At 38.6% G+C, this 144,179-nt stretch overlaps 9 protein-coding genes across 15 annotated transcripts in view; 7 read left to right on the top strand and 2 right to left on the bottom strand.

The window, feature by feature from the left end:
• Positions 1–1,675, top strand: part of LOC116198217 (sirohydrochlorin ferrochelatase, chloroplastic-like) — a 2,597-nt gene extending 922 nt beyond the window's left edge. For 6 of the 7 annotated variants that reach the window (XM_031528583.1, XM_031528584.1, XM_031528582.1 and 3 more), the window contains exons 3-7: positions 1–191; positions 270–331; positions 605–715; positions 803–895; positions 1,287–1,675. The exon at positions 1–191 is cut by the window's left edge and continues 27 nt beyond it. In XM_031528583.1, the coding sequence (XP_031384443.1) occupies positions 1–191; positions 270–331; positions 605–715; positions 803–895; positions 1,287–1,388 (559 nt within the window). In that variant the 3' untranslated portion in view covers positions 1,389–1,675. The remainder of the gene's footprint in view (positions 192–269; positions 332–604; positions 716–802; positions 896–1,286) is intronic. The other variant, XM_031528585.1, reaches the window with a different exon arrangement.
• A 3,446-nt stretch (positions 1,676–5,121) lies between these two features.
• Positions 5,122–8,155, top strand: LOC116197253 (GDSL esterase/lipase At5g45910-like). The gene is made up of 5 exons (XM_031527335.1): positions 5,122–5,489; positions 6,405–6,626; positions 6,725–6,876; positions 6,973–7,249; positions 7,693–8,155. The coding sequence occupies exons 1-5, from the start codon at positions 5,174–5,176 to the stop codon at positions 7,899–7,901; spliced, it is 1,176 nt and encodes a 391-aa protein (XP_031383195.1). The 5' UTR covers positions 5,122–5,173; the 3' UTR covers positions 7,902–8,155.
• Positions 8,156–21,159: 13,004 nt separating this feature from the next.
• Positions 21,160–22,306, top strand: LOC116193697. Its single transcript, XM_031522440.1, has 2 exons — positions 21,160–21,462; positions 21,800–22,306. Exons 1-2 carry the CDS (start codon positions 21,160–21,162, stop codon positions 22,304–22,306), a joined length of 810 nt encoding a protein of 269 aa, XP_031378300.1.
• Positions 22,307–54,844: 32,538 nt separating this feature from the next.
• On the top strand, positions 54,845–55,606 carry LOC116193696. Its single transcript, XM_031522439.1, has one exon. It carries the CDS (start codon positions 54,845–54,847, stop codon positions 55,604–55,606), a length of 762 nt encoding a protein of 253 aa, XP_031378299.1.
• Positions 55,607–64,455: 8,849 nt separating this feature from the next.
• LOC116193694 (GDSL esterase/lipase At5g45910-like) lies at positions 64,456–67,247 on the top strand. The gene is made up of 5 exons (XM_031522437.1): positions 64,456–64,750; positions 65,385–65,442; positions 65,544–65,697; positions 65,800–66,076; positions 67,039–67,247. The coding sequence occupies exons 1-5, from the start codon at positions 64,456–64,458 to the stop codon at positions 67,245–67,247; spliced, it is 993 nt and encodes a 330-aa protein (XP_031378297.1).
• Positions 67,248–92,912: 25,665 nt separating this feature from the next.
• On the bottom strand, positions 92,913–95,085 carry LOC116197057 (glycylpeptide N-tetradecanoyltransferase 1-like). The gene is made up of 2 exons (XM_031527061.1): positions 94,870–95,085; positions 92,913–94,384 (listed from the first exon to the last, which is right to left on the bottom strand). Exon 2 carries the CDS (start codon positions 94,372–94,374, stop codon positions 93,070–93,072), a length of 1,305 nt encoding a protein of 434 aa, XP_031382921.1. The 5' UTR covers positions 94,375–94,384; positions 94,870–95,085; the 3' UTR covers positions 92,913–93,069.
• Positions 95,086–104,026: 8,941 nt separating this feature from the next.
• LOC116196889 (diacylglycerol O-acyltransferase 1A) lies at positions 104,027–110,042 on the top strand. The gene is made up of 16 exons (XM_031526818.1): positions 104,027–104,651; positions 104,891–104,971; positions 105,129–105,202; positions 105,288–105,363; positions 106,006–106,073; positions 106,172–106,295; positions 106,454–106,552; positions 107,236–107,337; positions 107,422–107,558; positions 107,745–107,826; positions 107,937–107,957; positions 108,360–108,422; positions 108,719–108,766; positions 109,073–109,135; positions 109,299–109,352; positions 109,466–110,042. Exons 1-16 carry the CDS (start codon positions 104,226–104,228, stop codon positions 109,571–109,573), a joined length of 1,626 nt encoding a protein of 541 aa, XP_031382678.1. The 5' UTR covers positions 104,027–104,225; the 3' UTR covers positions 109,574–110,042.
• A 7,503-nt stretch (positions 110,043–117,545) lies between these two features.
• Positions 117,546–122,180, top strand: LOC116196932 (casein kinase 1-like protein 1). Its single transcript, XM_031526891.1, has 14 exons — positions 117,546–117,886; positions 118,029–118,069; positions 118,638–118,707; positions 118,790–118,938; positions 119,020–119,115; positions 119,194–119,264; positions 119,576–119,637; positions 119,770–119,833; positions 119,923–120,007; positions 120,124–120,250; positions 120,358–120,440; positions 120,550–120,613; positions 120,789–120,928; positions 121,389–122,180. The coding sequence occupies exons 1-14, from the start codon at positions 117,811–117,813 to the stop codon at positions 121,656–121,658; spliced, it is 1,398 nt and encodes a 465-aa protein (XP_031382751.1). The 5' UTR covers positions 117,546–117,810; the 3' UTR covers positions 121,659–122,180.
• A 10,279-nt stretch (positions 122,181–132,459) lies between these two features.
• On the bottom strand, positions 132,460–136,419 carry LOC116197857 (IQ domain-containing protein IQM1-like). The gene is made up of 9 exons (XM_031528111.1): positions 136,171–136,419; positions 135,105–135,608; positions 134,864–134,990; positions 134,707–134,772; positions 134,530–134,618; positions 134,321–134,408; positions 133,710–133,940; positions 133,518–133,619; positions 132,460–133,282 (listed from the first exon to the last, which is right to left on the bottom strand). Exons 2-9 carry the CDS (start codon positions 135,467–135,469, stop codon positions 132,836–132,838), a joined length of 1,515 nt encoding a protein of 504 aa, XP_031383971.1. The 5' UTR covers positions 135,470–135,608; positions 136,171–136,419; the 3' UTR covers positions 132,460–132,835.
• Positions 136,420–144,179: the final 7,760 nt, after the last annotated feature.

Below are 144,179 nucleotides of genomic sequence, written 5' to 3'. Positions count from 1 at the left end.
GAAACAACAAGGTCGCAGCTTGTTGAATTTCCTGAGAAGGCCTGCAAGGACCGGACATATATCGGTGGCTTCATGCTCAATGTCGGAAAATGGAGGACATGGACGGAATTCCCCTGTAATGATCGGTGAAAAGGATGGCCTTATCATTGTTGACCACGGGTCGCGCCGCCAAGAATCCAATCTCATGCTCAGTGAGTGAGAAGAAAAATTCTTTCGTGGATGTGAGGAGATTCTGAACGGCATCTGACTGTAAATATATGCGTTGTCAGATGATTTTGTGGCGATGTTCAAGGATAAAACAGGGTACCCGATCGTGGAGCCTGCCCATATGGTAATAATGCTTTGATTTGCCTGTGCATGTCAAGTGTTCGTTGTTTTGCTTCAGAGACCCACAAGTGAGCAATAGGCTCTTGGATAGGGCTTGAATCTATCTGCCACACTTTCAGTGAAGAGTTACTGGTGGTTGCAAAGCAGAAACCATATAGGTTTTGAGGAACATGTAATGTAATACAATTATCTATCTTGTCGCCTTTTGAGTTACTTCCATAGTGAATGAGACACTTGGTCATTACCCGGTTTGGCCTAAATCTTGTGTTTGACTCAGGAGTTGGCAGAGCCCTCTATACAAGATGCATTCTGTTCGTGTGTTCAGAAAGGCGCCCTCCGTGTGATTGTAAGCCCTTTTTTTCTTTTCCCAGGAAGACACTGGCACAAGGTAGTTTGGACGATTCCCCATGTCAACTTCGGCATTCATCTTTTGGTATGGCATCTAATAGCTTGACTTTGACACTTCTTGTTGTAGGATATTCCTGCTCTGACAGCTGAAGCAGCAAAGGAGCACCCGGGTGTCTTGTATATGGTAACTGCACCTCTTGGCCTGCACGAGCTACTCGTGGTACTGAACTCTTGTCGCTATCTCGTGATTTGCCATGTTATAAATTCTAATAGCATTCTACCTTGGGATTTTGTCAGTTGTGATTTTCTATCTCTAGATTGTGAAACACGGACAACCATTTTATTTGGCGATGGAAAGATTTTGGTTTTCTTTCATTTGCGAGTCTCTTTACAGTCCTAGAAAAATTGTCGTCTGTGTAGGAGAATGAATATGTGCAAGCCTTAGAATGCACATAGAAGATCGCTAGTGAAACATTCTTTTCCGGGTTTGGGAGGGAAATAAGGGATAATAAATGCATCCAGAAAAGGAGTTGAAGGAAGGAATTCGTTGCATAAATATTGCTCTGCTGATGATGTTGGATGGTGATAGCATAGTTTTGTCTTGGTTGCAGGACGTCGTCAATGACAGGATCAAGCACTGTCTAAGGCATGCTGCCGGTGATGCAGATGAATGTGCTGCTTGTGCAGGAACAGGCAAATGCAGGCTCTACTGATTCATCTAACAAGCTAAACGCAGACAACAATATGCAGAAATATTCCCCGAGCTTCCACATAGAATATATGCCTGGCAGCATCATCATCGAGCTTCAGACCGTTGATTGATCCCATCTTCCTCATCCGGTAATACTAAGATTTGTGATCATGTTGATCCCTGCGATTGCTTTATTAACAAACAGTTCTAGATGTTCCAATTCAGCTAGCATTAACAGTATTCTGCGTGTATATTATACCTTGTCATTGATTTATGAACATTCGTTTTACTTTACTATTTCTTCCTCAATTGTTCATGAACTCTACTTGTTTCTTGGTCTTAGCTTTGGGGTCGGTTACAATTTGACCAGGTAGAAGTTCCAATCAATTCTGTCATTCTGGAGAAATGAATGAAGTCGTGTTCAATGTAATGTTACTGTCTATGATATGCACAGCGGATTCTTCTAAATCAGCACAACACTGTCCTGGATTGAAGTACAAGGAACACATAGGAAATGAAAAAGATAACATCGCAAGTCGTCGGTTGTCGGTTGTCGGTTGTGTATTCAATCAAAGGTGGTAAAAACGATAGCTACTTACATCTGCTCGGATTTCTATCAGCTAATTCTGTTTGAATCATCACAGGGTCGACAGGTTGATATAATTAAACATTCCAATTTCGTTGGAATATTCCAACTTGATATCGACTTTTGAAATTAGTAATGCATATATATATATATATATGGAAATTTAAATAGAAAATTTTGCCATGACCCAAAGTTCAATTCGATAGAATAATGCAAAACGAATTGATCATTTTAAAAGTCATTTTAGAAGATAATCAGAAAACTATCATAGAATCATATCTATTCTGCAATGGCCTTATTAAATCTAAAATTTAGAATGATGTGAAGTATAATAAAACAAATTAAATTAAATATTCTTAGATAAAATTTTATCATGAGACATAATATATAGATTTATTGAGTACTCATTAGAATAAAAGAATAAGTTAAATTTTTGTAGTATTATTGATATATAAAAAAGACAAGAAATAGATGAAAAAGGATAAAGAACACTGAGATAATACAATTTATGTTAAATTTTTGAAAACAGAAAGTTTGTTATTATCAATATGATAAAGTAAAAGACATGTGCTATCCCTTTAAGTAATTGATATTTTAATTAAGCCATAATCAATTTAATACAATTATCATTTGAGATAATGAAATAACTAATTAAAAAATTGCACCAGTAATCCCAAGGATTAGCACAAGTGGTTAGGATGCGTGTACGCATTAAGAGTGGCTCAAAATGTCATAGGTTCGAATCTTCCCTTGCGCGCATAGCCCTTGGTGAGGCCACTCATATATGTGCTTGCATATAGATTTAACTGGATTCATAAGCTTGTGGGGGTGTTCATGGGTCCGAAGAGAATAAACTCCTCGTTATATATATATATAAAAGCACCTACAAAGATTATATGATGTTAATAAAAAAGTTAGTTTTAAACGCTTAGGTTGTATTTGTTTGGACTTAATTTTAAGTATTGAGAATTAAATGCTTAATTTTTAAGTACTTAATGAATTAAGTGCTTAATGGAATAAGTCAATTTTGTTTGATTGTAAATTGATGAATTATTTTTAGCTCATTTTAATATTATCTGTCATTAATGCCTCAATAATTTTGGTTATCTGTACTTTGAGAGATTAATCTACTTACTACGAAGTCCCAAAAAAATATTAACATCTGAGAATTCCTGATTTTTACGGAAGCTATCTTTGTCAAAAAAATCGGAATTAACACCATGAAAAGTTTCGTATAAATTAATTTGTATAGAATAAAAGAGATGAACGAGGAGAATAATAAAACATAAGATAACGAAAGTGCAATGAACGAGGAGAATAACTAAATATAAGATAACGAAAGTGCAGCGAAAATATATATGTTTATAAGATAAACTGATCCAAGTCCAACTGCCAAATATTCCGATTCCCATACTACCCCAATCCCCATTCCCGATCACAATAATAAATAAGTTTTCTTTTTTTTTTCCTACATAAATAAGTTATTATCTTTATTTTCAGGACAACATCAAATAACCCAAAGAGTTTTTTTTAATCAAAAAATTATGAATCCACTTTTAGGAATCATAAAATCCTCCCAATGATTGTCCTATTATATCATGGAAATTCATTAAAATGTAACAATCAAATAACTCTAGATGGTGTTACAAAATATATATTTCGGAGTTTGGTATCGCATGTGGACATGTGTCCAGCTACACAATTTGAATTAACTACATCATAGCTAGATGGAAAGAAAATTTCCCTTTCTTTTATCTATGTGTATTTTTCTATTTGAAAATTCAATGAAGCCCGACAATCAGTTCGAGAAAATTTTCCTGTTTTAGTCATAATATAATAACAGCCTCTGCAATAATATTGGCAGCGGAGAGGAAGACAAACTGATCAATTAAGTATTCTTTTTTTTTAACATAAATTAATAAGTTATTTTATTTCTTTCTATTACAAAAGAGATACACAATTCTAGTAAAAGGGTAGAGAAGAAAAATGAAAGAGACGGAAAATGAAAATGGTAAAAATCGAATTGATACTCTCTTGATAGAGATTTCGAATGAAAACATGGATGAATCCCTATATTATGCTACTTTTTATAGAAGTATTTCTTTGGGAGTGCACTTCAACCAAAACTGTTGGCCTTGCTAAGATAATGCAACGCAAGACGGTATGATTTATGGTGATGAAGTCAAGTGCCGATACTAAACTACTTAGCTGGATATTTCCTGGAATAAGTTCTTCGTTTTAAACATGCCACTACTAAACTACGTATCGGTAAATGAATTGTAGACATATTAATTAGAAAGAGAATGTGTTTTGTTTCATTTTACGTAAGCTAAAGAGAAAAAAATTATGATCAAATATGTTTCTCAAACATCTGATCGATGACTGCAGGAACCTTAAGCTGGAGGTTCGAGGGCATCATTCCAAAGCACGTCCATAGAGAAGCCAACTGTTTTGTGGACAATCTTGCTCATCTTAGAGGGGAGCAACAGGATAACCTGTCTACTTTTTTTTTTTTTTTGGCCTGATCCGGAGTGTTTGAGTTTCGTCCGACTAATTCCCAGGACGTATGAATCCCTAGCTATGTGTGGATCGGTTAATCACGGCCAAAATCACTCTGGTGACTCTAAGGAATTTCGAACTTGAGATTGAGTGAATACATAAGATTCTCTTTAACTACTAGGTCAAATCACTTGAAATTAACATTATAACTTTGCTATTTTATCCTTGATTCCTTCTAGTATTAGAGACCTTTTCTTTCTGAGGATGTAGTGGGGATATCTTTTCCCAAACTTGTTAATGATACTGATTAATTTATATTATGCACCATTTTCGACCCAAGAAAATAAAAAATAACAAGCTTATAGACCTGGCGACTAGATAAATAACCTTTTATTTTTTTTTTTTTTAATTACAATTATAAGAATGTTTATGGATTTAATACAATAAAATAAAAATTTGAAAAACTCATAAAGGATACAAATAATATCACCTCAAAAAACAAAGTTGAAATCTCTTTATTATCAAAAGAGAGTGTGAGTCATTGTCCTATGCCTTTTTCTTATTATTGTTTGATTTTCTTTTCCTATCCTTTTCGCATTTTACAATTTTTTTTATCATCACATGCCAGGAAGACCCTTCGAATAAATTAATGATGCACAAGGGCACACTTTACACTTTTTAATTCGAGGGTCAACTAACGAACCGAGGAATGCTCCCCATAAATGATATATATACTAGTTCGATGTTTAGCTCTAACTCACCATTCTCGAACAATAAACATGAAGATGAAATTTCAAGTGTTTGTGTTCCTTCTGTTTCCTTTCGTCACTGCATCCGATGTGTCGGTCTCATCAAGAAGGCCCTATGCGAAATATGAGTCGATCTTCAACTTTGGCGACTCACTGAGTGATACTGGGAACTACCTTGCAGTCGGTGCACCAGGATTTCCCCAGATTGCGCACCTCCCTTATGGAGAGACCTTCTTCGGAAATGCGACTGGCCGCGCTTCAGACGGACATCTCATTGTTGATTTTATCGGTAAATTTTCTCTTCCTTCTTATATACCTATGTATATCCTTGCCAAGATTAGGGACAGCATGCAAAGGTGTCCTTGATCAACTGGCAATATAGGATGAGTTTGCAAGTGCCAGTGTCCTCTTTCGATAATCTTATCTTCAAGCTCGAAACCTGAAGAATGTGAGAATGTCGAGAGTTGTTCTGATCATACAGAAAAAATCTGAAAATATAAGATGATTGTCATAGTTCAATTAGTTCAAGATTTTGAATTGGATATAGTCTCAATCATTTATAGGACTAGTGAACTATTCCATGGAAGAAGCTATCCACTTATCGCAAGGTTCCTAATCTAAAATTAACTGATCAAATATAATTATATATGTAAGGAAATGCAAACTGAAAGTACTGTTCAGTTCGATTTGGAGTTATTTTTCGAACCGAACTGGATCACATCCACCCTTAGCCCAAATGAACCTAATATGTGGGAACAAGCCCTTAAGAAATTTCTATAGATGGGGACATTCCCAAGGATGAATTTCGATTTTTTCCATCGCCAGCACAGAGGCTTCGATCTCTTGCATCCATAAGCAGGTTTCTTGACAGAAAGATGAATTCCTGATGTCTTTTCTTCTGAACATTTTTTTAACTAATAATTTACACCTTAACAAATTTGAACGGATTTTGTATCAAAATCTCAAATTCATCCCAGATCCCATGGCATTTTAACCCTCAACATCGTAGCCTATCCCGGACCCAAATGGCAAACGCGTTAATTATTTATTAGCGTGTGGGTCGGGAAAAAGACCTTCACACCAAATTCTTTTGGTACTTTTATAGCTTACACGTTTATTTGCAAAATTATTTTCGATTTGATGAGATGATTTCTATTATGGTTAAGAATATTTATTTATTTATTTATCATGAGAACACATACAGCGGAGGCATTCGGATTACCTTCTCTTCCACCTTATCTAAAGCAAACCGGAGGGCCATACAAGAAAACGGGAATGAATTTTGCCGTTTTTGGGGCCACTGCACTTGATGCAGAATTCTATTATGCAAAGAATCAAGGCCCTTTCTTGTTTACAAATGATTCATTGAGCGTTCAAGTCGGCTGGTTCAAGAAGTGGAAGTCCTCGATCTGTACTTCTAAGCAAGGTGTGTGTGGCTTCTCTGGACCCTTCTCCCATAACAAATATAAGAACTACATCTTTATGGATTGTTTCGCCGAATTTATTGTTTGCTTGTTGACACAGAGCGTCACAAGTACTTTAAGAAGTCTCTGTTCCTCGTGGGGGAGATTGGTGGAAACGATTACCACATACCCCTCTTATATATCGGTGCTCCCATTGAACAAGTTCGACCCCTTGTGCCACTGATCATCGAAGCTATTATCAACGCCACCACAGTATGTTACTGACTCAACTCAAAGCTCCACTTGAACAAAGATATACTGTTGAAATGAATTGATTTCGTTTCATCTTACTTTTCCCTGAAATGGAAGGCCATAATCGAAGAAGGAGCAGCAAACGTGGTGGTTCCGGGGAATTTGCCAATAGGTTGTCTACCAGCTTACTTGACCAGATTTCAGAGTTCTAATCGATCGGACTATAACCCAATAACCGGGTGTCTGGATGCATTCAACGAGTTTTCTAAGTATCACAACAGACTGCTCATTCAAGCACTGAAGACGTTGAGAAAGAAATATCCGCGGGCAAGGATCATGTACGCAGACTACTACGGTGCCTCAATTGGGTTCTACTATAGCCCAAAACTCTATGGTAAAGTTTTTCCTCTTGATAATAGTTTAGATCTTTGATAATTAAAAGCGCAGTAGATTAATTTTGGGTACAGCAGCTCTAAATTGGTACCAGAAGCAGAAATAATTGATAGAATTACACATTAAAAACAAATAATTGATGGAATTACCATAAAGACTAAATTATCTAATAAATATTTAAAGAAAAATACGCAATGCGGATAGGACAATATTGAAGTTATATCAACCATCTTCCAGGAAGAGATATAGCTATGTTAAAAGGACAATTATTGCAGTTGCAAATATTATCTGGCTTGGCCGATGTCATAAACATCGCTAGAAATACGACAGCTCTACAAGAATGTATCACTATGGTACTTCAACAAAATATGGACATGAATATATATATATATATATATATATATATGTACGGCACTCTCGAAGTAACTTCATCATGTATTGTAGGATTCTCCGGGGGCAGCATTACAGCGTGTTGCGGAGGTGGTGGACCGTACAATTTCAATATCTCTAGCTTATGCGGTCAGCCTGGCTCGACTGTGTGCGACGATCCATCGACCTTTGTGAATTGGGATGGTAATCATTGGACGGAGGCTGCGTACCGACATATGGCTAAGGGATTGATTTATGGTCCCTTCACTTCTCCACCTCTCTAGAGTTGTACTTCTGTTTTTGTGCATCACCAATTAAATTATTGCCCTTTTTTTTGTAATAACTGTAAGCGAGGCACGTAAACCTAGCACAAAGAAAAAAAATTATTAAGAATATTTTCGATATTATAACTGTAATATACATTAATTACTCGATCTATTAGGAAGTCGTAGATTTAGCCTTAGAATATTATCGAATTTCCTTTTTGCATCACATTGTACAACCTATTTACTTGGCTCACTACCGTAATACAATTTGAGTTGAGTTTGTCTACTCCAAATCTTTCATGGTATCAGATCGATATCACTCCTCAACCGATCACGATATTCCACTTTCAATATGTCGGATGTTAGTGACGATGAGAAGGGTCTGAGAATGGATTCGAGCCCATCCAAAGGCAAAGGGGTAGGGGACAGCACCTCGAGGAGTGTGGATGTCCCGCCGGTATACCGCCTTACGTCATCGGACAGTATGGGAGCCCAAGTAATCGAGTGCATCCTCAATGGTGACAACTATTTGACGTGGTCACGGGCCATGGTGATCGTACTTCGGGCAAGGAACAAATTGCCCTTCATCGACGGGTCTCTCGAGAAACCGGGAGAGGACAGCCCCCTCAGAGAAAGATGGGAACGGTGTAACTCCACGATTTTAGCGTGGATATTCAACACCATGGAAGGCAATCTTCAAGCTACAGTTACGTATGCCGAAGACGCCAAGAACTTGTGGGACGATCTCAAGGAGAGATACTCCGAGGGAAATCAATCTAGGGCTTTTCAGATAAAAACCAAAATTTGCCTCCTCAAACAAGACGGATTGAGTGTCCGAGATTATTATGGAAAGCTGAAACTACTCTGGGATGAGCTAGAATTCTATCTAGAACACCCGAGTTGCGTCTGTGGGGCAGGGACCGCGATTGCAACACAACGGGAAATAGAGGAGTGTTTTCAATTTCTCATGGCGAGAACCAGGAGGTAGTGACATGTAAACTTCCTCATCCAAGTCGCCATGAAGAAAAGCATTGTTAACATCAAGCTGATGTATCTCCCACTGTTTAGCAATAGCAATAGTCAATAGGCAACGTACGGTTACCAGTTTTGCCACTGGAGCGAAGGTCTCGTGGAAATCGACGCCCTTGATTTGCGTGAAACCCTTGTCCACGAGTCGAGCTTTGTAACGTTCGATAGTACCATCTGCCCGTCGTTTAATTTTGAAAACCCATTTGCAGCCAATGGGTTTCTTTCCCGGAGGAAGTGTCTGGAGAACCCAAGTACCGTTATTCTCAAGAGCACGAATTTCATCAGCCATAGCGAGACACCATCGTGGATCCTTGGCTGCTTGTGAGTAAGTTCTGGGCTCCGTGTCAGAATCAATAGCAGCAATAAAGGATAATTGTGCGACATCGATGTCAGAATATGTAAGAAAATGCTCTAGAGGGTGAGACGTACCTGGAGAGTACGATGGAGTGGGTGATTTGATTGGAGGGGGGGAAGTATAATCAAGACATCGAGCAGTGTGAGAAACAAAATCTTTGAGCCAACTTGGCTGACGGATATTCCGGGAGGCCTTATTACGGGCAATACTGTCTTCGGTCGGGTCGGTAGAAGAAGGAGCCGAGGCCGGAGCAATTAAAAGTCCAGCAGAAACAGGTGGGTTCGGTGCAACAGTGACGGGCGGAGAAGCAGGAGAAATGGGCTGAGCGGAAGGAGATGGGCGACTAGGCTCAGCTGAAGAGATTTGGGCCGAACAAGGCTGAGCGGAAGGAGAAATGGGCTGAGCGAAAGGAGATGGGCGACTGGGCTCAGCTGAGGAGATTTGGACCGAGCGAGGCCCAGTGTCACGCAGTCCACCATCCAGACTGGGCTCACCGTGTGGGATTTCATCCGGATTGGGCTCAATGGGCCTGATTGATGCACCTTGGACCGGATTTGGGATAGTCGGGCCAAAATTCTCCCCCTGAAACGCTGGGCCGGCTGTATCAAGGAAACGAATGCTAGTAGTAATTGATTCAGTAGGTTGCTCTCTGCTGAATGGAAAATCGGCCTCATTGAAACGCACATCCCGAGAAATGAAAGTCTCGTGACTTTCCAAGTCATAAAAACGCCAACCTTTCTTTCCAAAACGGTATCCAATGAAGATGCACTTTCTCGATCTTGGCCCAAATTTATCCTTGACACGAGAATTATGATGTGCATAGCATAGACACCCAAAAACACGAATATGTTGATAATCCGGTTTTTTACGAAAAAGAAGCTCAAATGGTGTCTTGCCTGATAGGACACCTGAAGGTGTAAGGTTGATGAGATGAGCCGCCGCTGAAATACATTCTCCCCAAAAGGCAATGGGAAGTGAAGCTTGGAACATTAAGGCCCGAGCAACGTTCAGAATATGACGATGCTTACGTTCGACTCGCCCATTTTGTTGAGGCGTGTCCGTACATGAAGTGTGATGGATGATCCCATTGTCGGAAAAATAGTCTTGAATAACTCGACTCATAAATTCCGATCCATTGTCACTGAGCATTGTTTTCACCGTCCGATCAAATTGGTTTCTAATCATCTTACAAAAATTAATCAGGAAGCCTTGTGCCTCTGACTTTTCCCGCAAAAGGTAAATCCACACACCGCGGCTATAATCATCCACAATTGACAGGAAGTATCGTGCACCAGAAATAGATGAGACCTTATAAGGTCCTCATATGTCACAATGAACCAACTGGAACGGAAAAGATGCTTTATTTGTACTATTTGGAAAATTTGAACGTGTCTGTTTTGCCCGGCAACAAATGTCACATAATGCATTATTATCTGATGAATGCATAAAAACTGAATTATTCTTGACTGAATGCGAGGAGAAGGATGACCCAACCGCTTGTGCCAAATGTCTTCACCATCTGCTTTCATTGCCCGTAATTTCTGAATAGATGACGACACTTGCCGCAGAAGCCAGACCCTCCCGTGAAGTTCACCCACTCCAATCATACTCCCCGAGGTGCGGTCTTGGATCAAGCAAAAATCAGTGGTGTAGTGTACACTACAAGTAAGTTCCCGAACTAATTGGGCCACGGACAATAAATTGCAATTAAAATCCGGCACATAAAGGACATTATGAAGCACTAAAGTATCTCCAAAAGACACCTTGCCCATAAAAGTAGCTTGAGTCGTTCCATTCGGAACATGAATAATCGGACCATCAATAGGAGTGACATCAAACAGATTATCCAAACTACCAGTCATGTGTTGTGAAGCTCCTGAATCAATGATCCAATCAATTTTTGAAGTAATGGGCACATAATTCTCACCACTTAATCGATTAATCTCACCGTCATCACGTGAGACCATTGAGACCAGTTGTTGCAACTGAGCCTCGGACAAATGGGCCAATTTGCTGAGGTCCGCGGGCTGCTCGGCATGGGCCTGGGCCGCTGTGTAATTGCTGGGGCTTGAATTAAAGGACTGGTTGAGCCTCCACTGGCCATGATTGTATTGGGCCGATCGTGATTGTGATGGGCCTGACTGATATGGGCCTCCAGAATGAAATTGCCCGAAAACTCCTCCCCGTTGCTGCGGATGAACCGAGGATGAGGATGACGGTACCCTGCTTCCTCCCGGCCGAGACTGCATCGAGAAATTTCCTCTCGAGTTTCCTTGATTCGCCTGCTCGGAGCTCGGGTGACCATGAAGTCGATAGCAGGTGGCCCGATGATGCCCGTTTCGTCCGCAGTAGTCGCAAAAAGGACGACCACGCGGCTTGGAATCGCCCCTGTTCTTCAAGCCGAAATTAGGGTAAGAAACTCCCCCTGCATCATTAGCAATTTTAGCTGCGAAACCGATTACTTCTGCATTTGATTCCCTGCCCTGAGCGATTTGTCTCTGCGTTTCATCATGAGCCGCCATGGAGTGCGCCCGATTCGCGTTTGGCAGAGGGTCCATGCTCAGAATTTGGGACCAGATGGTTGAGAATTCGGGATTGAGCCCGATAAGAAATTGATGCACTTTCTCTTTCTCTTTATGAGCTGCAAGTTGGACTCCATAATTGCAAGTGCAGGGCGGTAGATCTAGATATAAATCCAATTCATCCCATAGACTTTTCAATTTTGAATAGTATTCAGAAACCGATCTTTTCTCCTGTTTGAGAAGACAGATATCAGTTTTAAGTTGATGAATTCTTGACTCGTTACCTTGAGAAAAGCGTTCCCTGAGATCGTCCCAGAGTATTTTCGCATTCTTTGCTCCTGCTACTGAATTCTGCAATTCTTCGTCCAGATGGTTGAAAATCCATGAGACAAGCATTGAGTTGCAGGTCACCCACTGATCACGGTAAATCTCTCCCTCTGCTGGTTGTATGATTTTACCTTCGATAAATCCCAGTTTGTTTTTGGCTTGAAGTGCTGTTTGCATAGCTTGGGACCATGTATTGTAATTCCTGCCATTCAATTTACAGGAAATTAGTTGTGTTCCTGGGCCATCTGAAGGAGCAAGAACATAGGTCGGTGGCAAGCTTCCAAAGGAATTATTGATGTCAATGTTCTTAGACATCTCAGCAGCTTAGGAGATTGAGCAGTCGGGAGAGGACGCCCGGCACAGAGTTGCTGGCAAGATGAAGCTCGACAAACAAGTCGGCAGATGAGATTAATCGTCCTCAAGACCGATGCTCTGATACCATGTCAAGAGACGGAATTGAAAGGGAAGATAATATTGACCAAGAGAAGGTTTGGCCAGAAAAGCTTACTTTGTTATTCAAAAGATACGGTATGTATATACTCAAGGTTGATGAAATAAAGGAAAGAGTAATCTACGGCTAAATCTAAGACAATCCTAGTAAAGTATGTAAAGATATATATACATATTTATAATAGGAATAAAATCTTCCCATAATAGGGACTCACCTCGGACTTTAACACGATCCGATCGACCATCTTGAGTATTGAGCCGATGCCCAACTTGAACAAAGTGTATAAGATGGTGGCGAATGAAGAAAGGCAGAGAATCGTGACTCGAAATTGAGAAGGAACCTCTGAAGTGGCGTTCATGGCGAAAGGGGAAACAAGGTATGCAGGGTATGGAGGAGGAAGACAAAGTCTCGGGGAATTTCAGGACTTCCAGCAGAACGTGATAGGCAGGCCGGTCTGTGCCCATTATGGCAAATTGGGCCACTCAAAAAATACATGTTGGGCCTTAATTGGATACCCATCTTGGCATTCAAAGGCCAAGATTAATGTTGCAAAGGGGCCTGGACAGGGGCCCAAACAGAGACGGCTCGGACAAGGGCAGACTAAGCCCAGCAGCGGGCTGTGGACGAAGCCCCATTTTCAGCGAGGCCCAGACCGTGCTAATGCGGCCCAAATCGTGCAGGGAAGGGCCTCACGGGCTGAGCGGCTGGTAGCCCTACCCGACGAACAATTTCAGAAATTGTTTGATATGCTCACCCAGGACAACATGGATTCTAATCGACTTATTAGTAATGAATCTGATTTTATAAATTTGCAGAGCAAGTGGATTTTGGATACAAGAGCTTCACGACATATGACCGGATGTCTTGAGAATTTCTCAACGTCTCGTCCAATTGAAGGGAGGGCACCAGTTTATATTCCTAATAGGGGCATAATACAGGCCACCCAAATAGGATCCGTGAAGATTGTTAATTCGGTCGAATTAAGTACCGTGCTTTATGTGCCCACTTTTAATTGCAATTTAATCTCCATTGCTCAATTATCAAGGGAGATGAATTGCTTTGTGAATTTTTGCTCCGATTTGTGTGTGATTCAGGACCGCACCTCGCGGAGGACGCTTGGAGTGGGTGAACTTTGAGGGGGGGTCTATTATCTGAGGTGAGTAAGGATCGCACCGCAGACATGTCAAGCCGTCATAGAGGAATCTGCTGACATCTGGCATCGAAGAGTTGGTCATCCATCTCGCACAATAAAATTGAATGGTATCAATTTGAATTCTACGGATAGAAGTAATAAGGAATGTGACGTATGTCTTAGATCAAAATAGACACGCTCACAATTTGATTTGAGTATGAATAAAGCTTAGTATCAATTTCAATTGATACATTGTGACTTGTGGGGTCTGTATAAAGTGAAGGCTAGTTGTGGGGCCAATTATTTCTTAACTATCGTGGACGATTACAGTCGAGGTGTGTGGTTATATTTGTTGCGAGAAAAATCTGAAGCCCGACGATTCATCATTGATTTTTATAATTTAATCAAGAATCAATTTGATTGCACGATTAAAACCCTGAGAAGTGATAATGGGATGGAGTTTTTGTCAAGGGAGCTACATGATTTCTTCTTTACACACGGTATTATACATCAGACATCGTGTACGGATACACCACAGCAAAATGGCAGGGTCGAGATGAAACATCGACATATCCTAAATGTGGCACGAGCGCTCATGTTCCAGGCTTCATTACCAACACGTTTTTGGGGTTAATGCGTCTCGACAACTGTGCATCTAATAAATGTCACGCCAATGCCTTGGAAACAAGAGTCCACATGAGGTACTTTTCGGCAAACCACCTAATTACTCGAATTTGCGAGTTTTTGGGTCGTTATGCTATGCACACATACGAACCAAGGATAAATTTGCACCAAGATCTCGCAAATGTGTTTTTATCAGTTATCCCCAAGGGAAAAAAGGTTGGCGACTCTATGATCTAAAGGATCAGCACATATTCGTGTCGAGGGACGTTCGATTTTGCGAGACGATATTTCCTTTTGTCACAGGAAATGAAGAATTCAAACAAGAACGAAGAGGGAGCCCATTGTTTTGGAAGGGCATAAGTCAATTTCTTCATTGGATGAGTATGAAGAGACAGAGCCCAAGATATGTGAGTCAGTCCAATCAAAAGGACCGAAAGAAATAAAAGTGGGTCGGCAGCAACAAGGAACTGGGATAAGGCCCACGAATGTAAAGGGGGGTGGAATAAATTCGGCAGCACAAGAAAATCTGGACCGAAATTCAGAAGGGGAGAGCCTGGGTCGAGATCAAAATTCCGAAGTCAGTGGGAGCCCAAAGCACTCAGCAAATCAAGGGGATGTTTCTGGGCTGAGTGACAGCTTGCCTCAATTAAGTGGGGGGAGTTCTGGGCAGAATGAGCAACCATCGACACTACGCAGGTCTAGTCGAGTTTCTAAAATTCTCGATCGCTTCAAGGATTTTATCATTCACATTGCTCGTTATGAGACCCCCCTCCTGCTTTACCCACCTCCTTGAACTCCTCAGGTATGTCCTATCCTATAGAGAAATTTGTTGATTATTCAAATATTTCAAATCACCACAAAGCATTCCTAGCAGCAATTGATTCCGACAAGGAGCCCACGTCCTATCAAGAAGCCATTCGGGATCGGAGATGGCGAATTGCGATGGAAGAAGAAATTCATGCTCTCGAGTTAAATAAGACATGGACAGTTGAACAACTCCCTCCCGGCAAGCGACCTATCAGCTGCAAATGGATATATAAGGTCAAACGTTGATTTGACGGGAGCATAGAACATCATAAAGCTCAACTAGTTGCAAAGGGATTCACCCAGGTGGAGGGCATCGACTACCATGAGACTTTTGCGCCAGTGGCCAAGTTGGTGACTGTGTGGTGTCTGTTGACGATAGCAGTAGCCAAGGAGTGGCAAATACACTAGATGGACGTGAATAATGTCTTTTTGCATGGAGATCTAGACGAAGAGGTTTACATGGAATTACCTCCGGGTTTCTCTACTTCCAAGAACAGCAATGTTTGCCGATTACGTAAGTCCTTGTATGGACTTCGCCAATTGTCGAGAAACTGGTTTTCTAAGTTCGCTGATGCATTGCGACAATATGGATTCGTTCAATCAGGTGCGGACCATTCCCTTTTTACTTTTCATCGGGGGAAAATATTTCTTGGCGTATTGGTTTATGTGGATGATCTAATCGTCGTTGGAAACAACCCTGACTACTGTGACACCTTTTAAGGCTTATATGGATAAGTGCTTTCGTATAAAGGACTCGGGACCACTGAAGTATTTTCTTGGTATTGAAGTCACTAAAATGAGCTCTGGACTGTTTCTCTGTCAACGAAAGTATGCCATGGACATCCTAAATGAGTGTGGCATGTTGGCATCGCGATCGTCGCCTTTTCCCATGGAACAACATCATCGATTGTCCATGAGTTCCAGTGACTTATTATCGGATCCGCCCAAGTACAGGCGCCTCATTGGGAGACTCATTTATTTGACTATCACTAGGCTAGAAATTAGCTACTCTCTTCATGTTTTGGCCCAATTTATGCAAGAACCACGTCAAGACCATTGGGAGGCTACCATGCGAGTGTTATGTTACTTGAAACAATCTCCCGGACAAGGGATTTTTCTGCTGCCTACTTCTCTCGAGCTTGAAGCATTTTGTGATTCGAACTGGGCAAGCTGTCCATTGACTCGATGCTCCATTACGGGTTATTTTATCACGCTTGGCGGATGTCCAGTTTCGTGGAAGACGAAGAAGCAGACCATAGTATCTCGCTCATCTGCTGAAGCATAATATCGAGCAATGGCGGCAGCTGTTAGTGAAATCATTTGGTTACGTAGTCTTCTTTCCTCCCTTGGAGTACATATGGCTACACCCACTTGCCTATTTTGCGATAATCAAGCAGCATTACTTATTGCGGCCAATCCTGTCTTTCATGAACGAACAAAGCAAATTGAGATAGATTGCCATTTCGTTCGTGACTACCTTAAATTGGGTATCGTGACTACCAAGCATTTACCTACAAGGCTCCAATTAGCAGACATCTTCACGAAAGCACTCGGTAGAGATCGCTTCCACTTCATTCTCTCCAAGTTGGGCATTCGTGATCTTCGTGCTCCAACTTGAGGGGGAGTATTAAGAATATTCCTAATATTATAACTGTAATATACATTAATTACTCGATATATTAGGAAGTCATAGATTTAGCCTTAGAATATTATCGAATTTCCTTTTTGCATCACATTGTACAGCCTATTTACTTGGCTCACTACTGTAATACAATTTGAGTTGAATTTGTCTACTCCAAATCTTTCAGAAATAAAGTTAAATAAAATGGCACATAAATTTTATTGGTGAAGATCGAACTCAGAACCTCTTGATTTAAGGCAGCGTCTTGTGCTACTAAACTAAATGCTTTCCTCGAAATTATCGCCTTTTCATCTACTATTTTCCATGGTTATTTTTACTTGTTATGGAAATACACAGTCTTCTATGTGTCACGATGAGATAAATAATACATATGTTTGTCCTTCCACGTGGGAGGTTAACAAACCGACGCTGATGATCGTAGATTATTGATTATATATTTTCCTGTTGGTCTTAAATAACTTGTATAATTAAGATTTATTTTCTAATAGTTGTGGCCCAAATAATAATCTTGATCGTGGGCCTCATTTATAAACCACAATAAACTCAAATGACAAATAGCAAAACAAGAACATAGAGATTTGGAACATATAAGAGAAGTAAATATAGTAGCACCATGACTTTTGAGATTACGAGATTAGTTGCGGCATTACAGTTATTCTTCGACTTGACGAATATAATAAATACTTTTGAAATGTGTATATATGTTGGCACGTGGCGCCAACTTAGACAAGGGATGTCTGAAGTTCGAGGATATGGGGATTAAACAGAGTCGCCACTAGTTAATTTCAGCTAACTAGAAACCTAAATAACCTAAGTATAACATGATACTAATTAATCACCTAGGTTTTTATTGATCTATGGTCCAAAGAAACTTGGTTCGGCATTTCTATTACGGGTTAGAAACTCGCAAATCAATAACCCTAATAGGTTCTCTAATTGTCTAAGATGTCCATTTTATTATTTTTCCAAGTTGATTAACTTAGGATCGTGGTCTTCCTCAGATTTCGCTCGATTTTCGTGTCACGAACATACCCTTAGCCCCGGAAAATATAATTGATCAAATCGGACCCTTCAAACCCTCAACCAAAGCATCAGGGACGACTTAGAGTGCGCAGGGATGGGTTTGAACGCTCAGTAAATGTGCAGGGGCTGATATGCAGATTCTGGAATTTCACGGACTAATCTGTAAAATCTGGAAAAGTGATTGAAAGCATCTTCAAAATGCTCTAGAATCACCCAAAAGGTCGCAAACTTCATGCTTACAGCCCAGGGATTGCTCTGGAAATGTCCAAGAGTTCTAGGGCTGATTTACAGCTCCGAAAAGTTTTAGGACCAAACAGCAAAAATGGGGAAAAGTTCATTAAACACTTGCAAAACCCCCAAATATTACCCCCAAAGGTCCCAAACACGATGCCTACAGCACAGGGATCGTTATGGAAATGTCCCAAAGATTATGGGGCTGATTTACAGCTCAACAAAGTTTCAAGACAAAACTGTAAAATTGGGAAAAAGCTATTAAAACACTTGTAAAATGCCCAAAAATTATTTGAAAGGTCCCAAACTCAATGTCTACAGCCCAGTCGTACAAGATTATGGGGTCGATTTACGACTTGAAGAAGTCTAGGGTTCAATCTGTAAAAACTGGAAAAGTTTTTAAAAGCATCTGTAGAGTACTGAAACTTGTCGAAAAGGTCCCAAACTTGCAGATGAGGACCCATGGACCATTCTGAGTATGTTCCAAATGTTATGGTGTCATTCTGTAGTTCTGGAAAATTTGGGGCCTAAAAGTCGGGAAAAGTTACGGGCTGAGTTGAAAACGGGTCGAAATAGGGTTTTCTGAATGGAAAAACACATTTTAAACCTGTAAAAGCCTCTGGCCAATTCGGAAAGTTCAGAAAGTTCAAAACGGTCCCTGTACTGATCTGTAACAGAACAAAAAGTTTGAATTTGAAAAGGAGGCTAGGACTGATTTGCAACGCCCAGAAAAAGTTCATGGCTGGTTTGGATGAAAACTCATGGGAAACCTCATTAGAGGCCCGGGCTGATTTGAGAATCGGATGGAAAGTCGAAAACCAACTTGGATGAAACCGAAAATGCATGAAAGTTTTGAAAATCTAGTTCCTAGGAGTTTATATTGGTCCTAGGATTTGGTTCTAACGTTTATGCATGATGATCCTATTCTTTTCTTTCATCACTCGGCTTTTCTAAGCAAGAAACCAACCAAACAATGCATTCATCAAACACAAACAACTCCTTGAGGCCTAACTACCGATTATCTAGCAACCTAAAACCTTTTATTTGTCCCATATTTTATTCCAAGTGTTCAACAAGAAATCTGGTAAGGCCATTTTGCTTACATTTTGACATGGTATTAGAAATCATACCTAAGTCGTGAATCGGGGAGGCAAAAAAGCTCCGAGAAATCCTCCAAGGGGCACGACTATGTAGAGTGGTTGGATTGAAGAGGCTCTCCCCAAGGAATGGCAAGAGATGTATGTTGCGTTTGGTTTTAAAGTAGGATTTCAAAATCAACTTTTGATTTTGAAAAAGAGTGGTATAAATGGAGCTCACCCTTTGACTTTGTATAAGTTATTTTGTTTTGTTGTTGGTAGAATTAAGTTAAAATAAGATTTTAAAATTATACTTTGAAACCAAACAAGCCAGTAACACATTCTCATATTTAGAACCTCTTCCCAACCGAGATCCTACCAGACAAATTGTTAAGAAAATAAGTGTGTGGTGTTTGTGGGATGGATGTGGATGATTTTCAGTTATTTCTCAACTCATGAGGAGAGCCAAAAGTCCTTGACGCTGCAGAATCATCATCTATTTATAGGAGAAGAGAGATTTGGGTTATTTTGTAATTTTTTGAAACTGTTGGGGCAAAATAAAATTTTTTGGTACTAACAAAGTGTGTGGGGACAATTAGTTGGCCATCCTGACAAGGACGACCAGCTGGGTTTGCTCTTGTGGTTACTAACCACGTGAACAACCCGCTCACGTGGTTAATTTTCCCGCAAGGTTTTCCTTAATTTTTCAGAAGTTGGAAGTCTAATTTGTACAACTCAATCTAAGCCAGATGTGGGAGCTGAAATGACGCTTTTACCCTTGAAATTGCTGGGAACCTCATTTTCGACACTTTTCTATGTATTTCCCGATATAAATTGATTTAAAAGCGTTTCAAGCATTGTCATCAGAACTAGACTGGATCGGCCGGTTTGTTCGGTCAGACCGGAAACCAAACCTATGACCGGTCTGGCTCGCTTAAAAATCGAAAATGCATAAAAAAATCGGTGAACCCAAAAAACCGATTGGTTTTTAGATAAACCCATCGAACCCATTCGAACCGACCGATTCATGGGTTCAGAAATCTTAAACGAAATCCGACTTGAAATCCTCCCCTCCTGACCCGAGCAGAAATTGCAGAATGCAGAGTTGAATTGAATTTGGAAAAAAATCGGAAATCCTACCCTAGTCGTCTTCTTCATGAGTTCCTCTTTAGCTCTTCCTTCTATTGTTCTTCTTCATTAGTTCGTTCTTCTTCCTTCTGCTCTAATTCTTCTATTTTTGTGAATCCGTCATCGCTCTTCGCTCCTCTGATTCTTCTTCTCCTTCGAAACCCCCTCGACCCGAGCGAAAATTACAGAGTTGAATTGCGAAAACCCTAGTCATCTTCTTCCTTCTGTTCTTCATCAGTTCATCTTCGTTCTGTTCTTCATCAGTTCTTCGCTCCTCTGATTCTTCTTTTGGTTCGAGCAACAGAGTCGACCCTTACTGGAGAGTCAAGCGGCAGAGTCGACCCATTTTGGTTCAAGCTTCCTCTCCTTCTTCTCCTTTGCTTGTGGTTGCGGTGACAAATTGAGGCATTGGTTGGTTTATTTTGCTGATAATATGCAGTCTCGCATAGCTGATTTTGCTGATAATATGGTGTGGAACGTTAGTCACGGTTGGCATATAAACGAAATTGTTGGCATATAGAGTGTTTTATCGACTTTCGATTATGATTCACTGAACTGAAGTTAACTTGATTATATATGTTTGACTTTGATGCTTCTAGCTAGGTGAATTCCGCATGTTATCTTGTTAGCTAGTTTTGGAGACTAGAAGCCACTAATTACGAGATAACATGCGGAATTCACCAATTTGTTTCTGAATTCGACAAGGTGACTTGTTGTTGCTGAATGCTGAGGAATTGGTGGTTGGTTTTTGCATGGTGACTTGCTGTTGCTGAGGTATTGGCGGTTGGTTTTGCTTATATTGCCCTTTATTGGTTTTTACTCTTTCGAGCTATCACTTAGTCGCCCTTTATTAGTCTTTATTGCCTTGTTTTTCTTAATGTGGAGCTTGAAATATATTGTTTTCATCATTATAGGCTGCTAGTTAGACAATGAATTCTGCTGGTGCTAGTAACAGCAACACACCCAATCCTATGCCACCTACTAGAGAATCCACCCCAAGTTCTTCTACTCCAAAAGCCATAAATATAGGAAAATTTGATCCGGCATGGGCACATTGCAAGGAAGTATCGTCAGCAAATGGAAGGAAGGGGCTGCTATGCTTGTACTGCTCAAAAGTTCTCTCCGGTAACGGTATAAATCGATTTAAACAACATTTGGTGGGATTAAAAGGGAATGCAGGGGCATGTCGGAAGGTACCGGATGCTGTTCGATTTAGAATGCAGGAACATCTGGTTGGGCACATGATGGAAAAGAAAAGGAAGCGTGATATGTTAGATGAGCAAAATTCATGTGCTCCACCCCAAGCATGATGAGGAGATAGTAGAAATGACACCCCTTCATTTAAAAGTAAAAGGGAAGGCAACTTAAGATACTCAATCAAAGACGGCGATGCCAAACAAGATGAAAATTAATTCGTATTTCGAACCGAGAACAACACCGGGAGCTCGAAGGACACTCAAGAGTGTTTTGCCAAGCGAAGAAGTCACCGAGAAATGTGATCTTGCCATTTTTAAGTGAATGCTGGCTACAAGTATACCGTTTAATACGGTTAATTCTCCTTATTACCAGAAAGCAATCGATGTCATTGCTAGCATGGGGGCAGGTTATAAAGGTCTGGGCTTTCATGATCTTTGGGGATACTTATTGACAAAAAATGTTGAGGAGGTGAGAAAGTATGTCGATAGCTACCGACCTATTTGGAAAGAGATGGACTGCACGATAATGGCCGATGGATGGACAGACCAATGTAGGAGAACTTTGATTAACTTTTTAGTTTATTGTCCTAAAGGAATTGTTTTCTTGAAGTCTGTCGATGCTTCAGATGCTTCGAAGACTGGGGAGATGCTTTACAAATTATTCAGAGAGGTGGTCTTATTTGTTGGTCAAGAGAATGTTGTTCACTTTGTGACTGACAATGCTGCTAACTACGTGGCTGTTGGTCACTTGTTGGAGCAGGAGTTCAGGACAATATTTTGGTCTCCTTGTGCGGCTCATTGCATTAATTTAATTCTCGGTGATATTGGTAAGTTGGACAAAGTGAATGATATTGTGACTCATGCTGCGAAGATTACTTAGTATATCTATAATCATTGTTTTGCATTGAATATGATGAGAAAATTCACTAGTGGACGAGAAATTCTACGCCTTGCTCCAACTTGTTTTGCCACTAATTTCATTGCATTGCAGAGTATTTTTGCACAACAGAATGCTTTGAGGGCTATGGTAACATCTAGTGAATGGACTAGTTCAAGCAATGCAAAGGAAAGTAAAACAAAAGAATTTGTGAAACTGTTATTTGTGGATTCTTTCTGGTTTGAATGTGTAGCCATAGTGTAGATTAGTGAACCTCTTGTTCGTGTGTTACGTATTGTTGATAGTGATGAAAGGCCTGTTATGGAATTTTTGCTTAAAGCAATGTACAGAGCTAGGGAAGAGATGTTGAAAAGATTCAATAGGAGAAAGAAGAAGATTGAGCCGTATATCGACATTCTTGATACTCGATGGGATATGCAACTGCACAAGAACTTGCATGCTGCTGGATATTGGTTGAATCCCAAATATCAATATGACTTGACCGAGATTGAGAAGAATAGAGGAACGGTTTCCAGTTTGTTGGATGTCATAGAGAGATATTCCTATAGGAAGCCCTCATTGCAGACAAAATTAAAAAGTGAAATGAAGATTTTTAAAAATACTGAAGGTGATTTTGGACGAGTATCCGCAGTATCCGATCGCATCGTGATGGCTTCAGGTATGTTCTAAACACTAGTATTTTCAGTCATTATTTCATACTTTATTTGAGTTTGTTCATTTTCTTATTCTTATTTTCTTTATATATGTCTAGATGAGTGGTGGATGTGGTATGGCTCGAGTGCACCAAATTTACAAAAGATGGCTATTCGTGTTTTAAGCCAAACTTGTAGTGCCTCGGGTTGTCAGCGGAATTGGAGTTTGTTCGATCATGTTCATTCTAAGAAAAGGAACCGACTTGAGCATCAATGGTTGAATGACCTTGTTTATGTCCATTATAATTTGAAGTTGCAATAAAGGTACATACATTTGCTTCTCTCCATTTTTTCTTTCTTACTTTACTAGATTTTTTTTCTCATATTTAGATATTTACTTTGCTTTGATGATCTGTTGCAACTTGCAACATGTAAGTATACAAGAGATGCTTGTTTTGCAGGAACTACTTTAAGGGTAGAAATTATGATCCAATTGACTTCGAGAAGTTTGCTTCTTATTCTACTTGGGTACTAGAGGATGAGCCACGGGCCCTATCAAATGAAGAATTGCGAACATTTAGATGGGATTTGCAAATGTGCATTCAAGAAAATGGAAATGATGGTACTAAATATTCTTATTTCATTCCGACTATTTTCATGATAGGTTGTATATTTTCATTTCATTTTTAGTAGTTATATTCGTTGTACAGATTCGTTGAATTTGAATTTGGAAGATCTTGATATGGATGAAGGGGCTGAAGATAATATTGATGGAGGGAATGTCAGTGACCGAGTCCAAGAGAATCCATTGTTTGAAGCTCCTGAAGCACCACATGATGCTGTAGCTAAAAACAATATTTGTGAAAATTATGGTAGGGATTGGAGTGCATGGAATTGCTGATGATATTGACTGATTAGTTAGTCCTTGTTGGATTTGATTTATTAACTTGTGATGGTAAACTGTGGCTTACCTTTAAATTTTTTTCGTTGTTAATTTACGTGTGAGTTGGGTGAAGGTTGGACAGACACTTGTGTGTTGAGGTTTATGTGGTCTTATGAGTTATAACTCATGTGTTGTATGCTGTTTCTAATCCATTTTATCTCTTCAGGCGATTTCTTTTGACATTGCAAAGGCTTCTTCAACTCTTGACCAATTGAGCACTGTCAAATGACTATTAGTTCTTTTTTATGAGTCATTTACAATCAGATGCAAATAATTTTTTTCATGTGTTTTTTTGGACACATATTAATTATTATCTAATATATATTACTATTTTTTTGTATTTTATATTATTTTTTAAAAATAATATTTATTTATTTATTTTATAATTAAACATGCGGTTCGACCCATCAAACCCCTGATTGAACCCATGTACCCATGAACCCATGCCTCGACTAGTTCGATGTCTGGTCCGGTTGTGATAACACTAGTTTCAAGCCCATGAAATATTTTCTTCTTGGAAATTTGTCTGAAAATACTTTTTTAAAACATGAGAATTTAATTTTCTCATATCTCCTCTTTCCTAGAAGTGGAATAAAATTTATTTTCTTCAAAAGATTTTGAAATGTGACCCTTTGTTCGGGTTCTCGAGTAAGTTCTTTGACCAAGCCGGACCAAAAAAATGTGCTGACAGTATAGATTGCAATTTTTGGGCCCAGTGAGGTAACAGGTTTCAACTTAGAATTTTTTTTTTGCTGGAAATGGCTTTCAAGAAAAGAAAAGAGAGAGGCATATTCTAAGTGGAAACCAGTTCTCTCTCTAAAATTGTTTATTAAAACATTATTATATCTAATTGACATAAAAATAACAGGATAATGACGTCAAAGTTGATCAAATTTACGTGGTCTCATTTTAGCTTTAAATCTATCCCGTTATAAGTCTATTTGTGTTAATAGGATTATCAATCAAGTAATAAATAATAAATCAAGTAATATTAAGTAATAAAATATGCTCACAGTAATTCTAATTTGTATACTCCTGTGGGTGCTCTTTACTCAATTTTCCGCCACTTCGAAATGATTTTTGCCTTGTGTTAACTACTTAAGGAAATTGACCAATTTGGTATGAATGAGCCAATTAGAAAAAATCATATCAAAGGGATCGTAGCCTAGTATCGCGCGTCTTTACTTGTTAATTAAAATATTTTAAATTTGATACTTGTTGTGAAATTATTCATGCTCTTTTATTAGTCATTAGAATTTATATTTCATTATCTTTGACTCGTGGACCTCCTTTTTAACGAAAAAATTATCCCAAGAGAGAGAGATCAACACAAATAGAATTGTAAGGGGAATTCGGAAAAACTTCCTTTCTTCTAACACTATGTTTGGGAAATATTATGGGAGGGGAGGGGAGGGGAGGGGAGGGGAGGGGAGGAAAAAGAAATGGAGGGAAATAATTTCCATTATTTGAATAGATATAATAATAAAGAGAAAAGCAATGAAAGAAAAATATTATATTAGTTGACTAAGGGCAAATTATTGTTTAATATCATAGTAGTTAAAGGGTAAATTTTTTTTTTTTTTTTTTTATATTTTTGATAGTTGAATTGGGCATTTTCCCTCCAAATCTTCCATTTTGGGGAGTGAAAATCTTAAGATGGCAAGGGAAAATTAAAGCAACCAAACTCACTGTGAAGGATCGCATTTCAGGAAATAGAAAGTTAAGAGTGAACTCTTCCCTTTTGTAGACTCTTCCCACCCATTTCTCTCTCCCTCAGGATCGACTGAACACTCACTGGCAGCAGCAATGGCGTCTAAATTTTCAAAAAGTTTCAGCCTTTACGGCAATTCCTGCATTCCGGACCTCTTCCCCATTGGAGCTTTACATTCCATGAGCATAAGTTTGCATTCGCTTATGATATGTTCGACGACTTGTTTCGGATAGGTCATGACCTGCTTCCGGGGTCGATTGCTTGCCGCCTTTTACGTGTTCATGGCACCTTACGCTAAGGACGTGGAGAGCTTCAACGTTCAGGTACTTCTTTTCTGCTCTAACCCAGTGCTCCGTTACTGGGTTGATGTGAAGTGCCTATCCTGTTGCCTTAATTTTGAATGATTAGCTTCCAGTGGGATGATTAACCGGTTCGAGCTTTTTTACGAATTGTATCTTTTGAATGCGATTTGGCGGATCCTTGTTGCTTTTGTGGTCCTTTTCATTGTGCAGATGAAAGTCTGCTTTGTTTTAGTTTATTTGACCTGATTCGGGAGATCAATTCTGTTGTTAACATAGTAAAATAGTGTTAGATCTTCTTGCAGTTTAGCTCATTGAGTATTCTTGGTTTCTATGTTTTGCTAGGCGATGCATGACATTCTTTACCTCGGCGTCACTCAGATAAGGTAGATTTGATGGTGGTTACTCCCCCTGCTTTCATAGTTTTCCCTTTTGCGATGGCTTTTAGAAGCACTGCAGTGATGTTCTGCTTTCGATTTGTATGATTACCTGGAATTCCCTGGCATTGTTCCTCACACTGTTATTGGTAAGGTACAGATTGAATTTGAGATTGCCGATGACATGTGAATTCTATTAGACAACTCATATTGCACCGTATAAGAAAGGATGAACTCAAAGTCGGAATAAAGATATAACAAGTAAATTCCAAGTCGCGAAATGTGGAAGGTTTGTTTGATAACACCTGGTTAAAAGAATTATCTCAAATTATGATTTATCTCTATTTTAATTTATATTTTGACACTAATAATCTTGGAAATTACAAATAACTTTTCAAAGATATACCTTATATATATTCAAATACTTAACTGTATATGGTTTGTAAGTAGAAGTGAAGACTCATATCTTTAACAAGTTGAAAAAAATGCAAAGTTGTGTCTATCCAATATATGTGCCAAATTTAAAGCATCAAGGATTTAATTTACTACGAATTTCTTATCTGAGGGTATTCAAATACATGCTTATGTAGTGAACTATATATAATAATAGAATGCAGCAGTGCGTGCAAAAGACAGGCAACCGTGTTGAATTATAAATGTCACTGTCAAATTTCTTTTCCATGCCCTTTTATTCCTTTGTCCAGAACATCATATTTGTTTCTTCTTCATGGTTTTATGTCTTAGCACAACTGACTTCTCTTTCCATGGAAAGGAGAAGAACTGCAGAAAAAAGTATGAGAACAAAAAAATATACTATTTCAATACATATGTAGCATTTGCATCTGTTTGATGCTTGTGTAGTTCTGTATTATATATATGCGTGTGCGCGTGCATGGATATATCTACCTTTCGAAAAAAAATGAAAATTATTGGTCAGTTATGATGTTCTGTGGATCTGAATTGTTGTTGGTTTTATTTTACCTCCAATTAGACCTGTAACTAAGTTAATGGATCACCATATCAAACGCAGGTGCAATATATTCTGATTTGAATGCTGGAAATGAGTGAATACTCCATTCTTGTAAGACAATAATGAAATCCCTTTGTTGTTTTTAATTCCCCGCAGGTGCTTGCCTGGTGTCGATTTTAGCATCACCATTTGTATTTGTCATGGGCTTGCTGCAGTTTTCTAAGATTTATAGTCTCATAGCAGGTGAGTTATTTGCTGTAGTTGGATATTTGTACTGGTTATGTTTTATATCTTGCGACAAAGTTTCTTGCATTAAGATTTCTCCTTCATTTTGGATGGCATGGAAATAGAGGTGCAGACAGGCATTCAATGAAGTAAACTCTCCTGATGTTAAATTTCATTGAGAGGCGGATTAGGGATGTAGATAAGAAAGATTTCTCCTGCGTTGTAGCTGATGGAAAGCCCACTCAGAACCTTATTTGGATGTTTGTTCACAACATTCCTACTCATTGAAATTCTTCTGTTTCTTCTCCACAAATAAACAAGTAATTGGTATTTGTAGATTCTGTCAACTGTTTCAATCCATTTCATTTGGTTGCAGTTCACTTGTAAATCACATCTACATTTAGAAAGTCTTTCCCATTCTCTATTTGCTTCCTTAATATGTTAGCAGATTATCACTATCTGCTCTGTTGACTTGCCTTTTTTTTTGTTGTTCATACTTAAAGTACCCTTACCTATAAATGTATTTAAATTCTTATCACTATTAATGAAGATGAAAGTAAGTTTGATGTCTGATCTGATATTCTTGACTTTTAACTTGCATTTGATGTTAGGAATGTTGGATTTTTGATAATGCAACCTGATGTCACAAGAGCCGCACCACGCCATTTTGGGGAGAAGGAAAGTTACACCAGCTACTTATTTTCTCCCTTTATAATATTATAGATATTATGCTCTAGCATGATGGGTACTGTTATTCTGATTAGATCATTCTCTTTTAGGACTGAAATGCTATATGTATTTCTCTGATCTTCTTCATCCTTTTTCTTCTGGATGGTGTTAAGGACAAGTATGATAGATGACTATGCCAATGCTTCTTGTTGTCTGTTCAGGTTAGAAGCAAGTTCGGACGTCCAATAGAATGGCTTCTTGTTGTCTGTTCAGGTTAGGAGCAAGTTCGGACGTCCAATAGAAGCTTTCTTTGTGATATTAAGTGCACTGCAGTTTCACTTGCTTGTTTACTGTAGCCGTCCATTTCCTAATACATTAGCACTTGGTTTGGATAAATTGCTTGATATAAATACTCATATTACAACCCTGACTTGGAATTCACTTATGGGTGCTTATGATAGATAGTCTCTTTGTAATATATATTACTTAGATTAGAGAGCAAGCAAGCGGTCTAAAGACAACTCTTTCACGAGTCTATTGGCTGTCTTTACACTCTCTCATCTCTCTCACAATCCGTATTTTCTCACATTCTGTTTTTCTCTTTTCAAAAATCTATTTTGCAGTTAACATTGGATATGGGTTTTGGATGAAAGGGAAATTTTATCTAGCATTGAATTCGCTGGTATATACTTTGGTTGAAATTGTATGATGTTCTGTTCAATAAATCTATGCTCGTTTGCCATATGGCGGTCATCGAAAGAGGATTTATTCCAATTTTGGCATTTTGCATTGTAAATTTGAATTTGATAAGCGAGTTCTCAGGAAGGAATATACTGAAGCTTGGAATAACTGTTTGTGACCAGCAGTATATGGCTTGTCATCGTGATTCTAATTTGGCAAAGCTATGGAGGTGTTTATGGCTTCTCAGTTCTAGACTCTTCACCTGTTCTACGGCAAATCTTGTCATTCTCATTCATTTTTTTACCATTTTGGTGATTTAGGTTTTTTTTAATGTCTTTGCATTCATTCACATGATCCACCAGCACCAACTCGGGTTTTGCGTGGTTGTTATATGCATTTAGATTATGGCTCAATAGATAATATCCATGCATCTCAAGCTTGTGGAATTCTTGAAAATAATATTTTGTATTTTCCTTAATTAACATGTCTTTTCAGACAGACACATTTCACTGGTATTTTACTTCAGCCCCACGTTGCTCATAGCTTTCCAGGGTGGGTTATGGAGCTGACTTCTTTCTTGAGAATCTCATTCTCAAATCTCAACTCTTTCTGGTGGTTTAACTTTGCTGCAGCTTGGTGTGTTGCTTGATAGGAGACTATTGTTTTATGTGATTCCCGTATACTCTTTTGTCCTGCTTTACTCTAAGCTTCCACACAAGGTAATAACATGCAGATGTACACGGAAGCAATTTATTTGATTTCCAATTAGAGATTTGAGCTGCAACGAAGTTAGTATCATGTTTTTTTGCACAGGAGCTGTGGTTCATCATTGGTTTGGTTCCAATGTTCGACTTTCCGGTGGCAGTTACAGCTAGCAGAACGCATGTGGCTGGTCCGCTTCGTAATATTTCTTTATGTTCTAAGAGTTGATCTGCTTGGACATTATTTGGTGGGTCCTTTAAGCTTTGTTTGGGTGGCCGGATTAGAGAGGAGATGATTGAGAAGGAGAGTGTCCCCTAGTTGACTGTAAGGATTTGGAGGATATTCGGTCCCTCCAGATTTTCTGCCTTCAAATCCCTCCATCTAAACAAAGGTTAGTTCCAGTGAAGATATGCCCTGGCTGGATTTAAAATAGGCTAAGATTCAAATTACGTACTTTGGGATAACTTGTTTATTTATCCTTCAAATGATTTTGCAGCTACAATAGATAACCGAAAAAAGAGTTTCTGGACGCTGCACTTTCTTGCGATGGTAGGATAATTTTTGGTCAGGTTAGATCCCTTGGCTTTACATTTGGAGAAGTTATTCAATTGGTCAGTTTGCTCGTTTTCTTATTTAGTGTGGCCAAAAAATTAAAATTTAGTATGTACTAATTTTAGTTTAGATGTATTTCAGGTAGTCTAAGGAAGAATGGATTCTCCTAGAAGATTTCTGTCGGAGAAATTTCACCTGTCTCATAAGGTCACTTTGATGGTGGGGAATCACTACTCATGTTCTTCTAAAATTTTCTGTAGGCCAGCATGCAATTCCTTCATCGACCCAAACTCTTGCTGACCTCCATAGAGGCTACTCTCACCGAACTGAATGTGGAGCCTGGCTCCGTGCATGAGATAGCTTGGGTCGTCCTGTCGTATTGGATGTCTACTATGTGGTTGGAGGGTACATGAAGAAGTTTTACATGCGAGAGAAGCTGGAGATAACCAAAGTTCAGGTGGTTCGACAACAAGTAGGGCCCATCTGCGGGTGGCGGCTACTTGAGGAACCTGGTGGTGGGGCGTCAATAGAAGGAAACAATGCAGAAGTTCAATGCCACGAGCTTTAGTGCTCCGAATGATAATGCAAAGCTCGGGTCGTGTGTTAATGTCTGGAAGATTTATCATCGCGGGATGACAATGAGAAGAAACCGATAATTAAGACGCCATGCAATAACGTGTTCCACGACAAGTGTGCATTGTTAGTTGGCTGGAAAGGAGTAGTAGGTGCCCGTTATGTCATCAAGAATTATCATACTGACGATCAAGAGAGTGGGATTCATGTAGGTGCTGGTGGAATGCGAGTTTAGGAGATGCAGAGGAATGTGATTTAGATATGGATTGAATATTCGATGACTATTACTCATCCACTGTTGATGGGTAAGAGCCGATAAAAATGCTTGTAAGTGGGAATCCGTGGGTCTGTTGTGAGGTCAATTCTTCACTTTCAGGTATTTTGATTGAATGATATATAATCAAGTGGCTTAGTAATACTCACTGAATATTTGCTTTTTAAATATGGGATTCCTTTCGGGATGTGTTAGGATCATTATAACCGAATTATTTGAATTTTTTATAGGAATTATGTGAATTAATTACCTTAGGGTAATGGAATATCGAATGGGACTGGAAGATTTTACTGTCTCCCAGCTTGATTGCTTGACTATTTGTTAGCTGTTCTTTGTGCAAGGAAGACTATGGAAATATCATTATCCATTAATGCTATTAACTATTAGAATGGATAAAAGATTTGAGAGAAATACAGGCGAAAGAATAAATCCTAAAAGATGCATAAAAATTTGAAATTGAAAATTTATGGCCGTTGTAATGAAATAAAGGGGATAATATTAGGAAATTTGCTTACCGTTAATTTTGAAAATTTGAAGTTACTTACAGTTAATTTGCTTTCTTAATTTCCTATTTAAGAAATCAAAATTCGGAAATTTTTTTAAGAAATTCCCAAATTAAGCTTTCGTATTACCCACAAACACGATATATATATATATATATATATATTATTATCTCTGATTACAACGACTCTCTCTCCCCCCCTCTCTCTTTCTCCCTCTCTCTCTCTCCCTATCCATCAATTTACTCTTAGTCACCTCTGCCTTTGTCTTTGTCTCGCGCTCTGTTTCTTGCGGGGTCGCTCCGTCAATGGCGGCTCTGTGGGAATTGCTGGCGATCCACTGCAGCACCGACTGCAAGCTCTTAGACCACCAAGTCACCACCACCAATCCCTCCGAGGACACCACCATGACACCCTCTTCGTCCGAGTCGGAGCTGATAGGAAGTTTCGAATCTCATCTCACCAAAAAGAATTTATAATAATAAATTTATCATCTAATTTCACGTCTATATATACATACATATATATATTATCACAAATTAATATATTTGTCAACATTTACAATTATTGCACAAATTTATAATAATAAATTTTATTGTATCTTTTCAATTTTTTATTAATTTTCTAAAAATTTTATTTTTTAAGAGTACGTGGTTTTTTAAAATTTTATAGAAAAATTTAATTTTAGTATTTTTAAATAATTTTTTTATTTTACTGAAATTTTACGATATTTTTCCAAATTTTTTTATTTTAAAAAATGTTGTATTTTATGGATATAGTGGTGATTTTAAATTTTCTTTAAAAAAATATTTTCATCTAATCTTTTTTGGATTATTGAATTTTTTAGCTTTTCTGGAAAAATTAATCTTAATATTTTTTGAAAAAAAATTGTTATTTTTATGAGATTTTATTGTATGTATAAAATTTTTTATCATTTTTTGGAAATTTTATTGTATTTTCCCCTTTTTTGTTTTATTGTTATATTAATGATGTGGGACGCCAAGTTAGCATTGTAGGACACATCAACGGCCACGATAGAGCCACGTTAACAAAAATTGAGGGATTGTTCAACTTTGAAATATAATATAAACGTTTTGTATAAAATCGTTACAGGTTTTACTTTTTGTATGAAAGTTGTTACATTTCAAAAAAGATTTTGTACCAATTGTGAAATTTTCCCCTATTTAATCATAAGATTCATCAAATTGCTTACATATATTGGAAGGCTTGTAATGAGCATCACACAAGATACTAAACTTGAAGGAGTAGATGTACATCATCTATCGGTTATGACTCGTGCGGACATTGCCTTACTATTTGATCTATCGGTTTGCTACTTGAGCGTTATGCCATCGTGAATTATCGTGCCGATGATCAAGAGAGTGATATTATTTACCTTAGACTAAAGGAATATTGAATGGACTAAAAGATTTGAGTGTCTCCTAACTTGATTGCTCAACTATTTGTTGGTTGTTCTTTCGTACAACCGTGATTATGAAATTATTATCATTCATTATAATGCTATTAACTATTAGAATCAACAAAGATTCGAGAGGGATAGGGGAGAAAGAATAAACCTTAAAAGATGCATAAAAATTTGAAAATGAAAATTTGTATTCATTGTAATGAGAAAAGCTTGATTGCTCGACTATTTGTTGGTTGTTCTTTGTACAACCATGATTATGAAATTACCATTATTCATTAATGCCATAAACTAATAGAATCTTAATACCATCATTGACTAATGCTATATTAACTAACAGAATCTAAAAAGATTCGAGAGAGATATAGGAGAAAGAAGAAACCTTGAAAGATACGGAAAAAAAAATGTAAACACCAAAAAAAAAACGTAAAAATTTTAAATTCAAAATTTGTGTCACTTGCAAAGAAATCAGGGGTATAATATTAGGAAACTTCCGTTTTAACTTACTGACCGTTAAAACTAAGCTTTCTTATTACGCACAATTCAGACAATATATATATTTATCATTCATTATATCTGATAATTACAACGGCTCTCTCTCTCTCTCTTCTCTCTCTCATCAATTAACTCCGTCTGTCTCCGTCTCTGTCTCGCGCCTGTTTCTTGCTGGGACGCTCCGTCAATTTGCAGCGGCGGCGATGGCGGCTCTGTGGGAATTGCCGGTGATCCGCTCCAGCACCGACTGCAAGCTCTTGGACCACTGCGTCACCACCACCAACCCCTCCGACGACACCACGTCGACATCCTCTTCCTCGGAGTGGGAGCTGTTCGGAAGTTTCGACTTTTATGTCACGAGAAAGCGCCGGTTTGTTGTTCAAGACCACTGCGGTGACGAGATCGATGTTCAAGAGTTCTACGACGGCCAGCCGCGCTTCCACCAGCTTCCCGGTCTCCCTGTCTCACTCATCCGCATCCCCCACGTCCTGGAGTCATTCCTATGCTGTCATCTCGCTGACCCGGCGTCGACCCAGTGTCCAGGCAACGTATCGCTGGGGCCATCCTCTCCGATGTTAACGACGCAGTCGTCCAGGGGCACATGAGGAAGTTCCTCGCCTCTTGAATGCGGCGAGCTTTGTTTATGGGGAGAAAGCTGGTGATACGATTACGGGGACGACGTGTGTAGTTTGCCTCGAAGAACTTTCGGGCGGTGGCCCCGAATGTAATAGGAGGAGGCTGACGGAGATGCCCTGCCGGCACGTCTTCCACAACTCATGCATAGTCCGCTGGCTGGAGACCAACCGTGCCTGCCCTTTGTGTCGTCAAGAATTGGACGATTGATGTTTGATGATTACACTGTTAGGAGGAGAGAAGGAATACTACTTAGTGCAGCAGAAACTAGAAATTCATTCTTTTGTTTGTCTTTTTTTTTTTTGGGGCAAAAATTAAATTTTTTGGGGGCCTATTATTGCAATTGTAATTCTGCCATGGTCGTCTCGTCTGGTTCCCTTCGATTAATAATACTACAGTATTCGTTTTGTACATATTGCTATGTGGTTTTACTTTTGAAATGTTGGAAGATGGATGAATGCTTAAGACAGAACTTACCTGCAGATATATATGTATTGGGCAATAATTATATATACTGGGCAATAAACTGCTTCTCCTTTATTCAATTCAACCATTATCAAATGTTACCCTGTCTGTTACAAAGAAATTATCAGGAGTTGGTAATTTCGACAAATAAGACTGAATTGGACATCTTGCAACCTGCTTTTAATTGCCCTGGTTCCTTTCACTAAGTTTCCGATCTTCCAATGAACATCTGGGTCCTCCTTTGTGAGGTTTCCAAACAGGATCTTCCAGTCGGTTTTTCCAAGATGACTGAGTTCCAATCTTTTGCAGCAGCATGTCATATTCCTTCCTTCATGGCTACTGCATCTGCAACAAGAACAGAATCAGCCCAGAGGTGTTGTCCAGCTCCAGTTACCATAATACCAGCATTATCTCGAGCCATCGACCCTGCATACTTTGAATCTCAATCCCACGCTGCATTCCGGTTTATTTTGATTTGACTTCTTCCTGGTCTTTTCCATTTCTTATTAGAATCTTGCTTCTGATCCACTGCTTTTCTCTGCCCTTCCACTTCGGTATTCATCCTTTTAGCTCTTTCATATTCTCCAATTGCACACCTGAGCCTATATATGGATTATATTAATAGGCTGAGGCCTTCTCTTTTCATACACAGCTTCACATCTTCCTTTCCAATTTCCAAATATACCAAATAATTAAATCTATAGCCCTCCTAAACTCCTTCAACTCATCTCTCGTTTCATCCCACCCATTTCAAACACCCCAAGTAGTATCTATCAACAGCGGAAGCTTTCTCCATTACCTTTTAGAATAGCCTTCCTCTCTTCCTGTGAAAACTGCAGCCACAGCAGATCCCAGCGTCATTGTTCTCTGTTAATCAAATCCTCCACTCTGAGTTCTATGATTATTAACGTCTTCACTCCTCTTCTTCAATCTATGTTCTGGAAAACCTGGGATCAAAGCATCTTCTCACACCCTAACATCCTCTCCACTCCCTATAGACCACGAAGCCCCTTCCTTCCATCATTCCTCTTCTGAATTCCAACACACTGCTCCACAGCCATAAAGCCGTCGCTCTATTCATTGCCTGCAAGAAATTTTCATCAGGAAAGTATAAGCCCTTAAGAACCCTCACCCACAAAGCTTCCCGGGTTTTGGTGAACCCTCCAAGCCATTTTAGCTAGCAAAGCATCATTAAACAATAATCATATCTTCGAATCCTAATCCCCCTTGGCTTTTAGGAGCAGTTAAATCTTTCCATCTGTTTTCTGGTAAATCATTCTCTCTGATTCTCTTTTGACCCCACCAAGATCTCGCTATTATAGCATTGACCTTCTCGCTCCGCGTCTCGGGGAATTTGAAGATACTTATTGTGTAGGTAGGGATAGCAAACGCTACAGCTTCCAAAAGAACCTCTTTCCCTGCTTTAGACAACAAATTCTGCTTCCAACCTTGCAATTTCCTATAAATTTTGTCCTTTAAGAACCCCAAAGCTTCCACCTTTGACTTTCCCCAATCAGTTGGAATTCCCAAGTATTTACGTGGTTTGGCTTCAAATTTCATTCCCAAGAGGTCACACAGATCATTCCTGGTTTGTCCTGATGCCAGCTTGCAATAGGCTTCCAGGATTTCTTTCAAAACAACACCATTGCTAGCGGAAGCCTCCATAAAGAGCAGTGAGTCATCAGCAAACAACAAGTGGGATAGTTTTGGACATGCGTTCTATTTCACAGCTTTAGATACCAGTAGATTGTAAGTTCATCAGCAATTAATATGAATAAGTGAGGATTCAGCAGGTTTCCTTGTCGTATAACCCTCACTGATCTAAAGCTCTTCTTTTACAATCTACAACCACTCAGTATGAAACAGACTTCGCACGGTGCATTATTCTTTTAACCCACATCTCACAAAAGCCTAACTTGCCCAATACTTTCTCTAAATACAACCACTCAACTCTGTCATAGGTCTTAGCCCCGTCAACTTTCAATGCACAACTCCCACCTTTCCCTCTCTTTTTTCTTTTTTCTTGGATTAATCTCCGAGAGATGAAAGCACTTTGCTGATGGGAAACAAGAGAAGGAAGGAAAGATTTCATCCAATTGACCATGACCTTTGACATAGTTTCATGCACAAAGTTGCAAAGACTTATAGGCCTGAATTCTCAGCTGGTGACATCCATCCTTTTCTTAAAGATATCCTGAATAGCCATCAGGTCCAGGGACTTTGGTAGCCCCTAATTGGAATACAGCCCTTGTAATTTCATCCCCACTAAGCACATTAACTAAGGCATCATTCGTTTCCTCAGTTACTACCCTATCAACACATTCTAAAGTCTCATCTATCCCCTCACAACCCCTAGTAGAGAACAGATTTCGATAACATTTGCTGTCCAGCTCGGTCAGAGGTGGGGTCCCCGGCGGGGACGCTCCCACACCCTACACAATCCAAGTTTTTTTTAAAAAAATGAAGATAAATTGACATCAGTTCTAAACTCAATTGACTCCGAAACTTGGTTGACAGCAGTTCCAAATGTCGAAGCTCGTTTGTCATTCATTGTAAAAATTGATTTAATTTCATAAGAGGTTTCAGAAGTACATAGAATCAAATAAAGATGAGGATGATGAACGAGTAAATAGAGAGTGATGGGAGAGAGAGGAGAGATTTTTAATTTTAATTTTAATTTTCTTTAATTAAAATTTATAAAAGAATTCTTTATTATATCATTAGTTTTGCCACACCGAAAATGCTGACAGCGTAATTGAGTAGTTGACGAAATACACTTAATTGCAACAATTTAAAATTTATTATACCAAATTGTCACAAAATAAACTTCGTACCCAGCGCGAAATTTGATGTAACTTTTTGTACTGCTTGTGCTTTTTACCTTTTGTTTGATGGAGCAAATTGATAGGGCAAGAAAGGAAGCTTGCTTCAGAAGAGAACAGAATTACTAATACTAGCTTATCTACAGAGATGAGATGCATATCTGCCATCATATGCCTCTTATCAATGGTATTACGCCAGCTAGCATTCGCACGTATACTAGCAAATATACCCAAATTCATGCTTTTGAACTTGTCCTTCGCAGTCTTAGGAAGAAATGCTGACAGTTTTGATGGCCATTATTTTTATCAAATACAACATTATAAAATATTTTTGTTAATAGATTGCCCAACAAAGTCAAGATTAATTGTTCAGTGCACTTAGACCACATACCACACTCATGCAATTACCATTCATCACTATGAATGAAAAGAGCCACTTCGTAATCAAATTTATCGGGTAGAATTCACGCTAGAAGACACAAATTTGATCTATTTACGGTAATACGTACCGAGACGGAAGAATTTGTAGTAAACCTGAATCTTGAACCTGAAAGAACCTATGGCTGAAACTTTGCCTCGCTGGCCAAATGAAAATCAGTTCATGAGACAACAGCTAATATCTAAACCAATCATGAGTATTTGCGATGTCCTGCTTTGAGAATCTGTATGTAAATCAGTGGTAGGACTAAGCAGAAATATAAAGATCTATAAACATGCACTTGAGTTTATAATTTAGAGAAGGACACCTCATGTATGAATGTAAAAAGGCCAAAATGTTATTAATGCAGAAGAATGATTGACATGATTCAAAAGCCGATAGTACAATTCTAAGAGCATGTATAATTGGCTGCCATAGCAAACAACTGAACAGCAAAGGATAGCATACTTGTTCTAATAGAGCTCCAATAGATCTGAACAAAGCAGACAACCCTCTCAGCTACTATGGAAGTCAGCGATGCCTTTAACAACTGAGATCCAGTTGACTTCGGAGAATAAACAGAACAACTTCCTTGGTTACTGCCATTGTTAATGAATGTTCACTGCAAGTCCCTTATGTACATAAATTTTTAGCTGCTACTGATGCTTTCAAATTTGGGAGAGCGGCTTTTTGATTACTCGGGAGCTGACAACTGAGTCTTGAGTTTCAGAACAAGCACCTGTAACAAGTGAGGAGAAGGGCAAAGCAGATTATCTGGCTTTCGGGACAGACTGCCGTCATTTGATAATGTCTCTCATGTTGGAGGAATTCAAATATTCCCTTAGCTCGATTGTCTTTACTCTTTAGGTCAGGGCCTTGATTTTTGGGAGCCATTAGTCTTGTGTGCAAGCGGGTGTGACTTGCTTTTCATTTGTGGATTACTCAAACAACAACTATAGCTTACCGAAGGAAAGGAACACACCATGACCTCGAGGGCGTTAAAGTATTCTATGACTTATCGGAAAGTGATGTTTTGAATAACATCACTTCCTACATCGAGGAAAGGTTCTATATTGGAGGTTTTTTTTTTGTCATAATTTGTCTCGAAATAGAATTCATGTATCGGAACAAACTGATATGAATGATAGTAGCCATCACCATGCATAAGCATAAGATTAGGTTTTACAGAAACATAATATGATCCAAAAGTGGCAGAGTATAAGTTGTTTTCTAGGCATTTGATTTTGAATCACTAGTAATAATCATAGAAATGTATCTAACCCCAATAGCAAGACGAAATTACGAATCACAAACATAAAATATACAATCTAGAAAGCCATAACTGTGAAACATACCTGAACTGAAAATACAACTCGTCAAGGGCACATAAATGCATTTTTTGCATCGCCAATTCCAAAATTATCAGTGTTAGGTCAATATCAATGTGGCTAAAATCATATATCAAAAGCATTTATTTGTCTTTCCCACAACTCTCTCTCTCTCTCTCTCTCAAAACCTCTGCCTTTGAAACCCTAACCTGGACACCGTTGTCGGCACGTCCGGCTCCAGCCAGGCTCGTCGGGCACCACCGCCCCCGTGATCGGAAAGGCGGGACCCCCCTCTATTTCCCGGTTGCCTTCGTTTCCCCGTTGTCCCTTCTCTTTTTTCCTCCTCTCCCCCTTTTTTTCCTTCTTTCGGACAGTCGGAAGCTATGGGAAGCTGTTGACACCGCTCCTACGGGTCATGGCGGTGGATCCTTTGCATTGAGTTAGCTAGTGGGGTCACGATGCTCCAATCAAGCTGTACCTTGTCACGCAGAGATCAGCGGGACACAGAGCTTCACCGTGCTGCTTCATCATCGACCGGCCGTTAGGTCAACTGTGGCTCTTCATCACCCGTTGGCGGCTACGATCTGTGATGTTGCTCATCCACGGCCCGGGTCACGGAGCTTCACTGGCTTAGCTCGTCGCAGGCCATGGTGCTTTAAATCCCGGTCCAAGCGGTGGCTCAATCTCCCCAGCCTCTTACTGCCAATTATCCTCGGAGCTAGTGGCTATCTCCGTAGTCTCCACACTCAGATATGAGGCGGAGAATGTGCTCAAAGGAATCCCAGAGGTTGCAGCGGCACTCCTCCTTCTCCTTTTCGTTTCTGGCGGTGCGAAGAGGTGTTTCGCCTATGGAGCAATCTCCAGTTCCCCGCTGGGTCTCGCCTTCTCCTTCTCCAAGCAGATTTGAACCGGAGAAAGAGTCAGCCGTCGATTTCGAGTTGTCGGCAACTATGGCGAAGGACTCACCCACCTTGCTAGGCCGGCTATACCAACCCAATTTACCAGGACCCGACAGTTGTAGAACCCACTTGGATGACCCAACCTGAGTTACCATGACCGGATAACCGATCCGACTGACATCAACTTCAGCGACCCTACAGACCCGACTCAACTTTCCACTGTCCGCCCCTCAACAGGCAGTCTGCTCCCGACTAGTAGCACAATGACGGAGTCCTTACTACCTATCAGACTGTCCGACTCTTTTTCCACCCCCAGACGGCAGCTTCTATTTTGCAGACTCCCGTCGTTGCCCAAGTGATAGAATCCCCACCCTCCACAACAAATGATCGCAGTCTTGGCTGATCAATCATACCAACCGCTCATAACTCTGACCTTTTATGTTGATTTATTGCAGGTTTCAGCTCCTTGACGACATTCACTAGTCTGAACTGAACAAAGAAGCTAGGTTCTCTGATTTGATGGTCTAGCTGATTTTTTATTAGTTAGGCTGCTACTAGTTTGAACCGATCAAAGGAACCTAGCTGATTTGATTTGAATGTCTAGGGATTGGGCTATTTAAGAATCGTTTGATTCAATTAGCTAAAGGTGAGATTTGCGAAGGGTTCCTGCGTTGTGTACCGGTTCAAGACTCCTCTTGACTTTGCTTCTCTGTGTAACAATTTCTATATGGATTGTAATATGCTCTGCTTCATAGTTTTCACTGGGGTCCGTATAAAATTTAGTTGAGGTTGAGAATGTTTACAGCATCTGAAAGGATTTTTGCAATTGCACCTTGATATATATGATGTGCTTTAGTCGCATGTTATCTTCTTTTGTAGCAATCTAGGTGGACCTTCTGTATTTCAGTCTCTGTAATGTACCCTTTTGAACATTTTCCCTTGTATTCGTTTTTGTGATCAATAGACATTCATTGATTTTCAAGGAAAAAAAATATCAAAGGGTTATTATTAAGCTCTTGGGACCCAACATGAGCATTCGACTCTTTGCATATGGCTCACGAAGTATGATAACACCCTACTGACCTTATTAATTACCACAGTTAATCGAGTAAAATGAATAGCTAGCGAAGTAAAACATATACAATGCCCTTTTAATCTAACTCGACCAGTCGATGGCCTTTTTCTTTTCTTTAGCAATCAAAGATCGACGAGGATTTCAAAAGTTGATCAGCCTTTTCGCGACCCATTCTTGCTGCCTACTCATTCAGTATGGGTCGCTGGGTCTAGAGCGATCCAAAAAAAAAAAAAAAAAAGGGTCGGCACTGGCCGTGTTTTGGCCGACCTTCCAAGGAATGTCGGCCAAAAAGGTTGCCGAAGGCCAACCTATCCCGAACCCCTGAAAAAAGGGTCGCCATAGGTCTGCTTTTGTTGTCTCGCCACATAAGGTCGGCAGAAATAGGTCTGTTTTCTCTAGTTTCTATTTTACTTTTAAAATTAATATTTTCTCTATCCTTTTTATCACAAAATTCGGAAAACTATATCACTAGATAGGGAAAAAAAATACAAAATTTACATTGGAAGAATTCTATTATAATAAACTTACAAAATGCTATAGAAAAGGAAAACAAATTATGCAATATTCATTAGTAGCACTTTCTGTAAGTAAAAGACAAGTCGAACTAAGATATGTTGTTCCAGTGGGGCTAGATTTGAAATAGAACTGGTTCACTTCAATGCCCGGCCGAAATCAACAGCTATTCCATTTCTAATAAGGATATTGTAATTCAAGCTCTAAATGGGTTGCCTTGATCGAAAATTAAAATATTTTATCTTATGAAATAGATACCTCGAAATAATATCGTATTATCATATTAATTACATTAGTTATTATCTTTCGGATTTTCCAAAATTTAATTGATATCATGAAATTATGTATTTTCTATTTTAATTGTGTTACCGATCGAGCCTACAAAAAGGCAGATCATTCTAGATACTCTCTCCTCTCTTCTCTTATATTTTAATTGTTTACAGTTTTACTGCCTTCATAAGTAGTGGAGAATTAAGAGTTTTCTTGTGGTGGCTATCTTTGCAGGGGTTGACCTTTGACCTTGGATTATAATAACCGTGCACTCTTAAAGGAATTCTTACGTACAAGGTATCGCCATCGCACTTGGCGCAAGGGAGACCGATTACAGTGAGCTTATATTTTGTGGCTTTAATGGTAATAATAATATTGCAAGTGGGCACATGCCCCTATATAAATAGTTATATATGTAAGTAGGATTATAATCATCACATCATATTCTTCTAATAAGTTCTTTTTTATTGGCAAATTAACGTGTATGGTATGCATCCACCCGATATGTATATGTAGTTCCTTTTCTTTCTCCGCCGAAGGAGATCTATATTTTCTCTTGCGAACAAAAATATACACTAGTCGGTTTGACAAAATTATGATTGCAAGTGAGCATACGATGTTATCCACTCATGTGGATAGAAATAACTATAATAGCAAACTTTTCCTTTATTTTTATTTTTCCTTGTAAAGGTAATGTAAAATTCCACTAGGCTTATAGAAATTGGACCAATTTCCAATCCAAAAACTCGAGCTAGTAGATTTCCGTCAACTACCTCTCATGTGCTTGGGGGAGTGGGGACAGATCAAACTAACGATGAGCTCCACACTCTGGTCTAACTTAAACATGGGATGCACTTTTGGTTAACTCGGAACTAAACTTGTTAGGCCACATCAGGCCGGACTATGATGAGAGGCATTCCTGGTTGCCTCGAAACTGGACCTGAACATTGGAGTGGTGTGCGCCCACATGTGCGCGCGCAAGCATAACCCACACTTATTTCATATAAATTTCAACTAGCCTTATAAGCCATTAAGTCAATCTCCAATCCAGAAGTTCGAACTAATAGCTCGTGGTTTCTTGAATGAAAAGCGAAATTAATGGACATGGCATGAGAAGTACCAATAACAAGATTCGAACCCAAAAGTGCGTCTCAACAATCTCTCATGTGCTTGGGGAGTGGGGACAGATCAAACTAACGATGAGCTCCACACTCTGGTCTGACTTAAACATGCGGTACACTTTTGGCTACCTCGAAACTAAACTTGCTAGGCCACATCAGGCCTGACTATGATGAGACGCACTTCTGGTTGCCTCGAAATTGGACCTGAACATTGGCATGGTGTGCGCCCACATGCGCGCGCACAAGCATAACCCACTTTTATTTCATATAAAATTCAACTGGCCTTATAAGCCTTTAAGTTAATTTCCAACCCAAAAGTTCGAACTGATAGCTCTTGGTTTCTTGAATGAAAAGCGAATTAACGGACATGGCATGAGAAGTACCAATAACAAGATTCGAACCCAAAAGGGCAAAACTTCTTCACTCCAAGTGTTGCTTGCCACTGCACCCTACTTTTCCAAACTCGTTTACTCTAGAGACAATCTTAAATGGTCATACTTTACAATAACATAGTGAGGAGACCCTATAAAATTGTGACAGTTGAAAATAATTAACACCATTATCCTATTTGTTACATTTTAATTGATACTTCCTCTCATCGGTTGGCAAGGTAACATCACTGAAAAATTTCTCCAACTATAATCATATGCTCTCCGATCTTCGCTTATAAACGTGCACGCAAAGGACGACGTTGTTCACACATAAATTATAGATTTCTTCTCACAGCCAATTAATTCCAGTTGGCTCCTTGCTTTTTTAGCAGGATGGAACATAATAATCAATCTACCTGGTCCGTAACACATTAAGTATATATACGAAACATGCTACTATATACTGTTAAAAAACCGAGCACGTGCGCAGCGGAAAGTTTAATTACGGTAAAAATCAAAATTTTATCGCGTGCTCGTTTAATCAAAAACTTCAAGATCACATCTTGACATAAGAATCGCCTTCTAAACGAATAGATAACATCACATAATGAATCCATAAGAAAAGTTACGAACTTTTCACTAACCTTATTGATTCGAGTCGATCAAATTAGCCGTCCAAGTGTCCGGCCTCTAGCTCGTCCACACGAGCACGTCTCCACTGAGATTAGACTCCTCTCGACCCGTACACTCCGATCTAGGTCACCAATCTCAAACGGAATCGTCACGGAATGAAAGGATCTCTTCAAGGACGTCAAGGACAACACCGAAACGCCGAATCGGATCCGAGAAGAACTCTGATCAGCCTTGAGAGTTCACGGCAATAACTGTTCAGCCGTTTCTCCTCTTCCTCTCTTTCTAATATTAGGGTTTTCGATTAATTAACCTCTCTTGTTAACCGTAAGAACATATCTATATATATTCTTACCCTAGGGACTAAAATGCAATTATTAATTAATCCGAATTAATTAATAAATCACAAATGAGTCCTCACAATTTAAGTCATCCAATGACTTGCCCTTATAGTTAGAAAGAAAGATCAAATAAGTCCTTGACACGAGTTTCCATCAATAGACGATCTATTTACAGAAACTCTCCAAATAAATAAACTATAATATTTCCTTAATTAGATTTATCCCTGATATTGAACTCGGCTTCAGGATGTGCTAGCACCCTTGCAACCACATTGCAAGTCTCGTTCGATAATTAATTCCTAATTAACTTCTTTAATTAGAATTAATTCTTTTATCGGTTTAGACACGCTCAATGTGTGTGACTAACTAGGTTCATCATCAAATGGCAATGAGATTATAGTATCAACTCATTTGATACTACCAGAAACTCTTTCTGTAACCAAAAGCATAATTCCCAAAATGCCATTGGTTCCCAAAGTTCACGAGTGACACCTAGCAGCATATCGTGATAATCCAAATGATGACGAATGTATAATTGAAACATTCTGATGAACCTCTGATCGTATATGCTATGCAGTGAATCCCTTCACTACAAGATCCCGATCTAGCCAGAGTTACGGTAAATGTCAAACTCTATAGCCGATCATATGGACTTTCTGATTTTATTCTTAGATCTGTAGCACTTGAACAACAACTCCTTTCTATTCAAGTCTATCTACCCCGGCCGAGGATTTCTCGATCCAGAATAAAACTCATATCCATAGGACATTTTCCCTGTTTACTCAGGTTATTGAATCTCGTCTTGATCAGACACCTAGCTTCAAGTATAACTAACTAGGACCATTAACTGCCGAATACTCATGCTAAGCACAAATACATTAGTAGTAGCAAATCCTAATTACCTATACTTGAGATAGCGTTTCATCTCAGGTCTAAGGACTATATGCACTAATACGATCCAAATAACATTCATTGACATTAGTAAATTACCGTATGAATATTATCTGCACGTCACGTTCGACTACTTATCATATAAGTATCCACAAATCTGTCCTGATAACAGTTATCAGATATCATGAGACTCACTACTCCATCTTCATTAGTATATGTATACCAATCATGGAAACAGACAGAAGTGACGATCTATCTGGAGAAATAATGTCCAGTTAAGTCTCCTACGATCATGAACAGTTTAAAGATATTCTTACCGAATTACTTCGTCACTCATATTCTTAACTCTTAAGAATGAAGCATTCAAAATATTTTAAGGACTTTATTCTAATAAACATAGACAATATACGAATAATAGAATAAATTTTATTGCCATAAAAGGAATTATCCAAATACATAAATAAGGCTCTAGGGCATATCACTAACAATCTCCCACTTGCACTAGAGCCACTCAGTATAGTATCTAAGACCCATCTTCTCAAGATATTTCTCTAGCTGATGCTGCATCATGGCCTTTTTGAGTGGATCAGCGACATTGTCCGCTGAAGCTACTTTCTGCACGGCTAGATCGCCTCTCCTGATAATCTCCCTGATAATATGATATCTCCTCTCAATGCGTTTGGACTTCTGATGTGACCTCGGTTCCTTTGCCTGAACAATCGCTCCAGTATTATCACAGTACAACTCTACTTGTGAAGATATGGAGGGAACAACACTGAGTTCAGTCACAAACTTCCGAATCCAAATTGCCTCCTTTGCTGCATCAAATGCAGCAATATACTCAGCCTTTGTAGTGGAATCTGCAGTTGTCTCTTGCTTAGAACTCTTCCAGCTAACTGCACCTCCATTACAGGTGAATATGTAACCTGAGATAGACTTTCTATCATCCACATCTGACTGAAAATCAGAATTTGTAAACCCGTCTAGTCTCAACTCACCTTCTCCATATACCAGAACCATATCCTTAGTTCTTCTCAAGTACTTAAGGATATTATTGACAGCAGTCCAATGATCAGGTCCTGGGTTGGATTGATACATGCTAGTCACACTAACAGCATAAGCGATATTCGGCCTTGTACACAGCATAGCGTACATCAGGCTACCTATAGCCGAAGCATAAGGCACATGTGCCATCTTTTCTCTCTCCTCAGGAATCTTGGGAGACATCGCTTTAGAGAGATGGATACCGTGTCTCACAGGGAGCAATCATCTTCTAGAATCTTGCATATTGAACCTCTTCAACACCTTATCTAGATACAAGGCTTGGGATAGACCTATTAATCTTTTCGGTCTATCTCTATAGATCCGAATACCCAGAATATAGGTCGCTTCTCCCAAATCCTTTATGGAGAAAGTATTAGACAACCAGACCTTTACAGAAGAGAGCATACCAACATCATTACCCATCAGCAGAATATCATCCACGTATAATACAAGAAAAGCGATCATGCTCCCACTAGCCTTCTTATACACACATGGTTCATCTTCGTTCTTGATGAAACCAAAAGACTTTACGGCCTCATTACAATGTCGATTCCAACTCCTCGAATCATGCTTAAGACCATAAATGGATCTCATAAGCTTGCACACCTTGGACTTATCCTTGGATTCAAAACCCTTGGATTGGTCCATGAATATGTCTTCCTCAATGTATCCGTTGAGGAAGGCGGTCTTGACATCCATCTGTCAAACCTAGTAATCATGGTGCGCAGCAACAGCTAGCATTATTCTGATGGACTTTAGCATGGCTACAAGCGAGAAAGTCTCCTCATAGTCGACTCCCTACTTCTGGCGATAACCCTTCGCTACTAGCTTAGATTTATAGGTCTCTACCTTTCCATCAGCACCAATCTTCCTCTTGAAAATCCATTTGTTCCTTATAGGTACTATACCTTTAGGAGGGTCAACAAGATCCCAGACTTGGTTCTTGCTCATGGAGTCCATGTCGGACTTCATGGCCTCTAGCCATTTAGAAAATCTATATTTGATATAGCTTCTTCATAAGTGGTAGGATCATCCCTATGATCATTATCTCTATGAACGAACAACTCTTGTACGTTCTCATGGAGATTAAGGTATTTTGCGGGAGTACGAGTTACCCTACCAAACCTTCGAGGTTCTGTGACATTCTCAATCTGAATAGGTGTCTCAACTGGTTTATCAGTGTTTATCGAAATAGGCGCCTAATCAGTCTGTGGCACTGATGACTCCTCATCAAGTACTATTTGTCTTCCCATGCCACATTCCTGGATAAACTGTTTCTCCAGAAAGATCGCATCTATACTGATAACAACCCTTTGCTTAGTAGGGAAATAAAAATAGTATCCAAGGCTGTCACTTGGATAACCAACAAACCTGCCTTTCTCGGACCGGGTTTCCAACTTATCGGTCTTCTGCTTCTTAATGAATGCAGAACAACCCCAAATCTTAACGTTCTTAAGACTAGGTGTCCTACCATTTCATATCTCATATGGAGTGGTAGAGACCGACTTGCTTGGAATCCTATTAAGCAAGTAACACGCGGTTTGCAGCGCATATCCCCACATCGAAATGGAGAGATCTGTATAGCTCGTCATCGACCGAACCATGTCCAACAGGGTACGGTTCCTCCTTTCAGAAACTCCATTCAACTGTGATGTTCCTAGTGGAGTGAATTGAGAAACAATACCGTGTTCCTTCAGGAAGTCACCAAACTCAGTACTCATGTACTCTCCTCCTCGATCAGATCGAAGAGTCTTGATGCTCTTTCCTTTCTGCTTCTCTACTTCAGCTTTGAATTCCTTGAACTTTTCAAAGGATTCATGTTTGTACTTCATAAGATAAACATACCCAAAACGAGAATAATCATCGGTAAAGGTAAGAAGTAGAAATAACCACCCCGAGCCATTTCACTAAATGGACCACACACATCGCTATGTATGAGTTCTAAAACTTCCTTAGCCCTCTCCATTTGTCCCACAAATGGAGTCCTAGTCATCTTGCCTTGAAGACAAGACTCGCAAGTTGGATTGGATTCAGAGCCCGATGGAACTATAAGTCCCATCTTTTCCAACTTACTTATCCTATCATCTGCAACATGCCCTAGTCTAAGGTGCCAAAGTTGCTTTAGACTTGAAGTAGATTCGGATACGGTGTTAATCTCAATCATGTTTAGAATTGTTTCATTTCTAGCTCTAAGATAATAAAGGCCATCGTGTAAATAACCAACGCCAATAACTTTATTACCATAATAAATGTTGCAAACATCATGTTTGAAATCAAACAAGTATCCACTCCTAGTCAAACTAGAAACAGAAATAATGTTCCGATAGGCATTTGGTAAAACTAAAATACGATCTAGAAATAAAACATGTCCATCCAGATGTAATGAAGTCGATCCCACAGCTTTGGCTGCAACACTTGCTCCATTGCCGATCTTTAAGCAGACCTCATTCATTCCAAGGACCCTACTGCTTGTTAGCCCCTATATAGAGGTACAAACGTGTGAGCTTGCACCAATATTAAGAACCCAAGCTGTAGATGAGCTATATGAACCATTGGAACTAACATAACAAGAGATAGACATACCTTCTAAAGGTTTCTTTCCCTCATTTGCCTTCAACGAGGCGAGGTACTGCTGACAGTTCCTCTTCCAATGTCCATCCTTGCCGCAGTGGAAACAAGTTCCCTTATCCGCAACAACCTTTGCTTTGCCCTTATTCTTGGACACCCCTGCTGACTGTTGAAGAACAGAGCCTTTCTTGGACTTCCTATTCTTCTTCCTAATCTTACTGGAAGAATTACCAACCACAAGAACGACTTCCTTATCCTTCCTTTTGTTGTTCATAGCATTCTGTGCAGTGACCAACATGTTCAACAGCTTAGACAATGAACATGATAACTTGTTCATGTGAAAGTTCGCAATGAACTCTGAGAAAGAATCTGGGAGAGACTAAAGAACTAAATCCACATGGAGTTCTTTGTCCATTTGGAACTCAAGCTTCTCAAGCTGTTGAATCAACCTGATCATCTTTTGCACACGAGCTGCGACTTCAGTTCCCTCCTGCATTCTCGCACGGAACAATTCTTTCGATATCTCATACCGTGCGGTCCTGCTATTCTCCCCATATAGCTCCTTGAGATTTTTCAAGATCTCACGAGAACTCTTCATGTTCTCATGCTGCTTCTGCAACTCATTGCTCATGGAAGCAAGCATATAGCAGCGGACCTTCGTGTTATCAACAGACCACTGATCATACGCATCCTGCGGATCACTCGTAGCATCCCTGCCAGGGAGTTCAATCTCTTGAGTCCCCAGGATGTATCCCAGAGCCTCCATGTTCAGGACAATGTTCAGGTTACACTCAGTTTTTTCTCGCATTCTGTTTTTTTTTTTTAAAAATCTATTTTGCAGTTAATATGGATATGGGTTTTGGATGAAAGGGAAATTTTATCTAGCATTGAATTCGCTGGTATGTACTTTGGTAAAATTGTATGATGTTCTGTTCAATCTATGCTCGTTCACCATATTGCGGTCATCGAAAGAGGTTTTATTCCAATTTTGGCATTTTACATTGTAAATTTGAATTTGATAAATGGGTTCTGAAGAAGGAATATACTGAAGCTTGGAATAACTGTTTGTGACCAGCACTTGGTATATGGCTTGTCATGGTCATTCTAATTTGGCAAAGGTTATGGAGGTGTTTATGGCTTGTCAGTTCTAGACTCTTCACTTTTTCTACGTCAAATCTTGTCATTCTCATTCATTTTTTTTTTACCATTTTGGTGATTTAGGTTTTTTTAATGTCTTTGCATTCATTCTCATGATCCACCAGCACCAACTCGGGTTTTGCGTGGTTGTTATATGCATTTAGATTATGGGTTTTTACTTAAAATGGCCCATGGTTTGTCTGTTTTGTCAAATCTATCATATGCTTTTTTTTTGTCAAATCTATCCCATGGCTTACTTTTTGCATCAAATCTATCCCGGCGTTATCTTTTCCGTCGACATCTAACGGTCGTGCTAACGTGACAGGTGGAGAGATAGTGGGCCACACTTGCCACGTAGGCGCCACGTCAGCATGGCCGTTAGATGTCGACGGAAAAGATAACGTCGGGATAAATTTGAGGCAAAAAGTAAACCATGGGATAGATTTGACAAAAAAAAAGCATATGATAGATTTGACAAAACGAACAAATCATGGGCCATTTTAGGTAAATACCCCTTTAGATTATGGCTCAATAGATAATATCCATGCATCTCAAGTACCGATTAATGAATTGAGTATGATCTTTGCTTGGTCTCCTGTTCCATTAAGCTTGTGGAATTCTTGAAGATAATATTTAGTATTTTCCTTAATTAACATATCTTTTCTGACAGACACATTTCACTGGTATTTTACTTCAACCCCAGCGTTGCTCATAGCTTATCCTCTTTCCATGGTGGGTTATGGAGCTGACTTCTTTCTTGAGAATCTCATTCTCCAATCTCAATTCTTGACATTTTCCTCTTTCTGGTGGTTTAACTTTGCTGCAGCTTGGTGTGTTGCTTGATAGGAGACTATTGTTTTATGTGATTCCGTATCCTCTTTTGTCCTGCTTTACTCTAAGCTTCCACACAAGGTAATAACATGCAGATGTACACGGAAGCAATTTATTTGATTTCCAATTAGAGATTTGAGCTGCAACGGAGTTAGTATCATGTTTTTTTGCACAGGAGCTGTGGTTCATCATTGGTTTGGTTCCAATGTTCGACTTAGCGGCGGCAGTTACAGCAAGCAGAACGCATGTGGCTGGTCCGCTTCGTAATATTTCTTTATGTTCTAAGAGTTGATCTGCTTGGACATTATTTGGTGGGTCCTTTAAGCTTTGTTTGGGTGGCCGGATTAGAGAGGAGATGATTGAGAAGGAGAGTGTCCCCTAGTTGACTGTAAGGATTTGGAGGATATTCGGTCCCTCCAGATTTTCTGCCTTGAAATCCCTCCATCCAAACGAAGGTTAGTTCCAGTGAAGATATGCCCTTGCTGGATTTAAAATAGGCTAAGATTCAAATTACGTACTTTGGGATAACTTGTTTATTTATCCTTCAAATGATTTTGCAGCTACAATATATAACCGAAAAAAGAGTTCAGGACGCTGCACTTTCTTGCGATGGTAGGATAATTTTTGGTCAGGTTAGATCTCTTGGCTTTACATTTGGAGAAGTTATTCAATTGGTCAGTTTGCTCGTTTTCTTATTTAGTGTGGCCAAAAAATTAAAATTTAGTATGTACTAATTTTAGTTTAGATGTATTTCAGGTAGTCTAAGGAAGAATGGATTCTCCTAGAAGATTTCGTGAGACCTCGACCCCACCCTTGAGGTTTTCGGCGCTCTCTGTGGGTATCGGCAACCTTGGTGGTTGGGTTAGGGTCACCGACCGGTGGTTCAAGCCTCTTCCCCCCTTTTCTTCGAAACTTTAAAACCAAATTGAAAAAAAAGTTGAAAGTTTGAATGTAATAATGACAAAAAGAAAAGTTTGAGGATCAAAAGTGACGAAAAAATTAATGGTGATGTCCATTATGTTTCACATAGTGAACCATAGGATATTATATGTTCATAGAAAAACCACAATAGTTCAATTTGTTTCAAACTTAAACCACAAGGGGGATTTTTATACTTTTTCCTTTTATTTTTTGTAGGAATTATGTGAATTAATTACATTAGAGTAATGGAATATCGAATGGGATCGAAAGATTTTACCGTCTCCCAGCTTGATTGCTCGACTATTTGTTGGCTGTTTGTGCTACGATGACTATGGATATATCATTATTCATTAATGCTATAAACTATTAGAATGGACAAAAGATTTGAGAGAAATACAGGAGAAAGAGTAAATCTTAAAAGATGCATAAAAAATTAAAATTGAAAATTTATGCCGTTGTAATGAAATAAAGGGTATACGTATAATATTAGGAAATTTGCTTACCGTTAATTTTGAAAATTTGAAGTTACTCACCGTTAATATGCTTTCTTAATTTCCTATTCAAGAAATCAAAATTCAGAAAATTTTTCAAGAAATTCCCAAATTAAGCTTTCTTATTACGCACACTATATATATCCTTATTTCTGATTATAATAGCTCTCTCTCTCTCTCTCTCCATCAATTTACTCTCAGTCACCTCTGCCTTCGTCTCTGTCTCGCGCTCTGTTTTTTGCTGGGTCGCTCTGTCAATGGCGGCTCTGTGGGAATTTCCGGTGATCCACTCCAGCACCGACTACAAGCTCTCGGACCACCGGGTCACCACCACCAAACCCTCCGAGGACACCGCCCCGACACCCTCTTCCTCTGAGTCGGAGCTGATCGGAAGTTTCGACTTTCGTCTCACTAGAAACAAATTTTAATAATAAATTTCTCGTCTACTTTCACATCTATATATGCATACATATATATATATATATATTCTCATATATTAACATATTTGTCAACATTTGAAATCATTGCATAAAATCAAGTTGAGTTGAATCATTTATCCTACTCGAAAACCAAACACAATAGTATTTTTTTCAAGAGTTTTTGTTATTTCTAAAATTTTGTTACATATTTTCAATTTTTTTATTTTTCTAAAACTTTTATTGTATTTTTGAGATTACGTGGTCTTTTTAAAAAAAATTATAGAAAAATTTCTTTAACTTTGTATTTTTTGAAATAATTTTGTTATTTTACTGAAATTTTATCATATTTTTCCAATTTTTTGTTATTTAAAAAATTTGTTGTATGTTTATGGATATAGTGGTGATTTTAAATTTTCTTTAAATAAATATTTTCATTTAGTATTTTTGGGATTTTTAAATATTTTTGTGAAGTTTTATTGAATTTTTCATATAGTGGTGTTTTTCAAAAAATTTCTGGAAAAATAATTTTAATATTTTTTGAAAAAATTTGTTATTTTTCTGAGATTTTATTGCATGTATAAAAAATTTTATTGTTTTTCTAAAATTTTGTTGTATTTTCCTCTTTTTTTTTGTTTTTATGGTTGTATTAACGATGTGGCACGTCAAGTTAGCATTGTTGAACACGTCAACTTTCACAATAGAGCCACGTTAGCAAAAATTGACGGATTGTTCAACTTTGAAACATAATATAAATATTTTGTATGAAATCGTTACAAGTTTTACTTTTTGTATGAAAGTTGTTACATTTCAAAAAAGATTTTCTACTAATTGTGAAATTTTCCCCCATTTAATCATAAGATTCATCAAATTGCTTACATATATTGGAAGGCTTGTAATGAACATCACACAAGATACTAAACTTGAAGGAGTAGATGTACATCATCTATCGGTTATGACTCGTGCTGACATTGCCTTACTATTTGATCTATCGGTTTGCTACTTGAGTGTAACGTCATTTAGAATTATCATGCTGATGATCAAGAGAGTGAGATTAATCAAGCAGGTGATGGTGGAATGCGAGTTTAGGAGTTGGAGACGAACGAGATTAGATATGGGATTGGTTGAATTCTTGTTGAGAAAACCTTTTGAGACATGTTAGGATCATAATAAGTGAATTATGTGAATTATTTACCTTAGACTAAAGGAATATTGAATGGACTAAAAGATTTGAGTGTCTCCTAACTTGTTTGCTCAACTATTTGTTGGTTGTTTGTATAACCATGATTATGAAAAGGGGTTTTACCCCAAATGATTCATGGTTTACGCGTTTTATCAAATATATTTCATATTTTTTTTGTCAACTATATTCCATGGTATACATTTTGCTTCAAATCTATCCCGCCGTTATATCTCCGTCAACGTCTAACGGTTTTGCTACAGTAACCCCTTTTATCAGGGATAGATTTGAGAAAAAATTAAAATAATGTGATAATTTTAAGGAAATAATTAAAATTATATGATAGATTTGGGACAAAATTGAAATTATGAGATAGATTTGGAGCCTACTAAGATTTCATTAACGGACAACAAAAACGGCGGGATAAATTTCGAGCAAAATGTAAACCATGAGATATATTTGACAAAAAAGAGGCATACAACAAATTTGACAAAACGCGTAAACTATGGGTCATTTGGCTTAAAAATCCCTTATGAAAAATATTATTATTCATTAATACTGCTATTAACTATTAGAATCAACAAAGATTCGAGATGCATAAGAATTTGAAACTGAAAATTTGTATTCATTGTAATGAGAAAAGCTTGATTGCTCGACTACTTGTTGGCTGTTCTTTGTCCAACCATGATTATGAAATTACCATTATTCATTAATGCCATAAACTAATAGAATCTTAATACCATCATTGATTAATGCTATATTAACTAACAGAATCTAAAAAGATTCGAGAGAGATATAGGAGAAAGAAGAAACCTTGAAAGATACGGAAAAAAAAATGTAAACACCAAAAAAAAAAACGTAAAAATTTTAAATTCAAAATTTGTGTCACTTGCAAAGAAATCAGGGGTATAATATTAGGAAACTTCCGTTTTAACTTACTGACCGTTAAAACTAAGCTTTCTTATTACGCACAATTCAGACAATATATATATTTATCATTCATTATATCTGATAATTACAACGGCTCTCTCTCTCTCTTTCTCTCTTCATCAATTAACTCCGTCTGTCTCCGTCTCTGTCTCGCGCTCTGTTTCTTGCTGGGACGCTCCGTCAATTTGCAGCGGCGGCGATGGCGGCTCTATGGGAATTGCCGGTGATCCGCTCCACCACCGACTGCAAGCTATTGGACCACTGCGTCACCACCACCAACCCCTCCGACGACACCACGTCGACATCCTCTTCCTCGGAGTGGGAGCTGTTCGGAAGTTTCGACTTTTATGTCACGAGAAAGCGCCGGCTTGTTGTTCAAGACCACTGCGGTGACGAGATCGATGTTCAAGAATTCTACGACGGCCAGCCGCGCTTCCACCAGCTTCCCGGTCTCCCTGTCTCACTCATCCGCATCCCCCACGTCCTGGAGTCATTCCTATGCTGTCATCTCGCTGACCTCGGCGTCGACCCAGTGTCCAGGCAACGTATCGCTGGGGCCATCCTCTCCGATGTCAACGACGCAGTCGTCCAGGGGCACATGAGGAAGTTCCTCGCCTCGGCGGATCTAGAGATCACTGCCATCGAGGTGGTTCGGGCTGAACCCGATGATGACAGCGGCTGGGTGCAGGCCCTGCCCTACGAAGGGCCACGCGGGGCCTCGAGCGCGGCCATCATGAAGTTGAATGCGGCGAGCTTTGTTTCCGGGGAGAAAGCTGGTGATACGATTACGGGGACGATGTGTGTAGTTTGCCTCGAAGAACTTTCGAGCGGTGGCCCCGAATGTAATAGGAGAAGGCTGACGGAGATGCCCTGCCGGCACGTCTTCCACAACTCATGCATAGTCCGCTGGCTGGAGACCAACCGTGCCTGCCCTCTGTGCCGTCAAGAATTGGACGATTGATGTTTGATGATTTCACTGTTAGGAGGAGAGAAGGAATATTACTTAGTGCAGCAGAAACTAGAAATTCATTCTTTTGTTTGTCTTTTTTTTTTTGGGGCAAAAATTAAATTTTTTGGGGGCCTATTATTGCAATTGTAATTCTGCCATGGTCGTCTCGTCTGGTTCCCTTCGATTAATAATACTACAGTATTCGTTTTGTACATATTGCTATGTGGTTTTACTTTTGAAATGTTGGAAGATGGATGAATGATTAAGACAGAACTTACCTGCAGATATATATGTATTGGGCAATAAACTGCTTCTCCTTTATTCAATTCAACCATAATCAAATGTTACCCTGTCTGTTACAAAGAAATTATCAGAAGTTGGTAATTTCTACAAATAAGACTGAATTGGACATCTTGCAACCTGCTTTTAATTGTCCTGGTTCCTTTCACTAAGTTTCCGATCTTCCAATGAACATCTGGGTCCTCCTTTGTGAGGTTTCCAAACAGGATCTTCGAGTCGGTTTTTCCAAGATGACTGAGTTCCAATCTTTTGCAGCAGCATGTTATATTCCTTCCTTCATGGCTACTGCATCTGCAACAAGAACAGAATCAGCCCAGAGGTGTTGTACAGCTCCAGTTACCACAATACCAGCATCATCTCAAGCCGCCGACCCTGCATACCATGAATCTTGATCCCATGCTGCATCATGGTTTACCTCCTTCCCGTACAATGAACACAGTACTTCTACCACCATACTTTTTTTTCAAATTCAACGTAGTTGGTACCATATTCAAACAGCTTTTACACAAAAAAATTCTTAATCTTCAGCCGGCAGGCAATCGACTACTCTGTACCAGCTTCCCGGTTTGTTCTTCCACATAATGTGATGAAGAAGGTTTGAGTGCTCATTCTTTCTACTATTTACCTTTTAGAATAGCCTTCCTCTCTTCCTCTGAAAACTGCAGCCACATTAGATCCCAGCGTTATTGTTCTCTGTTAATCAAATCCTGCACTCTCGAGTTCTACGATTATTAACATCTTCACTTCTCTTCTTCAATCTATGTTCCGGTAAACCTGGGATCCAAGCATCTTCTCACCCTCTTACATCCTCTCCACTCCCTATAGACCACGAAGCCCCTTCCTTCCATCATTCCTCTTCTGAATTCCAACACACTGCTCCACAGCCATGAGGCCGTAGCTCCATTCCTTGCCTGCAAGAAACGTTCATCAGGAAAGTATAAGCCCTTAAGAACCCTCACCCACAAAGCTTCCCGGGTTTTGGTGAACCCTCCAAGCCATTTTAGCTAGCAAAGCATCATCAAACAATAATCATATCTTCGAATCCTAATCCGCCTTGGCTTTTAGGAACAGTTAAATGTTTCCGTCTTTTTCTAGTGAATCATTCACTCTGATTCTCTTTTGACCCCACCAAGATCTCCCTATTATAGGATTGACCTTCTCACTCCGCTTCTTGGGGAATTTGAAGATACTTACTGTGTAGGTAGGGATAGCAAATGCTACAGCTTTCAAAAGAACCTCTTTCCCTGCTTTAGACAACAAATTCTACAACCACTCGATATGAAACAGACTTGGCACGGCGCATTATTCTTTTAACCCACATCTCACAAAAGCCTAACTTGCCCAATACTTTCTCTAAATACAACCACTCAACTCTGTCATAGGTCTTAGCCCCGTCAACTTTCAATGCACAACTCTCACCTTTCCCTCTTTTTTCCCCTCTAAAATAATTAAAAACCTCATGGGCTACAATGATATTATCTTGGATCAATCTCAGAGAGATGAAAGCACTTTGCTGATGGGAAACAAGAGAAGGAAGGAAAGATTTCATCCGATTGACTATGACTTTTGACACAGTTTTATTCACAAAGTTGCAAAGACTTATAGGCCTGAATTCTCAGCTAGTGGCATCCATCCTTTTCTAAAGATATCCTGAATAGCCATCAGGTCCAGGGACTTTGGTAGCCCCCAATTGGAATACAGCCCTTGTACTTTCCTCCCCACCACTAACCACCTTAACTAAGGCATCAAGTTACTACCCTATCAACACATTCTAAATTCTCATTTATCCCCTCACAACCCCCAGTAGAGAACAGATTTCGATAATATTTGCTGTCCAGCTCGGTCAGAGGTGGGTCCCCGGCGGGGACGCTCCCACACCCGACACAATCCAAGTTTAAAAAAAAAAAAATGAAGATCAAATGACATCAGTTCTAAACTCAATTGACTCCGAAACTTGGTTGACACCAGTTCTAAATGTCGAAGCTCGTTTGTCATTCGTTGTAAAAATTGATTTTCATTAGAGGTTTCAGCAGTACATAGAATCAAATAAAGATGAGGATGATGGACGGGTAAATTGAGAGTGATGGGAGAGAGAGGAGAGATTTTTTAATTTTAATTTTCCTCAATTAAAATTTATAAAAGAATTCTTTATTATATCATTAGTTTTGCCACATCGGAAAATGCTGACGGCGTAACTGGGTAGTTGACGAAATACACTTAATTGCAACAATTTAAAAAAAATTATACCAAATTGTCACAAAATAAACTTTTGTACCCAGAGCGAAATTAGATAGAACTTTTTGAACTGCATGTGCTTTTTACCTTTTGTTTGATGGAGCAAATTGATAGGGCAAGAAAGAAAGCTTGCTTCAGAAGAGAAAGAGAATTACTAATACTAACTTATCTACAGAGATGAGATGCATATCTGCCATCATATGCCTCTTATCAATGGTATTACACCAGCTATCATTCGCACGTATAGTAGCAAATATACCCAAATTCATGCTTTTGAACTTGTCCTTCGCAGTCTTAGGAAGAAATGCCGACAGTTTTGATTGCCATTCTTTTTAGCAAATACAACATTACAAAATATTTTTGCTAATAGATTGCCCAACAAAGTCAGGATTAATTGTTCAGTGCACTTAGACCACTTATCACACTCATGCAATTGCCATTCATCACTATGAATGAAAAGAGCCACTTAGTAATCAAATTTATAGGGTAGAATTCGCACTAGAAGACACAAATTTTATCTGTTTACGGTAATACGTACCGAGACGGAAGAATTTGTAGTAAAAACCAGACCTATTTATCTCTCATCAGACAAAAACCATTGTTAATGAATCTTGAACCTGAAAGAACCTACGGCTGAAACTTTGCCTTTCTAGCTAAATGAAAATCAGTTCATGAGACAATAGCTAATATCTAAACGAATCATGAGTATTTACGATTTTCTGCTTTGAAAATCTGTATGTAAATCAGTGGTAGGACTAAGCATATATATATAGATCTAACATACACTTGAGTTTATAATTTAGAGGAGGACACCTCATGTATGAATGTAAAAAGGCCATTAACGCAGAAGACTGAATGACATGATTCAAAAGTCGATAGCACAATTCTAAGAGAATGCATGCCATATCCAACAAACTGAACAACAAAGGATAGCATACTTGTCTAATAGAGCTCCAAAAGATCTAAACAAAGGTAACTACCCTCTCAGCTACTATGGAAGTGAGCAATGCCTTTAACAATTGAGATCCAATTGACTTCGGAGAATAAACAGATCAACTTCCTTAGTTACTGCCGTGGCTAATTAATGTTCACGGCAAGTCCCTTATGTACATAAATTTTTAGCTGCTACTGATGCTTTCAAACTTGGGAGAGCGGCTTTTTGATTATTCGGTAGCTGACAACCGAGTCTTGGGTTCCATAACAAGCACCTGTAACAAGTGAGGAGAAGGGCAAAGCAGATTATCTGGCTTTCGGGATAGACTGCCGTCATTTGATAATGTTTCATGTTGGAGGAATTCAAATATTCCCTTAGTTCGATTGTCTTTTTAGCCTTGCACTTGGCATCTAGTTTCCTTTTAGGTCAGGGCCTTGATTTTTGGGAGCCTTGATTTCGTGTGCAAGTGAGTGTGACTTGCTTTTCATTTGTGGATTACTCGAACAACAACTATAGCTTACCGAAGGAAAAGAAACACACCATGAGCTCGAGGGAGTTAAAGTATTCTATGACTTATTGTAGTTATTGTTTTCAATAACATCACTTCCTACATCAAAGAAAGATTCTAAATTGGTGTTTTTTTTTCCATAATTTGTCTCGAAATAGAATTCATGTATCGGAACAAACTGATATGAATGGTAGTAGCCATCACCATGCATAAGCAGAAGATTAGGTTTTACCGAAACATAATATGATCCAAAAGTGGCAGAGTATAAGTAGTTTTCTAGGCATTTGATTTTGAATCACTGGTAATAATCATGGAAATGTATCTAACCCCAAAGAATAGCAAGACGGAATTACCAATCACAAACATAAAATATACAATCTAGAAAGCCATAACTGTAAAACATACCTGAACTGAAAATACAACTCGTCAAGGGCAGATAAATGCATTTTTTGCATTGCCAATTCCAAAATTATCAGTGTTAGGTCAATACCAATGTGGCTAAAATCATATATCAAAAGCATCTATTAGTCTTCCCCACATATCTCTCTCTCTCTCTCAAAACCTCTGCCCTTGAAACCCTAACCCAGATGCCGTTGCCGACACGTCTGGCTTCGGCCAGGTTCGTCGTGCACCACTGCTACCGTGATCGGAAAGCCGGGACCCTCCTCTATCTCCCGGTTGCCTTCGTTTCCTGCTGGCCCTCTCTCTTTTTTCCTCCTCTCCCCCTTTTCTCTCTTCTTTTGGATGGACGGAAGCTATGGGAAGCCGTCGACGCCACTCCCACGGGTCATGGCGGTGGATCCTTCGCATCAAGTCAGCTGGTGTGGTCACAACGCTCCAATCAAGCTGTACCTTGTCACAAAGAAATCAACGAGACATAGTGCTTCACCGTGGTGCTTCATCATCGACCGGCCGTTAGGTCAGCTATGGCTCTTCATCATCGGCTGGCAGCTACGATCTGTGACGTTGCTCATCCATGGCCCAAGTCACAGAGCTTCACTGCCTTAGCTTGTCGCAGTCCATGGTGCTTTAAATCCCGATCCAAGCGGCGACTCAACCTCCCTAGCCTCTTATTGTCAATTGTCCTCGGAGCTGGTGGCTGTCTCTGTAGTCTCCGCACTCAGATCTGAGGCAGAGATTGTGCTCGAAGAAATCCCGGAGGTTGCAGCAGCACTCCTCCTCCTCCTCTTCGTTTATGGCAATGCGAAGAGGTATTTTCTCGATGGAGCAGTCTCAAGTTCCTCGTCGGGTCTCGCCTTCTCCTTCTCCGAGAAGATTTGAAGCGGAGAAAGAGTCAGCCGTCGATTCCGAGTCGTCGGCGACTGTGGTGGAGGACTCGCCCACCTTGCCAGGTCGGCTATACTGATCCAATTTGCCACGAGACGACAGATGGAGAACCCACCAGGATGACCCAACCCGAGTTGCCATGACTGGATAACTGATTCGACTGACATCAACTTCACCGATTCTACAAATCCGACTCAGCTGTCCAATGCCTGCCCTTCAAAGGCAGTCTGCTCCCGACCAGTAGCACAATGACGGAGTCCATACTACCTATCTGACTGTTCGGCTCCTCCCCCACCCCCAGATGACGGCTTCTATTCTGAGAACTCCCGTCGTCGCCCACGCGATGGAATCACCGCCCTCCACAACAAATGATCGCACCCTTAGATTGATCGATCATATCAACTGCTTGTAACTCCGACCTTTTGTGGCTTCTCCCTTTTATGTTGGTTTATTGTAGGTTTCAACTCCCTGACGACATTCACTGGTTTGAACCGAACAAAGAAGCTAGGTGCTCTGATTTGATGGTCTGACTGATTTTTGATTTGTTAGGCTGCCGGTACTTTGAACCGATCAAAGGAACCCAGTTGATTTGATTTGAATGTCTAGGGATTTGGCTATTTAGGAATTGGTTGATTGAATTATCTAAAGTTGAGATCTGCGAAGGGTTCCTGCGCTGTGTACCGGTTCAAGACTTATCTTGGCTCTGCTTCTTTGCGTAGCAGTTTTTATATGGATTGCACTATTCTCCGCTTCTCGGTTTTCACTGGGGTCCGTATAAAATTTAGTTTTAAGAGGTTGATAATGTTTATAGCATCTGGAAGGATTTTTGCAATTGTACCTAGGTAAATCTTATGTACTTTAGTCGCATGTTATCTTCTTTTGCAGCGGTCTAGGTGAACTTGCTGTATTTTAGTCTCTATAATATACTCTTTTGAACATTTTTCCTTGTATTCGTTTTGTGATCAATGGACATTCATTGAATAAAAGAAATATCCAAGGGTTATTAAGCTCTTGGGACCCAACAAGAGCATTCGATTCTTTGCATCTGGCTCAGGAAATATGATAACAGCCTACTGATCTTATTAATTGCCACAGCTAATCGAGTAAAATGAATAGCTAGCGAAGTAAAACATTTACGATGCCCTTTTAATCCAACTCGACCAGTCGACCGCCTTTTTCTTTTCTTTAGCACTCAAAGATCGACGAGGATTTCAAAAGTTGATCGGCCTTTTTGCGACCCATTCTTGCTGCCTACTCATTTAGTATGGGTCGCTGGGGTCTAGAGCGACCCCCCAAAAAAAAAAGGGTCGGCACAGGCCGTGCTTTGGCCGACCTTCCGAGGAATGTCGGCCAAAAAGGTTGCCGAAGGCTAACCTATCCCGAACCCTTGAAAAAAGGGTCGCCATAGGTCTGCTTTTGTTGTCTTGCCACAGAAGGTCGGCAGAAATAGGTCTGTTTTCTCTAGTTTCTATTTTACATTGGAAGAATCCTACTTAAATAGCCCAAGCAGTATTACAATAAACTTTACAAAATGCTATAGAAAAGGAAAACAAATTATGCAATATTCATTAGTAGCACTTTCGGTAAGTAAAAGACCAGTTGAACTAAGATATGTTGTTCCAGTGTGGCTAGATTTGAAATAAAACTGGTTCACTTCAATGCCCGGCCGAAATCAACAGCTATTCCATTTCTAATAAGGATATTGTATATTCAAGCTGTAAATGGGTTGCCTTGATCGAAAATTAGAATATTTTATCTTATGAAATAGATACCTCGAAATAATATCGTATTATCATATTAATTAAATTAGTTATATCTTTCGGATTTTCCAGAATTTAATTGATATCATGAAATTATGTATTTCTATTTTAATTGTTTTACCGATCGAAACTACAAAAAGGCAGATCATTCTGTATATTCTCGGTATCTTTTCACTCCTCTCTCCTCTTATATTTTAATTTTTTACAGTTTTACTGCCTTCATAAGTAGTGGAGAATTAAGAGTTTTCTTGTGGTGGCTATCTTTGCAGAAGCTGACCTTGGATTATAATAACCATGCACTCTTAAAGGAATTCTTACGTACAAGGTATCGCCATGAAGGTCGCACTTGGCGCAAGGGAGACCGATTACAGTAAGCTCATATTTTGTGGCTTTAATAGTAATAATAATATTGCCAGTGGGCACATGCACCTATATAAATAATTATATGTGCGAGTAGGATTATTAATCATCACATCATATTCTTCTAATAAGTTATTTTTTATTGGCAAATTAACGTGTATGGTATGCATCCACCTGATATGTATAAGTAGCTCCTTTTCTTCATCCGCCGAAGGAAATCTATATTTCCTCTTGCGAACAAAAATATACGCTTGTCGGTTTGACAAAATTAAGATTGCAAGTGAGCATACGATGTTATCCGCTCATGTGAATAGAAATAATTATAATAGCAAACTTTTCCTTTGTTTTTATTTTCCCTTCTTTTACAAGGTATTGTAAAATTCCACTAGCCTTATAGACATTGGTCCCATTTCCAATCAAAAAACTCAAGCTAGTAGATTTCCCTCAACAACCTCTTGTGTGCTTGAGGGAGTGGGGATAGATCAGACAAACGATGAGCTCCACACTCTGGTCTGACTTAAACATGAGTTGCACTTTTCGCAACCTCAAAATTGAACTTGCTGAGCCTGACAATAATGAGATGTACTTTTAGCTGCCTTGAAATTGGACCTGAACATTGGCATGGTGTGCACTCACATGTGCGCACGCAAGCGTAACCCCTCTTATTTCATATAAATTTCAGCTAGCCTTATAAGCCATTAAATCAATCTCAAGTCCAAAAGTTCGAACTGATAGCAAGTGGTTTCTTGTATGAAAAGCAAAATTAACGGACATGGCGTGAGAAGTACCAATAAAAAGATTTGAACCCAAAAGGGTAAAACTTCTTTACTCCAAGTGTTGCCTGTCACTTTTTTCAAACTCGTTTACTTTAGAAACAATCTTAAATGGTCATACTTTACAATAACATGGTGAGGAGACCAAATAAGATTGTGACAATTGAAAATAATTAACACCATTCTTCTATTTGTTACATTTTGATTGATACTTCCTCTCATCGATTGGCGAGGTAACATCACCGAAAAATTTCTCCAACTATAATCATATGCTCTCTGATCTTCGCTTATAAACGAGCACGCAAAGGACGACGTTGTACGCACATAAATTATATATTTCTTCTCACAGCCAATTAATTCCAGTTGGCTCCATGCTTTTTTTGCAAGATGGAACGTAATAATCGATCTACCTGGTCCGTAACACTATATATGTATATATATGAAACGTGCTACTATATACTTCATTAGTAACTTTTTAATCCTTTGCATTTTTTTTAAAAATCTATATTTCTTGCATTGTACTTCTTGTTGTCCTCTTCGCATCTTACAATCTTCTGTCAATTATCGTAATCACATACCACAAAAACCGTTCGAAGAAATTAATAATGCCCAAGGAACACATTTAATTTTACACCCTTTTGATCAGGGTCAACTAATGAGCGGGCCAAAGAGTACTCACCGTATATCATATAAATACTAGTTCGATGTTAGCTCTAACTCACCACGCTAGAACAATAAACAAGAAGATGAAAATTCAAGTGTTTGTGTTCCTTTTGTTTCCTTTTGTCACTGTGTCCGATGATTCGGTTCCATCAAGAAGTCCCTATGCGAAATATGAGTCGATCTTCAACTTTGGCGACTCACTGAGTGATACTGGGAACTATCTTGCAGTCGGTGCACCAGGACTTCCCCAGATTGCTCACCTCCCTTATGGAGAGACCTTCTTCGGAAATGCGACTGGCCGCGCTTCAGACGGACGTCTCATTGTTGATTTTATCGGTAAATTTTTCCCTCCTTATTTACCTACGTATATCCTTGCCAACATTAGGGACAGCATGCAAAGGTGTCCTTCATCAACTGGCAATATAGGATGAGTTTGAATGTTCCAGTGTCCTCTTTCGATAATTTTATTTTCAAGCTCGAAACCTGAAAATAGTGAGAATGTCGAGAGTTGCTCTGATCATATAGAAAAAACCTGAAAATATAAGATGATGGTCATCGTTCAATTAGTTCAAGTTTTTTTGAATTGGATATAGTCTCAATCATTTATAGGACTAGTGAAATATTTTAAGGAAGAATCTATCCACTTATCGCAAGGTTCCTAATCTAAAATTAACTAATCAAATATAATTTTATATGTAAGGAAATGCGAACTGAAAGTACTGTTCAGTTCGATTTGGAGTTATTTTTCGAACAGAACTGGATCGCATCCACCCTTAGCCAAAATGGACCGAATATGTGGGAACATGCCCTTACGAAATTTCTATAAATAGGGACATTCCCAAAGATGAATTTTCGATTTTTCCATGACCGGGCACAGAGGCATCGATCTCTTCAACATCCATTGGCAGGTTTCTTGACAAAAAGACGAATTCCTGACGCCTTGTCTTCTGAATATCTTTAAATGATTCGTTAAGTGTTCAAGTTGGCTGGTTTAAGAAGTGGAAGTCCTCAATCTGTACTACTAAACAAGGAGTGGCTTCTTTGCATCCTTCTGATCCCGGACCAAATACGAACTGTATCTTTAAATTTATGGATATTTTCGCCAAATTTAACGCTTTCTTGTTAACACAGAATGTGATAGCTACTTTAAGAAGTCGCTGTTCCTGGTGGGGGAGATTGGTGGAAATGACTACAACATACCCTTCTTATTTCTCGGAGCTTCCATTGAACAAGTTCGACCCCTTGTGCCATTGATCATCGAAGCTATTATTAATGCCACCACAGTATGTTACCAACTCAACTTAGATCTCGACTTAAACAGAGATATACTGCTGAAATGATTTTATCTTCATTTGTTTTAATATACGTTTTCCTTGAAAACGAAGGCCCTAATTGAAGAAGGAGCAGTAAACATGGTAGTTCCTGGAAATCTGCCAGCGGGTTGCGTACTGGCTTACTTGACCAGATTTCAGAGTTCTAATCAGTCGGACTATAACCGAATAACCGGGTGTGTGGACGCATTTAACGAATTTTCGAAGTATCACAACCAATTGCTCGTTGAAGCATTGGAGACTCTAAGAGAGAAATATCCGCAAGCAAGGATCATGTATGCAGACTACTACGGTGCTTCAATTGGGTTCTATTACACTCCAAAACTCTACGGTAAAGTTTTTCCTCTTGATAATAGTTTAGAGCTTTACATCGAAAGTTTATTCAAAGTCACATATGTACGTATATGCATATACATAAAGTTGACTTCCTTCCTACCACAAAGTTGACCGGCACTTATTTCTTTTTAAAAAAGTTACTCCAGTAAATTTACAAAAAAATTGAAAATTTACAAATAAATATATGTGATAAGTATTTCTAAAAAAAATTTAAAATTAGTGCAAACATTTGCAATGGCCATAATTAATAAAGGCATATGATTAACGTTGGACCCTAATATATCAATTGGCCTGGTCCGAGAAAGGCTCAAAACGAAATTAGTAGACCATTTAATTTTTTTTTAAATAAAATGTATAAAATGGTTGACGAATCAATATTGTTTCAGATTTAATTTTGCATTATTTTAATATCATATAATTTAAATCGAGATCATTTCAGTCTTTGCTAACTTCGCATTCTATCCTATTATGTGAAGAATCGCGTCTAATAAATATATGGAGAAAATACACAATCCGGATTTTTTAAAAAAAAGTATTGAAGTTACATAACTGAAACCCGATAGGCCAAGTATATGGGAGAGTTACATGACTGCAGATGATAAGGAATTGATCCGCTAAGCGACATAAAAGAGACATCTTATAGTTGGCAGACTTGAGAACAGAAAAAAAGATAAGGAAACTCAACCATCTTCCAGAAAGAGATATAGCTTCTATCTATGTTAAAGGGACGATTACTTCAGTTGCAAATATATCTAGGTCGATGACTTAATCATACAACACGTTTAATTGGCCGATATTGTGAACAGCGCAAATCAGGAAGAGGTATATGACAGCCCTCTGAGAATTAATGTCTCATTTTTTAGATGTACACTCGCTAGCCCGAGATTGTACTAATCATCTGATACAGAAATGAATATTTGTACGGCACTCTCAAAGCAATTTCAATATATGTTGTAGGATTCTCTGGAGGGAGCATTACAGCGTGTTGTGGAGGTCGTGGACCGTATAATTTCAATATCTCTAGCTTTTGCGGTGTGCCTGGCTCCACCGTTTGTAAAGATCCATCGACTTTTGCGAGCTGGGATGGTGTTCATTGGACAGAGGCTGCATACCGGTACATAGCGAAGGGATTGGTTTATGGTCCCTTCACTTCTCCACCTCTCTAGCTAGAGTTTTCCTGTCCTGTGTCATACTTCTCTGTCTTTGTGGATCAATAATTCGATCGTCATCCTTAATTTCATCTATTTTTTCAAGGTTGTACAATGTGTAACAAAACCACGCGCAGATGATCATACTGTAGATTATTGATTATTTTCTTGTTGATTTGCAGTTGAGTAAGATTTTCACTGATAGCTGTGGCCCAAACATTCATTAACATATGACATCTGGAAACATAAGTAAATCTAGCTAGTAGTACAAGGACTTCGAGGTTACAAGGTTAGCTGCGACATTATAGTTCGACTTATTGAACATAATAAATACTTTTGAAATATATATACTAGAGCTCTCGCACGCGCGAAGTGGGTGAGCAATTGCTTTCGTCTGTAGCAAAGGGATTGGTATATGGCCCCTTCGCTTCTCCACCTCTCTAGAGCAATTGCTTCATCCACTTTTCATGGTTTGGACATTGTAGTGTGCAACTTCTAAACTAGGCATTGTTATTTTATTACTTATCGAAACACGTGGTCTTCTATATAATTGAACTCATCATTATTCCAACGATATCGCATAAGTTTACTGATTATTTTGTCATAATTGTGGCCAAAACTATAATCTTCATCGCGGGCACATTAATAAACCACAGTAAACTCAAATTAAATATAGCAATTGGAGAACGTAGTAGATTCGGATCGTAAGAGAAGCAAATTTAGTAGTACAACGACTTTCAAGATTACGAGGTTAGCTGGGGCACTATAGTTCGACTTGATGAACATAATCAACACTTTTGAAATGTGTGTGTGTATATATATATATATATATGTAACAATCTCTTAGTCGGGTGAAATGAAACAACTGATTTCTGACCATGGTGTCTTGTGGGGCCAAGCACCCTGTGCTTTTTGTTTCCTTCCTCCAATGTGACGGCAACACATGGTGGAAGTTTACTACCTGCTCTTCTCTACGAAATGTCTCCTTGTCTTCCAAGTCCCTGCAAAAAAAATTTCCTCAGAATTAGAAGCTATATTGTGGTGGTTATTTAAGCTATCAATATAATAATCCAATAAGCTTCATTATTAATTCTTAGATCTTACAACTTCCGAACTATTGATGTAAAATTAATATATGTTAAGTAAGACGGGATGGGTCAAAAGCACTGCCTATGAAAATTACGCGGTCTTGTTTTAGCTTAAGATCTATCACTTTATATGTCTATCAGTTAATAGGATTATCAAGTAACAATTAATAAATCATGCGATATTACGTAATAAAAATTACTCACAGAAATTCTTATACTCCTCTGAGTAATTCTACTCGATTTTCCAGCCATTTCCAAATTTTTATAAGTAAAAAAAATAAAAAATTGGCATGATGGAGCCAATTGGAGAGAGAGGGGAAGGGGAGCAGGGAGAAGTTCGATTTGGATATTTATGGTGAAAACTGGATTGGAATTAAAATGATTATATTAAAGGACTAATCAATAAATGTTAGCAGAATTTGGAATTAAAATTATTTTTAGGCACATCACTTAAAAATATTTAGCATTGTTGTTCGTTTTGTATCATAATTCAATTAAATTTTTCAATCGTTGTTTGGCTGGCAAATAAAAGTAGAGCCAATTTTTTTATAATAAAAAAATGAAGGCTTTTTATAAGGATTGGGGACTGTTTCTATGAATTTCTGCAATCGTTTGCTTAATTAATCGCTTGTCTGATTGCTTCACTACTACTTTTAATTAAAGTGCAGTATCATATTAAAGAGGATGTAATGCAAAATCTTTCTTTTTTCTGACAATTTGAGGTAGCCGCTCTTGAAACTCATGTACGATCTACCAATTGTTTGATAACAAATACATGAACCTTTTTGTGACTCGATTTCTTTGTATGGAAACAAGCACAATTCAACACCAAGCACGCCTTTATACTTCGTTTAGATGGAGGGAAAGGAAGGGGAAGAGAGGGACAATTTGCATGGGAGAATTTTGAAAAGCTTTACTCAAAGATGTTCAGCGGCAGCAGAGGACTTTGAGTTTTTGATTTATTTGTTTATTTAAGTTGAGTTTTTTTTTTTAATTTTAAAGTAGATTTTAGACCTACAAGCTAGCATAATTGTTGTCACTACAGTCCTTCCTCTTCCATCAATTTAGTGAGAATGATCTCTGAAACATGATTCTCGAGAATGCACATACGAAAGTGGTCTTTGTGGATGTGAGTATGCCATAGGAGCTTGGTGGATCTTGATTATTTTGAATATCTAGATGCTCCAAATCTACTAGATTTCATTTGTTTCGATATGTGATGACACTTGGTCACTAAACGGATCGTTATATGGGCATTAACGCCACTTGCTCGTGTAGTTGACGTGCTAATTGTACTTGAATGGACCCTCGCGAACCGGCCGAAAAAGAAAAGGATGGGCTTTGATCCACAGACTTTTCCTTCAATTTCTGCTCGTTCAAACCTTTCTCCCGCCAAAACGGCACTTGCACTCGTAAGCTCCACTGTAGCCAATACCCGTCGTTCGGTATCCAAATTAGTAACTCCCCCATCATCGTCCCCCATTTCCTCCAATACAGCTAAGCGAGAACCACATCCATATTTCTTCCCCTGGATACCATTAGCCCCTCCCTTTTCGGCCGCTGACTGTCCACCTCGGAAATCTCGGGCCTTCTTTCCATGTTTACTAACTAGCATCCAAGGGCCATGGTGGGCAGAGCTGAGATGTGAAGCCGCCGGACCACCATTGACTGGCCCATGAGTAGCCGGTTGCAAACACAAAACCTTCGCCTGAACAGAAATACCCTCCGATGCAGCCTTGTCCAGGTTATTCTCAGTAGTATCCGCCTAAGGGGAGATGGGAGCCTGAGCTGCGGCGGAACACTCATCCTGTCTATGACTGTACCGCCCACATCGGAAACAGACAAGCTGGATCCCTTCATAGGCAATATCGAAGGAATCGCCCCTGAGCTTGAAGTGCCCTTTAAGTGTTTTAGCGAGATCAATTTCCACACAGATCCTCGCAAAGTTTCCCTTCTCGAAAGCAGCGGTGTCGTAATCAATTTTAACCGTCCTCCCTATGATGTCCCTCACTTCCCATAGACATTCTTCATTGTAATTCCATTGGGAAGTCTGGTATACGAGCCCATGTCGTAGCCTTATCAATTTTAGCCTTCGACGGGATAAAGTGGGGAACCCATTCTCTCATTGAGAGGTAGTGCCCAAGGATCGTCCAAGGGCCATCTTGGAGCACAAATTCCCGGTCTTCCATATTCTCAAACTTGGCAACGAAGAAATCACACCCAAGACTACCAATTTGAATTCCCCCTTTGGTTTCCACAGCTGCTGAAGCCTTCGCCGAAGATACATATATCCCACCCCGCATCCCAGCACTTTGATAATCGAGGAACTCCACCAAGACGCACGGAAACGACGTATCTGATCCTTAGAGAATCGCAAAACAGGACACAGCTCAGAACCTGGGTCATCATCCTCACCATCGCTCGGAATCGAATCCTGTTCTGCTCCTCTAGGCTCCTATGGTCTGTCGGTAACCAACACCTCCTGCGTTGGCTTGCCCATTATTGTATCTTTCAAGGACAGCTTCCGCTTCCCAGCCTCAGCCAGTGGCAAAACATCGGAGGGCTCATCCGAGGGTTCATCTATGGGAACCCTATCCTGAACGATACAACATTCTTGATCCTCTTACTGCTGCGACTGCGATTACCATCTTCCTCTGCAGTAGATTCCACCGTAGCATCAGAGATCCCCTCGGTGGCCGCAAGCCCTGGGGGCTAAGACTTCCCTGCTCCACGCGCGCTCTCCATTTAAGTTGACATTTATATGATTTAAAAATAAGATCGTCATCCTTGTGAATGCAGAAAAGAGCTTTACACTTTAGTGGGCCGACGCGACTCTACTGAACTAGTCGGAGTCCAATTGAGCTTCCGGATACTAGGGTTTACATTGAAAAAATAAGATCTTCACATGCAACACACGTGCCTTCTTACTAGTTATAGAAAATTTAGCATATTGAACTTGAAAAATATCACGTATTTGAAGTTCTTTCTGATTATTGAGGAAAGATTTAGTTTTGCATAAAATTTTGTAATTATATATTATTACATACAAATAATCAATATAAATTTATAATATTCGTTGAATATAACACCAATAAAATATAATATACGTTCATTTAACTAAAATTAAATTGTCAATTCACATGAAACTAAGGGTTATTAAAGGAATTGATTCAAGCTACCGATGATATTTTACTAAGAATTAAGGGTTATAAAATAAATTTTTCATATTTGACACCTCGACTTTTATATATTATATAATGATTAAAAAAATGGAGAGAGAACAAACAAACAGTAACGAAGATTAGGGAAGGGCAGCGGCGTTTGGTGTGGAGCTCCACAGCTAGCCTCTTCCCTAGTTTTCTGCATAGTTCAATGGTAAAATATGTTTACATTAAATGGATGAGACTTGGTAGCTTTGACATTGCAATTGAAATAATATCTTCAGCTCGGACATCGCCAAACCCATAATAAGGATTTCTCATATCTTATCCTTTCAGCAATTCGGTCAACCAAATATGGCCTTGGAATTTTTCTCACCCTACCCCTTTTGATTTTTTTTCCCGGGTATAGACCCCTTTTGATTTAAGAGAACTAGAGCAGAGAAAAAATTAATAAAAATCATTTCTTTGCCCCGGTAAATTTTGGTGACGCCTCGCGCATAGATGGTAGCTGGCTCATGCATGGCCATTGGTATTGTAAGAGGGAATGATGCAAGAGAATAAGAGAAGCAATAGGTGATATTGACCATCACTACAAGAATTTCTCCATTTTTCGTAGGACCCGTTGAAAATCCATAAAAAATTATCAATTTTCGTCGTATTTCCAAGACAAAATTTCCCTCTTGTAAATGTATATAAGGATTTTTTTTATACAAAAGAGGCCTAAAACCAAGCACAATAAAAGAGAAATCATAAATAACTACTAATAAATGAGCACATGTAGTTCCACTAAGTATCTGTGCGGACTCGAATATTGTCTCGTCGGGACCCGCATGTGTGCACACTAATCGCACGATTTGGGAGTATCCACCTTCCTAGAGACGCGTGATGGACACACGTGAGAAGGAGTCGTTACTATTTGTTTACGACTTCGGAGATCGAAGACCAGTGAGTCGTCCGGGTCTAGGGGTAAGGATACACCTAGTGTGTTAAGGCTTATGGCATTGCGGAACTATAAGTTCCGAATTCGAGAGTTCTATTACGTGCGGGCCTATCTCCCGCACACCCTATCGGTACTCGAGTTTGTCTAACGTTTGCCGTTTTCTAATTTATTTACCGCTCAATTAAGTTTCTCTCATCTTGCACAATTTGACACCGTCAATTTGTGGAAGCAATTGATTCGGGTTAAGAGACCGAAACATGAGTGGATCCTCGGGTTAAGGGATCGGTCCACCGCCTTCGCATCTCGGCAAACCAGACCGGGATGACTGGTTCACTGTGTGGATCGGGCCCGTGACTCATGTGGTCCTGCTCGGCTCAGGGACTTGTAAACCGACTCAATCGGTTCCGACTCTCGAACCTTGCGCTCGCCGATCGAGATCATTACAATAATAAATGTACGAATAAATACCTCACAATGTACTCTAAAAAAATAAATACTAATATAGCAAATGGATCCTAGTCAGTTTGCATTCAGCCAATATTCCGTTCGCGCTCACCGTGAGGTTGGAAAGACCGAAACTGAAATTAATGCGACGCGGGCTCGTGAGAGCCGGGGGTCAAGTCTGACCGAACCAGCGAGTCCAAGGAGGACTGAATAGTCCTCGAGATATCCGCGGGATCAGTCGAGCTCCCTAGTGATTGTTTAACCTCGCTTCACACCTCCCAACCCGAGTCATCCTCCGCTTGGATTCTACTATGGTCGAAATAGTGACTCAAGGGTAGACCCCATTTCGTACTCGGGTCGCGCGCGCTCGAGGCTTGTAGGGTCGTTGGATCCCGTGATTGATGGTTGGGGTGTTAGATCCCTTGTGTATTGTGTCCTATAGAGTCGGGCTCGACCCGCAAAAAAATAAAAGAAAACATATAAAAACATATAAAAATAGATGAAGACATACAAGTTGTGTGTTAATTGCCGTGTTTACATGATTATCAAATTATGAACTGAGGTTGCTTAACAATCGTGTTTCTACTCTAAATAGACAAAAACAAAAGGGTGTAAGGTGAGAATTGGCCTAGAGCCGCCCTGGGAAGGGCATGGAGAATTTGGCTTTTGCTTAAAAAAGGACTTGACAGACATGATGTCTGTTGCCAAGCCTCAAGTGTGTGAGTTCATTTTAAATTCTTATGTTTTGTGACACTGAAGGATTAATCGCTAATGATAGAGATGTGTTATGCCAGAATCCTCAAACCTAGGGTTTTATCCCTCTCATTTCCCTGTGTTTATTATGTCAAGTATGTGATTAGTCCGGTTTTATATTTTATGAAGGATAAACCCAATCTAATCACAAACTTAGGAAAGTGAGAATGCGAAACACCATGAAGGTGCCACCATGAAGCGCCATATAACCTTTCACGGGCCGTCCATGCTCGGGTCTCCGGTCCACCTCTCTAAGCGTCCGAATATATGCTAGGATGACAAAAACACCCCAGTCGAGTAAATAGGGCTTTACAAATAAGACTTGTGCCCACACGGGCTACCCGTCTTTACCTATGGCTTGAAGTGTTTCGATCACCATAACCCTAGGGTTGTCGGGAAGTCACGAATAGATAGCCATGCCCTTGAATCGGAAAATGTGTGTGTGTGGAGTGAAATTGAGACTGTGCGACGCAGACCGTCGAGGTCAATAGCTGGTGTCGACTGATTTCCTAGATCCTCCAGGGTCGTGTGGACCTCGAAGGAGCCAAGAAACCAGTCACTCTGCCCGGAAGGAGTACAAGGAGAACTCTCATGTTCCGACTTGAGCCGCCTCAAATCGGGCCCAGACTCGAGTCGCCTCAAATTAGACCCAGACTCGAGTCAGGACACGCGAGTCCTCCCTAGATGTCCATACTACGCATGCCATGCATCTTGGTAAATTATTAAAATGTGAGTTTTGAAAAAGGCATGGTGTGAGACCCGACATATTTTTTAAATGTGCATACATACACATATGCTTATATATATATATATAATGCACTTTGATGAGAAAAAAGAAAAAGGGATGGTGGCATGGGCTCCACGTGGCCTTACCATTCTTCACCTGAGTAATCTTGTTTCTTCCACCGCCATCTATTCATTTTCTTTAGTTTCTTTCAGCCATTCCATTTCTTTTGGTTTTCTTTCTTTTTCTTTCCTTGTCTTGTTTTAGCTGGAGAAAATCGGAGAAGCAGAGGAAACAAAGAGGGGTGAGAGAGAGAGCGAGAGAGAAAGAGAAGTTTAGAGAGACAGAGAGAGGATGGGTTAGAGAGAGAAATAGAAAACTCGTCCGAGAGTTGGGATGGAGCTCACCCGAAGGTGAGGAACAGACTGGAACTTTGCTTTATCAACTTGGTGAATCTCGATCTATTGTTTTGTTCGTCTTCTGAACTTTGATTGAACTCTATATGATTCAAATTTCTTGTAGTGGGGAAAGTTTGATTTGTTGCGAGTTAGCCATTATGTCGGATGTGGGAAGCTATGGGTTTTCGGTTTGGTTCTGTCATGGCCGTGCTATTGATGAATCGGGGTTAGCTGTCGTCCGCTAGGTATTCAATGGATTAAAGATGGAGCATGAAGTAGTAGTAGAGTTAGTTGGTTACTGCAGTTGATTCTTATGCTTGGAAGTCGAAATTTGCTGAGACTTTGTCAGTTAGAGGGGCAAGAAATGCTCTGTTTCTTAATTTTGACTATCTCTAAGTAGAGAGAATTAGTTAATTTACCAAATTGATGAAGTTAGTAGTGATAGATTGGTCAAGGTTTTGGGGGAAATCTAGTAAGCAGGGAGTGTGACGAAGAGGTAGAGATGTTAGGTAATATTGATAGGAGAAACTTACTGGTTGTCTAAGAATTGTTTTCAACTGGATTTAGTTTTCTTATTGGAGATAATTAGTAGATCGCATGTTGAGTACCCATAAATTGTAAGGGCGATTGAGTCTAAATAATTCTTTTCTTTTGAGACTAAGATGGAGTAGTTTGGCATGAGGAACTTATGGATTGAATGAATATATTAACCTTGTTCTTGTTGTGTTAAGTCTGAATTGTTAGTGACGTTACAAGCAAGAATTTTCCTTTGATTTATTTGAGGTAATAGGCTGTAAAGAAGTTCATGGATGGCAAAGGATGATTTTATTTTTTTCATTTGTTTCGCATTGATGGCGGAACAGAGGGTAATTAAGCTAGATCGAGTATGGAAGTGTTAATGTTGGTTTTTCTTTGGAATGAAAAATTTAATATCACCAGTATGTATACTTAAACTATTGCATTGTGTGTTATCTGATTTTTATACTTATAATTAATCGGGGTTATGGAGATTGAGTTTTGCATCTCTCAAAGAATCAACCCAATGAAATATTTTTGGCTATTCGATGAGTACTCTATTCCCTTATGAAATGATATATTATAGTTATATAAATTATTTAAGAAGAATATTGTGATAGTTAGATTAAGGAATCGGTCTAGTTATGTTGTGTGAAAGGATTCAAAAGATATTGTCTTTTATGTTTCACTTTGACTTGAGATATGCAATGTGATTGTGTATGTTGATTGTGTATGAGATGTGTGATGATAATGTGATACTTTTGTACTGTGATTGGAATTGTGCTTGTGTATACTGATATTGTTTTACTATAGTCATGGGACCGCTGGACCCGACGGAATAGCAAAAGGGGCTCGAATGGCCGCTGGACCTAGCGGAATAGAAAATGGGGTCCAAACGGCCGCTGGACCCGGCGAAATAGAAAATGGGGCTCGAACGGCCGCTGGACCCGGCGAAATAGAAAATGGGGCCTGAATGGCTCCTGAACTCGGCGGAATAGAAAAAAAGGGGCCTGAATGAGACGGGCGGGGTCACGGTAGCAACCTAACTTGTTGCAAGGAGATTATTGATTGATTTTGTTTTATATTGTTTGTCATGTCTGATTGTTGGAGATGTGATGATTGTTGAAATTGTCTGAGGTTGTTCTATGAAAATCGTGTTGTTTCTGAAACTTGATTTATTAAGTGATTGTGTAGTGACTTTTTATTAAACGCTAAATGAATGGATATTCGATGTTTATGTGCTATTTGATATTAGAGAAATGGTTGGAATAGTTATTTGTATTTGTTAGTAGGACTTAAATTTAGTTACTATATTGGATAAAATTATTTTTTATATAATATGTATATATATATCGTATATGTGTGCGAGTGAGCAGACAATTGGATTGGATGTGATTGTATTATTTATTTGAATGTTTGGTTGTTTGCAATTAAATATTTATTTAATAACAAGTCATCTAACTTTGGAATAAAGTACTCACTGAGATGCAGCTCACGCTCTGCATATATTTTTCCTAGATAAGCTTCTAGCTGCTATCGGGGATCAACTCAGAGGACTATGTAAGGATCCTAGTTATTTAGTAGGTATTCTTTTTGTATATAATGTATTTGAATATATTACAACTTGAAATTTTTGCTTAGTCAGTTTGGTGGTGTGGGTGAGAAGAAGTAATCTCTTGGAATATATGTGTGTGTGTGTGTGTGTGTGAGAGAGAGAGAGAGCTTACTGGATTAGTTTATACATTTAGGAATTTATGGAAAGCGGGTTTTATGTGAATAATTTGTATGATAATGGATATCGAGGGAAATATAGGGGAAACTTTGCTGAAATTTCGGGTCGTGACACATGGCCACCGGTTCATGATATATCAATGCGATTTACAGAATATTAACTGGTTCGTATAATTTATTAGGAAAGTCAAGTGGATTAATTGGACGAGTGAAACGTCCCGATTACCACATGACTGGAGTTAATTAAATTGAATGCACTTGCCAAATGCATTGGTTTGCGGGTTTCAAGCTGTAGAGCCAGCCATTGGTGGACCGCTCAATAAAGCTCTAATTCCCAACTATCCTGGAATTAAATGCGATTTTAAACCGACTTTACGTGATTAATCCGATTCGTGTGAGATTTTTTATTAATAATGCATTCAAACATCCAAAGCACACGAACACAAGTATAAAAAAATCACATTGATATTTAAATTGCCGATTTTAATTTCGAGTGACTAATTAAGCTGGTTTTGGTGTATTTGGTTAATTTTATCCCTTAAGGCCGAGTGAGCATGGGATTAATTCGTGTGAGTTCGTTCTCACTTCAGACAACCGATTTTAAGTCCGATTCTTTACATATTCAAATTCATGCTTGAGTCGATTATCATCACAACATGCCGATTTTAAGAAAGCCGAGTTTAATTATCAAACCGATTCATGCTTTTTCAACCAAAACTCATCATTAACATCATCATAATCACCAAATCACCAAGAGATGGAGTCCTAAGCATGCCACTAAGTTCAAGAGTTATACTGCTCTCGAGCCAATGTCGCAAGGATCATGAGAGGAGCGCGGCGAGGGCAACAGTACCAGAAGTAGCGAGGGCACAACAAGGACAGTAGCGGGCCACGATAGGGACGCGAGCATGGGTGCACCAATGGCAGCAATAGCTCGAGGAGCTCAAAGGGAACCACATTCAGAAATGGGAAGTTCGAAGAGAGCTCAGAGGTTCGTTGTCGAGAACTCAAACCTGAAAAAGGAAGGAAAAGAACGACAAAATAGTGGTAGGCCGAGGTAAAGAGATAAAAGGAAAAGAGAGAAATTGAGACTTAGCTCAACTCGGGGAAAATAAAGGGGAGCAACAACGTCAAAGTCTCTAGAAAGGCCCGAGAAGGCTCGAAGAATGGCGGCTGCATAGCGACGAGCTCGGGAAGGCTCGGGAAGCAACAGTGAAATTGTCAGACGACTCTGGGAACACGTGGGGAGACGAGACAACAGTAACAACAGCTCAACAAGAGACATTATAGTCTAGCCATATTCTAAAACTTGGGGAAATGTGAGCTGGACCTACTCAAATCAGAAATCATCAACTCTTATAGGTTTGTCAATGGGGAAATTGAAGGACGAATAGGCCCCTCCACTCCCGTGCCATGCATGTTAAGTCTAGTAAGATTCCTTCAGTTCTCAATGAATTTTGGTATCTTCCCCGACAATGAATCCCCATCCATCCGGAAGTCATTTAGACTATACAAACAGGAAAATGACTTTAAGATCTTTCCGGTGAAACTGTTCGCTCCGAGAAAGAGACTCCTCGATCGACTCAAATTGTCGAGGTTCTCATGTAGAGGCCTTCCCAGTAAGTTGTCGTCCAATATAAGTTCTTCGAGCGTGCCAATATCTCCAATTTCCTTAAGGATTGTTCTAGTCATCCGATTCCCGAGGAGCGACAGCAAGATGAACGAAATTTGACTTAGGTTGGTGGGAATTATTCCATTCAGGTAATTGCGATTTAGATTGAGGACTCACAAATGAGGAAGCTTTCCTACTTCTTCAGGCACAAATCTAATCAAGTTGAGATCGTTGAGCTCAATGTGGGTAACGTGGCAGACATCATTCGCACAGGTGCATGTTACATTGTTGAGGATATTGATGGATATGACGAAATTGTTGAAACTAGCCCGCCTCTGCTGCAGGAAGTCAGGGTGATCGTTGGCCAATATATATGGTACAACTTTTTCGCTATAACCTCCAGAGTATCAACTACTTGAGTAGTTGACTTGCTCACAAGAGTCTCTCTAATTTTACAAGCTCTTGAATAGTATTCTAAATACCTTTCAATAAGGCCACATTCTGTGAGTGAATCATGTCATTCCTTGCTTTCTAGATGAGATACAAATATGCTTGCCAAACAATCCTAAAAATAGTAACAAGAGTGTTCTTTTTTCTTTTGAACTTGACAATGGCCCATTCAACTTCATTCATCTAGATTCCAACAACTCTATTTTGTCTAGTAGCTCTTGGCACCCTCTCCCAAACTCCTTTCATGAAAGGGTATGAGACATACAAACGGTCTCTTCATTCCAACGAGAGCTTCATCGAGGGGCAGAAGCAACTGCGATTGGCATGGCGGTAAAACCGAACAGCAGAGCAAGAAAAGAAGAGCAGCATAAGCAATAACAATGGTCTAAGATGGACCCATGATTTCCAGAATCTTTCTTCCTCCTTGCCTCCCTTCGTTCCATCCCAGTAGGTGAAGGAACAAGCAAAATTGACTTAGGTTGGTGGGAATTGTTCCATTCAGATAGTTGCGATTTAGATGGAGGACTTGCAAATAAGGAAGCTTTCCCACTTCTTCGGGAACAAATCTGGTCAAGTTGAGACCGTTGAGCTTAGTGTGGCTGACGTGGCAGGCACCATTAGCGCATGTGCATGTTACATTACTGAGGATATTGATGGATTTGACGAAATTATTGAAACTAGCCCCGCCTTTACTGTAGGAAGTCGGGGTGATCTTTGGCCACTATCTATTGTGCAACTTCTTCGCTATAACCTCCAAAGTTTCAACTGCTTAAAATACTACACTTGCTCTCAAGAGTCTCCCTAATTTTACATGCTCATGAATGACACTCCAAATACTTCCAGTGAGGCCACATTTTGTCAATGAATGACGTCATTCCTTGCCTTCTATATGAGATACAAATAAGCTTGCCAAACAATATTAAAAACTATAACAAGAGTGTCCTTTCTTTTGAACTTGACAATGGCCAATTCCACTTCATTCATTCATATTCCAATAGCCTTATTTGGTCCAGTAGCTCTCGGCACCCTCTCCCAAACTCCTTTTGTGAAAGGGCATGAGAAATACAAACGTTCTCTTCATTCTAATGAGAGCTTCATCGAGGGGCAGAAGCAGTTGCGAGTGGCATAGCGGTAACACCGAACAATAGAGCAAGAAAAGAAAAGTAGCAGAGGAAGTAACGGTGGTCGATGGTGGACCCATGATCTCCATATTCTTTCTTCCTTCATCCCTTCATCTATTCGTTTCGTCCTGGTAGCTGAAGGAACAAGCAAGACACAATAAGCTCTCCATTCCTTCCTTCATTCGATGTGTGCATAGGATAGAGGTGATCAAAATGGGGAGCTAAAAAGATTATTTCGGCTCACAGTGGTTGAAGCCGGTCAATGCCGCCGGCAAGCTACTTCACGCTGTGCCCAGTCCATATCGCCTTCGGCAAAAGGGATTGCAACATTTCCTTGGACTATATGGGAAACACTCTTTGTTCCTTCCTTTCCACGTGGCTAAGTGAAGCCTTGAGAGGGAGCGAGAGTTCTTCCATCCATGGGAAGAAAGGGGTGAGTTTTTTTTTTTCTGAGCAAAGAGAAGAAAAGTGTTGGACAAGACAAACGAGAGAGAGAGAGGGAGCAGATGAAGGTTGAGCTGATTAGGGCTTCAAAAATGTAGAGCAGGAAAGTGATGGTTGTCATGGAGCAGCCGCAAAAGAAAGACATCGAAAACTTAGCTCAACTCTGGGGAAACAAAGGGGAGCAATGACATCAAGGCCTCTGGAAAGGCTCGAGAAGGCTTGGAGAGTGGCAGTTGCATAGCCAAGAGCTCGGGAAGCAGCAGCAAATGTGTCAGACGACTCCGAGAGCCCGTGGGGAAATGGGACAGCTGCAACAACAGCTCAACAAGTGGTATCGTAATCTAGTCATATTTTGCAACTTGGGAAAAGGTGAGCTAGACCCACACAAATTAGAAATCGTCAACTCTTGCGAGTTTGTCAACTGGGAAATTGAAGGAGGAATAAACCCCTTCACTCATGTGCCTTGCATGTCGAGTCTAGTAAGATTCCTCCTGTTCCCAATGAATTTTGGTATTTTCCCCGACAATGAATCCCCATCTATTCGGAAGTCATTTAAACTATTCAAATGGGAAAACGACTTTGGGATCCTTCCGATGAAATTGTTCACTCCGAGAAGAAGTCTCATCCATCTACCCAAATTGTCGAGGTTCTCATGTAGAGGCCCTCCCAATAGGTTGTCATCCAATATAAGTTCTTCGTGCATGGCAGTATGTCCAATTTCCATTGGGATTGGTCCAGTTGCTCTCGGCACCCTCTCTCAAACTCCTTCCGTGAAAAGGCATGAGAAATACAAATGGTCTCTTCATTCTAGCGAGAGCTTCGTCGAGGGGCAGAAGCAGCTGCGAGTGGCATGGCAGTAATACCGAACCACAAAGCAAGAAAAGAAGAATAGCATGGGCAATATTTGTGGTTGATGATGAACCCATGATTTCCAGATACTTTTTTCCTCCCTCCCTCCCTTCATTTCATCCTGGTAGGTGAAGGAACTAGCAAAACACAACAAACTCTCCCTTCCTTCCTTTATTCGATATGTGAGCCGGGTAAAGGTGATCAAAATGGGGAGCTTAGAAGAAGATTCCGCCTGCAGTGGCTGAACCCGGCCAATGCCGCCGACGAGCTAATTCACGCTATGTTCGGTCCATGTCGCCTCTAGCAAGAGGGATTGCAACATTTTCTTGGATTACACGAGAAATACTCTATGTTCCTTCATTTCCTCGTGGCTGAGTAAAGATTGGTGCGAGAGCGAGAGTGCTTCTAGCCACAGGAAGAAAGGGGTGAGTTTTTTTTTTTTGAACAAAGAGCCGCAGAGTGTTGGACATGACAGATGAGAGAAAGAGATTGAGCAGATGAAGGCTCAACCGATCAGAGCGTCAGAGAGATAAGGCGGGGAAGTGATGGTTGTCATGGAGCAACCGTAGAAGAAAGAGATTGAGACTTAGCTCAACTCGGGGGAAACAAAAGGGAGCAACGATGTTAAGGCCCCTGGAAAGGCCCGAGAAGGCTTAGAGAATGATGGTTGCATAGCGACGAGCTTGGGAAGGCTCATGAAACAACAACGAATGTGTTGGATGACTCCAGAAGCTCGTGGAAAGATGGGACAACTACAACAACAGCTCAACAAGTGGTATCGTAGTCTAGTCATATTCTGCAACTTGGGGAAAGGTGAGCTGGACCCACTCAAATTAGAAAATCATCAACTCTTGCAGGTTAGTCAACTGGGACATTGAATGTGGAATAGGCCCCTCCACTACCGTGCCTTGCATGTTGAGTCTAGTAAGATTCATTCAGTTCCCAAAATTTTGGTATCTTCTCCGACAATGAATCCCTATCTATTTGGAAGTCATTTAGACTATTCAAATAGGAAAATGACTTTGAGATCCTTCCGGTGAAATTGTTTGCTCCGAAAAAGAGTCTTTTTCACAGACTCAAATTGTCGAGGTTCTCATGTAGAGGCCCTCCGAGTAAGTTTTCGTCCAATATAAGTTTTTCGGGCAATATCTCCAATTTCCTTAGGGATTGTTCCAGTGATCCGATTCCCGAGGAGCGACAAGGAGATGAGCGAAAATTGGCTTAGTTTGGTGTGAATTGTTTCATTCACGTAATTGCGATTTAGATGGAGGACTTGCAAATAAGGAAACTTTCCCCCTTCTTCAGACACAAAGCCGATCAAGTTTAGACCGTTAGGCTCAATGTGGGTGACCTGGCAGGCACCATTCACTCAGGTGCGTGTTACATTGTTGGGAATGTTGACGGATTTGACGAAATTGTTGAAACCAACCCCGCCTCTGCTATAGGAAGTTGAGGTGATCTTTGGCCAATATCTATTGTGCAATTTCTTCACTATAACCAGCAAAGTTTCAATTACTTAAAATACTTAACTTGCTCTCAAGAGTCTCCCTAATTTTACATGCTCTCGAATGGCACTCCAAATACCTTCCAATGAGGCCACATTCTGTAAGTGAATCACGTCATTCCTTGCCTTCTATATGAGATACAAATAAGTTTGCCAAACAATCTTAAAAACTGTAACAAGAGTGCCCTTGCTTTTGAACTTGACAATGGCCAAGTCCACTTCGTTCATTCATATTCCAACAGCCATATTTGGTCCAGTAGCTCTCAGCACCCTCACCCAAACATCTTTCGTGAAATGGCATGAGAAATACAAACGGTCTCTTCATTCCAATGAGAATTTCGTCGAGGGGCAGAAGTAGCTGCAAGTGGCATGGCAGTAACGCCGAACAACGGAACAAGAAAAGAATAGCAGCAAAAGAAATAACGGTGGTCGATGATGGACCCATAATTTTCAGATTCTTTCTTCCTCCCTCCCTCCCTCCCTCCCTTCGTTTCGTCCTGGTAGATGAAGGAACAAGCAAAACACAATAAGCTCTCCCTTCCTTCCTTCATTCGATGTGTGCGTAGGGTAGGGATGAACAGAGTGGGGAGCCTAGAAAAAAATTTTGGCTTGTTGTGGCTGAAGCCAGCCAATACCGCTGGTGAGCTATTTCACGCTGTGCCTGGTCCATGTCGCCTCCAGCAAGAGAGATTGCAACATTTTCTTGGATTGCACGGGAAACGCTCTTTGTCCCTCTTTTTCCTCGTGGCTAAGTAAAGACTGGAGGGAGAGCGAGAGTTCTTCCAGCCACAGTAAGAAAGGGAGTGAGTTTTTTTTTTTAAAGTAAAGAGAAGCAGAGTGTTGGACATGACAGACGAGAGAGAAAGAGAGAGAGAGAGAGAGCAGATGAAGGCTGAGCTAATCGGGGCTTCAGAAAGGTAGAGCGGGGAAGTGATGGTTGTCATAGAGCAACCGCAAAAGAAAGAGATCAAAACTTAGCTTAACTTGGGGGAAACAAAGGGGAGCAACGTCGTCAAGGCCTCTAGAAAGGCCCGAGGAGGCTCGGAGAATGGCAGTTACATAGTGACAAGCTCGGGAAGGCTCAGGAAGTAACAACGAATGTGTTAGACGACTCTAAGAGCTCGTGGGGAGACAGACAGCTGCAACAACAGCTCAACAAGTGGTATCGTAATCTAGTCATATTTTGCAATCTGGGAAAAAGTGAGCTAGACCTACTCAAAGTAGAAATCATCAACTCTTGTAGGTTTGTTAGCTAGAAAATTGAAGGAGGAATAGGCCCATTCACTCTCGTGCCTTGCTTGTCGAGTCTAATAAGATTCCTCCAGTTCCCAATTAATTTTGGTATCTTCCCCGACAATGAATCCCCATCTATCAGGAAGTCATTTAGACTATTAAAATAGGAGAATGACATTAGGATCCGTCCGGTGAAATTGTTTGCTCCGAGAAGGAGTCTCCTCAATCGACTCAAATTGCCAATTTTCTCATGTAGAGGCCCTCCAAGTAAGTTGTCGTCCAATATAAATTCTTCGAGTATGGCAATATCTCCAATTTCTTTCAGGATTGTTTTAGTGATTCGATTCCCGAGGAGCGACAAGGAGATGTGCGAAAATTGTCTTAGTTTAGAGGGAATTGTTCCATTTAGGTAATTGCGATTTAGATGGAGGACTTGCAAATAAGGAAGCTTTCCCACTTCTTCATATACAAAGCCGGTCAAGTTGAGACCGTTGAGCTCAATGTGGGTGACGTGGCAGGCACCCTTTGCGCAGGTGCATGGTACATTGTTGAGGATGTTGATGGATTTGACAAAATTGTAAAAACTACCCCCACCTTTATGGCAACAAATCGGGGTGATCTTTGGCCAATATCTATTGTACAACTTCTTCGCTATAACCTTCAGAGTTTCAATTGCTTGAGTACTTGACTTGTTCCTAAGAGTCTCCCTAATTTTACATGCTCTTGAATGGCATTCCAAATACCTTCTAGTGAGGCCATATTTTGTCAGTAAATCATGTCATTCATTGCCTTGATGAGATACAAATATGCTTGCTAAAAAATCTTAAAAATTGTAACAAGAGTGCCATTTCTTTTGAACTTGACAATGGTCCATTCAACTTCATTCATCAAGATTCCAACGACTCTATTCTGTCTAGTAGCTCTCGGCATCCTCTCTCAAACTCCTTTTGTGAAAAGGCATGAGAAATATAAATGGTCTCTTCATTCCAACGAGAGCTTCGTCGAGAGGCAGAAGCAGCTGCGAGTGGCATGGCGATAACACCAAACAACAGAGCAAGAAAAGACTAACAGTAACGGTGGTCAATGATGGACCCATGATTTCTAGATTCTTTTTTCCTCCTTCTCTCCTTTTGTTTCGTCTTGGATGGAGAAGGAACAAGCAAAACACAACAAGGTCTCACTTCCTTCCTTCATTCGATGTACACGCAAGGTAGAGGTGATCGAAATGGGGAGTTTAGAAGAAAATTTCGACTCGTAGTGGCTGAAGCCAACCAATGTTGCCTGTGAGCTACTTCATGCTATGCCCAGTCCATGACGCTTCCAGCAAGAGGGATTGAAACATTTTCTTGGACTGCATAGGAAACGTTCTATGTTCCTTCCTTTCCCTGTGGCTGAATAAAGCCTGGAGGGATAGCGAGAGTTTTTCCAGCCAAGGGAAGAAAGGGGTGAGTTTTTTTTTTAAGCAAAGAGAAGCAAATTGTTGGACATGACCGACGTGAGAGAAAGAGAGAGAAAGGAAACATATGAAGGCTAAGCTGATTAGATCTTCGGAGAGATAGGGCGGAGAAGTGATGGTTGTCATTGAGTAGCCGCAGAAGAAAAGATCAAGACTTACCTCAACTCGGGAGAAACAAAGGGGAGCAACGACGTCAAGGCCTCTGGAAAGGCCCGAGAAGGCCCATAGAATGGCAGCTGCATAGTGACAAGCTTAGAAGGCTCACAAAGCAGCAGAGACAATATCGGACGACTACAAGAGCTCGTGGGGAGATAGGATAGCAGCAACAACAGCTCAACAGGAGGTATCGTAATCCAGTCATATTCTACAACTTGGGGAAATGTGAGCTAGACCCACTCAAATTAGAAATCATCAATTCTTGCAAGTTTGTCAGCTGGGAAATTGGAGGAATAGACCCCTCCATTCTCGTGCCTTGCATGTCAAGTGTAGTAAGATTTCTCCAGTTCCCAATGAATTTTGGTATTTTCTCCGACAATGAATCCCCATCTATCCAAAAGTCATTTAGACTATTCAAATAGAAAAATGACTTTGGGGTCCTTCCGGCAATTGTTCGCTATAACCTCCAGAGTTTCAATTGCTTGAGTACTTGACTTGCTCCCAAGAGTCTCCCTAATTTTAAAAGCTCTCGAATGGTTATCCAAATACCTTCCAATAAGGCCACATTCTTCGAGTGAATCATGTCATTCCTTGACTTCTAGATAAGATACAAATATGCTTACCAAACATTTCTAAAGACAGTAACATGGGTGCCCTTTCTTTTGAACTTGACAATGGCCCATTCAACTTCATTCATCCAGATTCCAATAGCTCTATTCTGTCCAGTAGCTCTCGGTACACTCTCCCAACTCCTTTCGTGAAAGGGCATGAGAAATACAAGATGTCTATTCAGTCCAACGAGAGCTTTGTCGATGGGCAGAAGCAGCTGCGAGTGGCATGGTCATTACACCAAATAATAGAGCAAAAAAAGAAGAGCGGTAAAGGCTATAACGGTTGTCGAAGATGGACCCATGATTTCCAAATTCTTTCTTCCTCATTGCCTCCCTTCGTTCCGTCATAGTAGGTGAAGGAACAAGCAAAACACAACAAGTTCTATTTCCTTCCTTCATTCAATGTGTGTGCAGGGGAGAGGTGATCGAAATGGGGAACTTAGAAGAAGATTCCGGCCCACAGTGGCTGAAGCCGAACCAATACCGCCGGCGAGCTACTTCATACTGTACCCGGTCCATGTCGTCTCTGGCAAGAGCGATTGCAACATTTTCTTGAACTGCACGGGAACCTCTCTTTGTTCTTTCCTTTCCTCGTGGCTGAGTAAAGCCTGGAGGGAGAGCGAGAGTTCTTCCAGCCACGGGAGGAAATGAGGTGAGTTTTTTTTTAGCAAAGAGAAGCTTAGTATTGGACATGACAAAATAGAAAGAGAGAGAGAGAGAGAGAGAGCATATGAAAGTTGAGCTGAGCAGAGCTTCAGAGAGATAGGACAGAGAAGTGACGATTGTCATGGATCAAACCCAATAGAAAGAGATCGAGACTTAACTCAACTCGGGGAAAGCTTAGGAAGCAACAACGAAGGTGTCGGACGATTTCAGGAGCTTGTGGAGAGATGGGACAGCAGCAACAACAGCTCAACAAGAGGTATCGTAGTCTAGTCATATTCTGCAACTTATGGAAAGGAAAGCTGGACCCATTCAAATTAGAAATTGACTTTTGCAGGTTTGTAAACTGAAAAATTGAAGGAAGAATAGGCCCCTCCATTCCCGTGCCTTACATGTCGAGTCTAGTAAGATTCCTCTAGTTCCCAATGAATTTTGGTATCTTCTCCGACAATAAATTCCCATCTATCCAAAAATCATTTAGACTATTCAAACAGGAAAATGACTTCGGGATCCTTCCGGTGAAATTGTTCGCTCTAAAAAGGAGTCTCCTCAATCGACTCAAATTGCCGAGGTTCTTATGTAGAGACACTCCCAGTAAGTTATCGTCCAATAAAAGTTTTTCGAGCATGGCAATACCTCCAATTTCCTTTGGGATTGTTCAAGTGATTCGATTCCCAAAGAAGAACAAAGAGTTGAGTGAAATTTGGCTTAAGTTGGTGATAATTGTTCCATTCAGGTGATTGCAACTTAAATGGAGGACTTGCAAATAAGGAAGCTTTCTCACTTCTTCAGGCACAAAGCCGGTCAAGTTAAGACCGTTGAGCTCAATGTGGGTGACACGAGAGGCACCATTCGTGCAGGTACATGTTACATTGTTGAGGATGTTGATGGATTTGACGAAGTTGTTGAAACTAGCCCCGCCTCTGTTGCAAGAAATCAGATTGATCTTTGATCAATACCTATGGTGCAACTTCTTGGCTATAACCTCCAGAGTTTCAACTGCTTGAGTACTTGATTTGCTTCCAAGAATCTCCCTAATTTTACAAGCTCTCAAATGGCATTCCAAATACCTTCCAGTGAGGTCACATTCTGTGAGTGAATCATGTCATTCATTGCCTTCTAGATGAGATAAATATATGCTTGCCAAACAATCCTAATGACGGTAACAAGAGTACCCTTTCTATTGAACTTGACAGTGGCCGAATCAACTTCATTCATCCGGATTCTGATAGCTCTATTATGTCCAGTAGCTCTCGGCACTCTATCCCAAACTCCTTTCATGAAAGGGCATGAAAAATACAAACGGTCTCTTCATTTCAACGAGAGCTTCGTCGATGGGCAGAAGTAACTGCAAGTGGCATGGCTGTAACACCGAGCAACAAAGCAAGAAAAGAATAGCAGTAGAGGCAATAACGGTTGTCGAAGATGGACCCATGATTTCCATATTCTTTCTTCCTCCCTGCCTCCCTTTGTTCCGTCCTAGTAAGTGAAGAAACGAGCAAAACACAACAAGCTCTCCCTTCCTTCCTTCCTTCCTTCCTTCAATGTGTGCGCATGGGAGAGGTGATCGAAATGGGGAGCTTAAAAAAAGATTTTGACCTACTGTGGCTGAAGCCGACCAATGCCACTAGCGAGCTACTTCACGCTGTGCTCGGTCCATGTCATCTCCGGCAAGAGCGACTGCAACATTTTCTTGAACTGCACGGGAAACACTCTATATTCCTTCTTTTACTCGTGGCTGAGTAAGGCCTGGAGGGAGAGCGAAAGTTCTTCTGGCCATGGAAGGGTAAGGGTAAGTTTTTTTTTCTGAACAAAGAAAAGTAGAGTGTTAGACATGACAGATCAAAAAGAGAGAGAGAGAGAGAAAGAAAGAGCAGATGAAGGCTAAGCTGATCAAAGCTTCAAAGAGATAGGGCGGAGAAGTGATGGTTGTCATGGAGCAATCGCAAAAGATCCCCTAGGCTCTGGCAGTTGTAGAGCAACTTGACAAGAGCTGCCGAGGAAGAGAGGGAGAAGGAGCAGGTGCGGCTGAAGATAGGGGTTCAGTGGAGCTGGTCACAAGACATGGGCCTCCAACGGACAAGTAGGGCTGCAAAACAAGAAGAAGAAGGAGAAGAAAGGTTGATGGTGATGGAATGGATAGTTGCCGATGAGGGAATGGGCGCAGCAGAAGCTGGAGCAGCACAAGGAGAAGTTGAAGATGAGATGGAGAAGACAGGGTAGGTTACTTGCCTGTGATTGCAAGCTCGGGTCAAAGAAGAAGAAGATGAAAAGAAAACCAAAAGAAAGACAAGGCAGCAGAACAAATAAAAGAATAATGCATAGGGGTCGGCCAAGTTGACCACTTGGCTGACTTCTCTGCCATATATATATATATATATATATTAATTTATTCGTACGAGCGTCCTTTTGGGCGAAATTCAATTTCTCGGGATCCATTAACATTTTCGGAATAAAAACTTCGAAATCGAGAAATTTGAAAAATAATTGGCTCTATGAGAATTCCAATTTGCATTGACGGAGATCGAATCTCGATAAAAATCCACATCGACCTCCGACACGCGTTGATCGTAATTGCTCAATTATTTTTGAAATTCAATCTCTTCAATCGACTATCCAAAAAATATTTCAGGACCACTGTTGTGTTCAAAAAAATTCGAGGATCGACGTTATACAAAAAAAAAATTCAATTCTGAGTATCGTCCCGAATTTGAAAATCGAAATTAACGCACGTAAGGCTTGAAATTCTCGTCTTTTTCAATTGAATACCTGAAAAATTATCCGGGATCACTGTTATGTTCAGAAAAATTCGAGGATCAACCTTACGCAGAAAAATATTTTCCAGTCCTGAATATTGTTATGAATTTTGAAAGATGGATATTGATGCATGTAAAACCCAAATACGTCTCGTAGAGTATTTTTTCTGAAAAATGTAAATTTTGGAATTAAATTAAGGAAATGCCCTGATTTCAGCAGCAGTGAGTGTATCAAGCGATAGTAAGAGGTGACTTTCTTGATAAATGGGAAAGATAATTGAGTCCTCTTCGACGATCCCCGAGCGCCAGTGGACCAAAACGGGGTGCTGACAGTATCAAACCTACAACTTCTAGATCAACAAGCGAGAACATAAACTATTACGCTATACTCTCTTTTGATTATACAATGGATTTTCTCTTAGAAATTTTTTAGGTAATTTTTCATTAGAAATTCCTTCAGAATTTTGAATTTCCCAGGAAAATTCCCTTAAATTTTTGTTTTAATATTGTTTTATCCATCAGAAAAAATCTTTGCAGGAGTTATCGATTTTGACGAACCTGAGCTTTCTGGTCTTCCTTTTGCTCCCTCCAATATACGTACCCTTTAAAGTTGTGCCCACTTAATCCCCACCAGTCAGACAAAAACTTGAGAACAAAATCTCTCTTGGTGGAGACAGCAAAACTCAAGAGCTTGCTCGTTCTGATCTTTTCGAATTAAGAACAGAACTAACCATATGTAGAGTGGGTTTGAGAAGAAATCTAGACAATGTACATAGAGAGAGAGAAAGAGAGAGAGGAGAGGAGACATTGAACCTGCAGTCGATATGAGCTTGGCTTTCCGGACGCAGTTAATGCTCCCTCTCCGTGTATCGGCAATCGTTTAGGCACCAGCGGTGGTGAAATTCTAGGGAGAGAGAGGTGATTGCCGGAGATTATAGTGAGATTCTAATCCTCTTGTGTAAGCACACCAGCAACTTCTTCGACAGAGAAAATGAGGAAAAAAGTATCTCAGTCTTTAACTGGATTCTTTATTTGGATTAATTACGCCAAAATTTATAAAGTTTTAGTCTATTTTCTCAAATCCAATTTAAACATTTTTTGGTAGAAATTAAACTGTTTTTAAATTAAAAAATGCATTACTTTCATTTTCTTTCCATATCTAAACATCCTTCAGCTTTTTCGTTAATGTTTACTGATGTGATAAATGGATTGCTGACGTGGCATTTCCAAATTCAAAAACTAATATAAAGCACATATAAATACAAAAAATTAGAAAATTTAACGAAGAAAAAGAGAAAAAAATTCAAAAAAAGAAAAATAAAAATAAAAAATTTATAGAAGAAATAAGAAATTTTCATCAAAAATTTTAAAAAATATATATATAAACAAATAAAATTAAATTAAAATTCAGAAAATAAAAAAAATTGAAAAATGAAAACACTTCAGAAAGAAATTACTGAAACCAAAAAATTTAGAAAAGTTCAAAAAAAGAAAATATGATAAAAATTTTAAAAATAAAATTCAAAGAATAAAAAGTTAGACAAAATAAAATTAAAAAAGGAAGTAAATATTTAAAATTAAAGTGAAAACATAAAGAAATTTACAAGAAAATGCATGGAAATTAAAGATAAAAAAATTTGCAAAAAATTAAAAATATACAAAAAAGGAAAAATTTAAAAAAAAGAAAAAGAAACTTAGGCAAAAAAATAATTCTTTTCTTTTGTTCAAGCTTATTCTCAGTACTAACAAGGTTTGTTCACTTTTTTCCAAAAAAAGAATTTAGCACTTTCTTTGAATAAAATATAATTTTCAAAAATGAAAAATTGAGAAGGAAAAGAAAAATGAAAATAGAAGTAGTACCTAGAAACTTAATACGTCCTGTAAAGTATAAATGAGAGTTTGGATTGAGAGTTGAGTTGAGTTGAGTTTTGATTTTAATTGGTTTGTAATGATTGTATTGTTGAATTATGAGAAAAAGTGTGAAAAAATAATAAATAATTGAGAGAAAATAATGATTAAGTAATGATTGTGTTGTTGAATTGTGAAAAAGTAATGAATAGTTGAGAGAATTTAATATTAAAAATTGAATTGAATGATTAAAAATATTTAAAAAATAAAAAAAAAATAATGATTGTGATGTTGAATTGAAGATAAGTGAAGTTGAGTTGAGTTGAGTTGAAAATTATTGTGAATCCAAACATACTCTAAAGCATTGAGTTTTTGAAGATTGGGAGAGGACAATGCTACACACAAGTAGGGTTAAGAACACGGATGAAATTGGTAGCACTTAAAAGAGGAGGAATGTGCAATTATAATAGCTCAGATTACTTACTGGCAGTCCAAATGTCTTGATCCCTCCAAGGTTTCTAGTCCTTTTTATAGTAATCTAGGACAAACAAAAAGAAACCAGTCGCCTATAATGGATTGGATTAAGTTTATGACATTTATGTGCTCATATGAGGATAATTGAGTTTGTGCTCATTTAAGGTCAAAATGGCCTTATAACGTGCTTCTTAATGAGCCTCATTCCAAGCCCACCAAATTCTATAACATTCCAAAGATGGGCATAATGCAGAACCCTATCACCAATCATGTAATTAAACCAAACTCTCTATGATATCCCAAAGATGGGCATAATGCAGAACCCCATCACCAATCCTGTAATTAAACCATGTATTGTATTTGCTTTCATGGTCTCCAAACCATGAAATGATCACTTATATACATTATGCCTCAATAATCTTTTGAGTCAGACATATAATTATTTTCCATACCGAGCTTCCATGATCTTTGAGTCACGAGCTTCAACAGACCAATCTCTACAGCCATTGAACCACGAAGGGTCGACTAATTATCATGAGATGGGACATTTCATATTAATATTTACATGCATCTAGTTGTAAAATATATAATAAATCAAGGTCCGAATCTAACAAGGTATTTTCTATCTCAAGAATTAATTTCCACTCACTGATGAATGACCAGACCTGTCTTCTCTTATCACTTGCATGGGTGTTATTGCTCGAAGAACAAGAAAATTTGACAAATCTGAGGCCTTCCAGTGCACCGGCCAGAAATAAACAATGGTTGAAATGCAGAAAGTAACATTTAAGTTCATCCTGCAAAATAGCTTCTGTTCTGAAACAACATTTCTCAAATGGGACAGGGGGCATTCATAGTCTCAATAAGGAAAACTGAAACACCTGTTGTACTACCTCGGCCAAGCCAGACTACAAAAGCACGAGCCCCAGCTCGGAAGGTTTAATGGCGTGTTTCAAACGATAGTTATACAGGTAATAGTGAAGCTGCCCATCACCCGGCCCAAACTTCAGCTCCTTGAGGAAGCACTCGTTTTCCATCACATCAAGAGCGTTGAACACATCGTAGTCCTTCTGCTTTGCGATGATCAGCGCATCATTGGTCAGCTGAAGCAGCGGAGTTTTTGTGGAGACGTTGTAGTATGAATAAGCTGCCTTCAGGGTTGAGTGGTTCTGATTCCCAAGGATCGTTGAGGGTAGGGTGTAGAAGCTGCAAATATCTGTGACCTCGTGGGTCTCTGGGCTCTCAACCAAGAAGGTGTCCATCACGTTCTCCCTCGGAAGGAGCCAGTGCTCTACATCGTCCTCATCAAAATCAGGAGCTACCACAAAACGAGCCAAATAATTCCTCAGCAGTCGCGTTACTGCAGGGACATCACGGAGCTCCATCGCCCTGAATCCAGGGGTAGCGGTTGAATCGGGCAACTTGTAGAGCTTAATGGTCCGGCTCATAGTCATCCGAGCCCCAAGCCTGGAAAACCCAACCTCGATGAGCTTCTTTGGGTTCAGGGATCGATGCCAGTATTGACAGGTGGTGATAGGGGTCGGCAAGACCACCCCAGCAGTATAAGCTGCCTGCCAGATGTTCTCCAGGTGGACCCTCCTAGTGACCTCCTTGATCATGACCGGAGCAAGCCTCTTTGATCGAAGCTTCTTGTGCACACATAAGAAGTTAACCTCTGCCATTTTCACTACATCGTCACGTACCTTGATCCTTGCCGGCACGCCCGTTATGAACGCAACAAGCTTCTTTGATGCTTTAGCACGGACCCCAATGTGCCAGCTGGTGTAGTACCCCGGAGGGTGCAAGGCCCACTGCAGGAACTCCTTCGAATAATTAAACCTAAACATGTTCTCATCATCCTCAACGTAATTGTTCTTCAACAGATTGTAGACCTCATTGCAGGTCTCCTCAGAGTTCATGTCACATGTGGTCCACTCATAGGGGCTCGGCAGGTTATATGGCTCTTGCTTGACCTCTGAGAGCGGGGTCGAGGCCTCAATTGGTCCTTCAGGCAGGCCCGTGTTCCCCACATCCTTGTACTGGCCCACAGGCTGGGTTTCCCAGAACTTGTGTACCTTCCCCACCGAGGCTGACTCGTTGAACTCTCTCATTATACTCTCCAGAGACCTCTCGATGTTCTGAACCGAGCTAGGGTCCAGCTCTTGGTTCAAGTTATTTTTGGGCGACTCGGGAGGTGAATTTCCATCCCCCATTTCAACACCGCTGATCAATGCAACACGCATTCAAGTCAATCCAAAATCTTACCCCTAAAAACTAACAAATTTACTGAAAGATGCGAGAAAATGCAGCTAAGGGGATCAAAAGAATCGAACTAAAACCAACAAATCACGAAGGTAAACATCAATCATAAGCTATCTTTTCGCTCATCTACAACTGACAGTACCCAACCCGATCCAATGATACAAAAACAAGACATGAAATCGTGGCAGAGAAAACCATTAATCCTTTACACAGTTAGACATTGATAATCGCTGGGTACAAAACCTGAACAGCAGTAAGTCAGGACAACATGGTTCCCTGTCCGCTTAGATCAATTCATTAGCAATCCAACCCAGCACAGTAAATGCCCATGCAGTAATCAATCAGAATCAACTAACTCAGTTCCATGTTCATATGTTAACATATCCAATAACCAATTTTGAGCAGACAGACCAAAAGGCAATAGATTGGAAGTATGCGCAACTCACAGGTCCAACCCCGAAGCTCGAAGAACTAGTATGAGCTGTGAGCTCTCTCGGGCTGGCGTGAGATTCCGGCAGAGAGTCGGAGCAGATCTGCCGGAGACAGTGATTGCGGCGTTTGGCTTCGAAGATTTTGGGACTCGTTCGATTGGGGTTTTCAAGGAAACCGGCTGTGGAAATGCCAAACAGCTTTGGATGATGGCTGAGTATGGGAATCTCCGCTGCGAGACGATTTTATATTGCGGGCAGTTTCTTGCCAACCAGTCCTCCCTTTATGCTAGAATTGTAGAGGATCTCCCCGTATTTTTTATTTTGGTTCTTTAACCCCAAGGAAACCTTTTTTTGTTACTTTCTCCTCTCCTGAATTGTGAATTTCATTTTCCATAATTTCCATTAGGTGTGTGCCGAACACGACTTTGGCGGGTACAGACGGAAGAAAGTAACTATCCCAAGATCTAATTAGTCCTAAGCAAGTCCCGCGCTTACGATGAGCCAATCGTGAGCAGTTCACACTCTACATTCTGCACACACACAAAAAAAGAGTAGTTGAGACTCTGTAAACATTTTATTCCACCGGTCAAGAAAGGCAGACCCTATCACCCAACTGCTTTCGCTCTAAGGGGATTATTCCTGAGCTCCATGAGATTGTATTCACGATTGTCTATCCAACTCCAGGCAAAAGAACTACAACGCCATATACAAATCCCGGGATGTCTTGCATTAAGCCCGAAAACTCGAAGACTCAGTGTGAGCACTAGATCGGTAAGTCTAGAATCTCAAATTCTACTGAGATTGTATTTTCTGCTTTCTGGATTTCATGTAATATGTGAATATACTCAAAAGGAAAAATATTGTAGGGATGGATAATAGGATATCTCTAGAGAATATTAGGGATATCTTTCGAGGGTCTATATATAGGGGTCTTGTACTAGTTAAAGAGTTGCCTCGGTGCTGCGAAGCCCTGGGCCCTTGAGGCCCTTCGGGATTCTCAAAGATACATTCTCAGAGACTCTAGAGTTAGAGTGCGAAGCTGAATGAAGGAGAACAAGAGATTGTAAATTGTTCTCAGTATGGACTTATAATGAGATCGGGCTAAGAGACATCTTTGAGGATTGTAATCTTATATTTATCGTTTAGTGGATTCCTTATTTTGTCCGTGGATGTTTCCCTTTTGAATGGTTTTACCACGTATATTTGTTGTTTGATTTACTACCTTATTTCCATATCTCTTTTTTAGGCATCTTTCTTTCCCAATAATTGGTATCAGAGCATAGGTTCCAAGTGATTGAAGATGTCGATGTAAGATTAGATATTCAGAAGGTTGATGGATCAAACTGGAGGGCATTGCTGGTGCAGCGTGGCCTTGACGAAACACTAGGAGGAGAAACACTAATTCCCTCAACTCGCATGGCGGCGGAAAAGGGGAGATTGGATGGAAGCTCCAGATCTCGGCTTAACATAGAGTTTGTTCATATGTATAATCTGAAGGGAGGCCACAAATTCTATGGGACTACATGCTAACGAAAGACAGGTCGAGGGGGAGCCCAGGGCTATGACAGAATAGGTGAATCGTGCCAAACCATTGCGGAGCTTGGCTTACTGCAAGCCAAAGGGGAGATTGTTCGAATGTCTAGCATTAAGTCCGAAAAGCCCCGGAGTGAGCATGAGACCGATCGAAGATAAATGTCTAGAATCGTAGATTCTACTGAGATTATATTTCCTGCTTTCTAGATTTCATGTAATATATGAATATACTCAAAAGGAAAAATATCTTAGGAAGCAATAATAAAATATCTCTAGAGAATATTAGGGGATACCTTTTGAGGGTCTATGTATAGGGGTCTTGTACGAGTTAAAGAGTTGACTCGGTGCTGCTAAGCCTTAGGGCCCTTAGGGCCAAGCTGAAAGAGTAGTTAACTACCTGGATAGGTGATAGTGTAATATCTTTGGGATTATCTAATATGTCTTCTCAGAGACTCTAGGCTTAGAGTGAGAAGATGAACGAGAGAGAATGAGAGATTGTAGACTTCTCGATATGGGCTTGTAATAGAAGTTGGGTTGAAAAACATTTTTGAGAATTGTAATCTCCTAATTATTGTATAGTGGATTCCCTATTCTATATGTGGATGTTTCCCTCCTGAAGGGCTTTACCACATATATATGGTGTTCAATTCCCAACAACAAAAGCAATCCGGTCGGTGTGCTATGTACAACTTCGTCTACAAAAGCCTTCCAAAAAGTAGCCAAATAGTAGTAAGAGGGAAATCCTGTGATGGAATGCGGAATGAGATCTGCTCAATTAGGGGACGAAGTCGTCCCGTTTGAAAAGCAAGGTCAGTGGAACATATTCACTTTAAAGGGAATTTGATGAAGACAAGTAATTATGTTAATTACAAGAAGTTTGTAGATTATACAGAAAGCAATTGCAGCATCGTGAAACCAAATTGATTTAGCTATAAGAAGCTGAAACTGGGGGTGGACGGCACAAAGGTAGAAGTCGATAATGGGATCGATAGTGCTAAGAAAGATGACGACTGGGATAAGGTAAGATATTCTTTCGAATGTTATTCCACTATTAAATAGATAGAGTATGGAAAAGAGAAATGCAATCCACCTAAAAAAAAAAAAAGAGAAATGAACCCCTGATTTGACAACAGGCCATTGTTTGCTGGTCCTCTCTAAATATGATATTCTTGCTATATTTCTTTTAAATTAGTCATTTAAATTTCGTGTTGCACATGTGATTGCGTTTTAATCTTTTTAATTAGGGGTTTTAACGCCTCATATCATGGTCTAAAAATTACCCGAAATGACCTATGTTTTGCAAGTTGTTCCAGATCTATCATGGCATCAAGTTTTCCGTCAAATTTGTTGACGTCTCAATTTTTCATGTAGGCGTTGTTAAACGTAAAACGAGCCGCGTTAGTAACACCGTTAAAAACTGACGAAAAACTTGAAGCCGGGATAGATATGGAACAATATACAAATCAAGGGTCTTTTTGAATAATTTTTAAACTATATGATAGATTTGATAAATGGGACATACTTGATAAATGGGACATACTATGAGATATATGACGTTAAAATCCTTTTTAATTAATCAATTTTAAATTAAATGTTCGAAAATGCTTTCCCATAACAAATGAAAGCAAAATAATATGCATAACTAATAACTTATACAACCATTTGACTCATAAGTTAACGATACATAAGTAAAATATGATACCATAATTTTTTCCTCTACCTGATCTGTTACGAAAAATATACAATAATAAAAGAAAATATGAACAAAAAGCAAAAAAGGACACACGAAATTGATTACCCAATTCGTCAGAGAAGAAATTCTGACTACGTCTAGGGGCGCCGCCAAGCTAGGTATTCTACTCTCTTTTTTTTTTAGTTAGGATTACAAGAGATATAAGCTGCTATTTATAAAGGGAGCAAACCCTAATTACATCACCAATGGGCCAAACTGAAAAACAGAACAAAATTACATCGCCGCTCTCAATCCGGAATCACAGTACTTCAGGCTTCATAACTCAACATGATCTTCTCCTTCATATGGCGTCAGTTATACAACTCTATCACGTAGTTCTTTGTAATGGATTCCTTGGCAATACGTTCTTCTGATCAACTATTTTCAAAAAAATATTCAACTTTTAAAAATCGAGAACAAATTCATGCCACATGCCTTCATTTTTCCATACTAATTTGTAGCCTAATCTCAAGTATGCATTGTTAATACTTTGCTCAATTGCAAGCTAATTAAGCAAATTCCTGTTATTATTGTAAACAATAATTTGCCTTTTCGTATACTGATAATCGGTTGACAACTTGTTGTCAGAAAGGATTGGCTCATTGCCTCATTGACTGATAACAAGTTGACAACCAATTCCTTCCCTACCTCATTAACATAGCCCCTAAAATTATCCTCTCCAACTGCGTTGCCGACAATGCTAATGCACTTGATTACTTTGGCACGGGGCATCTTATCAGTTGCTCTCGCCAAAATCTCTGATAGGCATTGCATGACATCAACAAAGTAGTTTGGGTAGTGCTCCTGCAGTTAGGCAATCCATCTATGATTGTACCCGGATAGATATAATAGATTACATAGACGAAGCAACCACAAGAAAAACTACTAGCAGACCACAGGAGAAGCATACTTGAGCTAAATTGGCAACTGATGCCAAAGTAGTCAAAGCATCATCTTGCACCAATTGTTTTTGAATTTGCACCAATTGTTTTTGAATTTGCATTATCAACGCATTATGTCACGGATGAAAAGGCTAGCAGTTAACAAAATTTAGAAGTATCAGCACTGCCAGCTATAGTACTTGTACAAGCCTAAGCAGTTTCGGCACCATACATACATGCCGGGCATTAAGGTATCTCATGTGCATTAATGTACTAAAGTTGCATATTTTTAGAAGTAGATTGTATGATTAGAAAGAATGCTTCTATTGTTTTTATAGAGAGCTAGTCACTAAAGAAATTGTCTTACCTATATATCCATTCCAATAATGGATGTTATTTTTTTTATATGCCCGACGAATCTAGAGTGTGCATGTGCACGTGCCTTGCATCTAGTAACTAGAAAACCTTTGGGTCAAACTTGTTCATGAGCTATAAATATTAGTTGATTCTCACGCATTGCGCAATAGTTTTTCTTCTTTTTTACAAAATAGTGAATCAACACATGTTACTTATAAACGAAATGGATAAAAATATATATAAAAAAGGCAGCTATATAAATAAAACCATAATCACAATAAACAAACACGTATTCTAAACATATAAAGCAAACAATCTACTTATATATGCATAAGTTCTAAGAAAAAAAAAGCATAACTAATAGAAAGACGATAGGTAAAATGGATTTTGTTGGGTATTTATAGAGATTTTAACCAATTGAATTTGAAGTATATCACGTATTTCGATAAAGTATATTATTACATGCAAATAATCTAGACAAATTTTTAACATTTGTTAAAGATAACACCAATAACATATAGTATAAGTTCATCTAACTAAAAATGAAAAGTCAATTTATATGGAGCTGAAGGTTATCAAATAGAATAATTCGAGCAATCAGGGACATTTTACCAAGAGCTGAGGGTTTTCAAATAATGCTTCTCACGATTCTGGTGTTCTGCTTTTATATATTTATAGATAGATTAGTGATAGCAGGTCAAACTTGTTCACTTGTTGGCCTGTGCAAGTAGCGACCAATCTAATTTGCGCCACTCCAAGTTACTACTCTTATAAAATGGGAGGGACCAAGATATTACTAAGTTATCTTGATTATACATTGCCTTGATGATTCATACCAATTATATATATCGCACGGTACCACTACGCTTATGGAATCGAACATCATCTTCTAAGTCACTGATGATATGGTTTTTAGTTATTTTGCTTAACATGGAACTGCTACTGCCTACGAATATGTATATATAGTTTCTCCTCCTTATTCGAGAAGCTTTCCTAAGCTGGAACTTTTGGGAGTGATCTCTACTTTTAGTAAAACGATGTTCAATTGAGAACACTCTAACGACTAAAGCATAGTATCGATATTCCATCCGCGCATGGGGAATAGAATATTAGATAACGATAAAGCGATGACTACTTATTCACTTCTTATCTTAATAAAGAAAAAGAAAAAAAGAAGTTGTCTAGGAATATCGAAGTGATGAGTATGGATTCTTTTACATTTCCATATATGGTTTATCTACTATATTATTTTATTCAGTACATTGCATGAATTTTATCGATATATTTATATATTTACCTATATAATTATAAATATCGAAAAGAGCCACTCATCTCACTTTTTTATTCTCGGAATATCATACTATTGATGTTTGATATTTCAATTTACGAAAGTCATCAGAACATGATAGTAAGTTCACTGCAATAATTACCTCACTTCCTTCTACTTTTTTTCATTTTTTTCATTTTCTCCTTCGCTCAAATTTAACCTTGTGCATTTATAAAAAAAAATATATAAATTATTTTTTCATTAATTTTTACAATACCTATTAACTTTTTGTTACAAGAAAGTGACGGAAAATTTAATTATGTGTAGGAGAATATGAAATAAAGGGACAAAATAATCTCAGATGAGATTTGATAAAACCTATACATAGCAAGGGTATTAATCTAATGCATTTAATTGTTAATATATATATATATATATATATATTATCTATAGTGCTTTGTATGTAATTATAAGCTTTTTCTTTGACCGCCAATTACTCACTATTCCCATGGCTTTTTCCCTCTCCCTCTCTTGTCCCATCTCTCTCGCCATACGCGGTCTTTCTTCAAATATATGTTCAAAACTATAATTTGCTCCACAAAATTAATACAGTTATATTAGATAATAAATTAATATCTTAAAAACTATGAGGCGTAACACCGAAAATAATTTACATAAAGTCACACTTTAGCTCGCATGTTCAAAACTATAATTTGCTCCACAAAATTAATACAGTTATATTAGATAATAAATTAATATCTTAAAAACTATGAGGCGTAACACCGAAAATAATTTACATAAAGTCACACTTTAGCTCGCATGTGCAATTCGAAAACTAAAATTATATTGAAAATTCCCTACCTATTGCGAGTTGCTCTCCAATTTTCTAATAAGATATTTGAATTTTTATCAATGATGAAACTACCTTTTAATAAAGAATTAAATTAATTGCATAAACAGGTCTAATATTTGCTCTAAATTCAAATAATCGCTAATATGTATGAACCTCTGTTAATTCTCCATCTAGATCTCATGGTTAGAGGGCGAATTTTTTATATTTTTATTTGGTTCTCGGGCAGGTTTCATAGTTGGAAAAAAGCTCAACTCAAAAAATTCGAGACTCGACATTTATTTATGTAAAAGCCGATCCGACTCCTTGAAAAGGCATCCCTTATATGTTTGAATATTTATTTTTTTCGATTACAAATGAGGCTCAAAATCTAAAACAATGAAAGAGAAATTCTAAATAATTAATAAAGGTATAGAGGTAGTTCTACTAAATATCGAACCTGCGATCTGCGACACTACGCTACAACCCCTTTTGATGTGTTGTTTGTTTGAATATTTTAGATTAACTTTCTATGACTAATATTCCATCAAAAGTCGATCCAGCAGCTTACAAAAGATTGGGATAGTTTCTTAAAGAAGCTCCCCTAATCCCTATCCAAATGGGTAATGGGTAATCTCCATCCCAAGCAGCTCAAATTTCCTTAAAACTTAGTACTACTCACGGTCATTGATTTGGGAAAAAAAAACAAAGAATTTGACTTATAATTAATTCCATAATTAATAAACAATGGGTACCATGGATGAGCTCATGATAATTGCTTTCAAAGTTGTAGCTATTCTCTCATATAAGTTACTCTAGGGTAAAGTGCCGGTGCGTTGTCACGAAAGTAAAGGCTTATTCGATCTATAATTATGTGATTTAATTTATATGATACTCGATATAACCCATAATCTCAACATATATTAATAGCCTTAATTCTTAAAAGAACTTTAGATTTCTAATATGATATATTGATTAATATATGCTATACAACATCTCTGTTTATGTTTTGTTTAAAATTTACTTTTAATTGTTGTAAAGCTATGTTCTATTTTATTATGCCATTTTCTCAATCAATATTTGTCATGACTTATTATGTAACCGGAGTGCACACCAAAAAGTATATTGTACTCAAAATTAGTTTCGGACATCTATTACTATAACAAAAGTAATAAATAAACTACATTATATTTAGAAAATCTTATTAAATCTCAAGAAACCACATATATGATCTATTAAATTAATTAATGTCCAAAGAAATAAGTCCCTCTCTGTTAACACCCACATTTGCCGAGAACAAATATTTTGATAGGATAAGAAAAAAAAATTACTTGAAGTTACCCCTTATTGAGCTACTTTTCTTTTGTATAACCTAATTTGTACTTTTTTTAATTGATGTATCATATATCCTTATAATTTTAATTATAACGTTAAGTCAGTCGTTATTTTTTTGTCAAAAATAATTATTATTCTTTATTAATAGGTTTTTATATTATTAAGTATGGCACATCTATATTCTCCCCTATACTTATGAAAAGAAGAGAAAATATTTCAAGAACTAATTAAGAATATGAGAAAAGTAGTAAAAACAATGATGACGAAAATGTCTAGATACATCCTAAATCGTACAAGATTAATACTTCATATCGGGCACCTTGTACTTATATGGGTCGAATTATAATATGTCACGTGAACTTGTGGGGAATAATCAATGAAATTTAGAACCCTTCATTATAAAAAAGTGTGTGGTCGAATTATAATTGTCCCATGAACTTTACGGTGTTCATGGAAGTTGTGAAAAATAATCGGTTGAAATTTGAATAGCTTTCGTTATATAAAAAAACACATAAATAGTTGACTGAAGCTTGAACACTGGATCAGTAAAACCAACAAAAGAAGCGTGTGGCCGGATTATAATTATTCGATCAACTTCTAGGGTGTTCATGAGAGTTGTGGAAAATAGTCGATCGAAATTCGAACACCTTCATTATTAATACATATTAATATTATAGTTTTAAAAATTTTAAAAAAATAAAAGAAAGTGGCTGGGGAGGGAAAACCCCAACCACTCGCCTATCTCCATTAAACGGACCCAAAATCATATATGTTATAATAATAAAAGCCGCTAATTATAATTATAATAATTATTATTATTAATTTTTGCTCGAACTTATTATCATTATTAGAGATTCCCATTACTTTAATTTTTAGCCGCAAAGATAACATATACAACTCGATCAAAACAAAATATTTTCCCCAAAAAAGAAAGCAAATTCAGATAGAAAAACAAATTGACTATTATATTAATTATTATTACATAATTTCATTTTTTAAGCATGCGCTTCGGGATCCATACTCCATTCCCAATTAATCCAGTTCGACCGGCGATTCACTAGGGACAAGTGATAGGTCTCGCTAATTGTAGATTTTCCTCGTGACTCAAATCCGAAATTACTGAAAAGGAATAGTGCCACCCACCTGAACTAATAATGTTAATTTAAAACATTATTATTTAGTCTTAACTTATTTTTTTAATATGACCAAAATTAGTTAATGGAAAAGACCGCTTAGCTTTTCCATTCAATCACCGCCACTTCGCAGAATCTTCTCTTCTTCTTCCTCGCCACTCTCTCTCTCTCTCCCCGTCTGTCCGTCTGTTATCGGCGCGGCGGACTCTGTCAGTTGCATGAGCCATTTCCGCACGTCACCCCTCTCTCTCTCTCTGCTCCTCTCTTCAGCTCCCACGCCGGAACCTTTTCGTCAACAATCCGGATGGCGACCTCCGACGGCAACGAGAGCTTAGGCGCCGCGGATTCCGCTTCCAGCCTCAGCGCCGACTCAGATCCGCCCACCTCCTCCCTCAGGCGACGGCACGCCCCCGCGCCTGCAGCTGCAGCTTCTGTGTCTGCGTTCGAGTCGGAGAATCTGGTCAAGGATTTGTGCGATCGCAGCTGCGAGGCTTCACCGTCACCTAGCTCCGACGACGGCAACGATCCTCGCAGCCTCGGTGCTGACCATGGCTCTGTGGATTCCGCGAATTCTGTTAGCGATGGCGGTAGTGTTAAGGATGAGAAGATTGGTGTTTCCGGTGAGAAATCGGGATTGGAGCATGCCGTCAAGTTCGCCTACCGTGCATCGTCTCCAGCTCACCGGAAAGTGAAGGAGAGCCCTCTTAGTTCTAGTAATATCTTCAAGCAGGTTAGTAACGTGAGAGACACAAGTCTCACCGGAGACTAATCATTTCTTGATTGACTATTCTCTTAACGTCAAGAAAGCTGTCACTTAGTTATTGGATTTTAGCTAGTTTTTTTTGTATTGGGGCCAAGTCATGAGGTTTCATATGGCGATCGGGAAGTGCCTCCCTTTTATGGGGTGTCGTTTTTCAGCTTTATATAAGTGAAGATCAGTATCACCTCGTTTGATATTTTTTGTGGCAGAGTCACGCGGGTCTCTTCAACCTCTGTATAGTTGTTCTTGTTGCTGTAAACAGCAGACTTATCATCGAGAATCTAATGAAGGTTTGCCACTATATCCTTTCCCTCTATTCTCACATATAGTGAAATAATATGGTGCTCGTCACTTTTCATCTTACTTACAGCAAATTAAGGGTTCATCAAGGAAGAGTATTTGTTTCTTCTTTCGTTTGGTGGGCTTATTTTTCTGTCTCTGTGGCAGTATGGTTGGTTAATAAAGACTGGTTTTTGGTTCAGTTCGAGATCATTAAGAGACTGGCCACTCTTCATGTGTTGGTAGGTTCTTGGTTGTTCCAGTTACTGTAATTTATTGTAATGAGACTTTCTTTCCTAAGTTATTTAATTGCGCTTCTTGGTGCAGCCTTAGTCTTCCCATTTTCCCCCTTGCTGCTTTCCTGGTTGAGAAGTTGGTGCAGCGAAATTGTCTGTCAGAACCAGTAAGTGAGTCAAGTTTCAATTATCTTCCAGCTTGTTTAATCATACTTTAATATTATGCAATCTATGGTCTATATTCAGCGAACTTCTGTTACTGTCAATCTGTTTCTTATTTTCAGTGTCTACAGTAATTTCCTGGGAACAAACAGAGATTTATTCAATCAAATTCTGGTCTGCACCATAGATTAGTTAGAGGGATCATAACGAGAAAGAATGGACATTAACAATTGGGCTATCACCCTTTAGAGCCTTTGCTCTCTTACATATTCTAAAAGAGAAAATTAGTGCCTGAAGAGTTGGTTTTGCTTCTATATTAGAGGAGAGGGTTTCTTCCACCCTGCCTTTCATCCACTATGACCATACATGCTCTGTTTCTTCCTGTTCTCACAACCACAACCGAGTACTTTTAGCTACCAAATCAGGAATTATGTATTAGCTTGTCCATGGGATGTGAGAAAAAAGAGTCAATAAAGGCACCTCGTTCTTATGAAGCTAAGTATTATCTCAAATTGTTGGGGGCTTATGCTTTCATGTTTGTTGTACACTTGTTAAGTTAATGGAATGTAAGAATGAGCTTGTTCCTTTTCCCAAGTACATGTTTCTTATCAGCTTAGCCTAAGAGAGTTCATTATGTTCTTTTGCAGGTTGTTGTTTGTTCTCATATATTCATCACTTCTGCGTCCATTCTTTATCCTGTTTTTGTGATTCTGAGGTTAGTCAGTTTTAGAATATTTTGTATCAAATACTTGTCAATCTGAAGTCCAGCCAATGTTATATTGAGGATGTTTTCATGTGTCAATCAATATACAGGTGTGATTCTGCTGTTCAATCTGGTGTTGCTCTAATGCTCTTCGCTTGCATTGTGTGGCTTAAATTGGTGTCATATGCGCACACGAATTACGATATGAGATCAGTTGCCAAGTCTCTTGATAAGGTAATTTTGGAAATTTTTGGTCTAATATTCCCAAGAAAAGATGGCAAATCAGGCATGCTGTTCTTATATTTTTACTGTTTTCCCTCTCACTTCTCTTTAGCAGACAAATATCTACTTCTTCCGATTAGCTTCTCCTGATGGTTCTAGTCTGAGTGCAGGGCGATGCCATTGCTGATCCAATAATTGTAGAGCATCCTTACCGTGTGGACTTCAAGGATTTGATATACTTCATGGTTGCACCCACCCTATGTTACCAGGTAATGCTCATGAAATGTTGCTTTGGTGCATGGTTGGGGTATGGTAGACATAGGGCTAGAGAGAGTCTTTCGTGTATAATCCTGCATAATCTCGAATGTTATCAGTTCCATCTTTTTGTATCTTCAGATTTTGTATATTTTATAGGCACTAAATTTTCTGAATAGTTGAACACAAGTAGAGAAGGAGCTTGCCAATCATTTCACTGAGGGTCTGCCAATGTTTTATGGATAGAAATAAGTAGTAATATATTACTCAGCAGCTAAATCTTCTTTAATAAATTTATCAAGAATCTGTTTCTTCTAACATAACGCATGATGTCCTCCTTTGTGGTCTTGTAAGAAAGAATTATTGTTGCTGAAGCCTGAAGCGTCACACACTTTTGGTCTTCTTGCAGTTACGTTTTAAAACTTGGGATATTATAACATTTGGATAGTCTGATCGTCTAGTGCCATCCAATTCTATCACTCGTTTTAGCTTAATAAGCTGGCCCATCTTAGTGAAATTGTCTTGAAAAATCTTTTCTTTATGCGATAAAGATTTTGAACATAATATCATCGTTTCTGTTTTATAGTCTAGATTGTGGTTATACTAAAATAAAGGAAAGGATTGTCCTTACTTGAAATGGTCATTGTGCCTTCTCCAGTTGATTGTATGTGTCTCACTTTTGGTGCTTTTTCTGCAGCTTTCCTATCCTCGCACACTATGTGTACGCAAAGGTTGGGCAGTTCGCCAAGTCATTAAGTTAATATTGTTCACAGGAGTTATGGGCTTTATCGTTGAACAAGTGGGCATCTTTGAGTCTATATTTAATATTGCATTTCTTTTCTAGTGGAATTGTTTGGTTCTCACTTGTCTTGTTTTATTGCAGTATATCAATCCAATCGTGCAAAATTCTCAACACCCCCTGAAAGGGAATTTCTTATATGCCATTGAGAGAGTTTTGAAGCTTTCTGTTCCAAATTTATACGTTTGGCTCTGCATGTTCTACTGCTTCTTTCATCTCTGGTGCGTTTGCTCTTCCTGGTCTGAAAAAATCCTTTCAATATCTTCTTGTGTCTTGTTGCATGAATATGCATAGTCTCATAATTTTACATTGTGAAGGTGATTTGTGATGAATTCTCCTCAATATATATACTGCTTGTCATGATGTTACCTTAGGGACATTTCTAATTAATAGCATCTTCAGTATAGGTTAAACATACTGGCAGAGCTTCTCTGTTTTGGTGATCGTGAATTCTATAAAGACTGGTGGAATGCAAAGACAGTTGAGGAGGTAGTGCCCTATATTTATTTCTTTCTTCGTTGTATTGTTTTTTAGTAATAATCTGCTGACTTCAGTCTTTGCTTGTCGTCTTCTGCAATAACTACATGCCGTTTCATCAGTATTGGAGGATGTGGAACATGGTACGTTTCTTTACTTGTCTTCATATACTAGTCGTCACTCTTGTGTTACTCTTTATCAACCATAAGACTACATAAATCCATGAAAGAGCTATACTACTTGCTGCTAATTATGCTTAAATCGTTTTTTTTCTGTATTTAAAAGAAATATAGCTCGTGTCACTGGTCTTATTTTTGAACTTGGGTTATAAGTTACTAGGATAAGGTTGGGTCTTGCTCTGTTCATTAGATAAATATATCTCTTCTTCCGCGTGATTTTGGTAGATGATGTGATGAATCTATAAATATATCTCTTCTTCCGCATGATTTTGGTAGATGATGTGATGAATCTACTCCTAAAAAGGATTTCCTTACCACAATCAAATTGCAGTGAAGACTGAATGACAAAGTTCTTATTTTCTGCAGCCTGTTCATAAGTGGATGGTGCGGCATATCTACTTTCCTTGCTTGAGGAATGGAATACCAAGGGTAACTAAAGTTTCCTCTTCTTCCTAAGCACATGGTTGGGGAAAACAGAAATTCTGTGGCAATAGCAAGAAGTTGATCTGTGTTGTTTTCAAAGAGTCTGTTTGACTATGGTATTGAGTCTTAGAAAACCTGTTGTTATATGAAATTACCAAGTACTGAACATAGGCTCTCTGTAATCTCATTACCTTTCTTCCACCAGAAGAGGGGACAAAAGAAGATGACAATTGTATTAAGCATTGCGATAGTAGTAAGTTTTATATTTCCACATACTAATTCCTTGTGGGCCTTCGTTTCAGGGAGTTGCGGTTCTTATTGCCTTTATAGTGTCTGCAGTGTTTCATGAGGTAGGCCTCCATTGTACTAAAAGGGTTGCCTTTTACTCCCCACAACCCCCCCCCCCCCCCCCCCCCCCCCCCCCCCCCCCCCAATCCCTCCCCTTCCCTTTTCTTCATAGATCTTTTGCATTTATCATGTTGTGAAGGACGTGAACTAGTAATATGCTTTGCCTTTTGACCTTTAATTTTTCAGTCGAATCATCTATCGAACAGTTTTACAGAAGAAATACTTCACTAATTTGCCATCTGTTGGGTCCTTTTCATAGCATATTAGATTACAGAGGGTAACCTCTTTCTGTCGTTCTTTGTGTGCAGCTGTGTATTGCTGTTCCATGTCACGTGTTCAAGCTATGGGCATTTATAGGAATTATGTTTCAGGTAAGATGAAATTGGTTTCTAAATACACGAACACCCCTTTGTCCTCCATGAAGAGCTTAATAATATGCGGTGCCCGTATTTATTTGGTGGGAACCATGATGTATCGGCAAAATTTCCCAGGGGATTAATAAACCGCTGACTCTTTTCTTCCTATCCTTGATAGGTTCCCTTGGTTTTGATCACGACCTACCTACAAAAGAAGTTCCAGAGCTCCATGGTACGTCTTAAATTGCAAGATCCCGTACTAATGGTCCAACACGATGATTTAAAAAGCTGCAATTGTACTCTATGCTAATTTGCGTGATATTAATAGCTGGTGTGATTGTGCAGGTGGGGAATATGATCTTCTGGTTCATATTTTGCATCTTCGGCCAACCCATGTGTGTGCTTCTGTACTACCATGACTTGATGAATCGAAAAGGCTCCCGGATCGACTAATTATTACACATGATCAGTCATCTTAATGTGTTACTAGGCATTCCACCTCATCCTCCCTTCCCTTCATGAGCGAAGCTAACTTTCATCAGTCAGGGCCACAAGCTTCCAACTAATTCTTCCCCTTGCCTTGGCTGCATGTGGATTTGGTTGTTTGGTGCCTATGCTGATGCTGACTGGACTGGGTTGGTCGAGATAGAGACTGGTTATGGACCAATCAATCTCTGTTGACCTTTCTCGTTTCATGAGAGGGATACTGTATATAAATCGATGGTGGATTTCGATATCTCATATGGTCGAGTGGTCCCATATTTAGCACGTAAAGAAAAGATGGAACTTTTGGATCTGAGGTTTTTTTTCCCTGTAGAATGTATTATGATGCGGACCAATCATAGAACGACCCGTGTTATCGGTTGTGTGGATCAGGTTTTTAGAGTAAAGCAATTTGAGTAGTCTCAACAGTTTTCAAATTTGAGATCTAAATAGTAAATTTGAACGGTCAGGATATTCCCGATTCAGGTTCGAAATCTCTTGGAGCAATCGGAGCGTATTTGGCGTGATTATTCGTGCATTGTTGGAGGTTCGCAGAGCTTTGAAATTAATCGGGTCAAGTTCACACGCACTGAGTTCAAAAAATAAAAATAAAAAAGGGAAGTTGTCACGTATTACCATTGCCCCATCTTCTTTCTTTATGCTTTGTCAAGCTTACTCGTGCCATGTGCAGGTGTTTACAATAGTTTTTCCCCTGTGACAAACACCAACAAAAGTCATCGCTTATATGAAATTGAAAAAGTAGTTGAGGCGCAACTTTTCGGGCACCTACAAAAGTAGAAGGGTATTAATATTGGAGGATTGACAATATTAAAGGGAAAAGTTACTATCAAGTTAACTTATAGATTTATTTAGTGAGGAAATATTTGTTTGTTGTCGCCTTTGAATCATTACTTTTAAATATCCATTCTCTTAGAATGATCCTTCTACCAAAAGGAAATCCAAATCTATCCAGACAATTCACTCCTTGGAGCTGCACAAAATGAATTCATGAATTTTCTCCACACGTAATTTTCGAGAGGTAAGGATTTTTATCGTTTCTGATATATATGGTCTATATGTAGATAGAAAAAGTGAAATTCCGGTAATAAAAAGTTTGTTGTAGTTCTATCGGCTAACTCTAGACAAGGAAAAACTAGCCACTTAGAAAAAGTTTCTCGAGATGTGGCCACATCCTATGTGAAAAAGTGATAGTGGAAAACTTCCTCGCAATTTAATTATAATTATATCCAAATATATGTATATGTTTCTTATAATAGTATATTACTACTATTATCGTAAGACACAAAAAAAAAAAAAGAACAAATCGCGATAGTAGATTTCTTCTCTGTATAGCTGCTGAGAGCCTTCAAAATTTCTATTGCATTTTCTGTTACCGCCTTATCATATGTGCATTTCTTAAAAAAAAAATGTATTAATTATTTTCTGACAATGGCCATATGCGAGAGTTGACAAAATAAAGGTAAAGTTATGTTGAGAAAAAGATAAACTAGTTCCTTACTGCCATGTCATGCTTGCTAAGAAAATTTAATATTTCACTTGCTTGCTTGCTAAGAAAATTTAAGAGTTCATGCATAATGACACCTCCACTTACTTGGCAAACATTACTATTATTTTTTAGGATATAGAGAGGAGGAAGAATAAATATTGACAAAATAAAACCTAAAGTCAAACTAAAATTTAGTTGGGTGCATAATAAATGCTTAAAAGAAAATTTAAAAAATATGGAAACAAAAAACTAAAGAACAAAGGTAATAATTAAATTTTTTCAGTAAATACAATTAATGTATCTAAATCTCCTACTCACTATATAACTATATAATAATTAAAAGAAAATTAAAAGAATAAAAATATATATAAATAATATAATTATATACAACACAAAGTAAAATTGCTAAAGAAATTATAAATTTACATGACATAAAATGAACGTTGATTGTAAAATTATAATTGAACTATTCAAATGCATTCATGCAACTCTATTGAAAATTATTTTTGAAAATTGATTGTTGAGAACTTTTATTTTTAATACTAATAAGTAAATTAATATCTCAAAATGTGATAATTATTATTCGTACAAAATATAAATAAATGAACATAAACCCGTGTAACGCACGGGATTGAACACTAGCAATAATGAAAAATAGAATAGCAACAACTAGAGGTCCAAATTAGTGATGGCAAATACTGTTAAAGTAAAGGAGAGTTTCTCTCAAAATTCAAAAAGTAATATACGTAAAATTACTAATGATCTCAATGAATTAATCAACAAGGAACAAAAGTTTTTATGATACCGATATGACCTATTTTGAAATAAAATTATTTTTTTATAAATTAATAATAATTAAAAATAATATGGTAAATAACACTGCATGTCACAGTCATGTCATAAATCCAAATATTTTTTCGAGATGCCATAAATTTTTAGATATTTTTTACTGTGCATCACGCCGTCAATATTCCGTTGAAAATTAGATGGAATGCTGATGGAGCCCTATTTTCTAGCCAACCGGGAATAGCTTAGCACACTTCCTCCACCATCTCCATCCTATGCCCTCTCCATGAGCTCCATCCTATGCTTTCTCCATAAGCTCCTTCCTCTGGGGCAATTGGGATTGCTCCGTCCGTTGTTAATATATTATATTGAAATTAAATGATTATATAATATAATATATAAACTTGACTCCAACCTACCAACCTAATAAATTTAAGCAAAATAATAACTGTCTTACCAATTCATATGTTAATATATTATAATGAAATTAAAAAATAATAATTTATTATTATGAATAATAATAATATAAGAGAAAAGAGAAATTAAAGATTCATTAAATTAATTTATTAAAATCATAAACTTGATTCCAACCTAATAAGCATGGACAAAATAGTAAATGTCTTATTAATTCATATGTTAATATATCATAATGAAATTAATGATAATAATTTATTATTATGGTTAATAATAATATAAGAGAAAAGATAAATTAAAGTTTCATTACATAAATTATTAAAATCAATTCAATTTATTCAAATTCGCCAACAATTAATATATAAGAAAAATACATAAAAGAATATAGAAGTTCAAAGGTTTAAAGGAACAGAACTTTTAAAATTATTTTATTAGAAATTTCATTAATAATTGAAACGATAAATATGTACACGAATATTTACTTATAATTCTCGAATTAAATATTTGTTATTGTAATATAAAATTTCCCATATTCAAATTCGTAGGATAAAAAAAACGAAGAATAAGAATTGCAATGTAACACAAACTCTTTAATCCACATCAATTATTATTTTCATACTTAATTTCTTATTATGAAATTTTTTGAACAAAATTCGTACAATGCATGAGTTCAACAACATAATAAAAACATATTATTACATCCAACATGAACAAATAAAGGACAAAAGAAATAACTAACAGAGGGCTCTCAAGTCTTAAACAAAAAAGGGAAGCAGTAGGAATCAAGTTTGTTGCAAAATTCGGAAGGGAAGGGATGCTCCTCTTACTTGAGCATTACGCTGTGATATGTACGGCAGAAATTTCAGAGTCCACCTGCTTCATTCTAGATTTCTTTTCCCGTCATATTTTATACAATAAATGAAAGCCCACAAAGAGAGCAGGGAGGATTAATATTTGGTGTGATCAACTGAAATGAAAGTCTTTTCTTCCATGTGCACCAACTGATATTTGGAAATTGAACAAGTCCGATTAATCTATATATGTTCGTGCTAAATTATCTTAGTGCACCACCTGATATTTGGAAGTTTAACAAGTCTGATTAATCTATGCTTGGGTGATGTTGACCCACTAATCAATAAAATTCCCATTGAATTCCACTAAGGGATATAGTTCTCCCAATGGTGAATATTATTTCAAACAAGTGGGGACCTACCCGCTTTATTTTCTAAAAAAGCATTTTTAATTTTTTTAAATTGAAGTATAAGCCTTTTTTAGCGTTCATCACACGATACTCGGAAGTTCAACGGATACGACTAAACTGGTTCGAGCGAGGTCGACCCCCAAAGATAAAGCTCTCTCGATCTTGAATTTTCTTCAATCCTGATATTCACACTTGAGACCTTACTTTATAGGAACAAATGGTAATTAATCTAAAACAACACCACATTGCTAAAAGGTCTATTTCAATTTCTTACCGGTTTAAATATGATTTTTTATTTGGGATGTTAAAAGTGTGTTTATTTTTTTAGTGAAACTCAAGATTATACCAGTATATTGATTGAGGTTAATTCTCAACTGATTATTAACTTCGTTGTTACTACGAGATGCTTTAAAATACTGCAAGTAAAGTTCGTCCACTTAAAGTTAGCATTTTCACGATTTTCTAATTATTAGAAAAATTGAAAATTCAAATTAAAATTAGCATGGGTATGTGTTAGCTTTTATACCATACGCAATTTTGATTAGTACAGTCTTTTGAAAATTTCTGTTGAGATACATTATCCCACATGGAAAAATTAAAAAAGAAACCGCAAGCTTATATGAGATTTGGGTTCAGTAACCAATCAGCTTAAGCTTTTGGGTTGCAGATGGGCTCAAGTTTGTGTAGGCTCAAGTGGAAATTTTATATGGTATCATAGCGGGTTATGCTTCTGCATGCTCATGTGGGCTCACACCACGCCATATTCAGTTTCGAGGCAGCCAAGAGTGCGCCTCATGTTAATCGGGCCTAAGAATGGCCTTGTCCAGTTTCGAGGTAGCTAAAGTTGCACCTCTAGTTAGGCTCGAGTGTGGAGCTCGAGGCTAATTTGATATTTGTCCCTCCTTGCACGAGCACGGAAGAGGATATATGGCTCGTGGTCAATTGTTAAGGGCACGTGGCACGTGTTGGACCACACATTGTCACGTGAGAGCGGGTGTTGAGATACGTTATCCCACATGGAAAAATTAGAAAAGAAACCACAAGCTTATATGAGATTTGGGTCCAGTAACCTATCAGCTTAAGTTTTTGGGTTGCAGATGGGCTCAAGTTTGTGTAGGATCAAGTGGAAATTTTACAATTTCAATTATTTAATATCAATGAGAGTTCATAAATTTTGCACATAAGCAGTTTTATCATTAGTTTCAATTATATTTTATATTAGTTATTTCACAAACTATTATGATAAACAAAAAAATAGATGATAAATATTTTCAAACTGCGATAACGCGCGCATACTGTGTCCTGGTGTTCTATTATAATGTGACGAAGCAAATTTATATAATAACTAGCCATGTGACCCGCCCGTCACGCATGCGTTTGCATTTTTAACTTTTCAATAATAACATTCACGGGAAGAAAATTTAGTAAATATATTATAAATTAAATTTAAAAATGTTCAAATAGTTTTATTGGTGGCTTTAGCAAAAAACAAAAAATTCTAGTTTTTTTTTATTAATTTCAAGAGTAAAAAATAATGATATGTGATACAGGTAAACATTGAAAAAGAGATCTATAATGCTTATTTTTTAAATGAAATGTGCATAATAATGAATTTGCTATAGAAATTAACTAATATACACAGTGGTAAAGAGGAAGAATATAATAAAAAGATTACTCCCAAAAAATTGAAAATAGAAAAAGATTAATAATGCTTAATTAAAAATGGATGTGCATAATATTGAGATTTTAATTACAATTAATCAATATACATGTCAGTAAAGAGGAAGAATTTATTACAAAAAGTTGTTTTCCCAAGGAGTGAAAAATAAAAGAAAATTATTATGAAAAATTGAAAATAAAAATTTTAAAAGCTAATGGGAAACTATAAGGGACGCTTCACCAAGACTTGGAAGTTCATGAAAAGGGTTACTTGGGACATTCTAATGAGAGTAGTCTAGATTATATTATATATAGACTAGGTCGCTTGTGACCTACCTTTCTCAGTAATTAACAATATTCCACTCTATGGAGCAGTCTATCCTAGGAGAAATTTTTTAATAATCCTATCTCATCATGTGACGAGAAAGTATCAATTAGTTTATAACAAACCAAGAAATGAGTATTAATTATTGGGGGTAATTGTCATAATTTTTATTACTCGAAGTGATCTTGTTCACTAAGCCATTGTAAGGTAGAATTATATATTTAAGATTTTCTCGTCTCTTAGTGCTCTCTAAAAATCGAGCTCTCGAAGCACAATCCCTTTGGTAATTTCAGACAAAAATGTAAATAAATGGTCCTTAGATTCACAATTTGGCTCATCAACCAAGGCTTCCCCTAGCTTGCCAGTCTTGACTTGGTATAGTTAGTCCAGCTAACTATGAGGTGAAGAAAGCTCCTTGGAACATGACATATGAGACCAATATTACCCAAAAAAAGCAAAGATAATCTATAGGATTAAAATCTAGTAATTAAGCAAAGACAATCTCGGCCACACACATACATAAGAGGCCAACCAAACCATTTGTCGTGCCAAAAATAAATACTCATCCCATAACCCACTCTACAACTGATGTAAAACCTTGCTGTAACATATAGCATAATCAATTAGGACATAATTCATAATTCAAGTGCTCCACTTATCGTGGTAGGGGGTAGCCACGGTCATGGTCTAACCAAGCAATGGTCACATCGTGATTTGGGATCTGACTAAGTCTATGTTACCACTAGATAATATTGATGCCCTCGCAAGTTCATTTTATGGTGGCTTCTAAGGCCTCTATGAGAGAGTTCGGTCGATCACACCTATGCTTTCTAAAACTATAAGAATGTGGCTTAATCTGAAGTTAACCTTTTATAGATAGACTTTATATGTAATACAAGAGTTTGACATCCAGAAGAAGCATCTTGTGATCAGAGGAAACTGACGTCCGAATGGATTTAGTCTCAACTAATAAACTGATAACTCATGTCATGTTATCTCACGTAAATATATATATAAATAATATATATATATATATATATAGGGCAAGTATTTAAAAAGTAGGCACTCGGTGGATTTATGCGCATTTTCCCCATTAGGCACAATTGTTCTTTTAAGGAGTTTCTACCACTTTCATCCTAAACCCTTATTTTTTCCCCCTCATTCTAAACCTTTTCTTTCTCGTCCTCAACGTTTCTCTTTTTTCACCACTTTACTTTAGACATTACTTTTTCTATTTAAAATAACATTTTCCGTCCTAGAAATGATTTTTTATATTTATTTATTTTTTTCAAAAATTAAAAAATATTAGAAAATATAAAAAGGAAAGAAGAGGGAAAACATAAGAGAGGGAGTGAGAAGGGGGCGACAATGGCTTCACCACCAGCGATTCCGATTGAGGGTGAGCTGACTACTAGTGCTAGTGAGGACTCCACCTCATGAATTATAAAAAAGACCAAAAAATAAAAAAAAAAAAAAGAGAGAGAAAAGGGGATGAGGCGCTTAGGGCCATCGTTGGCTAGCACCCCACAAATCGGGTCATTGATGACCAGTGCGGATACCGACAACTCTAACTTTTTTTGGGGGTGGGGGTGGGTTTGGGGTGGAGGGGGGCGTGCCATACTGTTAGCAACCATGAGGATGACAACGACCCTAATTGTGAGTTTTGGGTTGAGGGGTTGGCTGTTGGCAAGCGGCCTAACCCTTCCAATTGAGATAACCTCAACTGCGATTTTTGAGGATCGAGAATTTATCGGCGGCCATAACCCGCCCCCTTCCCCTCTCACTCTGCTTGTCCCATCTTCCATTTCCTTTTTCTTAATTTTTTAATTTCAAAATTATAAAATAAAATTATTTTTAAGCAGAAAATAAATTGGGTACGTTAACGGGAAAAAAATAACGCCCGGACCAAAGTGGAAAAAAAGATAAAATTGAGGACAAAAAAAATAAGTTTGGGACGAAAGTGACAACTTAACTCCAAAGGTGAAGGACCCAAACTAACTTTTTTCCCCAAAAAATACTTGTATATTTCCTTAACATACTGCCAAGTTTTATCCCCTTTGCCTCAAAGCAAACTGCCGTGGAGAATCAATCATCCAATCCATCCATCCATCCATCAATAAAATTCAAAAAAGCTTTTCTTTCACCTTTCTTCATCATTCATTTCTGCTCTTGAAACCCTATCATATCTCTGAAATCACGGAACACGCTCTCCTCGATTCTCCTACTTCTTCTCCATCGCCATTATTGCGAATGTCGGCAAGCTTGTCGGGTTAGAATCAGAATAACCGGGATTCAGGGCTCTGAGCCAGCAGCCGATGGAGCCTCGCGTCGGAAACAGGTTCCGTGTCGGCAAGAAGATCGGCAGCGGATCGTTTGGAGAGATCTATCTCGGTTTGTTCCCTTTCCTGTTCGTCCGTCGATTTCGACCCAATTGCTCACTTTAGGGTTCATCGGATGAATTTAAAACCTTTTTCCTTTTCCCCTTTTTGTAATTTCAATTGGGTTTGATTCGCGATTCATTTGAATTTCGCAGGGACGGATGTCAAGACCAATGAAGAAGTGGCAATCAAGCTTGTGAGTGTTCATTTCCCAGATTTTATTTGGGCTCGCAGTGTCATGCTCGAGAAATGGAATTACTTTTGGATATACAGCGAATGCCACTTTAATCGGATTGACTTTGCATTTTGGGGGATTCCTTGCTGCATGAAATACGAGATTTTATAGATGATATGCTCGGTTTCATTGTAATGATTGTTGTCGGCAGTGTCTTTTATATGCTTCTATTACTTTGAAGCGTTCAATGTTTTGGTTTTAACTTGCAACAATGTACTGCAGTAGGGTTGTGGGATAGAATTTTTACTGCGATGGAGTTGTGTTGATAACCCGTTGACCTGAATACTGGAAATCATCACAAAAATGCAATGCAGCGCGTTAATTGGGTTTAATTGATGATACAAACAATCTCTTTTCCGTAAATCTTTAAATTGCTTGCCTTGTAGTCCTTTGGTATCTCGGCAATTGTCTATTGTTGAGGACATCCCTTTTATGAATGCATTCCAAATCTGTTTATCAAGGCGTTCAAAATTCAAGTAAGGTAAGAAGCATATTGATTCACCTGAGTATGGTTTTCTATCCGTTCCAGGAAAGCGTGAAGACTAAGCCTCCCCAGTTGTTGTTGGAATCAAAGTTGTACAGACTCCTACAGGGTGGAGGTATTACTCATTTGCTGCTGCGTTGGCGTTTCTGCGCTTAAGAGTACTGTTCCTTATACTCGATGGATTTTGGTCCTGACAGATGGGATTCCTAAAGTGAGATGGTACGGTGTTGAGGGCGATTACAATGTGTTGGTGATGGATTTGCTTGGACGTAGCTTGGAAGATCTGTTTAATTACTGTAGCAGGAAACTCTCGTTGAAGTCAGTTTTGATGCTTGCTGAGCAAATGGTTGGTTTTATCAAAGCTAGTCACGCTACATTACTCACTGCACAGATTGTGTTACTTAATGGGCGTGCATGTTCTTCACAGATCAACCGTGTTGAATATCTCCATTCGAAGTCATTTCTGCATCGAGACATCAAACCGGATAACTTTTTGATTGGCTTGGGAAGACGTGCAAATCAGGTGTACATTTATTGAGGGCTTAATACTTATTTTTTTGAGGACTTATTACTTATTGTTAGTTTGCAATCCCATTCTCAGGTCTACATTATTGACTTTGGCCTGGCTAAGAAGTATAGAGATAGTGCCACCAATCAGCACATCCCGTACAGGTGAGTTGATGCTTATGCTAGTACCTTATTAAGTTAAGGCCATTGCTCAAGTTTTCATTTCATCTTTAAATATCATTTTATTCCTGCTGTATGAGAATATGATAAATGTCCATGCAAAAGGAAGGGAATTTTTTTTTTTGTATGTATTTTGGATAAGTAAACAAACAATTATAAGTGAGTAAGTACTTTTAATTTATTCACAGTGGCATTGTTTTCAGTGTACAGTTTATAGCATTCTATTGCTGGTATGTTCTTCCATTGTGCAACTAATTGACTCTAGGTTGCACATATTTTTGTTATCAAAATTGCAGGGAGAATAAAAGTTTGACTGGAACTGCCAGATATGCCAGCATGAACACTCACCTTGGGATTGGTATTTGTAGTTATTACTTTGTAATTTTGTACTTATCCTGACTTGGCAAGTTTCTGGGCCTAATGGTACTTAAGCTAATTGTTGTTTGCCTGATTAGATTATTAATTCTGCTAATTTCTTGTGACTTTGCAGAGCAAAGCCGGAGAGATGATCTAGAATCTCTTGGTTTTGTCCTCATGTATTTTCTGAGGGGAAGGTGAATTTTATGCTTAGCTTTTCTACAGTTGATTCATCTGTTGCAATGCTCTCTCTCTCTCTTAGTCTGAGGTGGTTCTTTTCCTCTAGTCTTCCTTGGCAGGGGCTAAAAGCGGGTAACAAGAAGCAAAGGTATGAGAGGATTTGTGAGAAGAAGGTTTCAACTACAATTGAGGTCTGTTGTTCCATCACGTGTTCTTCCTCAATTAGCTATAAATAAGGTGTATTTTTTGTATTCCCGTTTGTATTGAATCTTTTGGACCTTCAGCTAACTATTATAATGCTTTTCAGTCATTGTGCCGTGGCTATCCTTCCGAATTCGCATCTTACTTCCATTACTGCCGGTCGCTGCGTTTTGACGATAAGCCGGATTACGCTTATTTGAAGGGATTGTTTCGTGACCTCTTCATACATGAAGGTTCTTCAGTTTCCTATTATCTGGATCTACTTTTGCTATATAATCTTGTTATGTTGCATCTTTTGTGTAGGCATTTTGAATTTGTTAACAATTGATGTCCAATCCAGGTTTCCAGTGTGATTTTGTTTTTGATTGGACCATTTTGAAGTATCAGCAATCCCAGCTGGCCACTCCTCCTTCTCGTCCATTGGTATTTAGGCGTTTATCTATTTATATAACATATGTGTACACTTTGTTATTGGCACTTTTTCTTTCTTTTTGGTGGTAGAGACTCTTCTAATGCCCTATTCCTCTGTTAGGGTTCTGCTGTTGGGACTAGTTCTAGAGTGCCTCCTTTATCAGGCAATGCTGACAAGGCTCCAGGTAGAACAACTGATGTGGTTTGGCAGTTCATATCATTTTTCTGAACATAAACTTTGGCAGTTTCCATATCGATTACCCTAATAAAGAAGCAACTGGATCTGTCCTTACGAGGTCTTTGTTGCTTAAAAATAGGTTGTTCCTTACCTGCTTAAACATCTGTATATTTTTTCTGCAGGCGGTCACGAAAGGCAACCAACAAGTTTATCTAGGGATTATTCTCAGCAGAGACTATCCCGTGCAACTGTAAATTCTGGAAGTTTCCTTAAGCAGAGGAGTCCTGCAACAAATGATTCTGCAATTACTAAGGATGCTATGGTACAGTATTTTATAGTTTTGATATCATCTTGTTGTGGCATGCATTCTTGCACTATGTTTGGAATCACCCGCATTGGGAGGAATCAATTCCACTGTTTTGCTTTTCTATCAATTGTTTCTTGTTAGAATCTGCAGCATACAAGAGCTACTTTAAGGAATAAGAACTCCGTGGGCGTTCCGTTTTAAAATGAAATTTCAGCAACATCTTATTCTGCTGATCCCTGCAGAGAGTGAAAAATAACTTAATAGCATAGAGAACTTCTGCATAATAATATTAGTCAACTCAATCTTATTTTGGTCTGCCCAGCAAAAAAAAAAAAAAACAGAGAGAGAAAAATCTTATTTTGGTCTGCAATTCATACAGGCGAATTTGTAATTGAGTTCATCTTAGCGGTAAAAAATTCATATTGCTGAAATATATTGCTTGACTGATTTATCTCCATATCTTGATCAAATGCAGATATCGAGGTCTGCAATTTTCGGGAGGTCCACTGGGTCTTCAAGGCCGCTAGCTTACTCAGGGACTGAGTCCGATTCATTCCAAGGCCGCTCCACTGGAGCAAGTCCTGCACCACAGGAGAGGCTATCAAGTGGGCAAAGAGTTAGCTCACAGCTTGGATATGCTGATCCCCGAAGGATTCCCAGGAGAAGTATCACGCACACTCGCGATTATGAATCTGCCCTCAAAGGCATTGAGAAGCTGCGGTTTGATAGTAATGGGAGAGCTTAACTTTAACCTAGGGCCTCCAGTCTGCTCTACATCATTGGACTAAGCTCATATAATGGGGATATTGGGAGTTGGTAGCGCAAAAGAAGTGAGCAGGGTCAGAAGTTGGTTTCCAATTCAGGCTCTGAATGCTCAAAGGCTGGTTGCGCTAGAAGATGTTGCTTCTGGAAGGATTGATCTAACAAGCTGTTCTTGAACAAAACTCGAAAGATGTTCACTCAACTAGTGTTGCATTTATGGCCCTATCGAGCATTGGCCCCCTGCTTTCTCTCTTTCCCTTGCAGGCAAAGCTCTATTCATTTCGAGATTTAGTTTGTCGACCCTTGTAAGATCAGTCATTGTATTTATTCTTTTTCCATTTCCCCTTTCATAATTATGTCATAATGATTGGTGCATCGGACTATGGATGCCTCTGAGAGTGATTCGCTATGTGCTGTAAACTTTCCAAGATGCGCTATGTGTTGCCAAAAGAATTGAACACAGGTGCTCGTCCAGTACTTCATTGACTTGCATTTTGATTTTTAAGTTGCGGTTAGTAATTGAATGGACTCGAGGATGGTGAGGAGAGTGGAGTCTCAATCGAGCAGGAGACTGCTCCGGGGATACGATTAGAAGAAATTATTTTTGGGTATATGCTTGATTCTTTAGCTATGATGTCTACGGATGTTATGAAGAAATTCCAATGCGTAATTGCGTATTAAAAATGAATGCAGACAGTGTGTCAGTGGCCCAATTTTTAGACAACATGAATTTGAATTGAAAAGATCAGTTTCATGTCTCAATAGGAAAAATCTTTGGCGCTATTGGCATTTTCAACATAAATATGTCTTTATTTTACGTTCTTCTCGTTAACATTTAACACTCTCTCTCAAGATTGCTTTCGCGTCGAATGTCTTCAATGATCGATATTCATTACATTTACTTTTCTCCACCTTTTTTTTCGAACCTGAGATTTTATAAGCTTCGATGTAGAATGGAGAGACAATATGAAAGCGAGAAGTGAATTGTCGGGTCTTGAGCAGGCCAACGAAGAACCATAGGGCTCTAGTTTTCCCCCGAACACCCCTCAGTAACGGTGTGCCCCTTCCAATGGGTCGGTCGGTCCACATCAACCTGAGCTCCTTTTCTGAGGAAAAAGAGTAATGAGTAAGACCGCTACCAAAAGATGGAAGAGATGATGAAGGCAATAAGGGACATGGTTGCATACGCAGAATTGGCCAATCCCCACTTGTGCCTATTTCTGGACAGGCTGGTTCCAGATTAGTTCAAAATTCCGGAAAATGCACCGATTGTTGGAGATATGTAAAAGATTTCTTCGTAAACCAAGCTCATTCATGGATCTTGGCATCTAATCAAATCTTGAAATAGTTAGATCTGGAAGTAGATTTTATTGTTGCTTTTTTTCCAAGTTTGTTTCTGTCTCTCTGGTTTGTACTGTTCGTAGTTATTGTCATGACAGTTCCTATTGTGCTTCCAACACCTATGATGAGCCTTAGGTTGTAGTATCTCAATATGGCCAAGTATCAACCCTACCAGGAAGTTCATATTGCAAATTATACAAGAGAAGCCGACTTAGGCTGACTGGACGTGCATTGATATGGTGCATCCATCTGAAAGTCAAAGAATATCCCTCTTTGGGAGACCTAGTTAATCTCTTCATTGCGCTTACTGGCCTAGACCTGCGAAAGACGGAAGAGAAGCAACGAATCCTTCTAGTGATATGCACAGAAGCGGCATGAGGTAGCTGCCCAAGTTCACCGGCATTGATTAACAAAGAAACAACCACGATATTAGCATGCTCATGCGCAGCGGAAACTTTAAAATCGGTAATAATCAAATTTTTATCACATGCTCGTTCTTAATCAAAACTCAAGATCAAATCTTGACATGTAAAATCACCTTCTAACGAATAGACAATGAGATATAACGAATTCACAAATAAAGTTACTACCTTTGTACTTACTCTTGTTGGATTCGACTTATTTCGATCGATCAATGGAGCCGTCCAATTGTCCGGTTTCTAGCTCATCCAAGCGAACGTGTCACCGCGAAGGATCGCTTCCTCTCGATCCGTCCACTCCAATCTAGGTCACCAAACTCGAACGGAATCACCACGGAAGGAGAAGACCGCTTCAAGGATGTCTTGGACAACTCCGATTCACTGAACCAAGGCCGGGATGGCCTCCGATTGACGCGGGCAGTGGTGCAGCTGAGCAAAGCACTTGGCCGAACCTCTCTTCGCTCTTTCTCTCACTTTTCGGGTCTTGAGAATAAACAACACACTTAGCGTTAATCATAAGACACTATACCTATTTGTAGATTCTTAGATTTACCCTAAGGATCTAATTGCAATTATTAATTAATCTATATTAATTAATTAATCACAAATTAGTCCTTGCACTTTACGTCATCTAATAACTTGCCCTCCAAGCAAGAAAGAAAGATCATTCTTGTCCTTGACACAAGTTTCCGTTAATAGACAATCTATTTATAAAAACTCTCAAAATAAGGAAACTCTCGTATTTCCTTAATTAGATTTAACCTTGATATTGAATTCGGCTTCATGATGTGCTAGAACCTTTGCAACCACATTGCGAGCCTCATCCGATAATTAATTTATAATTGACTTCCTCAATTATAATGAATTCTTTTCTTGGCTTAAACACGCTCAATGTGTGTGACCAATTAGGTTCATCACCAAATGACAATGGGATTATAATGTCAACTCATTTGACATTATCAGAAAGTCTTTCCGTAACTAAAAATATAATTCCCAAAATACCATTGGCTCCCAAAGCTCATGAGTGACGCCTAGCAGCATATCACGGCAATCCAAATAGTGACGAATGTATAATTAAAACATTCGAATGAACCTGTAATCGTATATACCATGCATCGAGTCTCTTCACTACAAGATCCCGATCTAGCCAGGGTTACGGTAAATGTCAAACCCTTTAGCTGACCATATGGATTCTCTGGTTTCATTCTTAGATCTGTAGAATTTAAACAGAAACCCTTTTCTATTTAAGTCTATCCATCTCGGCAGAGAATTTCTAGATCTAGAATAAAACTTATATCCATATGACATATTCCCTATTTACTTAGGTTAGTGAATTTCGTCTTGATCAAACATCTACTTTCAAGTATAACTAACTAGGACCTCCATCTACCGAATACTCATGCTAAGCACAAATATATTAGTAGTAGCAAATCCTAATTACCCATACATGAGATAACGTTCTATCTCAGGTCTAAGGATTATTGCAAAATCCGAAAATTTTACACAATAAAATAGATAAATACAGATAAACTTCTATACAAATAAAGAATATTTAGAAAATTACAATATCAACCGAACGAGTCAAAATCCCGAAAAAAGCCACGATTCCAACGCCTTTTCGACCTGTAAAACACTGAGAGAATATATTTGGGGGTGAGTTTGACGCCCAGTGAATAACCACAACCTAGACTAACTGGATCATAGCTCGAGTTTAGTAATATCATAAAAATATCGTCGAGACCTCCAGAATTCATATCGTCCATGTGCCCCTTCTCGGCTCCCGATCACAATAGTGGCTCCATACTGGCAGCCTTTCTGCTCCGGGTAGACTTTGCATATTGTTCGGCTTACAACTGACTCAGGACGCCACATGACTCACCAACTTCCATCAATCCCAGTTATACAACTCAAAACCAAAACCTCACTACTTATTTCCAAATATCATAATTGATCGCATAAAATACACGCATGATCCGTAACACTGACATGGCCATGACAATGCAATCCTCAAAATACCATTATAACGATAATAAAAATACTAGTTTAAGGATAGGTTACTCACTGTGACAAGCTCCCAAATTCCAAAATATCAAATAACAAACGTATTCTATTTTTCTAGAATTTCTCTCATATTTTCTTCTTCCTCTCATCCCCTCCGGTTTCACATAAAACTCACCCTTCCTCTCTGTATGTCTTGGCCGTGCAACTTAAAATGGCCGAGAAGAATGAATACAAAACAATTTAAGGAAAGGCAAGGCGGTGGCTTTCTAATCAAGATGGATGAGTAAACAATATTGGAAGATATGATGACACATGGAAATTTAACTTCATAATTATATCTACTTAAAATTAGAAAAGTATGTAATAATTTATTAATGAATATGTCAAAAAAAAATATATATATATATATATATATATATATAAATACGTGTATAGCACTTTGAAATTTTTGGATGTTACAAACTCCCCACCTTTAAAGAATTTCGTCCTCGAAATTCAAGTTGTCCAAAATAAGTTTATATCCCACAGGCTTAGGAGATCGAAAAACCTAGGCTCTCATATCATTTGTAAAATCCAAAAATTTTACACAAAATAGATAAATACATATGAATTTCCATACAAGTAAAGAATATTCAGAAAATTACAATCTCAACTGAACGAGTCAAAATCCCGAAAAATGCCATTGTTTCACCGCCTTTTCGACCTGTAAAACACTGAGAGAATATATTTGGGGGTGAGCTTTGTTGAGAATTGATGTATGCCCTAGAGGCAATCTATCATCAGTTCTATAATATGATATGTATTTCATTATAATACGAGGCATTTCTGTTATTGTGTAAATTGCGCTAAATATGATTTTACACAATAATGTCCTTGGAATAGTAGGTTCTATAGGCATCAAGTGTGACTTGATTGTGAGATCCTATAATTACCGAACATTATTCCTAAATATCCATAGTCAAAGTATTATCGTTAATTAGGACAACGATAATACAGTTAAATTAGTGTGGGTGTTGATTGATGACCAAGTCTCATAGGTCATGGATATGGAGATATCAAATCACACCACATGTATACATTAAGAGTAATATGTATTGGACTGATCCGCCATGAGATTGCTACATGGGTTGTTACGTGACTGTCATTAGCATATCTCAAAGTGACTATAGTGTAATGGTCCTTTGACTTGAGGTCATCATGGATTCCTACATATAATGTCGTATATTTTGATACTGTCAAACGCCACCGTAACAGGCTGGTTATAAAGATAGTTATTGGGTATGCCACAAAGCATGGAAAAGAATGTGAGTGACCAAGATAGGATTTGTCCCTCCTACGAAACGGGAGCGATATCTCACGGCCACTTGATGATTAAGTCCAAAAGTGTATGCATACCCAAATGAGTCGATATAGCGATATTGAACTCATTTGTTCTGATAGACTTACCCGGTAAACCAAGAAAGAGAGATATTGAGCCATATAAGGATGTCATCGATCATGCCTTGGGCTCAATAGAGATATAGAGGACAATTGATTATATTACACGGTAATATAGGTCACGAGATTCGTCGAGAAATTGACTTTCCGATTACTTGAGTAACAATGATGCATTGCTAGATGCCGCTCACTGTTTGTAATATTGAAATAGAGATTTCGATATTACTGTCAACGTAATTGGGAACCTACAGGGTCACACACTACGACTAAATTGATGAGATATCTTGAAACAAATAAAATCGTCTAATAGAGATTAGATGATTTATGGTGCGACCGATTAATCGGATATTTAATGAGATTAAATTTGACGATTAATTAGACTCGATTTATTAAATAAAATGGATCCAATTAATGCACGATCTATGTGAGGACACATGGAAATTTGGGATTCTTAATTCCCTTGTCCCACATCGGCTAGAAGTGAATTTCTTCCTCCCCTGTTGCTTATAAAATGGGGGGGCAGAATACATATAATGAAACACACTGATACATGATATATATATATACGGGTGTATGCATATGTGTGCGCATATAAGTATATATATATATACGTGCAGGCATATTCATATACATATATGATATGTGTATACATATGAGTGTATAATTGTAGGAAAATTCAAGTTGAATTGTTCAACTTTAATTAATCCTACTAGTCTAATAAATTTTGAGTGTTGCATCGGTGTTTCTTTCGAGTATTGGCCGCTAGCACCGCTGATCTCGAAAACTCGTCGACAAAGTCGATGTGGATTCCAGTAGAGGCGTCGCGCGTGGGACGCTCGATCGACAATTTTAAATATTTCAGATACGCTTTTATTTACTCTTATTCTTCTAGTAGGTCTTGGAATTAGTTTCACGGGTAGAAAATTTTGAATTTCTATTCCTTTTTCGCTTCCGTAGATCCTGTGAAACTAGCAATTTGATTTCCAGTAAATAACCACAACCTAAACTAGCCGATTCATAGCACGGGTTCAGTAATATCATAAAAATATCTTCGAGACCTACAAAATTCAGATCGTTCATGTGCCTCTTCCCAGCTCCCGACTATAGTGGTGGCTCCACACTAGCAGCCTCTCTGCTCCAAGCAACCTTTCATACTGTTCGGCTTACGATTGGCTTAAGGCGCCACTTGACTCACCAACTTCCATCAATCCTAGTTGTACAACTCAAAACCTTTCTATTCATTTCCAAATATCATAATCGATCGCATAAAATACATGCATGATCCGTAACACTGAAATGATCATGACAATGTAATTCTAAAAATACCATTATAACGATAATAAAAATAATAGTTTAAGGATAGGTTACTCACCATGACAAGCTCCCGAATTCTAAAATATCAAATAACGAACGTATTCTATTTTACTAGAATTTTTTTTCACATTTTCTTTTTCCTCCCATCCCTCCGGTTTCACATAAAACTCACCCTTCCTCTCTGTATGTCTTGGCCGTGCAACTTAAAATGGCTGAGAAGAATGAATACAAAACAATTTAAGGAAAGGCAAGGCGGTGGCTTTCTAATCAAGATGGATAAGTGGCAACTTAAAATTGGATGAGTTAACAACATTGAAAGATGTGATGACATATGGATAGTTAACTTAATAATTATATCTACTTAAAATTAGAAAAGTATGTAATAATTTATTAATGAATATGTCAAAAATATAAAAAAGCATACGTGTATAGCACTTGAAATTTCGGGATGTTACAACTATATGCACTAATACGATCTAGATAATATTAATTGACATTAGTAAATTACCATATGAATATTATCTGAACGTAACATTCGACTACATCCACATGTCTGTCCTGACAGTAACTGTCAGATAGTATAAGACTCACTACTCCATCTTCATTAGTATCTATATCCCAATCGTGGATACAGACGGATGTGATGTTCTATCCGGAGAGATAATGCCCAGTTAAATCTCCTACGATCGTGAACAATTTAAAGATATTTTTACCGAAATACTTCATCACTCATATTCTCAACTCTTTAAGGATGAAGCATTCAAAATATCTTAAAGACTTTATTCTAATAAACATATACAATATATGAATAATAGAATAAATTTCATTGCCATAAAAGAAATTATCAAAATACATAGACTAACTCTATGGCATATTACTAACAGTGCATCCATCTAAAAGTCAAGAATATCCCTCTTCGGGAGACCTAGTTAATCTCTTCATTGCGCTTACTGGTCTGGACCTACGAAAGATGGAAGAGAAGCAACGAACCCTTCTAGTGATATGCACAGAAGCGGCGTGAGGTAGCTGCCCAAGTTAACCGGCATTGATTAACAAAGAAACAACCACGATATTAGTAAACCTGATAAGGATGTATTATACTTCACTCTCGGGTCATAGTTCTGTAACACTTACTTGACCTTCTGCGAGAGAGAGTGAGTAGAGGACGATATTAAAACGAGCAAGCTCATCGGTATGAAAGCCTCTTAGCATAGTTCAGAGAAAGCTATTCTTTCCAAGAAATCTCTTGAGGGAATAAACATAGGCGTGTGCTCCCCGTTAGTCCATAGTAGTCTCCGAGTCAGGCCGTGGCCCTTGACGTGCCATCACGGTCATGCTTAATGCGCTCTTCCTTAACGTGAATGAAAGTAACAACACTCCCCAGTTCACATCTCTCCCTCTTGTACGTAGTTGTAATCTCTCAGTTGTATCCTACTCCGCTTTAAAATAAAAATAAAAAAAAGATACATCACATCAGGAGATTCCCGACCTGGCACCGGATCGATATACGAATACATATCAAATATACAAAGTGTGAGTTTGGCAGAGGTGCCTCGGGACACTCCATTGAGTACTGCCTCTAGTTGAAACATAAGATATAAGACCTGGTTGACAACGAACTCTTTCAATCCCATGCAGTGGCAGCAAAGTTAAATAATCGTTTCCGCCCGGAATGAGATTAGTGACCTTTCTCGCCAGGTGTACATGGTTGAGGAAGCCTGAACCTTTGTAGATTGCGTCGTGATCCAAGGAGCACAAGAGAACCCGATGGAACAAAAGTTCACACGTGCAGGGCGTCCCCTTGATCACCTCGTTGATACGTGCACAAATTTTAACTCTTATCCAACTCCAGGACATTTCGTTTCCTAGACCAAATCTAAAGAGTGATGGGCAGCCATGTTTGGCGAACTTTGGAACGTCTCAAACAAAGAAAGCTCCGATACTCGCCTGGAAATTTGCACCATTACCCGTCCTTATATGGAATTATTTGCAGTTCTTAAAAGGACTACTACAATCTAAGGCACCACCCGATCCAGACCCTGAAACATAATGCCAGAATCAGTTAGGACAGCAAGGGCATTCAACTGGAAAATCGCCCCGAATTATGACATAAGATACAAGACCTCGTCGATGCTGAGCTACTTGTTCTGATATAGATAAACATTCAAGACTTATCTCAGGCCTCGGAAAAGAGTGAGAACAAAAGGCAATTCACCCATCTTCCTATCCTTGCCCAAGTGGTAAATCAAATGTTACTGTACGAAGGACTTATCTTATCCAGCCGAATATCCTCCATCCTGGGTGTAATACCCATCAATGAATCCTGAAGCTTGTTCCGAGTTTCACAAGGACGGCATTGAGCAGTTTGGGCTCCAGTTCAAGCATGAAGGGTAGGACCAGATAGAGGCTGGGGTCATTATGATCTCCAGCGTGAAGAAGCGATCATCAATGTTCGAGTAATAACGGAACTGATGTCACGCAATACTTAGATGTATTAATAGAGCTCAATGAGATCATCTTGTCCCATTCAGATGAAAGAACAACCATCTCAGTAAAAGAGTATCGATTTCCAATTCATTGATGCAGTCATTTACCCATTGAATCTAAATGGTGGGCTCAATCTTAGGGGTGGGTGCCTCGCTAGTAACCACCACCACTGATTTGAGGTTGTCAGCGTGTCCTAAGGTCACCGACAACCTCAGCTTGGGGGATGGTGGTCACTGGCAAGGCCCCACTCCTTGCGAGCACCAACCCCTTTAGTAGTCAAGTGTCTCTATTCTCAGTTTTAGCATATTTCCGAGGGGGGCTTGCAATGTGCTGGTGGCGTGAGTGTGATGCATATCGACGTAATCCAGCACTTCCGAAGAAACTATTATGCTTCTTATTCAAAATGGTAAATGTCTAAAACAAAAATCATAAACTTTATATATATATATATATATATTGTACGTTTTATCACAAACTATGTTTTTTGGCTAAGAATTACACGAACTTTGTATTTTTTGTGTTTTATCATAAACTATATTTTTTGGATAAAAAATACACAAACTTTTATTTTTTCGTCCCATTAAGCATCTGTCCAAATTTTCATTAGTTTTGTTGGTGTGACCGTTGACAGATGACACGTCGCAAATAGTCACTAATAGTGATTGATGTTCCGAGCCATGTTATCAAACAGATATTAAAAATTTTTGAAGATAGGGCAACTGGAGGTAACGAGGAAGTCAGAGACCTCTATAGTTGCCGCCCATAAAGATTCATCGGAGAAGCCATTAAATCCTCTATGTGCTTCAATCAAAGCACAAAGATCTCAATCTAGTTCTCTAGGATTCGATCAAAACCAGAGATTCGATCAAAACCACACAGGGCTCGATCTCTGGCTTCATTTGAAGTCCCCAAAAGGCTCAATCATCACAGCTTGAGTGCTCAAGAAGCATCACAGGGGACAATTGATGTTGCTGCGCTCGAGAAAAAAAATCGATAAAGAGACTGAAGATAACGGCAAAGACGAAGCGCCAAGGGGCTCGACCGAAGTCACATGGAGTTCGATGGAGCCCTTTGTGTGCATGACAGAGGGCTCGATCGAGTCCCCAAATGGCTCAATCATTGCAGCTTGATCCCTCTATGCACATAGTGGTCAAGAAGCATCACAGGGGGCCATTGATGTTGCTGAGCTCGAGGAAAACAAAATCAATAGAGAGACTGAAGATAAGACAAAGAAGAAGCGCCAGGGGGCTCGACTGAAGTCACATGGATTCGATGGAGCCCTTTGTGTGCATGATAGAGGGCTCGATCGAGCCCACTATGGCTTCGAGGCTTTGCTCGAGTCCTATGTGATTTTGATCGAATCCTAGAGGACTCGATTAAGACCTCTGTGCTTTGATCGAAGCACACAAAGGGTTCAATGGTTTTTTCGATGAATCTTCATGGATGACAGCTATGGAGGTTGCCGCTTTCCTTCCTACCTTCGACTGTCTAAGTTTCAAATTTTTTAAATATTTTTTGATAACATGATTCGTTACATCAATCACCGTTAGTCACTTTTTACCACGTATCATCTGTTAACGGCCAGGTCAGCAGAACTAACGGAAATTTGAACAGATGCTAAATGTGATGAAAAAAATGAAAATTCACGTATTTCTTAACAAAAAATATAATTTGTGATAAAATGTAAAAAAAAAATATAAAGTTTGTATATTTCTTAGTAAAAAATATAATTTGTTATAAAACGTAAAAAAAATGTAAAATTTGTGATTTTTTGGACATTTATCATATCCAAAATTATCATTGTTATTCAAAAGCATGATGTTACATAAATGCCTTCAAAGAGATCCAAAAGGCTTACATCTTCCCTAAACCCTAACTCATGTGAAAAACAATGTGTACAAGAAAGAATCAACCGACTCATCCCCTCAATAATGCAAAGAGGATGAGAAGAACAGCGTAATTGCATTAAACAATTGAAAGAACTATTCCACCCTATGAACTCCAGAAAAAAATTAAACAATAAATGAACACCTTGGAAGAAAAGAAACCAAGCGGATTAGTCGGCAGAGATGGCCATAGAAACGGAACTCACTACCCCTAATTGTACGGGCAATTTTGTGATGGACCGAGCCTGTCAGATCAAATTCAGCTCGATATGGCTTCAGTTGGTTGCACAGACCCTTGGGCTTGGAATGCCCATGTAGGCAAGCCGAGGCGAGATCCTGACCTTTGGGCTGGGCCTGGGAGACGGGATGGGCCCATAGTTGGGGAGTGGCCCATGAGCAACGCGCGGCGACAGGTGGACCTGCTCCAGTGCTCGCGACTGTAGTTCAGCAGGGTAGTCCCTTACGCAGCCAATGCGGGGTCCGATCCCAGACTGCCACTTGCACGACAACCTCTTGGCAAGGTTGAACTCCGGCTTCTCCGCATCAGTGCTAACCCGGGAGGCGCTCTCTTCTTGATGGACAACCGAGACAATATCCTTAAGTTTGGGGTTAGGAATGGCATTATCTTCCCCTTCCAACCTTCCTGATTCCGATGCACCCACGTGGCTCGAGTCCTCACCGAGGTTGATGAATGATGGATTGTCGTCGTCAATTGAGAATCTCTGAGGATTGAATATGACCAAAGAGCCAAAGTATAAGAAATTCATGTTTATTCATTATCATAAATATAAACATATAAAACATGTATATATATGATCATTATATAGGATAGGTAGGTTGTCTTCATCACTGCAATAACAACTTATATATAAAAAGTTGGATGAGTGTTTCAATTCAATTATTGAGCAAGTTGGCAATATCTAATAAATGGCTGAGGGGGGACCCAAGAATAAGTACCTTGACATTGGAGAGATTAACGCGGTGCTCCTCCAGGAAGTTGATGAACTCTCGGAAGTTCTCCTCTTTCGGTTGATAGTGACCACTGTACGGCCAAATTGCCTAAACGACATCCCGAAAAGAGAAGATTTAATCCACTGAATTGATGCAGCTTCAAGAGAAACATCTGTACAAGATAGGTGTATCGCATACCTCTAGGATCCCGTTGGCGGCTACCAATCTGCCGGCGGCAGTGGTGGCGGCCCCGGCGAGGAAGCTAGAGTGCTGGAACACGCCCTTCTTCTTCTGCCCCACATACAGAGATCTGGATGTGCTTAGGACGAATATCCATTTCGACCCTTCAGTAGTATTTACAGGTTGTCCTCTTTGTTTGTACACAAGCTTCCCATCCTCCACTACCACTTCGTACGCCTCTCTATCCTTCTGCATTAGAAACAGAGACGAAACAATTAGCCCCTTCAATCAAGAAAAATGACATTCGACAAAACGGTGTTTTGGCCGAAAGAATCACGGTCAAACTGGAGTATTGGATCGTCCTGCTATTGTTAAGTGTCTTGGGATTACTAAATTAACTTGTTAGGAAGCTGTTTAGAGTACAATACAAAGAGGCCAAAAGTATGTGCTGTGATTGTGAAGTAGTATCTAAAGACGCAGTAAGGCCGTCGAGAATGTGAACAGGCAAAACATGAATGCAAATCAGAGACGGTTACAGTCTTTTATCTTTAAAAATTTTTGTTTCACTTGCTTCCTATTGCCCTGTACCAATGAAGTAAGATTGATCAAGAGAAGTTAAGGATAATTACCGGTCCGAGATACTGGATGCATTGTCGTTGTAGGATGGTTCTTGGGCACTTCTCAAGATTCACATCTTTACCATGTCCAACATCCAACCTGCAATTTGTACAACAACATCAAGTGAGAGAACTAGTGATCATTTGTTGCTGAACTATGCACTTTTGAGGCTTGTCTTAGCCATTAAAATTTGCAGAAATTTCTATTCGAAAGTACTAACCAGTAGAAGAAAGGTTGGGTGCTCTCGCTTTCAAACCACACATCGTAGTACAGATGCAAGTTGTGTCCATACCTATGTCGTGGATCAATCTGCCGAAATGGGAAAAAAGGGAATTTGTGAGGATTGTCCATCCAATCCTATGACCAGACAATATGATATAACCAATATGGAACCTACCGCTTCGAGCCAGTGCTGCAAGGCCAACTTCTGGGCCTTGTCATCTTGCAATAGACCCTTTCCCAACTGCACGAAAGACAACCAATGATCAATTAACATAATGACATGGTTAAAAATATGACAAAAGATCGAAGCTCAGCAAGCAAATTTTTCATACCTTCGCTACCCTTTTTCTTGCTCTTGCCCACCGTGAAACCACTGTCTCAGGCTTACTGTTACAATAGAACGAAACAGAGCTGCGGTTCAGCGCTGCGTAGTCGGCTGCATAGTCAATTGCCTTCCACCTGCAGCATTATTCAGCATTATTACATCCAAAGAGAATATCATTGCAATGCAAACATTTATTAGTTTTTCAGTGACATGAGGGTTAAGGACAGAACGGATTTTAATAGACATACCAGAGCTCTTCCACGACCACTGCACAATCAGCCAAGTTCCTTCGGGTCCGGTAACTCTTGTACACTTTCTGGAGTTTAACAGCAGCTGCATCGAGCTCAGCTTTTGGTGTCGGCGTGTAGTATATCTCAGGTTCAGGGAGAGATATTACTTCAGGGTTTTCCTTATACGGACTATTGGGAACTGGCTGGTGGCGTAAGTCTTTGCCTTCCAGCAAATGCCTGAACGAGAACGTCCTCTCGAGCAGCACATTATTGGGTTTACAGTTCTTCAGGTTGATCGAGTTCTTGGAATGGATCTTGTTGGTGGCAACTACGGAGTTTGTCATTGTTCCTGAATCTGTTCTCTTGAAGGTTTTAGCCCCCATGTTCACTTGCACGTCCCTAGAAGAGACACCGATGTTGGAAACTAGAAATCAGGTGCAGAGACTCGTGACAATTTCTTCCCAGGCTGATATGAGGAAAGATAGCGATCAACCAATAAAACTTCCAAGCTCCAAATTTGACCTGCACAACAAGACCACAAGTAAACATTTGATCAGAAAACACATAGCAAGGGGAGCGCAACACTGAGTTTTCGTAAAGTACAAAAGAAATAGCTGCTGGTTTCGATTATGGTATGAATCTTCCTCGACTCCCCCGAATTCCCCAAACATAATACCTTTGACTTCTTGTTTGATATCAACTAAAACTTTAATTGCAAGAGACAAAACACGGCCAGACTCAGATAATTCAGCAGCTAATCAACATACAGAAACGTTTTTTCCACACCAAACGGAACATGTTTATCTCTAAAATCAAGACAGTGACTGAATGTTACAGAGAACCAAAACTAACAGCAGCCTCCCTCCAAACAGACACAACCTCAACGGCTAACGTCTCGATACCTTAAAAGAATCAAGAAGAAGGGGTTTCCAAGGAATGCCCTCGATTGTTCTTGTCTCCAAGATCACTTCCTATTCGCAGGATGGGTGCTTCTGACGGTGACCCAAGACAGGCCTTATATACACAACACCCAGAGACCCTTTAACCCCAAATGGAAAGTGATGTCCGAAGTCTAAACACGAACCTTCAACTATGGAAGCAGAGAGGAGAGACAGAGGAGAGGAGTCTCCTTTGAAAACTCTGCGCACAAGTTTGAATGGAAAATCTTTGGTTCAACGATTTGTTGGGTAGGGTGGAGGCGTGCTCTCCCCTGTTTTCCAGGTTCAACGGGATCTGCTCGAGGAATTCAGAGCTCCCCAAAAAGGGATTGACGAAGAAGAAGAAGAAAAACCTTTTAGAAGAGCAGAGAGGAGGGAGGAACCATGAAGGAGAAAAATGGCGGAAATGTTGGTTATATACTGACAAGGAAATTCTGTGCGGTGTCAGTCAAAGAAAGTAAGCCTTGTCAAAGATTCAAAATAGCGAGTTTCCTTGAAGAGTCACGAAGACCTTCGCTTCTTGTTTTATTTGTTTTATTATTATCCTTTTTCAGCAACTGAGATTTTAGAATTTTTAGTCCGTCAAATAATAATCAAACAACGAAGATGAATTGATACTTACTTTTCTTTAGAAAGTTTTCGGATTAGAATCTTAAGAACCAATAAAATCCATGATTAATAGAGTTTTATCCACTTAATTGATTGACGACCGGGATCGAACTGAATTAATCGCGCCCGTTAGATTTTTCATAAATTAGGTTGCACACTGAAAATAATATTCAAACAATAAAATCTTATGAACCAATGAAAATCTCGGATTAGAATCTTATGAACCAATAAAATCTTATTCACTTAATTGATCGACGATCCGAATCGAACTGAATTAGTCGCGCCGGTTAGATTTTTCATAAATTAGGGTGCCCACTGACCACAATATTCAAACAATTTAGCAGGGTCGGTAAAATGGAGAGAGAGTTTACTCATCTTTGAGGTATCGGAATCCAATTTTATCTCGAAATGGGGTAAGTAATTTACGAGGTGTGTTAATACTATTAGCTATTACTAGTTCTTGTTAAGGTGCTGATAAAGAATGAGGTGCCATTTCAAATTTCTGGACAACTAAGTATGGCACTGCGAGTTTAATTTGCCGTTGAATCACCTTTTTACGGAGATTAAAAAAGAAAAAAAGATTTATATAAATATGCTAGCACTGATATAAATGGCTTGCCTATCTGACCGCAATGAGAATAGCCTGGAATTTACACCCTTAAAATTTAGAGTTACTACAAAAAATAATCTATAATTAAGCACCAAATATTCACCAAAATAAAAGATACTGATAATGATTAAAAATTAAATTTGACCCCCAATTCTCGATATAGATGGGCAGGAAAAAAAAATACAATCGGAGTTTGATTGCACGCGCATTTTGCCACTTATGTACATACGATTTTTTAAGTATTCCATTTAATAATGAAGTCAAATAAGATTGTAAAATCGAAGAATATATTATTTCAACACAACGACGGCTAACATCTTTTCTTCTATTGAGCCCACCTAATCAATTTTTCCATACAAGGACACATCGGTTACAATAATTATTTTATATACTCCACTTGTCACAATTGCAAGTGATAAATATAAAATACAGATAAAATGCTATTTTTGTATTATTTATACGTTACACAAATTTCTCTATGTCAAACCAGAGATTAGCCAGTTACCCAAAAAACAAAAAAAAGAGATTAGCCAGCATTCTTCTTCAAATAAAAAAAAAGTGTGGTTGGTAATTGATAAGCTGAATCTCTCTTTTCTCTCCTCTTTGTTTTGCTTTTTCATGGGACTAGACGAACCTTGTATATACAACCTAAACCTAAGAGTAAAGCGGTTTTTGTTTACCTCGATTAAGTGTTCAAATTAATTTTCCAGTACTTAATTGAATTTAGTTTATTTATTTAGTATAAAGAAGACTTCACTTATTTAATCAAGTAAAAAATAATTTGGTCACAAAAAACCGACTTACTTTGTGAGTTAATCGTTCAAAAAATCAAGCTCTATTCATTTTTTTCTACGGCGCCCCCAAAGTTTTTCAACTTTACAAAATGGCCCCATTTAGTCCACCCACATGTGTGTTTGAGAGAGAGAGAGAGAGAGAGAGATCACTGACTGCGGGAGGGGGCGGTGGAGGCTCCGATTCTGGCCACCACTGCCCTAGACGAGATCGTCGGCAACCTCACCTAGGTGGTGGTGATCGAGATTGAAGCCACCACTGCTCTCTCTCCTTCCACTAATTGCTCCCCCTCAAGCAAGGTTGCCAGAGGCTGGAGAGGTATTTAGCAACCTTGCCTGAGGGAGGCGGCCGATCGATGGTCGGCGGGAGCCCTCTCCCCTTTCCTCCCGCTAATTTTTTTATTTATTATTATTTATCTATTTATTTAGTATTTTAATGTTATTTTGTTCCACGGGTTGCATCCACGTATGCAAGGAGGGCAATCCTCAAGGCCACCTCAGCTTGTCGTTTGTATTTTTGACGGAAATAAAATAGTATGTTGGATTTGAAATGAAAATGGTAATTTATGTTATACCGTGCAAATTTTAAAAAGAGCACTAGGTGATGAAAAATGTAAATTTCCGTGTTTGGAGGTGCAATTTACCCTTACTTATACTACATTGCCAATTCACTTGAGAAATTTCAGATCACTTTATTTGTGGAAATTGATGAATATGTTGATTAGCACATAGACAATATAGACAATGAGCGACCAGCAAAGTGTTAGTTGAGTGGTAAGCAGTTCTAACTCATGTAAGAAGGAGAATACAAGTTCGAATCGCGAAAAACGCATTTACTGAGAGGAGAAATAACCTTTAATGCTCGATTTTTCAAAATTGCAAAAGCAATGTCTCCCTTAATTTTTATAACCGAAAAAAATATAGACAATGAGCCATAAATTTATATAATTAAAGATGTTTACTGAGTCTATCCCCCTTTCCCACCCAAAAAGGGGGAAAGGGAAAAAGTACAAAAACCCCATTATGGTTTGAGTTTAAGACAAATTGCACGATGTCATTTTTTAGGGACAAATAACACTATGTGATTCACTTCGTGAGACATAATAGACCTTACCGTTAATTTTTTCATCACTTTTGGTCCTCAAATTTTTCTTTTTTCATTATTACCCTCAAACTTTTAATTTTTTTTTATAATTTGATCTTAAAATTCGAAAAAAAAGGGGGAAAAGGTTAGGGCCGTTGATCAGCGACCCCGACCCTACCATTGAGGTTGCCGACACCCATAGAGGACGTCGTATACCTTGAGGGTAGGATCGAGGTCTCCGATTGGTGGCCTTAGCCCCCAAATCGACAGGGATCTTGAACTCGAGATCCCAATCAATTCGAGGGCGGGGGCCATCAATCTACATCCCCGACCCCACCTCCATGGTCGTCGGCATCCTCTGTGGGTGCATGCGACCTCTGTGGTAGGGTCGGGGTCATCGACTAATGGCCTAGGCCCCTTCCCTCTTTTTCTTTTTTCGAATTTTAGGATCAAATAGAAAAAAAGTTGAAAGTTTGAGGTAATAATGACAAAAATAAAAGTTTGAGGATCAAAATTGACAAAAGAAATTAATGGTGAGATCCATTATGTCTCACGAAATGAACCAGAAGGTATTATTTGTCCCTAAAAAAATTATAAGGATTCAATTTATCTTAAACTCAAATCATAATAGGATTTTTGTACTCTTAAAAAAAAAAAGAACAGAAGGAAAAAGTGGTTGTGCTATTTCTTTCTATCGCTCTGTCAGTAAGGATCGGGGCAGTTGTGACTTTTTGCATAATAGTTTTCGACCGGGTAAATCCACAAAAAGAACAAACCAACTCGGCTATATGGGTCAAGTTCTTCCGGGGTCAACTTCTTTGTATATCGTTCTACGTACACACCGAAGTACACGTTAAATACAGCACTGTTGACTTGAAATTAGAAATTCTAGTTAATAATTTATTTTTTTGTTAATATTTTTCTAGATTATAAGAGTGGTTCATTCACCTAATAAAGAAAAATGATATTGTAAAATAAAGAAATATGAAAGATCATATGATGAAAATTGAATCCAAAATTTGCGCCTGTCACCCCTTTTTATCGCAATCTTTTTTTGGCATGTACTATGATGATCATAACTCTAATGGATCTTGGTTACTTTATTTAGAGCCGAGTCGATTGGTAAGGAGTAAACCTCTCTCAATTAGTAAGAATTTTCTATATTTACAAAATTTGAATTCGATATCTTATTTAAATGAAATAAGAACTGAATTGCATGAATAAATCTTTATTGGTTTTGTACCGTAATCTTAATAATATATTTGTTTCGGTATTAGTAATCTTTAATTATTAATTTAGTATCCTGCACGCAACAATTAGAGTTTTTCCCCTTTTTCTAATTAATTTTTGTTGACTTATCCGAACTTCTAAAAGCATGTGCTTTGCTCATTAAAGAATGCAAATATATCGTCTGGGCTGGTCAACAACCCCCGTGCCGCATGCAGGAAAACTAAAAACAGTTTCCCGACTTGAACTCAAAAAAAGAAAAAGAAAATATTTCACGATGGTTTTTTTTTTACAATATATTTTACTACATATATATGTGGGTACATATATTGACGATCGATGAGATTTGACGTTTAATTGATGTCTTCCAGGGTGGGTTTAAAGTTTCAATTAATCGAGATTGATTACCTTACTGTTACCTCAGGTTGGCTTCTGGAGAAACCTTGGAATATGTGAAGCAAGCAATTTAGAATAAAATGAGTTCATTGATATTGAATAACAAGATTGATATACAGCTAATTATTCCATTCCATGGTTTGGAATTTGAATGCATCGATTCGGGAAGAGTCATTCCATGTTTTAGGTTTCCTTTCACATTGTACTGCACAGGAGGTTCAGTAGGAATATATACCCCGTAGATTTGATTAATACGAAATTGAAATCTCAATTGAACAGTCCCCATGTCATTATATATTTTAGGTGAAATAATCATCAATTTTTGCAATCTAGTAGCTGAGATTAATTCGATTATGTATTTTTTGATAAGGAATAATTATATCCTTAAAGATATATAAGAAATATTTTGATATCGAGAGGTCCCTAACTCCTCCACCTGTATGATAGATTTGTTATTATCTGGACGTAGAAGCACTAATCATTCTAGCTAGTGTTTTCTTTAAACTCCCCGTTAGCTAGACCTGTTCTGTTCATCAAAGTTCATATGGCAACTAGCTCCCTTGACGCGTAATTGATGTTCTTCAATTAAAAACATCGATTGCAAGGTTTCTTTTCTCAAAAAACTTAGGAAAAAAAAAGGAGGAATTGTATTTTCATATATATATGCAAATAGAAAATCTCGAATTACTTTCTATGATGACTAAATTTTTTTTTTTTGCGGTTATAATAAAAAAGGTATATGAATTTAATACAAGAAAATAATAAATCTAAATAAAAGAGCACAGATAGTCTTGCTAGTAACAATCAAAGTTGGAACCTCTTGATTCTTACCTCGAGAATATGTCACTACATTATGTTCCTTTTCAATTAAAGGTTAACTATACTGAATCTTTTTTTTTTCGCTTACAAAGAAGGCCAAAGGCCTAACGCAAAGAAAAGAAAATTCTAAATAATTAATAAAGGGTACGAATAATCACATTGAGTATTAAACCTACTATCTCTAGGTGAATAGACGACAGCGTGCGTCGCTGTGTTACATCCTCTTTTAATAGCATATTATGAATCTTTGATTTTGCATTCTTCGAATTTTTATTCTTAAAAAAGGAAAAAAAAATCTGATGTGCATGCTCACGTGTTTTTGTATGACCAAAATCTTGAACGTCGGAACTCTATATGTTAATTAAATAAACGCCCACGCAGACATCGAATCCCATAGTTCCATTGTTCAAGCTGTCGACATTCTTCTTGATCAAACTTGACCCCAAGTTTTCCAAAAAACCGCCGACAGAGAAATGATAGAAAGTTGACCTGTCCGCAGAAAATGCGGCAACCCAGTAATTTCCCTCGAAACTTTGCATTGACCCGAATTTATATATTATTATAAGTATGCATTAATTAATTTGCTTTTTCTTATTAAAAACAAAATTGTTCTCTATTTAGGGCTCACGACCATGACGACAGATGTATTTATCATACATATACATATCAAGACTGGTTAATTGGTTTGGCATGTAGTGTGAGACTGGGGAAGAATAGTAGAATTTGGTCGCACTCATCAAACTTCGATGGATCAACACGGAATGCCAAAGACAAAGACGAAGACTAGTAAGCATATATATATATGTATGACAAACAGCTATACTCATATATAACGCTCTTATTGATATATGTATGTCTACGTATTAGATCATTACTGTCGTTACACTCTTAATTAATTGGGCACTGATAATTAGTTTCTTTTACATGGGGTGTTTTGGTCGGGTGTTGCCAAGAAAATCCACATTTTGCCCTCAAATATACCATCAGGGTATTATGTAAAGCCTGACTTTGTATATATGTTCAGGCCTCCCATTTTCTTTTCTTTTTTTTCTATTTTAAAATTCTTTACAACCTAGAAAGGTCGTATTCTTGAGAGAACATTTTTTCCAAAACAAACTCTCTTCCGTTTATTTATTTATTATTTACTTGTTATTCTTATAATCTCAGATAGATGCGTCGAGCAATTTCTATTTTGTTCTTTTGTAAGTTTAATTTTTAAATGACATACAGATGACCCTCTATAATTATTTTCAAGAGATATTGTTGAGAATCAGAGAATAAGATAGTCCAATATACAGAATTAGTATGAAAACCACATGTTTATGAAATGATTGAATGCTGCCATTACTTATTCAAAGAAGTAGCAAAAATTGACACCTCTTAACCAAATAACACTGACGCCCACTACAAGTACTTACACGGTCACCGAGCCCTTCTCATGCGCCCGCAATGTTTGTGCCTTTAGAAATCTTCTTACAAGAGGTGATATTGTTTACCGGATTGTTATTTTATTGATTTATGAATCTCTCTCGTAATAACCCAATAGGGTTGGCTGATGGTTAAATGGTGTAATTTTTTTTGTAAAGTTCCAGATTCGAGTCATTTCGAAAATTATGGAGGAGAATACTCTGTATTAGACTATCGATGCGGTCTGCGATTGGACTTAGATATCTTATGAGTTTATATGATATTCACATGGATTGTTAAATTATTTAGACGAAACTCATTATAAAAAAAAATCTCCCTTGTTATTTAAAAAAAAAAACTACCATACGATTACAACTCCAAGGATAGTCGTCTTAAAATAAAAAAAATGGAGGTTTTACCCAAGGATTTTGGCCTTTGCGTCTGCTAAGTGTTATCTATCTGTCTATAAAATTCCACGCGCGCAGCTGTCATGACTTTGGCAATTGACTTAAACAGAAAGTCGTGCCACGCAGCCATCTTATCTCCTATTTCAGTTTTTGGTCCCAGCGATCTTTATCTCTAGCCACTTGCTAGCCAAGGTGGGTGAGAAATGTTAATTAGTTAGAACAAGATGTAGTTTGAGTTTGAAAGGTCACTTCAAGTGACCAATTCCCGTATGCGCATTAAAGACCGCGTTTGGTAGTCCATATCATACTCGTATAAGGATTTTTGTTTTTGCACAAATTGTATAAGGATCTTTTCAGCGTGTACATGGTATTTGAAAGTCGAATGAGTTTCAATTAATTTAGTTTGAGTCAAGTTAGTTTGTTAAGGGGTAAAAACTTTATGGACGTTAATTTTCTCAATTCATAAAATTCAAACATCAGATTTTATTTAAGAAAAATAAGCGTTGAATCGCCTGAATCGACCCCCATTGATTGTATAAGGATCTTTTAGATCCCATCCATGTTGGTGCATACATGGATATGAGATTACTCACCCAACTAAACAAGATCACTTGTTATATAAGTCAAAAATTCTATATAGGTGATGGTGTATGGGCAAACTAATATGATATCAGTTTGCTCCTAACAGTAAAAATGCCATTGCCATTGAATGATCTTGTCTCTGGAATGTTTCATGAGAACCTTTCACTAATGCCTATCATTTCCGATTGCAGGATTCTCTTGAGATGGTTCGTCAATTTCAGGA

This window comes from Punica granatum, chromosome 2, assembly GCF_007655135.1.
Source record: "Punica granatum isolate Tunisia-2019 chromosome 2, ASM765513v2, whole genome shotgun sequence".
Taxonomy (NCBI): domain Eukaryota; kingdom Viridiplantae; phylum Streptophyta; class Magnoliopsida; order Myrtales; family Lythraceae; genus Punica; species Punica granatum.
Note: the sequence above shows the minus strand (reverse complement) of the source record. Positions and strands in the feature narration are given on the sequence as shown.

Excerpts from the sequence above, each read along its gene's own strand:
- LOC116196889 (XM_031526818.1), top strand. The coding sequence starts at position 104,226 with ATGGCGACCTCCGACGGCAACGAGAGCTTAGGCGCCGCGGATTCCGCT. Across the intron at positions 107,958-108,359 it reads ATTGGAGGATGTGGAACATG|CCTGTTCATAAGTGGATGGT; the intron begins GTACGTTTCTTT and ends TATTTTCTGCAG. Across the intron at positions 108,423-108,718 it reads TGAGGAATGGAATACCAAGG|GGAGTTGCGGTTCTTATTGC; the intron begins GTAACTAAAGTT and ends CCTTCGTTTCAG.
- LOC116197057 (XM_031527061.1), bottom strand. The coding sequence starts at position 94,374 with ATGGGGGATGGAAATTCACCTCCCGAGTCGCCCAAAAATAACTTGAAC.
- LOC116197857 (XM_031528111.1), bottom strand. The coding sequence starts at position 135,469 with ATGGGGGCTAAAACCTTCAAGAGAACAGATTCAGGAACAATGACAAAC. Across the intron at positions 134,619-134,706 it reads TGCAGCACTGGCTCGAAGCG|ATTGATCCACGACATAGGTA; the intron begins GTAGGTTCCATA and ends CCATTTCGGCAG. Across the intron at positions 133,620-133,709 it reads CCGCCAACGGGATCCTAGAG|GCAATTTGGCCGTACAGTGG; the intron begins GTATGCGATACA and ends GATGTCGTTTAG.
- LOC116193697 (XM_031522440.1), top strand. The coding sequence starts at position 21,160 with ATGAATTCTGCTGGTGCTAGTAACAGCAACACACCCAATCCTATGCCA. Across the intron at positions 21,463-21,799 it reads TTAGAATGCAGGAACATCTG|AAAGCAATCGATGTCATTGC; the intron begins GTTGGGCACATG and ends CCTTATTACCAG.
- LOC116197253 (XM_031527335.1), top strand. The coding sequence starts at position 5,174 with ATGATATATATACTAGTTCGATGTTTAGCTCTAACTCACCATTCTCGA. Across the intron at positions 5,490-6,404 it reads TCTCATTGTTGATTTTATCG|CGGAGGCATTCGGATTACCT; the intron begins GTAAATTTTCTC and ends GAACACATACAG. Across the intron at positions 7,250-7,692 it reads CTATAGCCCAAAACTCTATG|GATTCTCCGGGGGCAGCATT; the intron begins GTAAAGTTTTTC and ends CATGTATTGTAG.
- LOC116196932 (XM_031526891.1), top strand. The coding sequence starts at position 117,811 with ATGGAGCCTCGCGTCGGAAACAGGTTCCGTGTCGGCAAGAAGATCGGC. Across the intron at positions 118,708-118,789 it reads CAGACTCCTACAGGGTGGAG|ATGGGATTCCTAAAGTGAGA; the intron begins GTATTACTCATT and ends TGGTCCTGACAG. Across the intron at positions 120,614-120,788 it reads CAATGCTGACAAGGCTCCAG|GCGGTCACGAAAGGCAACCA; the intron begins GTAGAACAACTG and ends TTTTTTCTGCAG.
- LOC116193696 (XM_031522439.1), top strand. The coding sequence starts at position 54,845 with ATGGCGGCTCTATGGGAATTGCCGGTGATCCGCTCCACCACCGACTGC.
- LOC116193694 (XM_031522437.1), top strand. The coding sequence starts at position 64,456 with ATGTTAGCTCTAACTCACCACGCTAGAACAATAAACAAGAAGATGAAA. Across the intron at positions 64,751-65,384 it reads TCTCATTGTTGATTTTATCG|TAAGTGTTCAAGTTGGCTGG; the intron begins GTAAATTTTTCC and ends TAAATGATTCGT. Across the intron at positions 65,443-65,543 it reads TCAATCTGTACTACTAAACA|AGAATGTGATAGCTACTTTA; the intron begins AGGAGTGGCTTC and ends TCTTGTTAACAC.